The sequence below is a fragment of the Oreochromis niloticus genome, linkage group LG7 (assembly GCF_001858045.2).
Source record: "Oreochromis niloticus isolate F11D_XX linkage group LG7, O_niloticus_UMD_NMBU, whole genome shotgun sequence".
NCBI lineage: Eukaryota > Metazoa > Chordata > Actinopteri > Cichliformes > Cichlidae > Oreochromis > Oreochromis niloticus.
This window is the reverse complement of record NC_031972.2, coordinates 18,303,855-18,422,772: the sequence shown is the minus strand read 5'-3', so window position 1 is coordinate 18,422,772 and position 118,918 is coordinate 18,303,855. Positions and strand designations below refer to the sequence as shown.

Sequence of the window (118,918 nt, the reverse complement as noted above, 5' to 3'; positions counted from 1 at the left end):
AAAAGACTACATCCTCAGAGCGAGCACAGGACCACTGCCTTGGCCCACCCAAATGCTATTAATTACACCTGTGTTTACTCAGCAGTGACATGATATTCTGTTGGGGAACCTTAGTTCCTGGCAGTCATGTGGATGTTACTTTTTGTACCACCCACCAAAACATTACCACAAACCAAGCACCGCCTCAGTGGCAACGGTAATCCCCGATGGCAGCAGCCTTCCCCAGTAGAATAATACCCCCTTACACACTACAAAAACTGCTCAGGAACAGCTCAGGGAACACAATAAAGAGCCTAAGGCACTGATTATTCCTCTATGTTTTCCCCCTTCCACACTGTCCATCTTGTTTTGGGAACATGACATGATGAATATCACAGCAGTGCATATATGGTATAAGTGTTTCCTGGATTCTCTGAGTGTTTTAGTGGTATTATCTACCACAGATGATAAAATCTGCATACTCTCTACTTTAAAAACAAACAAAAAAAATCTTATTTGCCCCACAGTCCTTATTAGAGTAGGGTGTCACTTTAATAGTTAGTTAAAAATGAAAGAATTAGCCTTTAAGGGACGCTCCTGTTATACCCGATCATATTAGCAGTAACCCTAATTAGTTGTAATGCTTTCCACCAAGTGCATTTTTAAAAAAGAAATTATTATTATTATTATTTTGGCCTTATACAAGTTTTGCCTTCTTTATAAAAATAGCATATTATTGCATTCAGATTTTAATTAGGTTTTACAACACATCCAAACTTTTATGAAACTGGGTTTGTTCTTGTGAAATACTCCTACGCATTTACTCAATGGGGCACTAAAATAAAGAAAAATGGTATCCTTCTTATGTATTTGAGATAAACACACACTGAACAAGATCGCGAGAGCTACGCTTGGTAGAAGAAGTGTCAAAGTAAAATCAATACTTCCCCCCCACAGTAACTGAGGTCAGGGCTGGCTTGTATCAGGTATGAAAATCTTGCAAAAACAACGTGAAAAGCGAGGTTCGTCTTTTTTTCATGACTGTGGCTTCGGACAATTCAGATAATGTCGTTATCTCAGCAAGGCAAACGGTGCTTGTGCACATTTAAGGGGACGAATGCGTGTGAAGTGTTCATTGTTTTGTTTTTTTCTGATTTTCAGTGCTGAATCTGCAAGACAAAAGGAAAGGGAGTAGCACTTTTTTTTTTTAGAGTGAACGAGAACCATTTCTTTCAGAATTATTATTACAGATATTACTGCTGTATAAAAAGCATGAAAATGTTTAAGTAAAATGATTTATTCTTGGTTTATTAACGGTTTTTAAAACCATGTGAATAACTTTAACCCCATTAATGACTGAAAATTAAGAGACAAAAGGATGTACATCTGATAAGAACTGGTGTTGCGTCGTTAGATCGGTGAAAATGACTGCACAAATGAGTAGTAGAGAGATATACTGGTTGAATCACGACGTGAGAAAAGCACTCGATCTTTTTATGTGTGTGCGTGTATGAGAAAGCGAAGAAAGCAGAGAACAGGAAGAAGCTGAGGACAAAGGAAGGAAGGAAGGGGCATCATGGGAAAGGGCTGTGGCTGCTGCGTGCAGCTGACTGCTGTACTTTGTCTTGGAGAGTCATGCCAGGGTTAAAAAACGAGGTGGTGATGAGATAATAAGTGATTGGGAAAGTTGAGACTGGGATGCACGACTGCACCATGTTAAAGACGTTGTCATATATCTACCAGATCAACCAAAGCAGCTGTCTTTACTCTTGCTACCTATGAATTTTGGTGACACGTTATCATATAAACCACTGAACTGGATTACAGGCAGAGGAAGCCTGAAGAAACTAGGCTTTCACAATTGATAAGTTACATAAACCACACGATACTTGAGCAGTGCAGTTATGTGCAAGATTCACTTTTATTTACTTTATGCAAACATTTGCATTTTTAAACTACTTTATAGTTCAGGCAATTGCATTTCTTTAAAATTATAGTTTTAAATAAATGCACATCAAGTTATTGCACAGTTTATTTAGAAAAAAATCACACTGATGATGTAGAAGTCTGACAAAATCTGTGTCTATCAAATATGATACATTAGGTTGTAGGGGTTAATCCTGGGGATAAAATTCAGAAAACTGTTACCAAATAATAATAATAAACATTATTATTATAGTCTATATAAATGCAGTCCGTTGTTTTTGTATGTTATCAATTAAAATGTAATTTTTTATAATAATATAATAAAATGATGAGCCAACCTTTTTGAAATAAATTTTGCAGATGATATTCTGACAGTTTTATGTATATAATAGTTACTGTGTGGTTAATTGGCAACTCTAAAATGCCCGTAGGTGTAAATGGTTGTCAGCCGAGTCCCTGCTTGGCAATCTATCCCGGGTGTACCCCACGTTTTGCTCATTTTCAGCAGGGATTGGTTTCAGCACCTCTAAATGATAAAGGGGGAGTGATTTTATTAACCGTTAAATCACTGAAATAAACAACATTCATTGGTCATTGTTTTTACTAGTCTATTATTTATGGCTGCAGTATACATAACATACATGCAGGTACCTTGTGTGACATAGAAATTTTCATATCCTTGTCTTCCTCTTCTTATATCTTCACAGCCAGTACTATGAGTGAAAGGAAGCTGCCTATAAGTGACCTTGAAATCGAACAACCTGTAAAGACTATGTTGTATTGTAAATACACTTAATTCAAGCGGTTTAAAAAGTTGGCTGTGCAGTTTTGTCTATACGTTTCACTGTAACACACATTTCCTCTTTGCCTGCTGTGACCATTGGTGCTGTATTGTGTGGCGCCAACAAGCACTAATCAGCTTACCTCCTTGGGCATCAGTCTCTGGCCGACGGCACAAAAGGCCACGCTGGGACCACCAAAATCCTTCCTTGGGACTTTCACTACCTTATTAAATACCACAAACACACTCACAGGCGTGCACACATAAACACACACAAACATCCTGCTATACCCACACACTCACATTTTGGGATTGCATCAATTGGATCTAAACTCTGGATTTGGGTCAATTTGGTAAGTGAATCCCATTTGTCCTCAGCTCACAGAGAAAACACTCATAATAGAGAAAAGGTAATACAAGATCTTCAGATGACTCCAAAGATTATGAGTGAATGACTTATTAAAAGTCACCTTTTCCCCTCTGCACAGGTGGAAGTGCAAGCATGCACTTTGGTTTGCCAGTTTTAGAACGTGAAGGAAATTGTCTGATGCGCGAGAGACCTCCTTACCTCTTTACCAGACTCACAGAGTCGTCAGTTTGGGTAATGAAACCACGACGTGTTTCACTGCCTCTCCTAAACTTTAACAGTCTAACTGTAAATGTGACAAGATCATTGCACAAACGATAAAGTTAAATGGGCGTATACAAACACAAGCTCTGCTAGTTATTTAACCTGCATAAAATGCCAAAGCACTCATCAGAAAGTAACCACTGCAGATTTCTTCTTCGTCTATTTTTTTAAATAAAAAACTAAGATAGTGCTTCTTCCTCTTCCACGAAGATCAGTCTAATAATGTGCTTTTTTTGCAGTGTGTGGCATTTTTGTACATGAATGGAAAGGGCCTAAGTTTTCTGGGTCAGGCCTGTGAGTAGGCCATATCAGACCATTATGAAGTGGGCCTTTAGACTTTGCGTCTGAGTCACAAACTGATGGCAAAGATGAGACGCATATGCAAATGATGACCCCTTTAGATTAGAAAATCTCTACTGTGCATTGTGTCTGTGAAGATATGTGCATTTCCCTTATTGCTTGATTGTTTAGTGGGGCGTAGTTTTTCAGGTAAACTGAAATTAAATATCAAAGGTATCCAAATGTGAGAGTTTCTTTCTTCCTTTCATCAGTTTCATGATGTGCTGCATCCACGATGCACAAACAAGATTTGCAGCATTCAATTACTTAAAATCACATTACACTATAATTGCAAAAATACTATAAATATACATACTAGAAAAATATAGTGTACGAAAAATAACATGAATTATAATAATTTCTAATAGTATAAACAATTGTGAAATTATAGTACAATTAATAAAAAATGACTGCGCCTTATTTACCTTTAACCAGCTTCTAACCTTTACTATTAACATCTGTAATTAATTTGATTTGTGTTTGATTTGTTTTATGCTCTTTATACCATCACTGTGCATAATTCATTTTTATATCATTAATGTTGATTTAACCAGAAAGTGAAACTCATTAACCTAGCATGTTTTTTCAATGGCCTGATGTCTGATCATATTTTAATTTAGGCAGATAAAATACAACTTTAAAAACACAGGGGATTTTATAGTAATCTACCATTCTTTGTTAACACTTACTGACCTTCTGATTAGTTAATGATCTGCTCTACCTCCTGAGCTAAAGCAACCCCATAGCTATCACTAGTTTACTGCAATAACTAATCAGTCTTCAAACCTATATTGAATTAGTGAACTTGGAACTCTATTCCAGTGATTTGGTCAAATTTGTCTGGCACAGAGCAACAAAAATAAACACATAAAAAAAAAGCTGCTGTGTTCTGGAGTATTCTGAACAACATCATGGAGAATTTATCCCCAGCAACAGCTTATTGCCACAGTTTATGTACGCTGCACATCTACGGTAATCTCTTGAATCATATCTGACATTGCAAAGCTTGCCTGGCTACAGGGAGGCAATTAGCTCAAACCTGCACTGTTCACCTAATAGTTGGGTCAGATCGAGGTTGGATCGCGTTCTCGGCACAAATGAACCATTCTGGAGTTAATCTGGAACCTTTTGTTTTGCACCTGGATGCGATTACCATGCTAACATCTGCAGAAACCAACTGCGCCAAAGGGGGAAATGAACGAGAGTTTGATTTAAATAAAATAAACAGCACAGGTGTGAAAACAATCTCAATCTAGCTGCCAGTACCTAAGCGATAACAGGGACATTCAGACAGTGCAGAAGTTGTATCCACACATGTCCAGAAAACAGTTTTATGGAAAACGATGCACTTCACTATTCCTGCTGTTTACGAGGATTCTTATTTAAGCATAACTTGGAGTTATCGATTAAGATGGTCTTACATGTCTGATGACATTTCACTGGTTGCCATGGTGCACATGAAACTACAGTGTGATCAGTGTTATTGCCATGGTGACAGCATTTCCCCTTTGTGTCCTGCAGGATCAGACTACATTGTAGGCTGATAAGTGTGTGTGTGAGAGAGTCTTCCTGCAGGTGCAGTGCACATGCAGCAGCACACAGTTTATCCAGTTTCGCTTTACCGTTTCCATGTTCTCATCCCTCCACCCTGCAGTTCAGCCCTCCCCTTCCAAAGTCTTTCCTGTCCGCCTGAGAAGCAGAGACATGCCCTGGTAGCGCTGACCTCACCCTCAGACCCCAAGGAGTTGCTGTCCATTACTGTTTCACAGTCAAGCCAGTTATCCCTGCATGTACTAAAATAGCACTGGCTATTTGCCTTCACATCCACTCCCTATTAGTAGTCACATTAGCTCCTACCACTGTCATTGTTTTATAAGAGGCCTGAGTGTAGAGTGCTGTGCAAAAGGTAAAAAAACCAAACAGGAAGATAAAGGTTTGATGGTGCTGATTTTTTTGCAGGTTATGACTGATTTTTTTCTTTATTTGATATTAAACTAACCTTTAAAAACCACTGAATTATATTTATGTAAGTGAAACCATGTGAGAAGCCTTTGGGAGTCACAGGCCAAACACAGCTAGCTTTTTTTTTTTTTTTTGACAGTATGTTACATTTAATAATCTTCTTTTACTTTTAATCTGAAATGGAAGCAGCAGCTGTCGGATAAATGGAACAAGTAAAATGTAACATAAAGTAGCAAAGATGAAAATAAATGCACAGACTGAAGAAGTAGCTAGAATGAGTAATGAAACATTTCTCCGACTCAAAATACTCAGTTGCTGAAGAACAGAATCAACTTTTTGGGATTTCCTCGCCTGGATTATTGCGCATACATAAAGTCATAAACCCTCAGCATTGTACCTAAGTACAGTGTTTGAGTAAGAGTAACTAGTTACTTTTAACCTTCTGGGTATTTTTCAAGTTATTAACTGTCAGCAAATGACACAGTTGAACGAGGTCACCTCTCAGTTCGACTGAATGAATTTTGACATAAGTGGTGGAGAGGAGGATGGCATGAAGTGACATTGAGGAAAAGAACTCTACAGGATTTTTCAGGCCCTTACTAAACAAGAAAACTGTAATTGGAAAACATGCTTTAAATGTTTATGTAGTGATAAGGCTCTTTGACATCTGTAGACATGTGGGGCTAGATGTGTGTATATTTAGCATTAATAAAGTGACAATTGTGCAAAGAAATGAGTCTCGCAAGGAGGAGGAGCAGCCAGAGTTTTATTACTAAATCATCTTGGAGGATTTAGGAGACAACAGGTATAGGGTCACTCACAGATTCACAAAAACAATCACTCAGAGCCTTCCAATTTAAAAATGTATAAAAACAATGAACTTTTTCTTAAGAGTGTACAAAAACGCATAAATTCTACATGTTCAGTAATAAAGAAACACATGTACGATTGTATAGTATAGGTAAGAGAATGTAGGTTCTTATTCTTTGGAGGGCTTTCCATTTTTGTGCCGCAAAGTGTAGATTGGTATGAGCAAGAGGTACAGCCTGTTTTTGTATAAACATGAAGATTTTCCTCTTAAGTTTTCTTGACTGATATGTAAGAGTCTTATAAGTGAGACTAGATGGCGACTCTCTCGTAACCACCGGTCACTAAAATGTGTTCCCTGACCATTTGACGAGAGGTAGCAGAAGGTTGCTTTATGTTGCTACAGGAAATTGGTCAAAGACAGGTATACAGCACTAGTAGATCGCCAAGGTCACTTGTAGTTTGTATTTGCCGATTTGCCTACAAATGCTTGCCAACTTAGCTTGGTGAGCAGTGAAACTGTAAAGCGTTTGACACAAAATGGAAACAAATGGAGACAATTTGGCTTTAAAGTAAAAGCTGCACATTTTGAAACAAGTCGGTTTCAGCGGTAAGGCACAACTTTCACTTAGAAGGTAAATGTCCTGCATTTCAGCTTTGCATCTTACTAACCACTTAGTGGTTAGTTAGCCAGAGTTTAAAGACAAATTTCAGGCGACCGCAGCAACCTGCTGGCGAACAAGAGGTTTTTGATCCAGCTCACCCCTTTATGACAGATTTCACCCAGGAACAGCCAGCAACCATTTGCCAACTGTTTGAAGAATACGCATGGACACTGTCAGGGCTAAAGGCTCATGTTGATTCTTTAGTTGCACAAGTGCAGAGTTATGTACCTCAGTCCAAAATAATACTAGGAGGTCTAAGTGTTTGCGTTTCTTATTAGACTTTCAAGGATGAGTTGAAGCAGAATGTGACTGGAGTCTGTGCGTTTAAAGTAGTAAAGGATCTTAAAAATACAGGTATACAGATATGCTAATAAAGATCCTAGTTTAGCTAATTTGCAATTAGAATTTAAATGAAACCAGCGAGGAAGGTTAGAGGGAAGTGAGACAGGCTACAATACATAGCATACACGTACACATTTTTCTAAGTAGGTGAAAGACAAAAGGATTGAGCACCACTGGCTCAGTTTTTAACAGTGTACTGTATTTTAAGTTAATGTAGTGGAGTCAAAAGTTCATATTAAAATGTACTGGAGTGGAGTACCTTTAAATTGTTGCTAAAAGTACAGCAGCTGCTGTAAGTAGACATAACGTGGTTACTGTCACGGTCAAAAAAGAATTGGTTGATGGAAGAGAACAATAGCTGTGGTTCAACGTGTTTTAATGCTGCGAGAATAAAGTTCAGCTTTAGGATAATAACCCACACACATTCACAAGACGTCTTACTAAATGTGGCATCACATTTTCAGTGCCATGTACACGGAAAGAGCAGAAACAAAAATCAACAGTTTATTTTAAGAGCAAACAAAGAAAGAGCCTAGCAGCGAGAAAGGACAGGGAGAGCAAACAACACAAAGGAGAAAACACCACCTACAGCAACTTCAAGTGATTGTATTAAACTCTCCTTTCACACATTTTCGACATGTTTAAAAGATCATGTCAGGTTAGCAACAGATGTGTCCCATTCTGTTCTCATCATAACAGAGTGAGTCTGATTGATTTATCTGCTGTACTTTTGGTAAGATTTTTGTATTTTTTTTAACATAATCTGTTTGTAATAATCTCTGTTGCCACAATTTTTTTCTTCATTATCTTTTAACTTTACTTTTCTTGCTTTGAGCTGTTGTAACAAGTAAATTTCCCCAGCGTGGGATCAGTAAAGTCTTATCTCATCTTATCTTAACATAATTTTTGCTACAGCTACGCCGGGCTTTGGATGGCACTTTTGAAACTCACTGATACCCAGTTTGCAGTAACTCACTGATAACTGCATCAACGCGCTGACTGTCTTACTCATGGCAGAAACGTGGCAAACACCTACTGAGACATATATAATGATTTGATACTGAACCATTAGAAGCTGAGTGGGGCTAATGACAAATGCAGGAGGGAAATTTTGCTGCAGTTGGTGGGCCTTCTAAATCATTCATTGTGAGCCCCGCTCCTCAAACCCTACTAAAATCAATTGAACCAAAACTGTTTATGCATTCACTCCTTATACTCAGTGGCACATTACGTTCTGCAATGCAAATAAGGGTGCTGGTAATGAAGCTTATACACTGTGAAAAGGCCAATTATTCTAGTATGTGGTGGCTGGGACAAGAGTGTGCTTGGGCTCCCTCCAGGCTAAAGACAGAACCTAGTAAACACCTCATCACCTGATGAGACACACACACACACACACATATATATAGTGCAGAAGAGCCTCATGACTATTGTGAAACGTGCAAAGGCACCCTCCAATAAAAGGCGCACAAACAAGTGCAGAGGGATGCATTAAAAAGCATATGTAGATGATTGCATCTAAACATAAACAGAGAAGTACATCCAAGAGGTATAAGAAGGTGCACATGCATCAGATCAGCATCAAAACGCTGTATACAAAAAATAATAATAAGTATCTGCATATTTGCAAGCGCAACCTTGCCAGTGGATGAGATGGGAGGAGAGGAGAGGGAGAGCAAAAACGTGAGGTGAAGATCACGGCTTTTTAAAAATTATTATTTCAAGCGTTTGCTGCTCAGTTGTTGTTTGTTTTATGTATATGCTTACAAAATGTGTGTTTTTTTAACTGGAGCGTAAGAACAACATAGACCTGAGAAAAGTGAAGCATGGCGGAAATAAGAGCAAATCGAGGAGACGGGAAAAAGGGGGCAGACGGCAGAGGAGAAAACAGGAGAGGCGTGCAGCAGGAGGCCACTTGTGTCACCAGTTGCAGAGGGTCATGGAGGGGGAGGTGAAAATTAAAGCACGCAGGCGGCGTCTTGCACCTCAGCCCATGCCCTCGTTGGTGTCAGTGGCCTGTAGATGAACGTGTGTGTGTGCAGGATGGGTTCTTGGGGTGGGGGTGGGGGAGTGGGTTAATGGGTGAGGGATATCTCAGAGGTGCAGAAATGCGCAGGTGAGTCACAGGTGTAGCCACACGCTGCATATTTCAAGAGTCTCATCACTGTGCAGTAGGGGCACCTGAGCGTGGGGCGAGCCATGTGCCTCCCTGCTCGTCAGACAAATTATTCTGATGTCTCATTGTGTAGAGCAGGGAGTGTGGATTAGAAGAGGCGAGACCTGTTAGTTGGGTTGACAGAAAAGTGTGCGAAGTAAAGTAGTTAGTCATACTCGGAATGGTTTCGGAGAAGAAGCCGCATTTACCTGTTAATGTGCCGGTGCTTTGTTCTTAAAGCAGGGGATGGGAGACATGTTTGGAGTTCAAATGACCTATAATATTCGATAGGATCTGGATAATAGTAAATGGTGAGCGGGTGTGTTACTAGATGGATTTGTATAAGCGAGATTGTCACTGTGCTGGTATAGTTTCTATTTTAGGTACATAAGTTCACAGCCAGTGTAGGTACACAGTACATGGTTGGTGTAGTCATGAAGGTAAATAATGTTAGTGCGTAATGCTTTATATTTTCTCACCCTCAGTGGTTGCCAACTTGAGTAAGTAGCCAACCAGTTGGAGGCTATTCCCTCAGCAGCGATGGCAATGTCACTGCCATTTAGCTAGCTAACAGGTAATAATACATTTTATTTAAAAATAGCGCCTTTCAAAGCACCCAAGGACACTGTACAATGAATAAAAACACAAAAACTGGAAATATACACAGAGATAAGAATAACAGATAAAAGTTACAGAGGTTTAGACATAAGCAATTTTAAACAGATGAGTTTTGAGAGTGGACTTAAAAAGAGGGAATGAACTAATATTTCTGAGGTCAGGGGGTAAGGAATTCCAAAGTCGAGGGGCAGAGCAACTAAAAGCCCTGCCCCCCATTGTAATCAGACGAGCGGAAGGAACAGAGAGAGAAAGAGAAGATGAAGATCTGAGGCACCGGGATGGGAGGTTCATCTGTACTAAATCAGAGAGGTATGGTGGAGAGAGAGAATGAATAGCCTTAAATGTATAAAGGATTATTTTAAAATGGATGCGAAATTTAACCGGGAGCCAGTGTAGCTGCTTCAGGATTGGGGAGATGTGGTGGGTAGAAGAAGTCCTAGTAATAATACGGGCAGCAGAGTTCTGGACACGTTGGAGCTTGTTAATAGATTTTTGTGTGAGACCAAATAATAATGAATTACAGTAATCAATCTGAGAGATGACAAGATTATGAACGAGAATGGCAGTGGCATGAGGAGTGAGGAAAGGACACATACATTTTTATATATGACCCGCTCATCACGGCTTTTGTTACCTGAAGAAGTTTTGGCTCTGGCTGCTATGATGGGGTCAGCATTCACTCAGCTTTAAAATCATAACGAGATCTTGGCTAGCTTGGTGTTAGCATCCTGTCTATACAGAAGCTCTGCAAAGAGTGAAAGTTGTGTTAGCAGTACAATCCAGTTGTTGCTGTCCTGGACGTTTGCGTTTAACCTTCACGTTTGTCCTGCACACAGACTGAAATCAGCTGATTGCAGCGCTATTGCACAAAAACAAAAAAGCATGTTTGTTTGATTTTTTTCAGCGTGCAGACAACTGAAGAGGTTTTGTGACGCAAGTGACAACATAATTGTAATTGAAATGTAATTACATAATTTAGTACAGTAACAGGTTACCGCGTTAATGAAAAATGGTTGTGGGGAAATTTTTAGGAGTTTATAGGTACAAACTTTGTTTTTCTTTCTTTTTTTTCACAGAAAGAAAGATCTTTATCATTATTGGTATTGTCATTTCCAAAAAGTGCGAAACTTGCTGTGTTTGATTTAGGACGCTAACGCTAACCTATCAAAATTCCCACAATAGACAAGAAAGCACATGTGTATAATCTTCAAACGGAAGTATGCAAATTCAGAGACAGCACTTCCCTGCACCAGATTAACTACCCACACGCTTTTTGAATCTCACTGGGTTGTGGTGGTGATTTAAATTTTACGTAACGTGTGGATTGTGTTTGTAGAACAGGTCTAGCGCTGCTGGAGTGTACCGGATTGCCTAGCATTCTCCACCACATTCTCTCTCCATGAAAGGAAATAATTTCTTTTTCTTTTGGCCTGTCAAAATGAAATTCACTGCTGAGTCAGAATAACAAGCAAGAAAATGGTCCACCTTAAGTGAGCAGCAGTGATTTTTTTTGTCAATAATTAACTAGAAAAAGAAAAGGCAGCAAAAAAGAAATAAAAATACTTTATGTATTTGTTTGGGGGTTTTCGCCGGGGGATGTGGGTCACACAATAAAAGTTAATTTAAGCTAATATGTTACATACAATTATTTATGGCTTTGACATCTGGTTAATAATTTAGATTTTACTGAAGCTGGTGAGAAAACCAAATAACTTCATGATGTATTAATGAAGCCAGTGTAAATTTTTATCATGCACTTAGTTAATGGAATTACCTCTTGAGTACCTCTAAATCTTGAATAATAAAAGACAGTGCATTTGAGTGCTCAGACTAGAGTAGAAAAGCGCTATATAAGAACCAGTCCATTTACCATTTACCATTTACCATTCAGTGCATTAGCTGGGCTAGTAACTGAGATATTTTGGTCACCTTACCTGTTTTGTTATTAACAATCATACACGATTGTTACACAGCCATTACCCCGGTACTCTTAATATGCAAAACCGACTTGATTGGGTTAAGGTACAAAAACAACAGGTTTATGAAAATGCGGGGTCTTTGTCGTTGTTCCAACAATAATAAACATGCAGCTGAGGTTATAGGAGAGTCATGGGTAAAAGACATGTTGATTACAGGGTTAAAATGGAAAACAAACAGCTGTCTGCATGTTCGCTGTTTTTGAGCCATGTTCACTATTTTTGTGTTTGGTGGCTGTGTGACCTCGTGTCAATATTTTCACAATGAAATTTAACTATAATAAAATCCTTTATAGTTTCAGTTTTACAGTTTTCTTTTTGGGGTTTTTTTTAAAAAACAATATTCTTCACTTTCTACCTAAGACATCAGCAGGGTAAAAAGCTTAAAATTCTACACATAGCATTTTAAGTTCTTGATTGCAGACGAATCTCAGTACAGCATAAAAATTAAACTTATTTTTGGTGAGTTACAATCTGCCCTTTTAGTGGCTCACATATTTTAGATCATGCATATTTTTTTATCATAGTTAAGTATTTTAGTGTATGATGTACAAATGCATTGCTGAAATCTGTACAACTTGAGTAAGTATAAACAACATAATGGAAAAAATTAGAAAATATAAATGAGTGATTTTCAAGTAAAAAGCTAAACTCTGAAAGGTTTTATGCTCAAAAACAGCAAGAAAGTAAGAACTGTGAAATTCACTTCCATATATTAGAACAATAGAAACTGATTTCTGCCTTTGGTTATGCAAGAAACTAAAAACATTATATGCTCATGTTATGAAATTATTACTGAGGAAGTTCCTCCCCGTCTCTTTGACTGCGCGCCTGTTTTTTTTCTTTGTGTATCTGTTTCATTCACATCCTATGCTGACCTATGTGACTCAGCATGGGTTTTTGTGGTCGTATAATCGGGATGCCCTAGCACATAAACCATAATCATCTTCCTTTCCATTTCTCAACATTAAAGGCTGCTCGTTTTTTTTCTACCATGTAATAATAGGGAGCCTTCAATTCATGCCTTACAACGGCTTGTAACTTTGTACAAATCACATGCCCATCAGAAAGCTGGCGCTTCCCCGCTGGTGTTTATTTCCCTCGGTTTCACAAAAAAATAAAAACGCTTAAACAAATTCTTAAAGATTTTTTACAAATTTGTCTTTTTTGTTTTATTTTTTTCCAAGTCAGTGATGTAAAATAGGCTTAAGAATCAGGTGAAACTGATATTGCATTAACCTTGAGAACAGCATGAAAGAGAGAAACAAAGACTGTCAAGGTCAGCGTTACAGACAGGGGGAGTGACAGGAGACGAATCTCTGAGAAACTCTCCAAATAAAGCAACGAGATGGGAGGAGGGAGTAATCTCTCTGCCTCACCAGAGGAGAGGCGGATGGGGAGAACTTGGACCTCACTCCACACACACACACACACACACAGAAATACACACACATGCACACAGACGCGTTTCCATGCAAACAACTTGGCCATGCCGGGCGGTTAGGTGGGAGGATGTAAGGGAGAGGGCTACACCCTTATGCGAAGCTTTGTTGTGTGACACATAGACAGCCCACCCTAGCATTCCCACCCCTATATTTGGCCTTGAATACAATTGCAGGTTTGAGAGTGACAAATCGGACTGGGCCAGGCAGACTCAGCTGAGGAAAAGGACGAAATTACACGAGTAGAAGGGGAAACCACTATAGCGGAGTGGTTGTTTTGCCATAGCATTAAAGATACGAAAGGCACCATGCTGCACTATTAGTTCAATTTCAGTCTTAAGAAATTCAGATTTCATTAAAAGAATTTAAGAAATAGGGATCTGACTCCTGCTCATTGTGTGGATACAGTTTTCAAAAGGTGTAAAGAGGAGAGAGTTTTTCTGTATTTATTGATCTATAGATTGGCTGTTTTTCCTGACCAGTCCACACACTGCATGCCAGGAACCACATTGCTCATCTGCGGAAAAGGGCAAAGTGTAAACATAAATAACAAGTATTAAAATAAAAGTTTCAGTTTTAACAGCTGTGGGCTTATGGTTGACTTTTCACACAATTTGTCTGAATCATCCCGAGTGCAATTTTCCTCACGCAGCAGTTGTGCAGGTGCTGTTTTTAAAAATGTATTTAATTTGATTTTTGATGAGTACCTTTGACTGTCTGGTTATGCAACCCACCCCCAGCACCACCTTCAAAAATTTTCCAAATTTCACAACTCTGTTTCTGCCTAAGATTCAAATTATTATAGCCTTTTTCTTTCTCCCATCTTTGCTTCAATCCTTAATCATTTCTCTTATCCTACATCATTTTTGTCAAGCAAAAAGATGAAACTAAACTTCATGTTCTTGTGTGTGCGTAAATAATATCTTCCCATTTATCCAAATCAGGGTTGCAAAGGAGGCTGAGGTATATGTGAGTTTAAAATAAAATAACTAAAACAACACAACAGTCGAACACACTTTTGCCATGTACTCAAACAATAGCCATAATCCTGTTAAAGGGAGTTTTCCCTTCCCACGGTCACCAAGTGCTTTCTCATAGGGGTTGTGTGATTGTTGGGGGGGGGGGGGGGGGGGGGGGGGGGGGGGGGAGGCATTTATTGTGGGTCTTTACCTTACAGTATCAAGTGACTTGAGGCAACTGTTGGTGTGATTTGGTGCTATATAAATAAAATTGAATTGATGTAAATGATAAAACACAAAAGTAGACCAGAAGAAAATAAAAACAAGCCCTACAAGCTGAAAAGATCCATCAGTGTAACAGCCATGTTTGTTTTATCCATGTGCATATGTATTGTATGTGTGTACAGTATGTGTGTGCTTGTGCTATGTGACTGTGTTTGTAATTATGAGTGTGTGTGTGTGTCTGTGTGTGTGTTGGTGTAATTACACAGTAGTGGACTGGTGGTGGGACAGTAAATCAACTGTAGAATGAGTTGGATTGGTCCGCTCTGCCGGCAGCACTCCTCACCCTAACCGGTCATCAGGGAGGGATACACTCTTAGAATAAATACTGTGTGTCTACAGAATGTGTGTGTGCGTGTGTGTGTGCAAGCGTGGATGTCTATATCCATCTGTGCACACAGCACATTTTCTGCTTGTTCCTGTCCACATGTGTGCACATGTTTGCTGGGGATGAAACTGTGTGCACGATGCAGTGCGCGCACCGTGCAGCATGGGCGTGTCCGTGTACGAGTGTAAATGCACGCGCACAATTTTTTGGTGGTGTGTCAGCAGAGTTCCTCACCCAAACAGGTCATGAAAAAAAGAGGGACTCTTGACTGCTGCCTTTTCACCACAGCAGCCACTCGGCCAGCAGCCACACAGTTAGCTGCTATTAAAAACATTCCCCACAAACCCAGAGTGAAAGAAATATTTCAGTGCGTCACTCACAATCTAAAAACATTTCTCAAATTTTATTAGATGATCCTGCCAAAGGAAGTGGTATTAGTACCGGTGGATTTAGGGGTTTTCTAGTGCGTGTGTTTGTGTATGTCTGTGTGTGTGTGTGAGTGAGTGTGTAATCTTTAAGTTGGGCAGTTTTAGCTTTCTTTGCCCAGGTTCTGAGATGAACAACCTTTAGGTTTAAAGCAGCAACAATACAACACACAACTACTGTTGTGAAAACTCCCTATTCATTTTTGTAATTAAGTAAAAGTTCTTTGAAAGTATTATCAGAAACTTGTTCACACATGACCTGGAGCTGAAATATTAGACGTCCAGGGAAAGAGAAATTTAAAAAAAATCTATTAGAAATCATCACCAGCATATATCTGGATATATCCTGAAAAGCATGAAACTTCCTAGGTAAAGAAAAGAGAACATGGAAGATACAATATGATTACAGATGGCTTTGGATCAAAGACCTCGTGCAGTGTTGTGTAGAGGGGGGAACCATTAGATGATGCAATATTAACTCATTAAGATAACATGTAATGCACTTTATCACCTTTTTCGACTACAATTATGTCCACAAAGTTAAACTTTGTCAATATCAGTTTAATCCAGTAAGATAAAGCTATCTCATATTGTTTTGCTGCAAAATGAAATTATCAAGTATATCAGCACTGTCACTAAAACCTGCCACAAACTTTGCCAAGAGACAGAGTCAGTCTGCTCTCACTCTGCAATTGATTGGAGTCAAGTTGGCAATTGCATGCAATCTGTTTCTGATAATACAGCAATTAAGTGTAATAAAGGGTTGCTGTCTACATCGACAGAAATATACATTTAACAGAAATTTCCATGTACCTATTACATTCCTGTTTTATAGGATATAACCAGAATACAACCAGCTGGCAGCCAGTTGAGTCGAGTCCACTCAAGTTGTGCACATTAACAGAGACTCATTCAGAAAGGTAGCAACATGTTGGTAATCTGTCTGAATTTGTAAATTAGCAGTCCAAAAGTTGGGCAAAGTCTCTGAGAACAATTCCAGTCAGGCCAAGTCAGACAATAGCTGTTTGTTGAAAGGCTGTTTCCTATCAGACAACCTTGCAGCCCTCTAGTATTTTCTAATTTATTTAATAAAACATCGATATTTGGTATCACTGTGCAAAATATCACAATACTTTGGTGTATCGTTTTCCCTCCACTCCCAGTCTTTTGGCTGAATTTGGATTCCACAAAACACGATTTTTTGCGGGATGGTCGAGTGATTGAGCCACACCAAACTGTTTTCTTAGGAACTCTGAGGAAAACAGTGCTTGGTGACTGAAATTTTTGCAACTGTGTACATTGAATGAACTTGTGATGTTGTTGCTTTTGAAATGATTACTTTGTGGTCTGTGACCACTCACAGTCAGTTGCTATCTTCAAAGCAACTTTGGCTCTTCAACACAATGATAAAATGGCAAAAAAAAAACCATAATCAGTGTACTTTTGGTTTGCAATTGAAAATTGTCAAGTTAGCGATTACATGCAATCTGTTTGTGATGATACAGTGATTAACTGTGATGAATCAGCAAAAATCACAAATTTGTTGCCATCTGTTGCAAATCTGCTGCTGTCTACATACATGGAAATTCACATGAAGCAAAACTTGCATTCAGAGTCCAGCCGGAACCTCAGAGATTTGAAACAAATTCAGAAATTCCCCCACAAATAATAACGTAGTCGTTGTAGTAACAGTGTTGGTGTTGGTGACGACAATTTAACTGCAAAATGGCATAGGCATTTAGCAACCTTGCTTTTGTTATTGAGTAACCAGAATATAACCAGCTTGCAACCAGCTGAATCAAGTTTCCTACTGCAGAGAGACGTGTCTCAGACAAGTTGAGCTCTCATGCAATCAGCATTTATAAATTAGATGGAAATTTACAAACCTTTAAAAACCTGTCTGAGAATGACTGCAGTCAATCTGAGTTGGATTGCAGTTGTTTGGAGACAGGTTTCTTTTCACCAGGTGACCTGTGCAATCACCTTCCAGCTGAAAGTGGTCGCCGAGATGTTGAGAGTGTTGCACCCTCAACCTCTGGGTAGCCACAACTATTTGCAGTTCAGTGCAATCACTGGGCAATGACTTGGCAACCACAGATTTTTCCCAGGTGCAAGGAGGCTGTCGTCCTATTTTTACTCTTGTGCGAACGAGGCATCAAACGTATTTTAAATGCTCCATACAGTGAAAAGTCAATGTGGCCTCATTTAAACATGATGACTGAGTTTGTTTATCTATGTGTGCATTCGTGATGATGTTAAAACTGCCAATTCTGCCAGCACACAGAACGTGACTGACTAAAAAACTCAGAAATCTGAGATGCAGGCACGTTCCAACATGAGTCACAACCACACACACACAAACACAGACTGTCCAGATTATTGGAACTAGTGATTATTGGCAATAAACACCAATCAGCTTGCTTGCACGGTATGTCGGTGTATATGTAAATTTTCCTTTACGAAGCATGAATGTGAAACTTGGACACAGCTTGCTGTGTCCTTCCACATAGGTGTTTTGAACCATTTGTTGATGATGAAAAAAAAACCCACACACCATTCTTCCTTCACATATGACCCATTAAGCACCATCCTTTGAAGCATGGGGGTGGTTTACTGAAGATATTTCTACACACAACAAACGTTAGTAGTTCTGATCATATCACATCTTTAGCCATTGCTACAGTGCAAAGCCCCTAACCTCTCCCCACCATGAAGACCACAGGCCAACCACACGTACAAATACAAACACACATATACACACACATACAAAGAGACAGCCATACTCTACGTTCTGCCTCTCTAGGCCAGTCATCCACAAAATATGGCTTCGGTTCCAAAACTGGCTCACAGACCATCTCAGTCAGGCCCTTGGCTGCTATACAACTTACTATTCCACTTATGTGTGCTGACTAACCTTTTCTATCCAGAACTCTACATCACTGTGCGGATTCTGAGTGATGGATAAACGTCTGTCCTCTTTTCTGCATATTTCAACATCAGCGATGATGCCACACTTTGATGATATATATATATAATACAAACATACATTAATATACATAGCTTCTGCAATATTTAACTTGTGTTATTAATACAGCCCTAAAACTGTGACTAAATCTCGACCGTGTTTTACAGATGGCTGCAAACACTCACTGTTGTACCTCTCTCCTGACCTTCATACATCATTCATACATATTGATGATCATTTGAGCCAAAATTTTCAAATTTGGATTCATCATAAGACCCGTTGCCACTGGTTTTCAGTGCAGCTCTTCTGTACTTTGGCATACCTCGACCTTTTCTTACTGCTTTCCTTCCTTAAGAATGGCTTCTTGACAGCCACTCTTCGACAGACTATCTCTGATGATGCTTTAGTGAACTAATGGATCAACTGATGGATCAACCGTCTCAGGTCTTTGCTAGATTTTTTTCTTATTTATAAAGCACATGATTTTCAAATACTACTCATCCGTAGATGTTTTTTTAGAACTTCCACTAATTCTTTGATTCTCCACATTTCCAATTTCCTCATTTTTTTTAAAAGCACACTGCACACCATGCAGTCAAATCGGAGCATCTAATTATACAGTTTAACACTGGTTCTTTGCTAAGTTGAGTGTTAATGTATAGATGGTCAAAAAAGAACTGGCAGATCTTCAGAAAACCTGGAGAACCACTTTAAAAAATTACAAGAAAGTCATGCTCCTTTGAAGCAAAATATGATAAAAATGAGGGGGAGCTCGAGACTTTTGTACATTACTATTTACCATGAAACAACTAAAAAGTCGTGTGTCTTTATTAACCAATCTTGCATATGCTGGCTCTGAGATTATGCTGTTCAAAGGGATTTTACTGCACGACTGAAACAAAACACTAATCAGTGCACGCACTGTCAAGAAAAAAACCCCTCAGTGTTAAACTCCTTGACTCATATCTGAATTTAATTGCCGTTTAAAGACACACATAGGCTTGTATGTGTTGCACTGACGCAGGTAAGCTTTCAAAAATAACTCTCACTTCGGTAACTAATGGCATGCAAACGAATGCCATAGCAACTCTATGATTTAACAGCTCACCTGGCTGAGTTCAACCTGCAAGTGAACCATCTGATGGAAGTGCTTGATCCATAACTTTTATTTCTCTTGTAAATAGAAAATGTTCAGCCCACTTCAAGTGTCAAGTGCTATAAAACGCTTCGTTTCTGCCCATATAAAGCGAGTGTCAGAACAAATAAAACACACAGTACTGTGAAAGCATAATGTCATGTTTAAGGTGGGAATTACAGGATCCAACAGCTTGAAAGATGCAAAATTATTGAACGAACACTGATATTTCAATGCTTATATTTTAGTACTGGAATTAAATTTCCTGTCATTTGCTTTGTCTGTTATTTGTTAATTATTATAACATTAATGTTGTCTGTGCACTCTGCTGAATGGAGTATTAATCAGTATGTATTATGTATTATCTATATTTTATATAGTACTTGTGATCATACACACACACACAAACACACACGCACAGGAAAGTGAGGAGTTTTAATTAAAAAAAAAAAGAAGTCCAGAGGAGCCAGCAGTCTCTAAGCCTTGTGTGGGATGTAGTTTGGCCGGGCATGAACGCAGTATAACCAGACACCCTCCTTTTCATTTTCCCCCCTTCCAGACAAGACACAAACAAGCATCCACACACACACACACACACACACACACACACACACACACACACACACAGATGTTGTGCTTCATAATTTTAACACCCTTCTCTGACCTGAAGGCACCTCTTGTTATCACTGTGTGTACTGTACAGTTCAGACAAGGTCAGTAAGTGGGCTGAGATTTCTTTTTTAACACCCCTAGTTGGAGTCCTCCTGCTCAACACACACACACACACAGGAGGAAAAAGAGTGAATGTCAAACAATGTAGCCACATCATGCAGAGAAATATGCATGGGAAAGTAAGTTACTGTAAAGCTGCTGTTATAAAAGCTACTTTTTTATCAAAATCAGGAGACAGCCCAGCAGACCTCGCTCATATCTGCAAACAAGGGGGAAAAGAGAGAGGGTGAGAGAGTCTCAACATTGGCAAAAAGGTAATCCTGACGAGTTTCTACATTTTGGGAAATCTCAAGGTTGAGATTAGGCCAAATCATTAAATACGTCTTGGCCTCAGGAAGTTGCCACGTGCACATTTAAACTGGAGTACTCGGCTGTAATTGCAATTTGTCGCCTTTTTTTTCTCTTTTTTTTAACTTTCATTTTGTCTTCAAATGGATTCAATTACCCCAGCACTTACTCATGTCCAGACAGCGTAATGCGGCTACATAAACCATAAATGACAGAGACCAGAATAGAATAGTGACCGTGCATTGACACGAGGGGAGATGGTATAATGAAAAATCCCCCGAAAAGTGACGCAAATGAAGAGAAACGCAGGAAACATGTCATCGGGATCTGTCACGAATGCTCAGCCTAAAAGTTGGATTTAATAGTTTTAAACAAACCAATTACACTGCGCCTGGTAGTGTCTGTTTATTTTTTTTAAGTGGTTACATGAGAATAGGTCTGGGATGTTTTTATGGCTGGAAGTGCTGATATTTTTCCTCTTGAAAGCTAGCACGGAGCAATTATGCTATTCCCCCCTCGCCTCAAGACCCTGTTTTTCTTATTACTTTGATGTTTGCACCTTACAGATTGAGCAACGTTGCACATGTATCTGCATTTATCTGCTCCTCTGAGACTACACAACAACCTTGAGTAAAGAAGATCCCACACACACACACACACACACAACAAGCAAACTATTTTTGAAGGTCAAAAGTATGTTTCTTCCTCCCTGCCATCTTCCACAAACAACCCATCCTCTGGTACCATCCTACACCTCCTTAACACCCCCATCTAAACTCCTATTCCTCCCCCCCTCTATCCATACCTGTCACTCTCCCTCCAACCCCTGCTGCTTGTTGCATCTCTCACCTCCCCTGTTCCCCTCTCCTCCCCTTTTTCTCTGCCTGGCTCTTCCACTTTCTCCTTCCACCTGCTACCCCATCCGCCCCATCTCTTTCTCTGCATGCCTGTCCCCTACCTATCGCCGTCCCCGCGGCTCCCTCCGATCCCCTCCCTCTCCGTCCCTCTCTGCTTTCTGACACTCTATGTGTCGTTGATGAACTTCCTTCTGTGTTCCATCTGCCCCTTTCCCACCTCTCCCACTCCCTTCCAGCAGACCCACCTACTCAACGGGTGCTCACCATACATGCAGGCGTGTGCACACACACACACTCACGGCCCAGAGCTGTCAACGTGCTCCTCGGACACTCCGAGTTGTACTGCAGATTAACAGCAGGGGGAGTGCCAGGCTTCAGAGGACAGAATAGAGGGGAGTAGAGAGAGCAGAGCTGCCCCCTCTGCTGCTACACCTGCGGGAGGCATGATGGAGGGATGATATACAGGACAAATGCACAGAGTTGTTCATTTGCAGCTTGAGTAATCTCTTTTTATAGCTGATGGGTTAACATTTTTTATTAAAAGCTGCTTTGATTGTTGTTTATGTAAAATGACAAAAATGAATTTTCACCTTGTACTGTAACTAGTAGAAAACAGTGCATTTTGTATGATACCATGCATTCTTCAGCTCCAGAATGAACTGCATTGTCAAGAAAATAACTAGCAGATAATTAAACTTCTTCTTCTTTCAGTTGCTGCCTTTAGAGGTCGCCACAGTGGATCCAGATAAATAAATAAAATCAATAATTGCTGATTGCTACTCAGTATTTAGGAATTTGGTCTATTCCTGATTAGATCTCTAAAATAAATATATAGTGAGGTATCAAACTCCTTCTAACCAAATTATTTTAAAGCACTCTGGAAAAAATTTGAAATTATGTTTATATTATTTTGCCACATAGTTGAGTACATGCCTGCCTGACACAATCTGTGTGTGTGTGTGTGTGTGTGTGTGTGTGTGTATCAATAATACCACAGGATTGTTTATTGCAGGAATCATTTGAGATTCCATTAATATATTCCATCATTTACTTTCCGCCTCCCTGTATATGTAGGTTACAGTAAATCTGTGACTTACTGCACATTTTAATAGCACTGCTCACACCACGGTCCTATGATCTGTCTGCTGCCCCCACCTGCTGGTTAGAACGCTATCGTGTTTTTGTTACTCAACAAATTGAACCCCAGCCAATCTCGTGTGTGTGTGTGTGTGTGTTTTATTTGTCCAAGTATTCATGTGTTTTTGTGTTTGCGTGCCCGCGTGTGTGTGTTTTACACAAAGAGATGTTCAGTCACTTCCACCCACTTAGTTTCTCTCCATCTAGTTCACAGTGATCTTTCTCCCACACCTATCTCCTGCAGCCATTCAACCCAACAATAACAGAGCAGAGCTGCAGAAGACCACTGCATCAGGGCCGCTGGCCTGATGAACCTCACAGACTGACAGGCACAAATAATAAGCTGCCCTTTAAAGAAAAAAAAACATATATACAGTACTAACAGTTTGCTGGCTGGTGTTGTTTATATCACACCGTTGCTCTCAGAAGCCGCAGGAGGGGAGCGTCTGTGACCTTAAGAGATGTGGGGCCTGTACTGTCTAATTCCATGTTTATGGTTTTGCCTTTTATAACACACACAGACGGAGCTGCCCAGGCCACAAGCACACGGAAATATCATCATGCGCCCTCTCTGCTGCTAATTGGTGCCTTGCTACCATCCCTCTGGGGAGGATTCAGCTTTGTGCAGGGCAACCTGAGGAGCAGCTCCAGCTGCAGATTTTGCCTCTCATTCTCCCACTTAGCTAAATGTTCTGCACGACTATCGAACCCGCTTCAAAATACATCTTACGAGAAACGTTCATCACAGTAAAAAGATTTAAAAGATAAACCCAAAATATACTCTGCCTCCATGGATGGAACGTAACAAAGTAAATTAATTCATTCAGATTTTGACACTTTTACAGCTACTGATTAATTTTAAACCTTCCAATTTGCTATTTTCAGTGTTTAAGTGATGCAGACAAATTGATACGTGATCATTTTATTATTTTAATTTAATCTAAATAATTAAATGTGTATGCTTTTGTGCATTGCCATATGTTAATAGGATTTGAAATTTTAATTTTGCACTTTGTAGCATTGCTAGGACTCACTCCACCAGTATGTAATTATACAGTGTTTAAACTGATCTGTACTCGCTGTTAGTGCTGCCTAAAAATAAATATAACATTACATGTGTTCAGAAATACATACAAATGATTTATCGCTTCTCTCTGTGTTAAAGAAAAACAATGTTCAACTTTCCTTGTATTGACTTCACTGATTGACTTTTTTTTAGAACAATTAAATTACATACCAATTTGACACTATGGTTTCCTTGGCAACAGTGCGAATTACTTTGACCAGCATTTACACCTTAGCTCTCACAAAAGCCTTGAATCAAATGTTCAGTAGATTCATTGATTTAACACAGACGCGGGGCTGAATTAGGTTAGATGCAAAATTGAAAAAGTTTTCTTATATTCTCAGTTAAAGCAGATTTCGTGATGCCACTTCAAAGGTTTTGCTTTATCTTTTTGCTTCTTTTTCTTTTTTCCTGAAGCACACATCTCAATGAGAAAGCTCTGGGTTTTAGCACACGTGAGAAGAAACCAGACAAAATGGTACATGTGCACGGGGGAAGCCTGCTCAACGGCATGGGTGGGAATGGAAGCCTGAATTGGCTGGAGTGCTGTGGCTGATGCGGAGAGGACAACAAAGTAATTATGGGACAGTTAAGGATATGCATAGCACTGAGAGAGTGAGTGAGAAGAAACCAGAGACTAAGAAAAGGAAGCAACAGAAGAAGAAAGGGTCTGGAGGGGTGTAATGACCTGCTGCAATCTCCATCACGCCAATTAATTAGCCTCTGACTAGCAGCCATCTGGAACAGAGAGGGCACTTTTTCCACTCGGCTGTCTGTCTACCTATCCACAGCTCAGATTCATACATCCTCCTTTTAACACTTTATCTATTTTTGTATTGCTTATTCTTCCATCTGTCTGTTTCCCGTGTGTCTAACTATATGCAGATCTAACTGACAGTCAGACTGTTTTGGCTCTCTCCTCCAACTGTGTACCATATTGACTAAAGACCCTGATGAATCCCTGTTGTACGGCTACATATTCATAAAATGTACACATCTAACGTCACACTCAAACGCACACAAAACCCTGACAAAGGAGTAGCCGATTGCTCCAGCTGCACTTTCTTCTTTTTCCACAAGGGGTCATGATTACACTAAAAAGACTTTTTCCAGTGTTTCTAGCCCTTCTCTGCAGTCATTTGTGTCTGTGTGCAGGTGCAACCAGACTGTGGGATTCTTTTGTATTTGGATGGTTTTTGCCTGGCGGTATAACAAAAGCAGATTCACATAAGATAATCAATTATGATTCCATATCCAAGCTGCATTCACGCCTAAGATCCCCATAAATCAATGCTGATTGCTCAACTAATAGCAACAAATATTCCAATGTAAAAGAGGAGCAAACATTTAGAAAGAGATGAGTAGTTCACTTTTGTTCACACACGTTTTACATCTGAGACTGGAATTTTGAAAAGGTTATGAGCACTGCAACGACAAATATAAGTAGCAAAACAAACCCCCAAAAAGCTAAGTAAAGACAACTTTTCAGATAATAAATAAAAGAGTGTTGGTTTCTGTGAAAGTCTCTCTGTGTGTCTGATATTAACTGTTTAAGCTAGAAAGAAGACATTCAAAACAGCTTTAGTTTTTGGGATACACCTTCCAGTGAAAAAAGAAAGTACAGCAAATTCTCTAAAGCCTCCCTTAAATGAAACAGATCCTTGAATAGAAAACATTTACACCATATGTGGTTAAATGGAAAGGCTGTAGAATGTTTAATTAAAAGAAAGTGCAAAATAATGCCAAGCTAAGTGGGAAATGATACATAAGGACTTTAGTGATCTTATAATGGAAGCTCTGATTGTACAATTCAACATTTTTTTCTGGGACTATCCCAGAAACATCAACCATGTTTTGTTGGAAAGGTGTAACTGTGCTGAATCCAGAAATATAGAACATGTGACTGTATCAAAAGTGTAGTAAAAATGCTACATTAAGAAGTGTGCAATGTGTTTCGGAACAAAAAAAGGTATTAAATGAGTAAATATCCACCTTCTACAATCTCCTTTACTTATTTATTGAGTAAAATAAATAAAAAGGTGTCAGACACCCTGAAATTGGTACAGAATCTTTAACAGGTAAAGTCACTATATTGGCTATAAGAGATATTCAATAGTAGGGTATTGTGATTGACCTCACGCCATTAAAACACATGAAGTTCTAATTTGATCCATTTCTATGAGCCACAATCAACACAACTTCATGAAATGGCCAAAATTAGCTTTTGAATATTTTTATATGATTTGGAAAACTCATAGTTAAGAGCCTGATCAGCTGCAACCTGCAGTTCTTTTGTTCTGCTTTGGACTTAGCAGGTGATTTATTGGCAACCAGAATAACTGCAGTGTTACACTATAATAACTTGCACTGACAGTAACTCTCAGGACTATCATACTACTCCTGTTCAGGTAATGAACAAATGGTGCCACTCTCTTTTGTGACCCCATAATAAAAAATTTCACCAGCTTTTAAAATCACCACTAATCCTAATGCACTAGCTTGTTAAACTGTAATAGAAATGTATCTGCACTGAGTTTATTCAGTTTGTGGTTACATTAAATGTGTATTCTGCTCTTATTTAATTTATTTATGCGCTTCTAACAAGTTGAGAAACAAAAGGGGGATTCTTTAGAGTATTATAATGCTTATTTACTCTTCCTTTGTTGCTTTGGTGTCTTATGTAACTGTTTTTGTTGGAGGGCTGCAAAGTTTCAAAGTCCACTTCAAATTGAGTAATTCTCTCTGGCAGAAAACCGTGCCGCTCGACAGCCTGAAACACCTTTTTCTGCAGGGCTAGACTTTCTTCAGTGCTTATCTTCCTCACTGTGTGATACATTTGCATGATGCTTACCTAACAACCAAAAAGGAGAAAGCAGCAGCCTAACGGTCCCTTCTCTAACTAAAAGCTGCTCTGTTGCTCGCTGCAAGAGCAAATACAAGAGTCTTCGCCCACTTCCTGCAACTGCAGAGCTAAAGTCCCTGTTTATTATATTCATTTAATGGCACCATCCCCAAAGCAAAAGGAAAACCCTTAGTGAGCGAATGAGCCTAATGTCACCTTTAGCTTTGATCATTTGACCCTGGGGCCATTTGGAACTTGTAAGGCTAAAAATCATAGTCTGTGTTGGTTAAAATCACCCGGCCTTTGTTTAACATTCCCAGAAGATACAAGTTAAGAAAAGAGAACATATTTTGCCAAATTTCTCAGTTTAAAAAAAGAGTTGGATCTTGACTCAATTATAACAGAATCCTTCTTTCGTCTTGTTTCATTTCCAGCGCTCTGAAAGTTTAACCAAAAATTTGTCAGGGTGGCTTTTTGGGTATGTTGTTGATAGACGAACAAACAACTCTGAGGAACAAAAGTTCAGCATGCAAGTAATTACAGAAATGGTTAAGCCATTATCTGAAAGCATTGTGCACTGTGTAACAAAACAGCTTTTACGGGAGTCTGTCCTGTCCCCGATCCAATTCTGGTTGAGCATAGAGGGTTGAACTTAGAAGTATATAAACTGTGCGATTATCAGTTTGGGTTTTTTTTGGATGGCAGTTATTTTAGGTGTCCGCACTGGGCCACCCGAACTAATTACAGAACAGAATTTCTTCTGGAACAGGCAAGTATTGGATTCACAAAGCAAAACAACCCACCACAGAAGAATTCAGCATGCCCAGAACTCATTCAGTGGGTATCCCTTGCTCTTTGATTGAATCCAGCACCAACTATAAAGTAAAATAGGTGACCAGTGACTTATTTTTGTATGGCTAACTGACCACTGAGAGCAGACTGGGAGGGTAGCCTTAAAGAGAGTGAAATTTAGTGTTATGTAAAAAAAGTAACTGGAATTTATTTTGAACAGTGTAGCATGTAAACCTATTTTAGTGGACCGTGCTAAATAAATAATGATGTGCATAATATGGCCAATTTAAAAGATTTTTTTGTATTAATAACTAAAAAAACAAATCTGAAAAAAAAATCAGAATGCTATTTGTATTTTTATTAACAGAATTAGGTAGTAGCAGTGATTTACCTCTGTTAGATGTGTGTATATATATATATATTTTTGGATCATCAATTACCCTGGTTAAAATAATTCTCTAAAAGTAATTATATAATAATTAAAACATTTATAGGACATTTATAGGAGGTTAATGTATGCCACTGGGGGAAAATAAATAAACAACAATTAAAAATAAAAATAAAAATTTGGTCTATTGAAAGTTTATGTTAGTTGTGAGTAATTATCTGGAAATTCTGACTTAATAACTCAAAGATTCGAGATGTTATTTCCAGATTTGACGTAACATAACATGACATAAAAATTTGAAACTTTGATGGAATAACCCACAATCTTAACTCAAAGAACTTACTTTTTTGCAGTGTTGGAACCAAACTTCAATTGTTATATCTAAGGGCTGTAATAATTTAAGGGTTATATGTTTTCTGTAAGTAGCACAGAGATTCACTGGGTATGGAAATTGTGGATAACGACTAATACGCTAGTAATAAGCCCGTAACAATCTGTTACTTAACTGCACTCTATTTCCCACAGTGCTCCGCTCTTGAGTGCACGTGTCAATGATGCCAGCAGACCGGACTGAACGTCACATTCCTGCATTCCCTTTTCCCTTAGTGTGGGACGTCGGAGTTGCCACTGGATAGCTAATCCTCTTCCCCCCTCGCTTTCTTTTAGAGAAACACACCCATGACACGGCGGATTTAATCTCTGGAGGCGACCCCAGGTTCGCCAGGAGTTCGCATTTCACTTCGGGTGAGGATTTATTTCGTTTTAAGACAACTGAAGGTGTTTTTCGGTTGGAGCGTTTCAACCGTTGTAACCAGATAACAGTTTTAAGAGATGCGCTGGATTTGCTGCGAGTTGTCTCAGTGAGTGACTTGGTTATGCTGGGATTGGTTAAGCCTCCACCAGCAGACTTGTTGATACGACAGAGTTGACGGAGACTTGTTTGAATTTGTAATTTATAGCCTTTCGGTTACTGCTCCTAAGGGCTAACGCTAGCCGGCTGGTTAGCCGCAAAGCTTGCGTCACCATTGTTACCGGCGATACGCGGGCACACGCAGACACACAGACACACACACCAGGGCGTGGAAGTGCCCCCAGATGTGGCTTTGTTACCTTAACAGGGACAATGGTGTGCAGCTGTTTCAAAACCTCTGGCGTAAACGAACCGTCATGTATCTGTTCACTGACCCTGGTACACACGGTACTAGCATCACAGACAGCATGGGCGTGGTTATAAATGCTAAATAAAAAAAAAATAGCTTAAGCTATAGTGGCACAGGTTGTTAGTGTTCCTTCGGTTTCTGTAACGTTGCGTCATACTTGCTTGACAAGAATGATGGGAACAGTCGCTTAAAGCGTTAAAGTCAATCAGCTGTGCTGAGCTAGCTGCAGAGCAGCACACTGTCTCAGCTGTTGACCCTCACAACAAAGAGTGGATCATCACAGCTGCGACTGTGGCAGGACAGAGGCAGATCAACATTTCTGACAGATTTGGAACTTCTGTCTAAATATATTTTAACATAAACATTAGCTCATACTCCAATGATGAATGTGTTACATGTTATTCATTAATCATGCAGTCGTTAATGAGAAAACTTGGCAGACTTAATATTTTGATCCCTAGCCGACCTGACTGTTGCTCTTTAGCTCACACTTCGGTGAAGTTTGCGCATGGCATTCCTGGGATTCCAGCTGTTTGGGGACTGATCGGATCAGAGTGACTTTAGTGATTTAAGGAATGTTTGCATGCTGCTACAAGTCAAAAAGCAGAGAAAAAGCTAACCTTTTTAATGCAGACCTAGAAGCTAGACCTATTTTGCATGATTGCATTATACAGGTGGTATTATTAATAGAGAATTTTAAAAAAGATTGTCTGCAGTGATGAAAGGATGTCTCTGCAGTGTATTTACCTTGTCACATTACTGTGATCACTCAGGAGACATATGCTATTTCATTAGAATGCCAAGTGGTCAGTCAGGTTCAGCCACTTTCTCATTCTGTACATATTGTAGAGAGACATTTAGACCATGTTCCTTTTAGCTAATGTAAAGTCCACCCATTTGGTAACATTTAGCTGTTGTGAAGATAGTTCAGTCAATTATGATTTGGCCATGATCTGATAGTACATGAGCAAAGACATACTTGGTTGAGATTTGCCTACAGTTCCAGGGAATTCAAGGATATGTATGAAATTGAACTTTGATAATATGCCTATATTACTATCATCAAATAGCTGATCAAGAAAAAGAAACATCTGATACACTATGTGCCCCACATATGCTCAATAAAGGATACTGTGGATTCTTAATACACATTGCTACAGTGAGGAAATATTAGAAATATCCATCCAGTTGCTTTTTCACTTTGTGATATGTTGTGTAGTTAGATTGCTCTCACATTAATATAAAACTGAGTTTTGCTGATGTGTAAATGTGGCCTGAAAAAAAGTTTCATTCATACTAATCTAAGAGTCAGTGCACCATCATCACCCCCTGTGATCTGTTGTCATGGCGCATGCGAATCCTGCATTAACGTGATGAACGATCGTTATTGTGAACTCTGTCCTGGGAGACCATACAGGGACAAAAAAAGAGAAAAGACAATAATGAAAGGCCGATCTCACCAGTGATGCCAGGGTTAATTTCCATAGCAGCAGGTAACTCTTACCTCTGTGTTGTATGTCAACGTAAGCATTAGAAAATGAGCTGGTGTTTAGGGTCATGATGTAGACCTGGTTCCCTGTATGTGCGTGTAGCGCTTTGAAGAGTGTGGAGGAGGTGCAAATATAGCAGCAATGTTACGGAGAGAGTGGGAGCTGCCTGCACAAAAATGGATCATCCTGAGTCAGGCTGTGAAGCAGAGATCTAGCCTTGTTTCAGTGGGGGCTGCTCCTCATTACATTGCTTCTCTGGAACGGATGAGTGAGTGGAAAATGAGAAAGTGAGGATAGAGTGATTACACGGTTGATGAATCAGAGAAACATACAGCAGTTCTGTGAGAGATGACGGAGCTCCAACATGTTATATACTCTGTTTTTGCAGTAAGCCATTGTGCTGCTACTAGTTGTGTTGTTTGTGTGGTTGATCTTTTTGTCAGCAGTTTTGTCATCATCTCAGCCCTGACCAATAATAACCACAGCTCTGTTGAACACTCACCTTTGTGCCTGTCTTTTGACTTTTGGTTGCTGTTCACCTTTGAGGTCTCAGGACTGTTATCTACCCTCCATACATGTTAGGAAACCTGTGAGCAGGTCAGCATGCCCTCATTTGTTTGTCACACCTCCACGCTCGTGTGTCCGGACAGAAGAGCATAGCAATGTGGAGCTTCAATCCCAGCAGTTCTGCAGTACTGCACATGCCCAGTCCATTCCCGTTTGGTCAGTACAGGGACAAAGAGGGACAAAAGAGGACAATGAGGCTATTGTTTTAAGTATACACACACACCATTGTACCTCCCCTCTCGTGTGACATGTGCACACTTTTTTCTGTTAGTCTCTTCCACTGGATTCAGGTCGTTCTAATCGCACACTTGTAAGTACACATAAGAGGGAAAAAACTGAATATTTTTATATTTTGTTTTATGTAACTTATATTGCAGCGTGAAAGAATACGTAGCATTTGACTTGAATAGCTCTGCTAGGAGAGAGTTGATCTTTGTAGAATGACTGTGTGATTTTGCAGTGGAGCGCATCTTTGTAGAAAAAAAATCTATATTTAAAAAACGCCAAAAAAGAATGACCTCTTAAGCTGATTTACATCAGTTGTTCTTGAGTGAACTTTAATGCGGTCATTTTCAACACAACAATTAGTGGAGGAGAAACTCTTCCAGCACTGGGGAGATGAATGAGGGCAGGAAGTCAGACAAATGAAAGGCATTGAGCATCCAGTTAATTTTCAGAGTTAACTGTGGGGATTAATTGCTACCAGTGTGCTCTGAAGCCATCAGCAAAGATCATCATCATCAAGTATAACTGAAGCTGAATGTCTAGCCTCGAGGCTCCCTATCGCACATAAATTTATGTCTTTATATTGTTATGACTGCAACTTTTAGCTATGTAAAGGCATATTGCCCTTGTTTAGCCCTGACAATTCCCTTGTATCCAATGGCATCTTTTAGTAGTAACAATAATAGATCGATAAATGCAGTTTTCTCGATTGTTGCCACCTGTTGCTCTGGTAACAGGATTTCTGCCTCTGTTTTGGTGCTGTACTACCCGATGCCTGTCAGGGGTATCCTGCGGTTGACTACTTACCAACGTTGCAAACTTGACCAACAAGCCACCCCTCTCAGGCTTACAGAGGTTTGAGAATGTCCTTTTTTTGGCTTTGTATGAAAACCATAAGATGGACAAATATAGGGGACGTACTCTCTGAAGTGTGTCAAATGGCTGAAAAGAAAATGAAATAGAATTTCAAGTTTCACTACCGAGACGCATTATGCAGAAAAAGTGTTGCTGGAGAAATTGTGATTGATTGGTGCCAGCCACATAATGCTTACTATTATCCCTCGGCTTTGTCAGAGAGTGGCACGCAATGTGAACAGTGACACTTTTTCATCTGCATTTTGTAGGCGATATATTTAAAGTGTTCATGTTTGCTAGGGCTCATCCTGGTACTTCCCGTTCCAGTGAATGCAAAATAAGATCCAGTATTAAAAGGATTTATTTGTCATTTACTTATAAAATAAATGAAGCATGTTGTGGAGTCCTGTATTATGATAGAAAATTGTCCATTTGTCGTTACACACTGGCAGAATTTTTAAATCTCTGTGTCTTCAGTGGCTGTTAATGTTTCATGGAGCTGAACCATATGCACACAGGTGTTATTAGTACCCTTTGCTGACTGTAAAGCCCTTGAGCCTAAGCAAAGTATGTGGTTGCTCCATTTAACCTATTTGCATACATCTATTACAGCAAGTATGTCTGCTGAATGATTAGAGTCAAAGAAGGCACGCAGCTCTTCTGCTCTCAAGAATAGACTACTCCAAATTATATTTAAGCTCAAGTGTGAGTTTCTTAAGCTGCCAGTCAGTAGTAGACCAGATTAGACGTATTACCAGCTCTCACTGCATGGGGTGAGAACATTGACTTGGAGTCCCACTGGGTAGACGGGGTCTCATGTTCTGCTCCGTTTGGCTTGTGAGGATTATGGTTCTTACTGATTGGTTGTTGTGTAACCATATCAAAGGTTGCAAATCACCGAATGGTTTAGGCTTGTTTTTCTGTATTCACACAGTAAAAGCTGTGTTCTTTCCATTACAGCTGATTTCTTTTTAGTGAGTAAAATCCACGAAGAGAGTGACGCACATCACGTGAAGGAGTCCAAAAAGTCTGTTCTGCACTCTGACACTTAAATTGAGTTTATGCTTATGTGTTAAATCTTCATTGTAGGTACGCTGAAACCAAAACCCCCCTCCCCCAGCCACAAAAACCTACACCGTAACCTGGTGTGATCCTCGACAGAAATGGAAGACTGGTTGGCCCGTTCAGTACCATTGTTTCTTCCTTTTTGTGGATTTTCCATCTTCTTTTTCTGCCGCCAGTTTTAGAATTGACTGGAACAACTCGAAGAGAAAAGCTCCATCTTGGGGGTAAAGCATGGTACAGGCACAGCATGCACAGGTATAAATGCTGGTAAAGGCATCAGCCTTATGTAATAGGCTCAACATAGATCCAGCAAATATCAAATCAAATTTAAGCTTTAGGAACAATAATTCAGTTTGTTCAATAGTTAATTCCGTAGGCCTGGCAGTGTGTTAACATATCAACAGGCTAACTTTGTGCAGCGTTAGTTACTAATTATATGTATTGCCTGTGCATATTTTTTCATTTAAGAAAATTTAATTTTTGGATATACCCATGCTTTAACGTTCCTTTTTGACCACGGTTTACTTCTAAACTAGTTGTGACGTTACTCTCTCGTTATTCAGACATTAATCAGACACATTGATTAGAGTGTCTGCAGCAAAATTGATTTTTTTGTGTGTGTTTATACACCACTCCGCTTGTAATTTTGCATATATTTGTCCATTAATTGAAAAGTCATGTATATTAAATAATGTTAAATTGTGTGTAAATCTGCACTCTGATTTCGGAGATACATCCAATCACGGACATGCATAGTGAAGAAAGTATCTGTATCGGTCCTCAAACAAAGGCACAGTGTGCAGTCCAGTGCCACGCTGTGTCTGTCTGTCTGTCCAGTTTAGTATCAGCCTGAACCCTGCTGGACTTTGGGCATCGATGTCTATGAGGTCAGCTGTGGTACAGTCTGCTTTGCATTTTATAGGGTTGATGTTTCTCTGCTTGCCTGGAGTGTCACTGCCTGAGATAACCCAGCTTCTCACCGCACATTGTTACTCCATTATTCATGTTGGAAAGGCTTTGTAATAAGTAATAATGTGTGTATTTTTTGGCTGATAACAAGCTGCGAGACTCTAAAACATAGAGCATCTCAGGTAAATAGTCCCTAACCCTAACCGCAACCTGCCAGAACTACTCGTCTAATGACAATGGATAGTAATAAATTATGTGGCATGTCTAGATTCAACTGAAAGGTTAGGAGGAGACTTTGATGTCTGCAATTGTTGTGTACTGATATGCAATTTCTTAAGTGGCAAGCTTAGCAATGAAGTTTGAGGGGAAGCTGGACAGGATGGCAGGCAGTTCTTTGTTGTAACAGCTGTTAGGATTGAGGAGAAGGAGTGAAAGGGTGGAGACAGGAAGGAGCAGAGGAGGAGTTAGAGCATTGTGGGTTAGGGGACTGAAAAATGTAGTTTGAGAAGACAGAAAAGGAGAATAGAGAAAGGAGGAGAGAGTGTGTCATACTGTGTTGATTCCACAAGCAAATGAATACTACAGACACAGGTGGTATAAAAAAAACTCCACAGTGTAACAACCGCTGCAAAAAATTGCTTGAATTCTGGAGACATGGGTCAGGATATTTCATACTTTCTTACATGGTGCACACAGCAGCAATAAGTGGATTCAAATGTGTTTGCACTACTGGAGATAATCTCTGTGCGGTGAGGGAGTTTGCAGGAGGCAGGACACATGAGTTGAGTGTGCTGGACCGTTAACTGGACTGTTTGCACACTGGCGCAATCCAACACTACACAGACTTGTAGTAAAGAGCTGGAAAGTTCTAGACCGGCTAATGCTCAGCTTCATTGTGTTGGACACTTATCTACTTATATGCACCTCGAATGCTTATGCACGTCTGTCTGCCAACCATTTTTTACTACTTATCTTGGTCCAGGTCATGTGACCCTGTTGGGTGATGCACATGCATTATTGGACTGCAGTCTAAAATTTTTGCCACACTGTAGTTCATATCTATTTTAGAATAGCTATAGTAAGTAATTTAAACAAATAGTTGACAGTATTACACAACAGCAAAGTTTTAAAGCTTCGCCCGGTGAACGGTGGGGTTGACGACAACTGGTGTGTTGAGTTTTTATCTAACTGAATCCCCTGCGCCAGGAGGGGAAGACATTGTTGCAAATCAGTGGCTCGTGAGCTTTCTTTCTTGCTCGATACATTTCTCTTCCCATCATTCTTTTACAGGTCAACCTTGGTTTCATCTATACAAAGAATTTCTCTTATCAGAAAGGTCATAGCTCTCTTAGATGTTTTCTGGCAAAATGTAATGTGTCTTTCCTGTTCTTGAGTGTAACCAGTGTTTTGCACCTTGTTGCAAATCCTCTGTTTTTAGATTTTAGCATCTCTCACAGTGATACATCTATCTATTTTAGAGTATTCTTGACCTGGCAAGAAGCTGAGAAGTTGTTTTTCTTAGGCGAGGAAAGAATCCTTCAATCATCTGCTGTAATTAGCTTCTGTAGCCTTTCAGGCCTATTGGTTTTGCTAAGCTGGCCTGTGTCTTCCTTTTCCCAGGCAATTTTCCACATTGTTGATTTGGCTACGTTTTTGCAATCTCTCTGATGGGTTTAGTTTGCTTTTTTTCACTCGCTTCAACATTTTTTTGGACATTCATTGAGAGTTCTAGTGAAAAGGTATGAAACTGCCATGGCCATGAAACTGCTTGTCAGTCAATTGTTCAATGGCTAAACAGTCAACACGCTATTTTTGTAAATCCCCTTGAATTAAAGCTAAAAGTCTGCACTTCAATCACATCTTGATTGTTTGGTCAAAAATCCCCTGTGGTGGTCTACAGATGGAAAAATTACAAAAACTGTGTCATTGTCCAAAAATTCATACATCAAATATTTCAGACAAACAAGTCAGGATACAAGGATGAAGTCAGGAAAAAGTCACATTGGATGTTGTGTTAAAAATAGGCATTAGTGCCCACCCTGTAGCTGAAGTGACTGTATTGATCTTCCCTACTGCCAAGTTAAAGATGTTTGTAAAGTATGCGTGTATCATAGGAGTCAGGATAGGCGTGGATGCAAAATGCAGCTTATTTAAATGTCAGAAACCTTCTCATTTCATGTGAGCGTAGATAGAAAGGCTGGGGGATCATTACTATTAAGTTAATATGCAAGCAGGGCTTCACAATGATTTCATCATTGTCTGCATCTTTTTGTTATTTGAGAGCTCATATCACTGATTGATCTTAGCGTGTATGGGGAAGATGAGACCTGTGTTTGGTGAATCTGAGCTGCCTTGCAATGCTATTTGTGTCCCTGACCTTGCAGAGTCAGTTCCTCTGTTTAGTCAAAGCTCTAAGATGGGCCACCAGCCTGCAGAGCTTCTTTATTTGTTATTCCTCACATATAAACCAAATACAGTAGTATCCTTTTCTTTGTGAAGAGCAGATCCTTGCTTTAATCTCCTATCCTTTTCCTCTTTCCTGCAACCTTGGCTTTTTTTACTGTTACACATGATTTGATTTTATGACTAAACACTTACTTTTCCTTCATGAGAAAAACATTGATTTTTAGTCAATGTAGCCATGAAACAAATCAGAACTGCAGATTTAGAGTGTTGTGTTGCAAAACACTGCTGGGTGGACTTTCATCCCATTCCACAGATGCCTTACTCCTGTGATATGCAGAACAAGCTTTATATCCTGAAGTTAATGCCATTTAGATGGACCTGCTGATTCATTCATTCCCTACAGAAAGCACATAAAGGCACTGTAGAAATTGTCATAGATAGCAAGGCAAAACCCCCCCCCAGAGAGCTACGTGCATTTGGCATTAATCAAAGCGTCAATAATTGCTGGCAGCTGTTTACCCTTAAGCAGTAATCCCACACTACATATCAAGGACAACAGTAGGACATCTGACTGGACTGTAGCCACTACCAATATGCATCTATCAACATACTGTTGCATTCACACTATTACTGATTGCAGCTCTACTTATTCAAACTGTGTTAAAAGTATTATGACTCAATATTTTTAACTTCATAGCTCGAGTGAATAAAAGCAGTGCTGTAAAAAAAATTAGTTTTGATTTCTTTTGTCATTTTTACATGTTTCAGATTATCAAATTTTAATAATAGACAAAGATAAGTGAAAAAAAATACTAAATGCAATTTTCCAATTATGATTTTTTTTTAATTAAGAGACAGAAGATATCCAAACCTTCCTCGCTTTGTGTGTGCCCTAAACCAGCGGTCCCCAACCTTTTTTGCGCCACAGACTGGTTTATGTCAGACAATTTTTTCACGGACCGGCCTTTAAGTTGTCGTGGATAAATACAACAAAATAAAACCAAAAAAAAGGAGATGCATTCATAACACAGGGGAAGAGACCCAGGGAAATGGAGTTAACGATAAAAAAATAACGATGAAAACCGATAAAAACTCTGAAAACCATAAATTTCACACCCAAGGCTCAACTCACGCAGCCCAGTACCAAACGACTCTTAAGACCGGTACCGGTCCGTGGCCAGGGGGTTGGAGAAAGCTGCCCTAAACCTAATAACTGGTTGCACCACCCTTGACAGCAAGAACTGCAGAAAGCATTTGTAATAACTGGCACTGAGTGTTTCATATCAATGTGGAGGAATTTTGGTCCACTCTTCTTTGCAGAATAGTTTTTATTTGGTCACACTGCTGGGTTTTCAAGCATGAATGACCTGTTTAAGGTCATGCCATTATCGGATTTAAGTTCAGACTTTGATTAGGTGTCTCTTATATAAGTTTAATATATATAAGTTAATTTACCATTAATTTTGAATGTCTGAAGTGAGTTTGCTCTGTCCATGTTTCGTAAACAGTGGGTCCATGTAATATAGTGGTTTACACATTCGATTAACACATGACACATGAAAGGTTGCTGGTAGACCAGTGGGAGACACAAATCCCTTTGGGGTTGCATGAGGAAGAGCGTCTGGCATAAAAATCTGACAGGTCAGATATGCAGAGATACCCGCTGTGGCGACCAGCAGGGAGTATCCAAAAGCAGCAGGTTGTTACCGGTTTGGCTGAGGGCATAGCGAGGGGCACAACTTTGATTGATTGGGTTGTTAGATAAATTTGTCGCCTTTTTGGGCTGCATATGAGTAGGAAAAAGTGGGATGAACATAGCTGGAATTTCACTTTAGATTCAGTCTTAAAATACACCAAATACCATGAAGATAACAAATGTCTCTGAGTCAGCAATGGCAACGAAAAGAGACAGCGCAGGGAAAACTTGTAAAACTCTGTAGAACTTTACTAAAGCCAACAGTGCACCCTTTTATGGTGTGCAAGTTTGCAAACAATCTCATCATAAATGTCACAATATATTTCCAAAGCTGGACTGAACTACTAGAAAAAAGCCCTCCATTGGTGAAAGCCACAGAATTGTTTGTGCTTCCTTAAAATGGGGTCTCAAGTCCATGTACCAAGCATGACTGAGATAGCTGTGACCCTACATCATGTTAGGCAGCTTTCTCAGTGATTATGATTGGCAATAATTGTGGCAAGTGACACAAGATCCAGTATCGCTAAAAATTAATTAAGAAAGAACTATGCTTGATTAAAGCAAACTAATTTTACTCAGACATATGGTTTAAAAGTTAAAAGCACCAAAATGGACCCCTTTTTAAACCCTTTAGTGGTACTGCACTGCTGGCAAGGCAGACACCATTGTTTAACAGGTTCTTGCTTTCCATGTGCCCCACCTCTCTTCCTACACTCATAAAAAGCATCCTGTCAACTTTTGCATAATCCTGCTAACAGACAAAAAGACAAACCAGAAAGCAGTAGTGAAAACAGAGGTACCTTGGCAGAGGTAACAAGTAGTGAATCACTGCATCTATACGGAGATTGGAGAAAATATGAAAGCATGCAAACATATATGTAGATATATGCATGGGTGTGCCACGGGATGCTTATACTTGTACATGCATGCATTCATAAACTTGCAGGTCCCGTGTTGCTGAACACACACTTGGTTTGAGTGTGCATACTTCTGTAACCTACTAATTGCAAATCACCAGGGTAATCAAAGCCCTGGTATTAATGTATGGTGGATTATATTATTGACACGTATGGATTACAGTGCTGACTGTGGGTCAGATGCAAAACATGTTGAGCTGCTAGTGTTTGTGGAGATTCCGGTTACTGTCTCTCAACAACAGTTCAGAACCTGAGGTCTGATCTTCTAGTGGAGCTTGTTGATGTTATTTGCTGACTGTTCCAAATTTGTTTAGAGAAATTAGTAAGATCAAATTTGATCTTGGAAAAAGAGATTGCAGACTATGTTTAGGAAATACCACTCCCCATTACTCTAGCATTAGGCAGCGCTGTTGCATCATAGCCAAAACAAAGCCTTTAGACTTTCTGTAGCTGACTTGTTGGCTGCAAATGCACAGGACTCCCCAGCGAGACCCAAGGGCTCAGCAGATACCATTCTGCGTGCTCCAGCCATAAATCCTCTTTGCATGGCTGGTGATCAAGCCGTGATGTAAAGGAGCTTAGGAGCAATAGACAGACAGCCAGGAAGCTGCTTCCCTGTTGGCCGGGGGTCAGGTGATCACACAAAAACACTGACAGGAGAGAGAGGGAGAGAGACAGCAAGGTAAAGGTGGGAAAACAAACTGACACCGAGAGGTGTGTGAATGGTGACAGCTAAAAGGGCTTGTGGAGCAACTTTTCAAAAGTTCGATTGATAAGTTGAGTGCCTGCCTGGGCCTGCTGTAGCTCCACTTGAAGACAGGTTTTCTGTCTTGTGTGTTGGACAGTTTGTTGGAAGCAGGCACTGCGTGTATGGGTGTTTGCTGACAGCAGGGAGGCTGTGTACCTTCTTCAAATGTCAGGGAGTTGAGGTGGAAAAGGTAAGAAAAATGTGTTTAACTGTTCCTGAGCTGCAAGCAGTGATTATTTGAGGTAAATCTCCCGTGATATATTTGATCAACTGACTCAACATTTTGTCTGTATTGGGTTGTTGGACTGATGTCCACGCACCTGTCTCAATGTCAAAGTCGAGCTTAGCTTACTCTTGTCCATTTCTTGATCTTCGTTTCCCCACAGGTCACTTTCCTTTCTCCCTCCCTCCCCTTCCTCCCCCTCCACCCATCACTGCACCCGTTGCCATGGAGAGCTCTTCGGTGGCGTCTGCGTCGTCCGAGGCTGGGAGCACACGCTCGCAGGAGATAGAAGAGCTGGAGCGCTTTATCGACAGCTATGTGCTGGAGTATCAAGTGCAAGGGCTTCTGGGAGAAAAGGCAGATGGAGACTTGGACTTGGACAGTAGCTGCAAGGTACCCCAGGTCAGAGCTGTATTACATTAGCAGTACTGTATTTGATTATTCCAGGCCTTGGTGATGTCTGTGGATTTTTTTTATCTTCCCAAAAAAGACTGGAAGGTTTCTCCTTGTGTCAGCTGCCATTAGTGTTGTAATGAATACTGTGTAAATAGAGAGAAAGTGGAAGGGCATTCGTCAGAGATGTACCACGAAGATAGATTATTGGGTTAGGGTGTATTTTGAGGTTAATGTCAGAGCATTCATTGTCATGAAGGTGGCTGTCTTTTTACCTAGTTAGATTACCATGGTAACTAATGCCAAACACATAATATGGTCCGGAGCAGGTTATGTTCTGAGTTTCAGTTCACAAATGACTGTGTGAGAGCTACATTCTCAAAGGCTCTTACATTTTTGGTATGCTCTATGTGTCATATAGCTTTTCTGATGAAGAAATATGTTTATTCGCAGTTTTCTGCAGGATTACTCTCATTTTATTTGTATCAACAGTGTTTTGGCATTTAATGATTTAGGTTCTTTATAGATCGGTATCATCTCTTGCTTTAATACTGTCTCTGATTGGTGGAGGCACCACTTTATCGGCCAGTTTTGCACTGAAGAAAAGTAAAATAACACATCTAATCTCAGACATTTAAACAGAAATTTAGAAGTTCGACTTCAAATAGTGACTTGACTGATTCAGGACGGTGATTTAACTACAATATGACATAGAAGCTCAGCAGCCTTGCTCTTATATACGAACACAACAGAATCTAACCAGTTGGCAACCAGCTGAATAGAGTTCCCCATTGCAAAGAGACACATCGCAGATGATCTCACTGAAAGAGATTAAGATTGATTGCAATATGTTGGCAATCCATCTGCATTTATGAATTAGATCAATTCAATTAGTCAATTACTTGCAAGCCTTGCTTTCCACCAGGGTGACCTGTGCATGTGCCATGTGATCAACCAATGTACGGCCAATCACTGGACAACCACAGATTATTGGTTATTTAGTTGCTGTCCCTATTTTTATTGTAGCGTGACAGAACCATAATGCAAAGAAAGCATGGCAGTGTTGAAGTTGCACCTTTAGCTGCTTCAGCTTCTTTGACCTAGTTTATTGGCTGCTACACAAACTATACACCAGGCTTTAACATGTGGTCAGAAACATAATTTTGAGCCAGTTATAAAAGCAGAACTTCAAAGTAACTTTTAATATGCTTTAATAAGACTTTAAATACGCCGTAATTGTGAACCTAACTACTTTGTTTTCTCTCTTCTTCAGTGGACAGATGACTGCAATGATAAAAAAGATGGTAGCTGGACATCATCACAAGGACGAGGCACATCTAAGCCAGTGAGTGTTTGTCTGTTCACAGCTCTATCTTTGCTAATAGAGGTGGGGATCACCAGATATGAAAATTATCACAATATATGACTCACAATACAATATTATTGCAATTTTTAACATTTTGCAAGATGCTGACCATTGCAATAACATATAGTGGGACTTGTCATGTTTTGTCCACCGCAAATGACATTACATACATGATGACATACACTTTGTCAATATTTGTTTTATCCAGTAAGATGAGATAAGTTGCCTCACTTTAATTTTTTTGTTTGCTGGAAAATGAGCATATCGACACTGTCGCTAATATGTGCTATAACTGTTGCTATAAAATAGAATCAGTTTGCTACGAGTGATTGAATGGGGTCAAGTTGGCAATTACACGCAATCTGTTTCTGATAATGTAACAATTAACAGTGATAAATTGTGAAAAATCACATATCTGTTTCTGTTTACATAGACAGAAATTCACATTTACCTATTACAGCTGTATTCAGCAACCAGCTGGTAACCAGTTGAGTTGAGCTCATTGACAATGACTTATTCAGACTGATGGCAACACATCTGTCTGCATTTGAAAAACCAGATTATTTGCAGACCTTTGACAGTCTGTGTAAGTCTGATTGCACTCAGTCTAATTCAGACTGCAACTGCTTGCAGATAGGTAGCCTCCTATCAGTCGATCGCCTTTATGCTTACCATTATGCTGAACATAATGTTATTATGCTGCTGTTGCGTTAATATAAAGATGTTAAATCACTAACAACCAAAATAATTTGGATGCCTAAAACAATAATACAAAAGCTTTAGTTATTGTAACACATCTCCTAGGCAATGTCAGATGTATACCGTTGCACATGGTAGTTGCTGATCTGAAAATAGTCCTAATTTAACCCAGTGCAGCCTTTCAGTCTGCTACCTGCTGCATTTTGACTTACCCTCTAGTCACTGGATCACCACAATGATTAAATCACATGTTTTCCTTCTCTCTGTTCTGTATCTGCCGGTCAGTTTTCTGGGCTCTGTCAGCTCGTCAGTGTATGATTGAAAGAGCTCTGTAACACCAACCTTTAGTCATTCATCTACACTTTCTACCTTGAAATCATGTTCATAGTGACTGTCATGGGACACTATGACGCTAGAGCCAGTTATTAAAAAATACTAAATGAGTTACCAGCTAGTTAGTCTGTTAAATCTGAGTCTGTGTGTGTCACTCTGGTGCGTTCTCACAATGCAGATTTTGGTGATTTTGAGTATTGTTGCTCTCCAGAGGTGACTTTTTAGCAGCATGGATTAGAATGATCTAACAAAATAAAGTAGGGTAGAGCTGAAATGTGACTATTTATGGTAAAAAAATGAGAAAGCAACAGAGATCAAGCTTTTTCCATTTTCCATGTTCAGCAGGTTTTGACATTGACTATCTAGAGCACAAAGCATGAGCAAAAAGGAGGAAAAATGGAAAACCAAAAACAAAGACCATAATTTCTTTCTTTAACTCTCCCAACTCCACAGGATGAATGGGAACACAGCAGTAATGGCAGCACAGGTTCCAGGCCCAGTTCAGGGTCCAGACCTGGATCTGGCTCACGATCTGGCAGCAGGGGGCACAACAACCAGTACAAAGGCTCTGCCAAGGTACAGAAACACATGGGTTTGTCTGCTTTTGAGTTGGATTAACTTTCTGAAAGTGCTGCACTAACATGACTTTAATCAAGATAAAAGTAAATGAACAAAAACCTGATACCATGGTCATTTGTGTGCTGTGCTGTCAGAACAGATTTAAATGCTTCAATGCTCCAATTCATCCTCTTTAAGTGCCCCTCCTGAGAAGCCAGGTTTGCTCTGATTTGTCAGCTGGTCCAGCAAAATGAAGGCAGTAGTTACTTACAGAGCAGACACAGCCTTCAGTGAGTTGTATGCCTACAAAACATAAGACCAGGAACACGGGGGGCTTTGAACAGAGATCACTGCGTTACACAGTACATGATAATGTAATGCCCATGACCATTTGTTTCTCTGCCACTGCAGTTGAGTTAAGTTAAGTTTTCAGTTCCATCATGGTACAGACTGAAAAGGTCCTGAGCCAAATTATGAAACCCTGTGGAGAGATAGAACAATAAAAAGGCAAGGGCAAAGGAAGAGTCAGTAAAGCTTTGGTTTGGTTGGCCTGAGCAGAGGATGAGTTTGTAGTTTTCCTCATGTCCTGTTGGGTAATGCTAACATAAAAGCCAGATAGGCTTAGTTTGTGCCACAGGACACAGTCTTTTAATGAAAACACATTAACATACATGGATTCCTTTCTCTTTTTTACTGATTTCAAATCTGTGTTCATGTTTCCACAGTTTCTGTTTAAAATGTTCACATAGTTCTGGCATATTGATATACAGTCACAGCTAATGGTCATATTAGCCACATTAGCTGCTCAAAATCCTGACAGTAACAATTTCCCTTTCGTTGGGGATATAACCGTAGTCAACTGGGTCTCAGTTTTAACAGCAGAACGCTTCAGAATTTTAGGCTCTAAACCCTGCTAACAATGACGGAATGTAAAGTAGGAAGCTGCTCATTCTCTACACAAGGCCTTGCTTGTTGAGTATTTTGCTTCTGGTTATGGTTGGTTATGGGGTTAAGTCACAGAAAAGTCTAGGCTACAAATGTAGTCTTTCTAGAATACCTTTGGAGGAACAAATGATTTGGAGGATGCTTGTGAAATGTTACATACAAGTTGAGTAATGTGGACATGGGATTGAGGAGAAGTGTTTTGTAGTCATGCTGAAAATATTCATTCTTCTTTGTCCTTGTGTGTTAACTAGAATGGCAACAGAGAGGGATCCTTTGACATCCTGGGGACAGACATATGGGCTGCTAACACAATGGACTCACATGGGTAGGTACCTTTCTGTTTCACAGACCTGTCTGCTGAATATAATTTTTGGATGGTCATGTGACAGACAGTAGACAGCAAAGTCTCGTAGCAATTGTTTGTTCCTCTCTTTGGTGCATATTGTAAATTTGTTTGGTTGCTCTTTTCACTTCTTTAAAATTTCCTCTCCACTTGTGATCAACAGTTGCAGTTTAGCATTTGAGCTCCATTAGTGTCCTGTTTTTAACCTGTTTTATCTTTGTAGTCCAAGACAGTAGTTTCAACATTCAGCTTGACCTTTAGCAAATCTGTTCAGCTGTCATTCCAAACTAAGTATCTCTTCACTCAACCTTAATCACGAGTGAGAAAAAAAACATTTAAAATACATTTGAGCTACCGGAGGCTCGACTGTTTAGCCTCGGTGCTCAAAATCCTGTTACTCATTATAAATGACGTCTCTGCGTGAATCAGCTTCTGTGTGTCCAAGAGGTTTTTCAAACAAGAGCTAGACGTTTGAAAGAGGGGGGAAAAGCCAAAACATTAGAGAAAGGAAATGAGCGAGACATAAATCAGTTAAAAGTGGAGGCAGGACTGGTTGCCATGGTAACATCTGCACAGCAGCGACTTCCGGCCACGCTGGCACAACGGAGCATGCAGTGAGTGATGCAGGCGGCACGGTGGGATGATGTAAGCAGTTTTTTCCTCACGCAGGTGGAGACGCGTGACAGGGTTAAATGTTTTATTAAAACACACTGATTCATTCAAGTATGCATTCCTGATAAAAGCTGTGTGTGTGTGTGTGTCAAATATGGCAACATAGTATATTATATATAGTATATCAGATGATGGATTAATAGGAAAAACTAAGGATCTCATTAGCAATGAGATCCTGCAAGTAGATAATAAATTATACAGTATAAAACATGCAGAAATGTGTAAATTATTTTATACACATATAGAGCCAGACATATAGGTATGAAATTTCCCCTTGTGGAATTAATAAAGGTATATCAATCAATCAATCAATAAACAATTCACATGTTTACACATCTGGATTCACACACCAGGCATAATAAAGAAATTACATATATTACATTAATCAATGACAACCTGAAATATTAAGAGAAGCAAGCCATTCATTATATAAAATCTCACGTCCCCCCCAAGAGAACTGGTTCTTGAACACCAGTTGCTGTCATAAGTGAAGCTTGTGAAGTTTTATCTGGATTTAGTGAAAACCTAAGTATAATTAAGGCCTTTTGAAAAACAAAAAATAATTTGAAGGATAACTTTTAAGGATGGTGATGTAACAAGAAATCAAGAAATATCACCATGTCTATCTATATCTTCAAAGTAAAAAGGCAAATAAATCATTTCTAAGGAATTTGATTAAAAAGAAAATGTCCCACATCATTTTTAAAATGGGTTTTTGCAACTTTGTAGCAGTTTTCCTCTGCAAGTGAACCACATAAAGTCCAGGTTATCCCACACAAGACCTGCTAAAGATCTGCATTTCCCCTCATATGCACTTATGCAGAAACTCTCCATGACTCTTAACTGTTGTTTTGTCTCCTCCTTGTAGAGGTGCAGGCTGGGACGTGCAGCCAGAGAAGCTGGACTTTAGCCATTTTCACAGAAAACACTTCAGAGGAACGCCAAAGCACCTGCCACACATTGACAGAGAAGGGTAAACTATACATTTATTTATGTTCAGTTATTTTGTCTCACCGGTGGAACAGTTTTGATTGCTCTTTACCACCTTAATTTATAGCATGATACAACCTCCTGATCTCACCCGTTCCTCTCTTACAGGATGATCAAAAACAAGTTTGAAGAAGATGACGGTATAGACATGAACGACATAGAAAGGTTCCTACCCCATCTTCGCTCGGTAAGTCACTGATTTTTTTCTTGTGTGAAACTACGCCATCCCGGTTTAGTACTGCAGTGAACAGGTATGAGAAAGCCATTCACAGGTCACAACTTTAAGAAGCTTTAGCAATACTGTGTGATTTGCTGTTAGAGAGTGACCCCTGGTGGTTAGGTGGAGGAATAATGTGCACCAAATGGAGTTCAGAGTCAACAGTGCTGGAGTCCGGTTTTTGATTAAATTACTAGAATATTAAGCATAATTACAGGAATGATCTTTCTTGTACTAAAAGAGAAATGTGTTGTTAATTTCTTTTTCTAAAACGAAAAAAAAAGGAACTTAAGAGTGCAAGATCAGTCTGTGTTATATGTACTTTCTGAGACTTGTTGATTGAAAATAAAAACTTTAGTGACACCTGCTGGTCAGATGCAGGAGTGAGCTGTAACTGTGAATAATGATGTTATATCTTCCTCTAGTGGGCAAATGTTTGCATAACATATATGCGTAGATGCCCAAATGATTCACACGGAAGAGATGTGGGTTGTTGGTTTCTGAGGCAGTCGCTGTTTTAGTCAGCGTCTGATTATCTCTAACAGCACTCGTGCAAAACTTAATGAGTAGGTTCACATTTTCTCCAAGTGTGTCTCAAAACAATACTTGTACCGTGATAGAAGTTATAATGCTTGCTCATTTTCATAGTCTGAAAATGCAAATCTATTAATAGTGACTTCAGTCCACAAAATACAGAAATGTATGCCTCAGTATTTCTGTGTACGTGTATTCTTTAGTTTAGCTGAAGTCCCCATGCAGTGTTTTCTTGCTCTGTAATAAGACAAATATACTGTCAGGTCAGTGTACAAACAACAACATAAGTTGACCCAGAGTCTTCAAGCAACTTAAAGAAGTCCAGTCGCTTTTCTTTCAAGCTCAGACTACGATGACCTGGATGACTGAGAACCTTCACAGACATATTGACCCAGAGTGTTTTCCAGATCACCAAGAACCCAATAATTTCAAAAACAAGAATGAAAACATAAATAAAATCTATGAGTGGTCAAAAGAGTCAAATAAAAGAGCAATAGAAAATATTTACATTGAGCTGTAATAAAGCATATAATAGAGCAGAAAAAGAGAGTCCTTTAGAGCTGATTTAAGAAATTGCCAGAACCTCCGTGACACAGAGGAAAAAAGATTTTTAAAAGAACTTCTTCAATATATTACAGATATATTGTGGACTTTAAAACAAATAATAAAATTTTAAAATCCATTTGAAATATCACAGATAGTGATGTGCTATTTTCATTGTACTGGTTAAGCTTTGATCAGCTGCATTTTAAACCATGTGCAACTGAGAGAGAGAGAGAGTATTGAGAGTATTGAGAGCTGCAAAACTGGCTTTAACTTAGTGATGGTTCTCAGTTGGTAAAAGCTTCCTTTAACAACATTCTTGATTTGATCGTTAAAAGTAAAATAACTCTCCATAAAAACACCATGATTTTTAACTGCAGTTTGAACTTATCTTGATGTTTGTGGAGCTTGGGATGCCAAATAAAATAACCTAAGTTAAGTGAAGTCATTTTGTTGAAGTGGTTTTTTTTGTCTGCATAACAGTGATAGTGAATTTTGTATCTATGAACAATAGAACAAAAGAGGTCGCGTGTACAATTTAAGTAAAAAAGGACCTAAAATGGATCCTTGAGGGATGCCGCAGTTAATGGAAGTTAGGAATGACGAGCAGTTTGGAATCTAAAGGTGCCATCAAATAAGGAAATCCAGTTTAAAAATATTTAGTTTAGATCATTGTCTAAATGCAGTAAAGTCTAGAAGAGCCAAAATCAGCAGATAAAAGGATATCATTATAAACTCTTAACAAGGCAAAATCTGCATCTTTCTTAAATTAGACTGAAATCTTTTAAACATATTAAAAGTATTCAAGTATGAAAAAACTTGAGAAAGGCAACTTTTTCTAAAATCTTGACAGGGAAAGTAACCTTATATATATTATAGGGTTATTCCGAGTTCCTGAACTATTGAGGAGGTTTAGCATCTTCTCTAAATGGGATCTAAGTGCCTCTTACTTACATTACTTGCAGTCTAAAGGGCAACAGCAGTGTTTCTGAACGTGACGTGTCTCGCATCAACAGAGTAAAAGTCATTTTGCAGCTGGAATGCTTCTCTGTATAAGGTATTGAGCATTGTGTTTTCCAACATGATTTGTGATTCATTGAGGTGACGAGAGTTCACATTAGGTCACCCTCCTCTCTTCCTCCCCTGCTTTCTGAGCCAAAATATCCTCCGTCTTTCATGGTGTTTAAGCTACAGTGTCTTCCTCTTTCCTTCCCCTCTTGGCCTTTGAGCTGAGCTGCGCCGCTCACGCAGCTTGGGTTAAGATGGATCTAGGTGAGCGATCGAGATGGCTTCCTCACTGTATCATTTCTGAGCCAAGATTGTCGTTTCCGTTCATTCAGTAAGGGCCAAAAGATAGATGGGGTCATCAGCGTTTCTGTGCTGCGATCGGGATCAGAGACGCAGAGCTGGGAATTGTGTGCCACATTTTCTGTTTTGTTTTCCCTGACATTTCTCAGCTGTTTCTGGCAATTCTCATCTTCTCCCAGTTACTCTTTTACGTTCCGATTGTGTGAATATCGAGCCCTGGCAAGCTGATCCCAAAACCATGCCCTGTGGGGTCATGCAGCTATAAAGCAAGGCCACTGATGCCCAGTTGTTTCTCATACCAACAAGGCCATTCACTGACACTCTCTTTGGTCTTGAATAGCCCTCAAGATAACAGGAAGGGTACTTAAGTCTTCCACAAGAGACCACAGTGTAAAATAAAACAAAATCAATGTAAACCTTGGTTGGAATGATAAGCACAGGGTTTTGTGTTCGAAAGTATGTACATCTTTTTGTGGCCCGTTAGATGACTAGAAGTTTCATAGTTAACTGGGATTACATTAAATTACAAATTGCATACCCCACTGAGCATGGTTTTGTTACTAATAGAAAGGGAGTCTTGTTTCTTCAGTATTGTCATCGCTTTTATTGTCATGAATCTCTATTAAATAAATATATATCCTCAGCATCCTGGCTCTATATTTATGTTTGCAGGGATCTCTCCTTTCTGCTGGCAACTTGTTGCACTTAAACGGTGATCCTTAGTCGTAGACATGGACAGCTGAATATCCCATAGACTAGTAGATATTCCAGTTGTACAGTACTTTTCCACTGGAAGCCTGCCTGATCAGCACGTGCATGTTGTTGCAGACAAGTCTTCCTGGTCACAATAAACTGGTAGACATGCAGACATCCTCATGGGGCATCTTGTTCACCTTCTGAGGAAAAAAACATTTACGCTTAGGCCTTGACATGCTCACAAATAAGGAATCTCTTAAAAAACATCTGTATTAAATGCCCATTCTCCCTAACGTAATATTTAGTCATCAGTGGATTTTTATTTATTTCTTTTGTCTTTCAGTAGTTTCATTTTGTGCTGTTATACACCTACAAACAGTGAAATTCTGTATTTTTTCCAACACAAACTCCTAATTGTAAGATTTTTGCACCCATGGCCGTGCAGCCTGCTGACAAACCAGTTTCTGACAATTTGGATAATTCTTTCTAAAAACTATAATTGGCAGCATATACATTTAAAAGTCAGCTTTTCTTCAATGCAAAATTTTATTCTCATAATAAAATCATTTGAACTTCACACTTCCTGTACACCAATCTTTACCTGATATAAGCTTCTTTTCTACTTCTACTTACTCAGTTTGGCTCGACTTGACTTGGTTTTCCGTTTGGCAGTAGTATGGGGTACCAGGTACTTTTTCAGTACCTACTTGGGCGGGGTTAAAAGCCAGTTGAGTCATACCAAAAATGTGATGTCAACAGACAGAAGGGCACAGAGTGACATCACTGCATGAGCCATGAGAGCGACTCCTACGCTAGAATCAAACCCACCATTTTTCAAACCCTGCAAATTTAGTTTAGCCAATTTTGTGTCTTCCTCAGTAAGAACTCGCTGACAGATCACAACCACACAGATCACAGTGTTGTTGATCACAGTGTTGTGTGTTTGCTAATTTCCAAGTGACTATTTTCCTGTGCTACTACACGCATGCATGAAAAGAACGGGTCTAAACATTGTCTGAAGTTGTTTTTTCTCACATGCAGCACAAGAAGGTTCCACCTCCTTTGTGGAAGAAACAATTAAACCACTGATTCATAACTATTTTAACTTAACAGGCACTTAAGAAAAAGCTGTGAGTAGACATTGCTCCTTATCATTTGTCAGTTGTTGACAGTTGTGCCATAGAGACATTACTCCTCTCAACTTCTTAGATGGAAAATTAGCCTTGGGGGCCCACTCGGGGCAAAGAGATGTCAGTTTTAATTAAGAAGCAGTAGAATTGCATCAAGATTAAAGGCGAAAATATAAATATGTATCACAACTTTGGTTCCCACATTCCGATCCTTTTACTCATATTATGACTCTATATATTTATCATGTGAACCCGTTGCTGCTAAACTGCCCTATTGTATATTAACTGCCTCCATGGATGGAAGGATAAATAGATAGAAAGATATCATCAGGTATTTTTCCACTCATAATGTAGTGGACTTTTCCAGAGTCATCACTTCCAGCTACTGCATGGCAGGACTACATCATCCAAAGTCCCCGTCTGCAATCCACACTTCCTTCCAACATTCACTTCCCCTTTTTCCAGGAGCCACAATGCGCTTACAAATAGCCCTGGGACGTGGAAAACCTCTCATTTGTGCGAGGGCGTGTGAGCAACCCAGTGAGAAAGGGCTTCCTCCCTTTGCTTTAAGGTTCTGCTGCACCTCCACTGGCCTCTGTGGAATGTCATCCTGCAGACACAATGACCTGCCTTCACGTGCAATTTCAGGTTGTAACGACAGAAGCATCCAAGGGTCAGGGAGCAAGTATTTGATTCATGCCACGTATCCAATGGATGCTGGGAAACATGAAAGGCTGTATAAAAAGAATACTTGTAATCGCCCTCACGTACAAATTCCTTCGCACAAAAGCAAATAAATAAGACAGAGGCAGTTAAAATAAAACAGGTATAGACAAAACATGGATGTGGCCACCGTGACATGGACTATCATTTAATTGTTTGCCCTAAAGTATACCCTCCTTTTTCATCCTTATTGCTTCTAATGAGTACCATGTTTACCAATTGAAGATGCTGTATAAGGCTCGAAACCAGCTACTGAGACCATAAACTCATCAACAAAGTGTTTCCTGAGGTCACCGGTCAAGTGATCAGTAGGGTCATTTTTCCATTTAACGCTAACTAATCTGACTTATTCTTGCAACCACATGACTAGCCCCCCTGCTGGCCATTTGAAAGAATGCAAGCCACTTTCACATTCAGTTGACTTTTCAGACCCAGAGCCAAAGCCCGTACCTAATATAGAGTTTATGCACTTGTTGTACTGTGTTGTCTTGTGACTTTTATTCTATATTGTTCCATATTTATTTGTGTGTAAGAAAGCAAAGTGTAAAAATATTCCATTGGCAAAGTTTAAACATTTTCTCATTACACGTGTGCTTTTGTATGTATAGTTGTCCAACTGTTTGTTAATACAAACATTTAATCAACCAATTACATGGCAGCAACTCAGTGCATTTAGACATGTAGACACAATTGAGAGGTCCTGCTGACGTTTAAACCGAGCCTCAGAACAGGGAAGACAGGTTATTTAAGTAACTCTGAACATGGTGTGTTAGTTGGTCCCAGAGGGGCTGGTCGGAGTTTTTCAAAACTGCTGATTTGCTGGGATTTTCCCACGCAACCATCTCTAGTGTTTACAGAGAATATTCTGACAAAGAGAAAATATCCAGTGACCAGCAGTTCTCTAGGCAAAAATGCCTCGTTAATGTCAGAGGTTTGAGGAGAATGGCCAGACTTCGTCGGCCTGATACGAAGGCAAAGTAACTGAAATTAATACTTGTTACAATCAAGACATGCAGAAGAGCATTACTGAATGCACAAAATGTCAAACCTTGAAGCAAATGGGCAACAGCAGTAGAAGATCACCCGGGGTGAGACTCCTGTCAGCTAAGAACAGAAACTGAGGCTACAGTTCACACAGGCTCACCAAAATTAGACAATAAATGGATCCATATTCCCTCATATCAACCATTGAGGCTGGTGGTGGCAGTGTAATTGTTTGGACAATGCTTATTTTTCTTCTTTTTTCCTTGTACCACCTGAGCACTGTTTTAATGACACAGACTACATGAGTATTGTTACTGAACGTATCCACGTCTTTATGACCACTGTGTGCCCATTTTCTGATGGCTGCTTCAAGCAGGTTAATGCAAGTAGAGTATCCAATAAGTGTATACTGTACATTGTACTGTACAGCAGTGGGTTCACATGATAAATATGTGGTGTCATGTATTAATATTAGGTTTTTTGTGTTTGGTTCGGTAAAAAAAAAAAAAATTGCTTCTCAAAAAAAGAAACAATAAAATAAAAATAAAGGGCACCAGATAATGAGGAGAGCACTTGGGTGCAACCCGGGAGAAAAGGAGAGTGCAGCTAGTCACTGAGAAGACATCCGGTCTCTGGTCTGTGAACAAAGCCGTCCAAACGGAGAACAAAGCAGGAATCTGGAGCTGAGATATTACAGACTGGTTGGCCCCTCAGTGTGGAAGTGTACGTGCCGCAGAGCAGGACTCCCGTTATAGAATGACACTGGGGGCGGGGTGGGTTTCTTTGGTGGTCTGTGTGTCAGCTGTCAATTTGTCTGAGACGTGCAGTTCATACGCATTCATTTGCTGATCTTTCCGGTAGTTTTAAGCTAACCTTAAACCTGTCTCCTTTATGGCATTTTTACTATCTGTTACCTCTTCTCGCTGTGTTTCCTGCAGTTTGCCTTTTCCTTTTTCCTACTTATGACCACTACCCTTATGCTCTGCCCTCCACCCTCCTCATGGTGTCCTTCACTCCTCCCCTCCATCCTTCAAATCTTGGTAGGCAGCAGAACAATATCCATAGGGTCATGGTGACCGGCAGCCCCCCTCCACGTGGTTACTTCCTGCTATTGTCTCTGGTCCTACTACTGATTGGCTCCTACACTCTATTAACCGCACACATACTGGGTTAATCATCATTGTACTCTGTTCTGCTCTGGGCTCTGGCTTGGGAGAAAGACTAGAGCCATGCTTACATGCATGCATGAAAGCACAATACCATGGGAAATGTATGACCACTCACACAGAGGTATTCAATACGTCACCAGTGACTTGACCCGTTTTATCACATATGAGTGGCAGAAAGAATATGGAGTGGTGTATGCAAAAGCATAAAATATATCGTAGTGGAATGCCAAAAATTAATTGTTTAATTGATTTTATTCCCTTTTAATCAAATTTTATGGTCTTCTTTAAAGAAACAGTGTAGCACACTCTCCATGAGTTTAGGTTTTTGTCACAGTAATTATTCCTACTATTCATAGAGACCTTTCTCCGAGAAGTAATTTGACAGGAATTCCCAAAGCTTCACAAGTGTACTTAGTACAGTCTTCACTGAATATGTTTGCTTGTTGAACTTTAGAAGATGCATGCTTTCTTGTAGACACTTAGTTTTGTTGTCTGAATCTAAGACTCAAAATGAGATAAACTAATTATGTTGGTTTTTGAGTTGCATGTTGTTTTAGAAAGCTCAGGAAAACATTTAAAGTAAAGAGGCTGATATGCCAGTTGATATTAGCTATTTGTCAATCGATTAGTATAAACTTTTATAATTGCTAATAAATAAAACTTTAAAATTTCAAGTTTAGAAGGGGGAAATGCACTTTAACCATGTTTTGAATATTGAGCTTGCATAGTTTGTCCACCAGAGTGCAGTCTGCAAAGTATGTAGGTTATTAACACACCCGCGGACTAGCTGAGCCAATCAGAGTCAGGCAGAGTGTAAATAAATAATCCAGTCCAATAAGGATTCATGTAACAAATGGTAGAGAAATCAGTTTGTGTTTGAAAGAAAAAAATATATATAACTTGATGTATCAGATTCTTAATTATTAACTATTGTTATCAGTATGGGCCTTAAAAATTAGTTGGGCTCTAGTATAAAGTGAGTTGCCAATGTTTTAATGATTTCTGTTTGTGTGTGTTTGTCGAAGCAACACTATAATACTTACATCGCCATGCACCTTTAGTTTCTCGTGATTAACGCATTATGTCTGTTTTTTGGACGCACCTACCCCCTCGGCAGCTGCTCACAATAGGCTCTGATTAATCAAGCGTGTCAGTATGTGTAGTAATCTTTGCAATTGAGCACACAATCATCAGAAAAGTGGCTCTTTTGACAGCTTGCTGTTTTACGTCAGAATTTTTTTCTCCTACTGTGGTAATCGTCCTCTGAGAAATAGGCTCAGCCAATTAGCGGTAACGCGGCCTTTAAAGGTTTCCTCGGGGTAAGTCTAGGGAGAGCTTTCATCTAATGCTTGTTACTTTCAGATCATCCTGGATAAACGCAGACACCAACCATATTCTTATACACAGCAGAAGTCCACTCATAAAGGCAGTGTTGTTGTAAGACAGACTTAAAATTGTCATACCTGCACTTTGATCATAATAATTTGCATTCCTGTGTGCTTATTCCTAAGGAACGAGGTAATCTTAAGTTTGTGATTACAGACTGTAAAGTTTTACTGTAAGCAGCAGCAAAATGTCCTCATAAAAATATGTATATGCTATTTGCCGGTCTTCATAAATATAATAAAGAACATCACACAGACACACACACAGAGTATTGGGATGTAGAGAGAACATATGATTGAAGCCTTTTTTCATTATTCTGAGAGCTGCCAAGAGCACAGCTATATGCACTTAAAACCTGCTGCAGCAGCAGTTAATTTCTATAGGGTACTACAGTTTTTCTCCCTTTTTCACTCTCCGACACTTTGATCCTGCAGTGTTCTCCATATCCTCCAGTAGCAAGACCCCTGAGTTCTTTGATGTACCTGTCTTAGCATCTGTGGCGCTGGCCTCTGATCACTTATTAAATGAGACATGAATGTCAGGACCTCACATCTTTGCCTCTTATCACAGATCATCTTGTATACGCGACTGTGGCAGCTCTAAATCTCCTCAGCCTGTACTGTTAGCATGCATCAGCTACAGACTAAGTTACATGAAAGGCAATGAGTATCATGAAACATGAAGGAAATCCTGTACTAGAGGGGTTTTATAGATTCTGAATACTAACGTGACAAGATGGTCCGATAAAAAAGATCCAGGATCAGCATGTTACTGCTCATTTATCTTTTCCTGCTACTTAAATCTAACGGTAGAAATGCTATCTTTCATCATATAAAGTTAGTACGTAAGAGTGCTAATAGTTTGCTTTTGGTGAATAATTTAAAAATAAAATCACTTAGTACTGTAAAAGTCACACTATGTGTAAAATTTCATATAGTACTGTGCAAAAGTCACGCTATATTTCTTTATACTTACATATGTTTCAGTAAATGCTAATTTTCCTATGAAAGGATACGTGGAAATACAGTAAATAGGACAAAAACAGAGTTTGTACAATTGTAGCTAACTTGAAAGTCAAAATTTGGTATGACCTCCTTTATTCTTCAAAGCTCTTCTTTGGATGTTGGCTGCCTTTTGTTCCTTTTGTCAAGGTGATCCCACACTGCTTAATATTGTTGAGGTCTGGGCTCTGGGGAGGCCAATCCTGGTGTGCTTTTACTGCACTGGAAATGTGTTTGGGATCATTGTCAAAATACTTACCGTAATTTTCTGGGTTCATAACTCCATCTTTTGATTAGATCCCCAACATCACTGCCTGAAACACAACCCCAAGTTAGATACATGACTCCATCAGCGTAGCTGCTGATTCTCGGTCCAGTTCTTATTTCTCTTTCTTAAGAATGGCTTCTTGACAGCCACCCTTCCACCGAGACCATTTCTGTTGAGGCGTTGGCAAACAGTAGATGGATGAACTGAAGAGCCAGATGCATCTCTCGGGTCTCCTATTTCTTAAGCATATGACTCAGATAATGTTCATCTGATGTAGTTTTTAAGCCTGCTAGTAACAAAGTTAAACAAAGAAACTGTTTAAAATCTGCCCCCCACCCCACCCCTCACCCCCAACAAAACAAAAGACAAAAACTTCCAACTCTAATTTCCTTACAGACACAGAAAGGAGCGTTATTTGTTTGGTTTGGCCTGTGAATGAAACGTTGAGGAACGTTTTTGTATTTTGATTTTACGTGCCTGCTGTCTTGTATTGACAGCGGCTTTTGTTGTCATTCTTGCTCGCTCGCTCTCCTCTGCTCTCAACAACCTGTCCTGTAATGCCACCCTTGGGGCAGCTTTAAATTTATTGCTTTTGGCTGAAAGCCCTTGCAACATAAATAAACTAAGAGAAACAATGGAGCGACTCAATAAGCATCATACCAGAATTGTTACAAAGCAGAAGGGAAAGGAGGACATGCATTTCATTTTCTATGCTATAGCAGACAAAGTTTTATAATCTTTATTCTCCATTTCCATTCTCCACATTTCCACCCTGTTAACATTTCTCATTTCCTTACTTTCCTTCCTTGCAACTTATACTCCTTCCATACTCATAATTGTTATGAATAGATCAACAATGGCATTTGACCTGGTACGTGACCGTTTAGGCTAGGGCTGCCACAAACGATTATTTTGATAGTCGACTAATCAGATCATGCATCCATTGGACGTAAAACGTACAGTTTATTGCATCAGCATGCATCTGCTCTTATATAACTATCATTAGCTTACAGCTTGAAGTGTTTAAGGTATGTGCTAACTAAAAATAAAGACAAGATGATAGTTTATTAAATATTAATGACATTTGCAGATTGTTTCGGTGGAGTTTAATAAACTCAGCCGTCTGCTCCTTGCTATCTAAAATATAACAGGACACCGGAGTATATTCTCGAGCATCTCACACTTCTGATAATCAGTTGTCTGCTTGACGTTTATTCAGCTGTGTAAAAACTGTAACTTTTCTCAGCCAAACCGATTTACTCAGGAACAAATAAAATACTAAAAAAAACAATAACATTTTTAAGTTATCTAAGTGACTTATATTACATGTTTAACCTGAGTAGCGAAAGACAGCGGTGGGTTTGAAAACGATTTGCCGGGAGTCCGGTGTTCTCACCGACTCTAATGAGCCTTGAACCCCGGCTCGCTATCGAGCTGGTGGGTAACAGACGTCTCCGAAAACGTCGGAGTGCTTTTGAAAATATGTGGTGTCTTGTTAAACTGAGCAGATATTTGAGGTTAAACAGCTACATTCTGGCCTGAAAATATGTTAAACTTTATTTTGTGACCCCAAAAAAATAAGAGTAATATTAAAACTAACTAGCTGCCGCCATTGTTGACATCTGCGCTGGGCCGCGCTATGAATTCTGGGACACAGCTTCTTCTTCTTCGGGGTTTAACGGCAGCTGGCATCCTTGTACATGCAGTGCTGCCATCTTCTGTTTCAGTCCGTTATTACACTCTTAAATACTACTACTTATTCCTGCGACTTTTGGGATCTTACAACGCTTCAAACGACGCGTCGACTATTAAATTAGTCGTCGACGATTTTAATAGTCGACGTAATCGTGACTAGTCGACTAATCGTGGCACCCCTAGTTTAGGCAACTCTTTAGAAAAACTGAATCCTCTCAAATACTACTAAATATTAGTGGGGCCAGATCAGTGAAACTACACGATAAATGTGTGAAATTGGAGAAACGGACATTTTTATATAGCAGACAGTTTAAATACTGACACTTTTCTGACATTTAATTATTTATCTGTTACTTAATTACTTTGGTGTAGTATAAGGAGAGTCTTTATCAATAGGAAAAGATGTAAAATGCATGAAAATACAGTTCAAAGTTCAAAATTTATAGTCACATTTTACAGTCATGTTTTTGGAATTTTCAGTTCAATTCAATTCAATTCAGTTTTATCTATACAGCACCAAAACACAACAACAATTGCATCAAGGTGTTTTATTTTGTAAGGTAGCCCCTACAACTGAGTGTTTTTAACATATTAACTGGCTTTGCACTTTATTTTAGCTACATGAAATGCTAGTAGTTGTTTAGCATGTTATTAAGCACTAATTATCTGGACATCTGTGAGCTTTGCCCGTAAACTTTGCAAGCTTGCTAGCATTAGCTAATAACTAGCTAATTGCTAATAACACTCCACACTTTCATCCAAATATGGCAGCTTCTGGCTCCAAAATAACAAAATAATATGGTGGCAGCTAACATCAAAACTTTAGTATGTGTAGTTCAATTTTAGACAGATTGACCTTTTTTTTTTCCTTTAACCTTTATTACTAACATTGATAGGAAATTAGATAGTCGACAGGAAAGTAGCAGCAAGGGGGAATGATGCAGGAAACTAGAGCTATAATAGCATCCCATCTTTCACTGGTACCTACATGAAATAGGTTTCTAAACAGGTTTTCCTTTTTTTAAAATTTATAATTGAGCTGGATGGGAAAAAACAAGCACTATCCACTAACTATAATGACTACTGTGTGCCAAAGTCAGAACAAATGCGTGGCAGAGGTGCTGCTCTTGTTTCAGACTGCTCCTGGTGCAGATGAACACCTGAAGGTAACAGTCTGGAGGAATCTGCGTGGTTGTTTTAGGCAGTCCTGTAACCGTGGCAGCCTGTGTCTAAAGAAAATTCCAAGATGGTAATGATGACAAAGAGTTCACAACCCAACTCCAGAGTGAATTATTTACTGTGATTTATGTGCTAACCTGTGAATGTCCTTGGCATGCTACAGGACCAGTCAACTTCCCCTGAAGGCGGACGCGCAACACCCAAGCGCAAAACACAATACACGCATAAAAGAGACACCACAGTCAGGGCTATAAAATTCAAGCTGATTTATTTTTCAGCTGTTGGCACGCTGTTTGACATCTGAGACTTGATGTTGTTTTAAACTTGGAAAAACTTGAGTTTGATGGTTTACATCGCCATGCTGTTTACTTTTCTACAAAATAAGGCTGCGTACTATACATGCATATCCACGACTGAAGACTGAAACTGAGGACTGCAGGAACGATCATTGTTAGCTATTAAAATGCGTGTGTTGTGCCAGCTCTGGCTTGTTAAGGCTTCGGTTAAAACAAGCGATGAATGTTTTAAAAGGAAGCTCTGCCTTCACATTAGCAGGGCTCGAGCCCTCATCACTGCCAGCTCCATTATTACAGACTACTTCAAGCATATAAAATCCAAATCGAAAATATTCCTCAAATTTAGCTGTCATGAGTCTGAATCCTCATTATTAGCCCTAATTGTCCAATGGACGATAAAATTAAGAGTCTGAATAAAAGACTACAGACAGAGGTGATAAAAAGGGTTAATCCTTCTTTTCATTTTTGTAGTGCAGCTCGTCATTCATCTCCACCAGTGTATCGTAATCTTTAAAGAGCTGCATTTGTCTTAAAAAAAAACATACAGATGTGATCAGATCCACAGATAAAAATCAGTCTCCTTTTCTATCAGCTCTTGCGCAGGCAGTCCCTCCCCTCCATCCTTGTCACGTCCACAGGGCTAGCATGGCCTGCCTCGAGGTGAGAGGTCTTCTGGCTGGGGACCAGCACAGTATGGGTCCTCACTTTGATCTGCCTTAAACTGGCTGCTACCTGCAGATAGCATATTCACTCCATGCAGCTGCTTGAGAGGCAATTCTACATTTCTCGTTTCCTGTCTCTCGATCACGTCTCTCTTATCTGATAGAAACTGCTCACATTTTTTTTTCTATTTTTATATTAATAGCACTTTCTAATGAGATCTAACTAGCAATAGGAAATGCAGCAAGTAGAGTGTTTAAGAAATATGTGGTGGAAACTGTTTGCTCTAGTGTGTGTGTGTGTGTGTGTGTGTGTGCGTGCGTGCGTGCGTGCATGTGTGTGTGTGCACTCACTGTCATCTGGTTACCATTTGAGGGCAGAATTATAGCTAATGATATCCTAGAGGAGAACTACAGTAGCTAAACATGCAACAGTTTCTCCGTTTTGTCTCTCCACTTCTCTTTCCTCCCTCTCAGATCATTCCAGTGGTAAGAAGAGTTAAATCATGAGGGAACAAAGGCAGAGTCTATAATATGGGTTAGTTTGTTAGAGGCTAAAAGCCATGTGTGTATTTAGATTTCCAGACTCTTTGCATCTCAGATTTCCATCAGAATTCAACTATAATAATTTTGGGCTCTTCAGTTTTTCTTTTGAGTGTTTTTAGATGATCTGATTTTGCAGTGCGATGCTGTACAGGTATGGTCTGTACTCTGTGTGTACTCACTGTCCTTGGAGGAGGTTTATGAAAGGCTGGCATAAGTCATTACAGGACTAAAGAACCGCTGACAAACATTTTCTGTAACACAGTTTTCTTTTCACTTCATCTCACTCTTCTGTAATATATGGAAACCAAAGCTTGTAGCTCTAAAAAGTTCTCTCTCGTGTTACTTCTAAACCAGAGCGGTCATGAATATACCAACACCAGAATTGGCTTGCCCGGGTATCCAGTTTAGTGCACTGACTGGATCACTTCGCAGTGTGCCAAAAAAAACTACAGGAGGAGGATGGCTTTTTTGTTTTGTGCACTCGGACGCATTGTGTTAGAAGTTGTTAAGAATGCATCATGTCACACGTGGTTGTCTGAACATTTAAATTCATCCAAGCCACAGGTATGAGTCATTATCAGTTTTACGGCCGTCTTAGCAAAGCAAGCCAAGGAGCCATGCTGATGCATGTCTTTATAATGACAGCAGACTGAATAAAAAACAAAAAAAAACAAAAAAAAAAACTGAGACCAATTCTTAAATTGTTCTAACTTCTCGTCAGACGTCTCAGGCTGTTTATGATCTATGGTGTAAATGGATGATTCATTAAACGTATTCCTAACATTAAAATAAAGGGAGAAATGTACTGTTTTAGTTATTTTGCATTGAATTAAAGTCTAGGAGCCCGGCTTCATGCCAAGGTAAACTAAAAAAATGCAAACAAAATGTTAAAAGTGCTCATGTGATCATTATCAAAAGGCATTATTGTCCTTATATGGTGGATATTATCAGGTCATGAGACAAAAAAAGCTTTGAGATTTTTTTGTCATTCTTTTATGTAGAAGAAGAAAATGATGATACAGAATTCTACAGTATCGACCAAAAACTGCACAGCGCTCTGCCTCATGCACTTTTTTATTTTAATCCTGTCCTGTCTGGTAGCTTTTGCAATCAGAATTATGATCTGAATGCACTGTTGTGCCAAACGCATTATAGAGCCAGGTTCAGCTCTATAAATTCTCAATAGGCTCCTCTTGTTCAGGGTTTATCTGACTATTTCTTAATTTCTGGTCGTTGTATTTAAAGTTATTATATTATATGTGGTATACATTATGACAATGTCTAAGGCAGGACAGGATAGAGTACAAATAGAAATGCATAACATGTCGTCAACTGCTGCACCTGTAAGGAAAACAAACATACAACACCTGGGACACAGAAATTCGAAAATGTGTGTATGTGTGTGCGTGTCGCACAATGTACTTGAAAATGAGGGTGGGAGACCTAAAACCAGGAGTACCAAGCCTCCCGCACTCACTCTTATTGCACACTGCCTGCGCTAGTCCTGCCTGTAACCATGGTAACAGCGCATAGTGATGATGTTTGACTGACAGGGCTGATGTTTAATGGATGACAGACAGTCTTACGTCCTTTTCACAAGAAGTGAACTGTATAAGTAAGACATCCAACACAGTGTGCATTGGAAATATCCATGTTAGAGCTAACTGTAAAAACATGCTCATGTTTCTTATTTGTTTGATTATACTTTGTCGCTTCTAATGCAGGGCAACTTGTGCTATTTATTAAACTGTGGGGAGTGGATTTACCAGGCTGGGCCAGTTTTAAAACCCTGGGGAGTGTTAAGTCTTGATTTAAACTAAAAACATTGATAACTGTTCTTCGTCCCTGAATGAATTATTGTTTATTTTCATATCTCTGCTGCTTTCACCTGCACAAGTGTGAGGATATCCTGCTTTCCTCTATCCTATTACATTTTAAACAGAATATGTCTGAGTTCAGTTATTGGTACAATAAAAAAAGAGACTTATAATAGCTTTTGTTTCCCTCTTATCCATTTTCATGCAGTTTTAGACACTTGGCTTCTTTTTAATACATTTGTATGATGATTGCTGGTGCTCAACTTCTAATGATTCCAGAGTGCATAAACACACACACACACACACACACACACACACAATATGTACTGGTCATTACTGAGTAAATTACTGAGTGTGTCTGTTTGCAGTGAATGACATGAGGCATTTCACCATAGCCATCCTATTACTGTAGTTTGTCAAAGTCATGCCTGCGAAAAACTAATCAGAATCAATAACTCTCACTCAGCTATTACTGTGGTAATAGTTCAGTCATCCTTTGGAAATGAAAAGGATGTTTGAAATCCTTGTTTGAAGCAGCCGATCAAAGAGATCTTCAAGGACAATTCTACATACTATAGGTGGATCAAACAGTTCCAGGAACTCCCTGAGGATCACTGCCCAGCAGGGAGCTCCGAAGAGAGATGGCTTATGCCTTAAAGGGATTTTTTTTTTCTGCTTTTATTTGCATGGCCAATGGGAACTCTACATTGATGCAACAGCTATTCAATTCAGTTTTATGTTACTCATATAGCACCAAATTATAACAAATGTCTCATCAGGACTCTTTGCATTATAAGGTAAAGACCATACAGCAGTAGAGAGAAAACCACAACATTCAGATGACCTCCAATGAGCAAGCACCAGTGGCGACAGTGGGAAGGAAAAACCCCATTTTAACAGGAAGAAATCGTCAACAGAACCAGGCTCGGGGAAGGGCAGTAATCCACCACAGCCGGTTGTGGCGAGCTGGTGGTTGGCAAAGGAACAACAGCGGCAATAACAGGATAGAAGATATCGCCAATAGAGCGTGTATGTTATATACTCTTAATGTCCAACAGGATATTAGGATATATTTTTTCTTTTCTTTTTTCTTTTTTATTCTTCTTCTTGGGGCAGCACAGTGGTACAGTGATAAGCATTGTGGCCTCACAGTAAGTGGGTTTGAATCAAATGGCAGACTTGTGCCTTTCTGAGTGCAGTTTGCGTATTCTCCCTGTGCCTGTGAGGGTTCTCTCAGGGTATTCCAGCTTCCTCCCACAGTCCAAAAACATGCAAACGAGGTTAACTGGTGATTGACTGTAGGTGTAAATGTGAGTGTGAATGGTTGTCTGTGTTAGCCATCTGGCAGCCTGCCCTGGGTACCCTGCCTTCCTCCCATGACAGCCGAGATGGGCTCCAGCCCCACTGTGACTCTGAATCGGCTAAGAGTGACAAAATTGATGGATGTTCTCCTATTTGTAACACCTAAATAGAAAAGCTTTTAACAGAAAAATATTTATGTCAAAATGTGAGACTGCATTTGAAATGTAGCATATTCTAGTTTCTAAAAGCGTGCCTATTTAGCATGTGGCTAAAACAAAACCCAACCCTAAATTTAGATTGGTTGCTGATGAACCAACAGATGCTAAGAGTCTTTTAAGTCCCATGGCTATGGCCCCTCCAAGGGTAAGAGAGCTGCCATTTTACAGTGCGGAGCTGCCTACCTGTAATGCTAAAATGGTTTTTGTGGCACAGACTCACAGCCTAGCTTTTCACACACAGCATGAGTGTGGTCTTTTTCTTTCTTCTAATCCTGTTTCTTTATTTTCTTCCTACATCATCAGGCCGAGAGAAAATTGCGAGCTTCATTTCATGAATGAAATTTTCAGTGTATTTCCTGCAGCACATATAGGCTCCACTCCCAGTCCATTTTCCCCCCAATTTTGTTCAATTTTAAAACCAGAAGTTGTTTGCACAGCTGATGCGATACTTAGATTTGTAAAAACAGGCGCTGGTTTTGTGAAAAAAATATGCTTGTGTCTTATCTTGTGCTAGTGAGTATGTACCTTGAAGGAGGGTTTGAAAAAGATCCTGAAAACAGGTTTCTATGAACTTAGATACTTCCTCATTTCAGAAGTATCACAAGCACAAACGGGGGGGAGACTTCCTCCATGACTTACAAGAACTGTGGAAAAAGTTCCAGCAGTCGCACAAGCCTGAATAAAAATTGTTGGTCATCTAATACTGTGAGAATTCTTGTAGCAATACTTCAGTCATCCTGTGGAAAGGAACAAGATGTTCAACACTCTTCAGACATATATTCAAAATCAGCATCAAGGACAGCTCTAACTGTAGATGTAGACATTTGTGCACATACACACAAATCAAGTGTGTTTCAATAGATTATTATTGAAGTCATGTGTATAATTTTTACGCTAGTTTTGAAAGCAGCGATGCTTACTCTTACTCGGTGATTTGTCTTGTTACAGGTCTTCCCACCCCTTCCTAACGAGGCTGAGATCGCACACACCAAAAAGCTCTTCCGGCGCAGGAGGAACGACCGACGGTAAGCCTACACACACACACACACACACCTCAGTAAAAGGAAACATTTTTCTGTGTTGGTGTCAGTGCAGTCAGGCCCATAGCCCTAACATCTCTCCCCATCCAAAGAAAAGTTGAGACAGGAATGCAGGTTCCACACTCCACTGCAGACGGGGAATAAAGAAAAAGCACGGAGGAGACATTGAAGTTTCTCCTCCATTTTCAAGTTGATTAGGTCTCTATACTAAAACCTCTGCCAGCTTTTTAGTCACTTATTTTTGTGCCTACAATGTTCAAGTAATCTCAAGTCCAAACTAGGTTTCACACTGGCACATCTACTTTAATTGTATACAATGAAATCTAATTTCACCCAAGTCTGACTTCATTGAAACCAGGTCCTTAAAAGAAGAAAAGAAAAGAAAAAAAATCGCTCTCTCTCACTCTCTGCCCTGATGTCACTGGAAAACTGTTCTTCAGTTGCTAAGCGACCAGCGAAGAGAAAATATTTTGATTGTATTTGTGGTTTAAAAAGAGGAAATTGTCTCTAATACAAATGGAAAAAAAGCACTTTTATACTTGTTTTTAAGCTCAGAGGATAATTACTTTTGTCCAGAGCTTTTGTATTTATGTTTGATGGCCGCAGCAGCGAAGGCTTGGCAGAAAGAAAAGAACAAAAATATGGACCAACATCAGTTTGCTTGGGTTTTGGTCTATTTGTTTTTAAATGGGAAATATTAACACAAGACCATCCTGTTTTCTCGTGCACTCTGCTCCCAGGCACTCTTACAGCTTACACGTTAGGGGAAGTTTTACATAGAGAAACTGCTGGCCTGTGTCTGGTTTATGCACAATTGTCAGAAATTTACACAACTCTCGTCTCATAAATTTGAATCTGCCGCCAACATTTGCATTCAGCCATCCGTGCCTGAATCCAACTGAAAAGGAATAACATTAAATGCAAAGAGGCATCTTGACAAGAAAACCTTGTCACAAGCTTCCGTTAAATTTACATTCATTAACATTTAACCACAATGAATTACTAGGCAAACAGGTTTCTGCTGAATGACTTGTTGATGGTGGACTCTGAAAGTGTATTCACATTTTCAAACCTTAAATTTCTTTCAGTGATGAATGCATGCTGTCAGAGGTGCCACCAGGCTACCACTAGTGCTCTGCAATGCTGTAAATTTTGGTATTGATCCGATACCATTATCAATACATGGCCAGTATTACCAATACTGATATTTTTAACCTGTAAAGGCAGCTTGTGTAAGGGAGACCAGTGTATCATACTCTATGAGATGAATTACCTTCAATTCTGAACACATTTATGTGACCACTAAACCACTGTGATTTTCACTTTCCATACAAAGTATCGATCCTATCATGCTACTATGGGTCTGATGCCAGTGATGCTAGCTACCACCCTAAGGCCGCACAGTCACACGGGCCTAGAGGCAGGTCGGCTGCCCTCTGGAAACATCTGGTTGCTAGGGAAAGAAGTACACTCCCCAACTGAGAACTTTCACGTAAAGTGAAAAAAGTTGTATCTTTCAGCTGAAACCAACGCATTTCAAAACATGCAACTTTAGTTTAAATGTGAAGGTTGTCCACTTACGATTTGCATTAAGCCTTTTCACAGTTTCCCTACCACTAGCTGAGTAAGTGGGGAGCATTTGCAGACAAGTCAACATCTTCCATGCAAACTAAAGGTGATCTGCTAATAACCAAAGCAATCACAAAGTGACAGCTGGCAACCTCTGCATACTACTCACCAACCAGACAGGGAGTACACATTTTTACCCTAGCAACCTATCGTTGTCAGGGGTCTTTCCCCCTAGTGACAAAGGGTTGCTGACCCGGTTGTGTTACTGGGAACTAAACTGCCTGTAAATATTTTTTGGCCTGACCTACTTCAGAAGTTGATTAAAAATGTACGTCCCTTAATGTTTATCAATAGTTAACAGCAAAAAAAAAAAAAAGACCCAAGAGGAATTGTTTATACTACAGGTCGGCCCAGTAACATCAGAAAACTGTGGTTTATTTCGCCCCTTATAAATCATCTTAATTCACTGTAGTTCCCTGGTCCTCAGTAAACAACTGCTTTACATTACAAAGAAGCATCACACAGAAAGCAAAATGAAGCTAAGGATGAAACATGTCAAATGAAGGATGAGGCAGAGGATAAAAAGCTGGGCGGACATGAAATGGGGATCAGTAGAGCTGGAAAAGCAGAGAGCAAAAAGGAGAAAGCCGTGATTGTTCTCACAAGCCAAACATGAAGGCAAATTTATTTATTTTTTTTAACAATACAATTATTAATGAAAAAGAAAAGCTGGGAGTTGAGAGAAGAGGAGTGTGGAGTAGAATTAAAGTGGAATGGCTAAAAGTAGGTGCAGATTTTATATGCAGTGGGTCAGGAGAAATGAAAAAAAAAAGTGATATGATTGGGTCATGCCAACAGAGCAACCTCCTGCAAAGCTAAAAGCCTTTCTACATTGTTAACTGGCTTTACTTACTAAAGTGAAAGGTCTTTAAAGCTTAACGTGTCTGCTCATCAAATGCATTTAACACAATTGTTTCTTTGTAAAACACGTTAATCTTTTCCCGTCGTTATTGTGCAACTAAACACCAGCAGTCACTGTAAATGCGAATGTTGTATTTAGTGATTTATGTTGTCTAATGTCTCAACACAGCTGAGGTAGGAGAAGGAGAAAAAAAAACATGAGCAAACGTGCTAAAAGCAGAAGATGTTGAAATATGGAAATAACTATTGATCATTTGACTATTTGTCCGAGGCATGCGGGCTGCGCTGAACAAAGCTCAAGAAAGAGAAACAGAGTGGGACTGAGAGATTGAGTAAAGGAAAAGTGTAGGCTGGCTGTGGCAGGAAGGAAAAGAAAGGGGAGGTAGTGCATGTGTTTCTACTTTAGTAGGCACGTCAAGCAGGGCTGAAATTAGTTGTGATTTACTGGAATGTGCTGCTTACCGCTTTCTGCTTCAAAACAGAAAAAGGGGCAAAGAAAGAGCGTAGCAGAGCCTTTCTTCATCATACCTTTAAGTCTTTCTTTAAAAAAACAAAACATTCTATTAATTAACAAGAAGCTTTTACACATATTGACTTAATTTTGTCTTTGTTGGAAGAAGTGCACTTTGTCCACAGCATCACTTTAACTGTACTCACGACTAAACAAACAACAAACACTAATCGGGGATGATAAACATCCCATTTACAACACACCATAGCTGAAACCTGTTAAGTGTCATTTGAGCTGTTGAACTGAGAGTTGAAACGATTTAAAAACAGTTTGTGTGGGACTAAATGTCACCGCAATGACTAACAGTTCCGCTATCTTTATGATTTTTATGCTCTCAATTATGAGTAAACATCTGGGGCCAGAAGCATGAAATTGTGCACCAACAAAAAAAAAATACAAAAAGGAAAAACAGAAATGCACACTTTCTGTTAGATTTATGAAGGTGAAAGTAGGCCTGGTTCTGTTTTTATAAATCTCAGTTCTAGTACGAGCCTTATGTGCCCTGCTGAACTCACGATTTCATATCAGGGCTTATCCCCGCTCAGTGACTCATTAAGCCTGTGAAGTAAATGCATTGTGTGGCACTTGGCAATGTCTTTGAAGAGCTGTCATTACAAACGACTGCGATTATTTATAGCACCTGTTTTATCGCGTGTATACACACACTCACCAGCCACACACTCGACGCAAATATCTAATCAGCCAATCACATGAAATCATCTCAAACTCTTGAAAATGACAATGAGTTTACTGCACAGTCTCCAGGACCTATGTGATGCTGTCATGCCAATATGAGCCAAAGTCTCTGAGGAATGTTTCCAGCACCTTATTGAATCTGTGTCATAAAGAATTAAGGGGAAATGCAAAAGGGGGTACACCCAATACTAGCAAGTTTTAAATAATAAAGTGACATGTGAGTGTATATGACATGTCATTTTAAGCCAACATCAGGTAAATGAGCCATACTGAATAGCTGATAACCCTCCTATTAAACATAGCCAATATTTTGAGGGTTTTTCTTTGTTTTGTTAACTAACTAGTCAAAATTATTTAATGTGAGTGCTTCTCAAATTTAGAGTGATGGAAACTGCAAAAATTATTTTTTTAAAAAAATCATCAACATAGAATGCATTATACAGAAAATGGTATGTGCATTGTTAACATGTGTGATATACATCTGAAAGAGGTCTGCTGCTTCTTCTGCACCCACCATGAAACGCCTGCTTTACTGGGCGTAATCAATAAAAGCTCTGCATGCATGTATGCACACACGCTCAGTATGCTTTGGACTTTTAAATCTCAAGACTTAGCAATGCAAATATTCAGTCAAGCAGTCGAAACCCATCTCCCCACAGTCCATTAGGCCAGCGTGTTGTGTTCTTTATGAAGCTTTGGCCCCGTTATTGACTCGTCTGGCCTCCGGGCGTCTTTCCCCTGGGCCGATCAATTGTCCAGTCTGGGTCAGGCAGTGGTTCCATGAATTCTCCATCCACAAAACCGTGCACAGCAACAGTCCTGATTGATCATCAGCATCCTGCCTCCTCCAATGATCATGTCTGGCCATTAATTTCACCTCTTTAGTTACCTTAGCATTCTTTCTGTAGTTTTGTGCCTGTTGATTTTATGACCATTATCAACCTGTAGTTTTTGTTTGTTTCCCTCTTTGCCGCTTTGCTTTCCTTCTCTTAAAACCTTCCGTTTCCTCCTTTTACGCTATCCATTAAATCCCCCCTGCTGTTTTCTACAAACTGTGCTGCCACTGTACTCAACTCTTCATCCATCCTTCCAATCACCTGCACTGTGGCATCCCATCTGTCTTGTCTGTAGAGCATTTGATCAGTTCACCCGAGACCAGTTAACCGTACTTCTGCCTACTGGCCCAGGGGGAAAGCGTCAAGTCTGTGCCAGGTTAGTGACAACATAAGAAAGATGCTCAGAACAAGACCTGAGTACAAAACGGTGGAAACTGCATTTGATTGATTCTACTCAAGACACCCAGAGGTCAGCTCATGGTGTGGTACTCAACTCAACCCCCCCCCTCAATCAAACACACAAATGGCTCCATATAATGAGGAGGTGGAGCCAGCCAGGCAACATCAAACACTAATTTAAACCGGTTAATACCTTCATATTACCAAACTCATCATCCTCAGCCAAAAAAAGAAGTAATTTCTCATTTCATTAGAAGCTCGGTCACGCCAGAGTCAGGTCTGTTTCCAAGTAACAAGACAGTGCGAGATGAAATTTCATCAGTGGCCCCATCATTTATCCCTAATGCAAACATCTCTTTGGCATTAATATGACTGATGGGCGGTCAATCTGAGCAACACTCTCTCTACCGCAGAGCTCACAGTCATTAAATATGATTTACATTTTATTTCATTCTCACTTTCACCCCTCATCACCAACACCAGTAGATCAGAATGGATTATTAATGTTGAGCCTGAACTAACAGCTACTATAAATATCTAATGAATCAAATCAGAGTATATGTACGTGTGTGTGTCAAAGAGAGACGTGTCATATTTCTCAGCTCTCTTGTCTTGCAGTGAGCAGCTTAGCAAATTAAACATGATTTCATCATTAGCACTGAAGTTCTAATCCGTAAGGTATCTGATTCTTTAGTCTTAAACCTACAGTAAATACTCCTCAGGTGTAAACTCTCTCAAATATAGAACTGCAGGACCAGCTGTTTACAGCTCAGCCTAATCAAAAATGTCAAAAATAACTTGGACACCAAAGCGGGGACTGTTGAATTGGTCGCTCACGATGACCATAAGCCAGAGAATTTAATGATTTAAAGCACTGGTAAAAAAACAAATAATATTTTTTTAAAATACAGGAAAAGTTATAGGATAATTTTTTGATGTAAAAGAAAATCATTCCTGTGAAAGAGGCGTTGTCTTTCTTTACAGAGGGAACCGCTTCAGTTAGCAGTGCGATTACAAACACGTCAGGCCAACGCTGATCAGGCTGAGACCGAATATTTATGAAGTGATGAAGGTAGGCTCTTTGGCAGAGGAGAGTCACAAGATGAACTGTCTTCCAACCTCCCAGAGAGAGTGGAGGAGGGGGGGGGACATAAACCACATAAACACACACATAAAAACGATAAATACGTTCACACAAACACTCCTTTACCGAGAGAGCTGCCAGACAGGGAAAAAAGCTAATTGTTTTTTATTACTGATGGAATCAATTATTTACTCCATCCATAAAAAAATGGACTTGACAGTTATTTGTAGAAAAAAAAATTCCTTAAATATCATGCGCAAAACTCTCTCTCCAAACCATGAATATTTCAGTTTACATTGCTTTAAAACAGAGAAAGCCGATCCTCACAGGACAACCTCGATCCAGCAAATGTTGGACAACTAAGCCTTAAATCCGACATAAAGTCTGTTGTGCCTTGTAATTTATTTATTAACTTAACAGGCAATGCCTATCAGTGTGCCACTACCAGTTAATTGAACCATTTAAGCCAGGGGTGTCAAAAGCAAGGCTCGGGGGCCAGAATTGGCCCAACAGAGACTCCAGTCTGGCCCACTGGACGGCTTTGAAAAATTAGCAGGACGGTGTAAATTTCAGACATTTAACTGTGTTTTCATAGGTTTTACAGAGTTTGCTGCTGACAGACCTCCTCCACAGCCATTTATACGACTTTAAAGTATTTAAGTCATAGATAACAAAATTCAATGAGAGAAATATCTCATTGAATTTTTTTTTTTTCAATGAGAGAAATATCTCATTGAATTTTTGCTTCTTTTTTTAAACAATGGTTTCAAAGTAAAACAAAAGGACATTTTCTGTGAATTAACAAAAACTTTATGTTCTGTAACTTTGCACATCTACATTTTAAGCCCAAAGAGTCACGCTGACAGATTTCTTTCAACTACAGAAGTGTAGGAAAACTAAATATAAATAAATAATATCATGAAATATCTGCACGATTCAATGTGTAGTTAATCATCTATACACTGACAGACAGGTGAGTGGCGTGACCCACCATGTATGCAAAATGAGTTTGACATTCCAGATTTAAGCTATTATTTAAATCGTCCTTATGCAGCACTTTTATACTGTAACTAAACACTCTTAGTGCTTTATACAACTTGCCTCATTCACACAAGCATATTTTTATCCTTTTTTTGTTTTTGTTTTCTTTTTTTTAAACGCTAGTGCTTTCTATCCAACGTTCATACTCCAAAGGATGCATCTGAGAGCAGCTTGGTTTTAGTATGTTGCCAAAGGATATTTGGCGTGCAGACTGGAGCAGCCAGGGATCAAACCACCGACTTTCTGATTAGCAGATGACCCGCTGTACCTCCTGAGCTACAGCCGCCCCACCCCCCACCACGACGTTTCAATGCATACGTTTTACTGGGTTCATGTACAGAAAGGGCTTACCTCAAACAAGCGTATAGATGCTATTTTAGCATATTTGGGAACTAGCTACTTTTCTTTTGCAAGTAAAGTTTGTAACCACCTACACCAATATGCTAGCAGGGTGTCTAAACATACTGATTTCATTTCCTTCATTTACAGATCACATCAGTGAAAAATTAACATTAAATAAGCTACATGGATACAGTTAGGCATATCTGAACAAATGCTTGCTAGCTGCTGCTACCCTTTGAGCTAGTTCACTGGCTGAGGCAAATAATAGGTTGCCTTCTCAGTGCCAGGGTGACTAATCCCTTGGACCATATGTCAGCGGCTTGTCAAGCCCAGAGCCAGTGCAGCAAAAGGACACAGCCATGCGGGACAGGAAAACACAGACACACTGTGCGTCCACATGTAAGCAGGCACTGGGCTTATGATTTTCTAGATGTAGTTCAGTAGTGGTGGGTTAGTGCTTTTGTGTAGAGGTTCTCACAAGAATAATGTTTGATCTTTGTGAGAAGGTGTGTCACAAAGCCGTTTAAGATATAAGGCGGCTGCCATTTCATTACACTGCACCTAAAACCTGCCCTCATTTCAGGAGACAGCAGCGGCCTCACGGCGGCGGAGGTGGCGGAGGAGGGAAGAACCAGCCTCAGTCACCGCAGCAGCAGAGGGATCAAAACCAGCAGCAGTCCCCAAACCAGCAACAGCAGAGTTCAGCAGAACAAGGAGATAACAGAAACAGTTGCGCCGGTCGGCCCCCTCGCCAGTACCAAGGAGGACATGGGCAGCGCCAAGGAGGGCCCTCACATCACGGATACAGCCAGAACCGGCGTTGGCACAACAATCAGAAAGGTCAGGGGCATGGACAGACAAACGCTACGGGTGATAAAGGAGTACCCCCAAGAACAACCAAAGACAAAGAGACTGAGAATGTAAAACTGGGTGACGAGCACATCAGACCTCTTCTAGACTGCAGCAGCAAGAGTCTCAGTGAGTCACCCAAATCTGACTCGACGCCAAACACGACCGCTTTCCCCGATCTGACGGCTTACAAGGAATCTCCCAACACACCGCAAAGTGGAAAGGCAAGCGAGGGCCAGTCGGAGCAGCCCAAAATCTGCCTTCTGCAGTCGTCAAAGGAGAGGCTGAGGAGGAGACTAAAGGACAAGGTACCGAAAAGCTGCTTAGTGACTGTCAGTCAGTATTAAAGCAACCAGAACCGATGTGTATATACACACACAAACACAGTCACACGACACGATTTGCTCTTATAATTACCTTAATTATGTTCAAAAACATGCGTGCACTGTCATAATGTACACACATGGAGAAACACTTTCCTCCCTGCCTTGCTTGTCTGTTCATTTTTACAGCATTCAGGTTGACACACACACACACCCAGACTGGCAGGGAGGGGAGCACATGTTCTCACTAAGGAGGTGAAGAAACTAAACCAGCATTAGCTTAACAGTTTTTGATGTTTTCCACTGTGCCCCAAACTGATGAGTTGGCCAACTGTAGCTGCCCCCCTTTTTTTTCCTCCTTACAGCTAACTCATTACCACCAGGAGACAATTGATTTGACAACACGGGACTTCCCAAGATGCAGCAAGGCAGGAATTAGTAAATATACCCTCTGTGATGCCAGTGAATCAGTGAAACCAGTCTAGAAGGGAACTTTTGCTTGATGAGATCCACCGCGAAATACATCTAATGTTTGCATCATCGTTGTTTGCAATAATGTTTTTTCCTAACCGGTGACAAAACCTGGTGTATTCGCAACATTTTGCAAAACCTTGACTGGGTTACACGTCATGCGCTTTCAGCAGGGCTACACAATCTGTTGCTTGGCAGTAGTCGGATTGCAGGCGATTTTAAATCAAATACATTTTGCTACAACTCTGCGTGCACACAGCGAGATGAGCGGGGAACAGGTGGAAGGTGAATTTATTCATCTAATACGAGCAGCAGCAGAGCCTCCCGCTAGATCAGACTCAATTTTTTACTTTATTTTTTTTCCCCCAATACTCGAGCCACCTGAAATGGAGTGAAATGAAACGGCCACCTTGCTGCTCACGCTGGCCTCCTCACATCAGTTTCTGCCAGGATTCCTCAGTGGCGAGAGGGATGGGGCAGGTGGGCCAGTCCTATTTCTGGTCACCAGTTTAGGGGGTGCATCTCTGCAACCCTTTCCCTGCTTTGTTAGAATGGTAGCTGAGCAGGGGAAACGCATTATAATTGTGCCATGAGTCACCACCTTTTAAATGATAACGAACCCACTGCCTGTTTTGTTCTTTTCCCTCCTTTCACTCATACTCCTACACTTTTTTTCCCAGTGGCATTGACAGTTAACAATGGAAAACAATGCGTAACAATACAGTTAATAGGTACAAAGGTACAAAGGCTCAATGTAAGAAAAATGGATATACCTGTGATTTATCTCTCTTTCTCTAATCAGCTTAATTATAAACATAGTTATAAACTTGCCTTTGAACCAGAGCGTTATTGGAAAAGGATATAGGAAAACTGGAAATACAGTATCAGTCATACCTGCCTTGGCTCACTCTATGTCTACTGAGCCAACATAGCAATAATGGGAGCCAGGGTGGCTGTCCACTTAAAATGACACCCCAGATAGTGCTCTTTTTGAAAAATCTTGAGTGGTTATGAATGTAAATTTTAAGTTTCTGTGACAGTTTCTGTGGGAGTATCAAGGACATTGCATGATAGAAGAGGAATGTTTCAGCAAAAAAATAAAAATCATCATATGACAGCTTATAAAGAAGAAAATGTTGAAAGCTGTGGCCCGTGTACGTCACTGAACTTAACTGCTGACCCTTTTTCCACTGACCAAGTCAGTCAACCCAGTACAAAAAGTGTCTGTACCCAAACATGGAACTGTCAGAGGTTATTGGGAAGTGTTTCAACAAGAAATATAACAATGACTGGCACATGAAGCCAGGACTTTTTCTCTACTGTGAGTGAACTTGGTAAAACAGAAAAAACCCAAAACAGAAAAGTCCAATGGTGTTTAATTTCACATGAGAGATCATTACTAGTCAGAGTAATGCATCACTGTGTAACTACCATTTTTGAAGCATTTGCTATTTAAGCTACAAATGAGCTTTAATATGTCTGTCCACATATTCAGGACTTTAACTAGAGCAACTGTTCCCTAAGGAAAGAAACATGACGTATAAACTTCCTAAACATTCTCATTAACTCAACTTGCTTTGTCATTCATCACAACTCATGTGTCAGATTAGCTGACATTTATTTCTCTGTAGGAACATCTGATTCGTGTTGAAATGTACTGTGCTCTGAATCTAATATCATTATCCTCACCAACCACTTACATGTATTATCCCGTCTTTCCCCTAAGGAGGAAGCATGCGTGCAGCAGTCGGGCCCCGGATCACGGAATATGGACCGGCTAGTGGAGCTTCTCAACAGCATGAGGAGCAACAGCAGTGGAGTAGAGCAACAGCTGGCGTCCTTCATGGAGGAGGCGCAGTCCTCGGCCCGTTCGGAGGAAACCCTCGCTCAGGTGGTCAGCGCGATCTACTCCAAGGCCGTGTCGGACAGGAGCTTCGCGGCAACAGCTGCGAAGCTCTGCGACAAGATGGCGCTGTTCATGGTGGAGGGGACCAAGTTTAGATCGCTGCTGCTCAACATGCTGCAGGTGAGATGACAACAACAGCGTCCAAAGCTTATCCTGGCTCCTTAATGTTTTCTCTAAATACTGAAGCAGGTGTAATTTATTTTATTTTTATTTTGGGGGGGGGAATCAATGGATTTTTTAAAATAGTAACTTGTACCGAAAAAACATTGTGTGCTAAACTGTTCTTAAAAAAGGATTGTGTCACTTTTAACAAGAAACAACAGTTTTTGCGACCGTGTGCAATGAACTTGAGAGCCTGTTGCCTTTTCAAATAGCTGCTTTGAAGATGGGGATGAGGTCTGTGACCACTCGCAGTTAGGTAGTGTTTTTAAAACGACGTTGGGGCATCAAAAAAGGTAATAAAACAGACATAAGATGGAGTCAGTCTGCTGTAAGTCTGCAATTGCATTGGCAACTGTATCCAATCTGTTTGTGAGAATATGATGAGTAACTATGATAAATTGGTCAAAATGATAAATCTGGTAAATCTGAATTTAGATATTTTAAATCCATGTCACACTGTTGAGCTTCCAGCTAAACCATTTTTGCAGTTAATCATTAAAAATTAAGCAGAAAACAGTTTCATATTTAATTGTTTGTAGAGCAACAAAAACTCTGCTCTGAATCATTTTTATATATTTTGGGAATAGACTAAACACTTTTAATTGATTAACCAAAACAACATTTTCAGATGAAGCAATAATGACCCTGAAAATCTTTTGTCCAAAGTCTATTGCTTTAATGTTTGAATCCCCCTGACTATACCTGACATTTTATGCCTTGAAATGCATGAGTTATTGTAAACAAGAAGTTTAAATGAGCATTAAACATCATAGTTTATACTCCATGTTTTAACATAATAATCTGTCATTTCAGCAGCTTCCTTCAAGCTTTGCTTTTTTGAGAACGTTCAGGTTGAAGCCCACTGTGTGTGTGTGTGTGTGTGTGTGTGTGTGTGTGTGTGTGTGTGTGTGTGTGTGTGAGAGATACTGTAAATGTCAGTGGGCACAGCAGCTAATCTAAACACCCAGGGGGGAAGAAAGAAACCAGTTCCCCCTTTTTCCTCTTCGTGTCTTCACTTAACTGCACCGTTCCAGTCTCGCACCCTCCGTGAAAACATCCCCTCCGCCGTTGCATACTTCACTCCCCCTTCCTCCTCATCCCTCATGAGCTCTGTATTCCAGAGCTGCCCCATCTTATCGCCCTCCCCTCACCCAGAATGACACAGGCCACTGCCTCGCTACTTCATCCTGCATAGTTCCCATGTCCATCTCTCGCCCGCCAAACTTTTCCTTTCGTCCTTCGCAAACTCCTGAGAGCAGCAGGCAAACTAGAAGTAGACACACAACACATCCTTGATGCCATCAAGCTCTAAATGTTAACCCCCCCCCTTCACTCCTACGCTTTTCTTTTTCCTCCTCCCTTGAGCTTTAGTGTTTTTCCACCTCTTCCTTTAGATGTTGAAACTTGTTTTTATCCCAAATCCAGCAGCAGTGAATCTTGCCTTGATCCTTTTACCCTCCCTTTTTTTTTTTATTCACCCCCTCCTCATCTCAGCTATGAGGTCCCTTCTTTTCTTTTATTCCTCACTTTAAAATCCACTTCCTAGCTAGCCAGCCAGCATGCCCCCCTCCCCCCTTGTCTTTGACATTTTGCCTTTTTTTTTTTTGCTTTAAAATATTGTAAATGTCATAAGTGGGCTCATGAAAGCTTTAATTAATGATGTTGCTTTCAGACCCCTGGATCTCAGTATGGGGTGGAATTACTGTGTGACTGCTGTGGCTTTGCTTGAACATAGTCAGACTTTCTCATAATGAAATATTTAACACAGCTCAGAAGTCCCAGGGGCCCTTTTTTGTCTATTACTGTTGACACCTTTTGATATTATAATATGATATGATAATTTGCTGAATCATTTTAGTTTAATTTTGAGCGCGTGTTGGGCTTGTTTTTAAGTGGGCGGAGCTTCCTGCCAAACCTCTTTATGGCTCTGTTGTCTGTGCACAGGCAGACTTTTAGTGTAGCCGTTCAGCAGCCCAACAGGCAGCAGAGCGAGCGGCTCTGACTGTTGATAAAGTTTCACTTTAATCTGCTGAATAACATCTTTACAAGTGCACATTAAGCATTAACACATATTAACCTCGGCACTTTAACAGCACCGACACAGTTCACCACACTTCACTTCAAACTAAATTAACACACTCGCCTCCACTTCTGGCAGATAAAAGAAATTTGGGAATTTGTTTAATGCGTTTTCAAGCTGCTTTTTGGCTTCAAGTACGTTGAGGAACGAGGTTAATATACGTGCCACCTACCAAAAAATCCCATTAGAGAGATGGAAAACTGGTTAAAAGTGATTAATGGTTCTGCCAGGAAGATGGTTAACCATCCTTACTTATGAATTTAACACCTACCTACCCACTGCCTACTTGTACTACACAGCTACTGAAGCTGGATAACCGGGAATGTTTTAGTGTGTTTTCTAAACTAACCAAGCATCCTTTTTCCACTCAGAGGGATTTTTCCCGCCGCGAGGAGCTCCAGCAGTCAGATGTGGAGCGGTGGTTGGGTTTCATCACCTTCTTGTGCGAAGTGTTTGGTACCATGAGGAGCTCCGGCGAGCCGTTCAGGGTGCTGGTGTGTCCCATCTACACTTGTCTACGAGAGGTTTGTATCTGTTTTTTTTTTTTTAGGTCACTAGCCAAAATCATCAACCCCTTTCACGCTTTTCGAATAAGAGAAAGCGCCCGGCTGCGTCTGTGTATCGTGCCTGCTCAGTTCAATACATGCACTGAATCAGAGTTTCCTGTTTTTGGCCAGACTCAGTCTAGACTCTTGAAACCACAGCTCTGTTTGGTTAGTGGTGCAAAAACAGCCAGGACACCATCAGTTCCAGGAACATTTTGTGACCCCAGGTTCACTTCTCATCAGCTGGTCTTGCTCACTTAGACACGCTCTCTCGGTCTCCATGGAAACCATTAAGGGAAACCGCAGCAGACGCACGGCGATACAGAAGTGGTTAATGACAAATGAAATACTGAAAGGGGAAGCAAGCGAGGTGAGGGAGGTGAGGGGAAGTGGGGGAGACTGTGGCTCAGGTTGACTGTCAACTCATGGCACAACAGGTAAAAAAGAAACCAGCAGAGAGGAAGTTTGGTTTTAATACAGGGTCAGAACGAGAGAGGAAAAACAAGGTCAGGTGTCGGAACTAGTCTGAACACTATAAAAATATACATCCACAACTGCTTGGTTAGATACACCTGTTCAACGGCTACTTAACGCAAGTATTTAAATCAACAAATCACATGGCAGCAGCGCAGTGCATTTAGGCATGTAGACATGATAAAGACGATATGCTGGAGTTCAAAGCGAGCATCAGAATGGGGAAGAACTGTGACATGGTTGTTGGTGAGTATTTCCGGAGCTGCTGATCTGCTGGGATTTTCCCCACACAGAACGATCCGCAAAAGAGCAAATATCCAGTGAGCAGCAGTTGAAAATGCCTTGGTGATGCCAGAGGTTAGAGGAGAATGACCAAAGTGCTTCACACTGATGGGAAAGCAACACTAAATCAAATAACTGAGTAAGGCTGTGAGGGTTAGTGTGTATTCCCTTCAATGATCACAGTAGGCATGAACTCACAGAGGCAGACTCCATTTCTTTTACTAGCGGCAATTTTTCTAATTCTTCATCCCATATTTAGTGGTGAGTTGAACAAAGTTCCACGGTGGATACGCATTTCGGACCGCATAGAATAACATGGCGTTCGCAGAGGGAGAATCAAATGAGATGACATGAGAATCAAAACAATTGCGATTTATAAGAAATCCATTTTAAAAAGATAGAGATGTTAAAAATTGCTGTATGTGTGACAAAGTTTAATTCAGATAGACCCACCCAATAAGGAGGAGATGGGGCAGAGACAGACATACGTATACTACAATCGTTATAGTAAGATTCTTTATATTTCCTTTGTTGTTTGTATCTTCTTAATGTGATTTTACATTAACAAATTCTATCATCTGCTACACCACATGCAGCTGTAAGATGAAGTTCTATTTGTTGTCGGATCAGCAGAAGGAGAGTGAGGTTTGGTTGCATGAGTGAGAGGAGATAGAAGTGAACTCTATACGGAACAAAAGGATTCGTGTAATGACACTTCAAACCGCCCGCATCTGATTTGAAAACGTATCGTCCAGCCCTCAGGGAGGCAAGTAATTTTTTGGCATCACTGGAGAACATTTCCTCATATTGAAATTCAAGTGGGGTAATTGGAGACCTCTGCACCCCCTTTTTTTTTGTTCTGTTTTTCCAGGCATTAGAAAATCTAGCCTGTGAGATCTTAGCCAAGCCCCAGATCAAGTGATCTAGTACAAAAGGAGCAACAGCCCAACAGTCGGAGCTGGTTAAACAGAGGACCTCCTCGCAGGCAAAGAGGGGTCAGTCTCCCAGCATCTATGCTGGATATTTGGTGACATTATTTTTAACTCCTACACAGCGCGTGCATTTTTCTGGTGAGGGTGGAGGGCTGGATTCTGAAATTCAGCTTTTGTTTCTCTTCAATATTTCTAGTGTAGTTTGAACACACCTGGCGTCTCATTAACAAACAAAACAATCGCACACAGTTTAAGCCATCCACACCCTGTCTGATGGTATGCCCAGGGCTTTATCTCAGGCTTGTTAAAAGGCTCAACAGCATGACCAAGGGTGTGGACTAACCAGTCAGCAATATACACAAACACGCCTCTATAATCTACATCAGCAGTATGAAGGGAGCCCCGAGAAGACTAGAGGTCAGAAGGCGCCTGTGAACAACTTAAACACTAATAATGAGGATATATGGTGTGCGCGTGTGTGTGTGTGTGTGTGTTTTCAAGCCCACGTACTCTGTCTAATAATCAGTTTCCTAGAGACAGTCTTCGCCACTTTGATCTGGCCGCTGTTTTGATTGTCCTGTTGTAACATGCGGTTGTCAGATTCCTGCTACAAGCTATGTGCAATAGGTGTTTGCACACGCACACCCGCCTTATACGTGCAGTCTATGTGTTTGCATATGCATACATATGTCCCTGCAGTGGAGACACTTCTCCAGTAAACGTAGCCTGCACAACAGGATCAGGTAACAGCAGAGGTGTGTTAGTGTTTGGGCTTAAATGCCAGCTCCTATAGCCAGAGCAAATTAATGAGTGCTGATCCCATCCATTAATAACTGACAGGCTGCTATAGTTACAATCAAATGGAAGACTTGCCCCGCACAGAACAAACTAAAAGAGATAATCCTCAAGTAAAATTAAATTTAAAGCACACCTTAAAACGAATGACTTTTTTCCCACACATCCTGCCATTACAGAGCAATATTTGCATTTGTTTGAGTCCTACTTTTGACTCAAGCTCCAGGACCTGCTGTCCTTTTTAGCTCAGTTGATCTGTGACTGCTCACCAACTAGCTGCTTATTTTGCTAGATTAAGTGACCCGTTCTACAACTGTACATGCGTTGTAGCACAATTAAAATGACATGTTCAGCTATCTTTTTGTCTCCTGGGCTTACTACTTTTTTAATATGTTGCCATGGTAACAAAGGTTGTTAAAAAAAACTTTGAGAAGATTTCGTGAAACTTTTCGGTGTAAATTTAGAACAGCAATTGTGCGCCAACAGCTGGAGTCAGTGTATTTAAAAGGTTCACCCACTCTCTAAGTTTTGGTTAAAGGCTGGGGAATCCAGCGATGTTTAGCTTACTCTGCAGTGTGATGTGCTTTTTAGAGGAACTGTGTAGATTGCATCATTTTTATACTGTGTCCAAACTTTCCTTTTCCACATAAACTTAAGTGAAAGCATGACTGTTTATAACAGTTAGGACGACACTCATTGGAACATTTGGATGGGTCACATTTTGTCTGCAGATAACGTAAAATAAATGAGATGACGAGGAGATGCAAAACAACCCTTCTGGTCAGAACTTACTAAAAATCATATCAAAGATTTTTTAACTTGGACCTTTAGCCTTGAGTTAAAGCAGCATGCTTTGTGTACCAGTAATCATACACACTACCAATTATTGAATCACTTGAGTTCAACTCTGTTATTTTCAAATGACGGGGAAAAACTGGGATGCAGTGTGGCTCATGATTCTACCCCAAAGGATCATCATGTGATCATGTGACCCATAGACGTCGTCATCAGGATATTGGTTTGCAGTCACTCCTAGTAGACAGCATGTACATACCCTCCAGTGGTGACATCAGGACCTATTTATATGGTACCTTGGCTTCTCTCTTAGAAAGCTACCAGTAGCTGTTTACTAACTTGTTCAGTGGATTTTAACTTTTTCCCCCATTAAGATGACATTTGACAACCTCCTCTGTACTCTTAATGACAAGTTGACACGTCAGTATGTATTAATAAAGATGTGGTTAGACGATCATTAGAATAGTTTCCACTCACTTTTGATGCACACTCAGTCATTTTGTTCTATGACAGAAACCACTCAGTTCAGAAGACAGCTTTAAGGGTTTTCAAGGGGGAAAGAGTTTAACAGTTTTACATTGTTAAACTCTGTATTATTATAGGTGTTTACCTTACAGTATAACGCGCCCTGAGGCAACTGTTGTTGGGATTTGGTGCTACATAAATAAAATTGAATTAAATTAAAGTACATTACAACAGATACCAGACAAATATGGGTCTGGTCCTGAAGCGTGAATTCCAGTTTTGTCTAGTATGTCAGAATCCTTCTAGTTTGTGTGTTTTTAATAAAGTATGTTTCGCTCTGCTTCATCCCGTGCTGCTGTTATTGAAAATACAACCTTGAAGATATACTAATACGCATGTGAAGTCCAAACTCATTTAAGTCACTCACAGAGCTGTGTTTGGATTTATTTCTTCTCTTCAGTGCTGTGAAACAATCAAAGGGAAAAAAATAAGACGGCTGCATTTTCTAATCCTGATGTCTTTTAAATAAAAATACTGTAAATGGAAGTCACACAGAATCCCGGGTTTTCCCATGGCAGTAAGATTACTTTCTTGATGATATAACCAACCAGACATCCGAGTATTTTCAGCTTCAGCCGGAGAGACTGAGTGTTAAGCTGTCTCTCAAAAACTTTTTTTTTTTAAATGCTGATTTTTCAGCTGGAACACACCATGTGTTACGGTGCAGCAGTGACAGGAGAGCTAAAGCACTGGAGAGAAGAGAGGAAAAGCTTATTGCAACGGATAGGAAAGCCGATGATAGATGAGTATAGATTAGATCGCTATAAGTGTATTGAACAAAACTTCCTCCCTCGGTTCCCCGGGGAACTCATTATGAGCTAATCCCGCTTGTCACATAGTTCTCCTGCTCTGGAAAAGGACGGGACTTGAGTTTCCACATCAAACAGCCACACTGTCACCACACCCGTCTGAGCATACTGAGGAGCTGACGTCTGAGCAACTGTTGGACCTAAATGATAGGTGGAATACCATTAAGCTTACAGTGTGGAAATAAGAGGCCTGCTCACAGTGAATGTGGAGCATAGCATCAAATGGTGGAGGATTACTTTTTTTTTTAATGTTTTCACCTCTGAAGAGTCAGACATTTGAATGACTGGTTTTGATCACAGCGTCTTTCCTAAAGCATGCATTTAAACAGGGTTTGGTTTGTCTGCTCAGTTTTTAAAATGAAAACACACTGATCGTGTTATTTAGCTCTGAAATACAGAAGCTGGGTTACTTGAGTGGGTTGGAGTCTCTATAGTGGGTTCTATCTAGTACTCACATATTATATCATTGCCTTTTTATAGTCAACTTATTAATATAGAATTGTTTGCTTTAATCATTGAATAGCTTTAGAGCAACATGAGCCTTTATGGAGAGTCAGTCTGCCATTTTTTTAAACTCCTAGTTTTAAGCTGCACCAATTCCTGTGTGAAATATCGGGATTTGGCAACTTAATGCTGCTCTCTGCCCATGCAGCTGGTTGCTAATTGTGTCTGTCTGCAGTCTGGTAGCGTGCAGTGGGTTTAAAAAGCTTTTCTTTTCTGTTTTTTTAAGAGTGAGCCAACACTGCTAAGCTGTGGGACAGTATGTTAGGTAATACAGATTCAGGTGATAAACCATATATAGTTGGCATTGAAAAACAAATTGGATTTATGGATCTTCTCCTGAACAAGGTGATGTCCTGTTTATTCCCTCCATGATCTCACTTATTTTTTCCTTTACTCTGTCGCTGTACGGCACATTGATGCGTGACAGTATTTTCCTCATTTTCCAAACACACTCCCCCCTTCCTCCATGGTACTTCCTTCCCTCCATCAGTTTAATCAAAGCAGAGCTCTGTAAACAGTGTTATGAAGGCTAAGGCAGCATTGGAGTTGAGCATTTAGCCAAAGTCCCTTCTGCTGTAAACTGAACCTAGAAGCTCATATTCTAGCATAATGTTATTCTACCTCTCTTTGTCACCATCTCTGCCTGCATTGTTTCAGGGGGGTATTTGTATGCCCATCTGTGCATGCGGGCCGGCATTGGGGGGTGTGTGTGTGTGTGGTAGTGGGTGGGAGGGGGCTAGCATGTTTACCCAATCCACTGTTTGTTTTTGGCCACGCTGTGTGTTTACGTGTGTGTGCTACTGCGTGTGTATGTACATTGTGCGTAAAGGAAGGCATGATGTGTGATGTTTGCTGGCAGCCTGGAAGCTCAGTGTGTTGTCTTCCGGGATTTAAAATGTTAATGTCAAAAATATTTACAATCAGGATTAGGTCCCTCCCCGTTTCTTTGTGAACTCATGAACACATTTTCCTGCTCTCTTCATCAATTGGTTTAAATCAGAGTTTTTGTATGTATACTGTGCGTCTTCCATCATTTCTACTATGCTACTTCTGGACTTGTGTTATGCTAGTTTGCGCAACCCTTTGCTTTGTAAGTCTTACAGTGTCTGTTCTTGTCCTTTGCAGCTGCTAGAGTCGACGGATGTTAAGGAAGACGCAGTCCTCTGCTGCTCCATGGAGGTATCAATGCATAATTACTTAAAGTCAAGTCTTCATACTCAAAAGTCAAACTGGCCTCTACAAACACAAGTGCTCACCTATACAGACACCACGGACTGTATACAAAAGATGGATATAGTCAGTCATTGGTTTCTGAATTTGCATATTGAAGCCTTAATTTAAGCATTTTGGCTGCGTAGTGTTTCTAAGACTGAGAAGCAAAACTATATGCTTATCAGTCGCATTATCAGTCGAAGTATAGCTAAATTGTACTCTGCAGATGGATTTAACATCACGAAAGACTTGAAAGTAGCGATCACGAACATTAGTTTATTAGGAAAGGATTTACTCAGGTCATAAATGTGGTATGCAGATGGCCCGTTTTTCCATAGACTTCTATACATTTGAACTTCTTGTTGCAGCAAGACTAGTCGCCCCCTGCTGGCCATAAAAGAACACAGTTAAAGCACCTAACTGGCTTTGCAGTGGGGTTTTTTAGACCAGAGGCTGTGTCTTTTTTAAACGAAGCTAGCAGGATTGTATACATTTATAAACCTCTCAAATGTTTTATATTATGATCTTCTCTTTCACTCTTAAACACAAAAAACCCCAGTTTGCTTGTGTTCAGGTCCAACTGAATGTAAAAACACAGACATTTAGCCCCCTGGAACAACTATCTTGCAAACTACATCAGGGGTCTTGTTATCAGGTGTGGGTGGGGTGGGGGCGAGTACAGTCTGCATCACCCATAGAGCCACAGCCTCCACATTTAATGGGAAATCTGCCAGGCAGCAATAAATCCTTTAAACGGCAGAAAGTAATACCTAGAACTAAAAAAACAGAAAGGGCTAAGGCAGGTGAGCTCTGATTGGAAAAGAGTTCCCAGATGCTCGCAAACACAATGTTTGCAGTCTTGATTACATACTGGCAGCCTCAGCATGCACACATCTCCATGGCCAGAGGGTGTGTGAACCTCCGCTTGTCTGACTGTATCCACAATAACAAGGTGCCAGACATTGTGTCTTGTTCTCAGTTAAGGACGCACACACGCACTCTTTTCTCTGACCTCCTACCTCTTTACTCCCCCACCCTCCCTCCCTTGTCTCTCCACCAGCTGCAGAGCACAGGCCGACTGCTGGAAGAGCAGCTCCCCGAGATGATGACAGAGCTCTTAGCAGCTGTCAGAGACAAGATGCTTTGTCCCGCCGAATCTCCGCTGACTCGCTCTCTGCTCATGGAGGTCATCGAACTGCATGCGCACCGTTGGAGCCCCCTGGAGGCTCTCACTACCCAGTACTACAACCGTACCATCCAAAAGCTCACCACCACTGCCTAGGTGCCGGCTCCCACAGGAGAAGAGGAGATGTGTCCTCCTCACCCCGACGAAACAGATGTTTTGTGGTTTTGCATTGTAATAATCTCTGTTGCCTAAAGAAGTAAATGTCGCTATTGAGCTTAACTGTAAATTCCATTATTAAAAAACAAAACAGATAAGAAAAGGTGACCACTACCACAGACAAATCATGTAAGAGCCTCGTAACAGGTAACCCAAAAAGCCAACACTACATGTGCCACATTTGGCACACATTTGAGAAGATGGTAACTGATAGGTAGTCAGTGTGGGTGTGTTCGGCCACATGGAGCCTGAGAGCTTGGCTGGCTGCTGGATAAAGGAGGGAAGAGACAAGAGAGGGGTCACGTAGCAGAGAGGAGGAGAGGGCAGCGGTCTGTCCGTGGGGAATAGAGAGATCTGTGCCCAGAGATGAATGGAGAATGGAGAGCGAAGGGGCGGGTGGGGGCCGGGGTGGTCTGTGTCAGTCTCTTCATTGTGTTCGTTTGCCACACCTCCCCTCCTCCCCTTCCCTCTTCTGTCTCTCCGTTAGCCCCCAGGGTCTGTGTGGCTGATAAAAGAGAGGAGGAGGCAGGGAGCAGACACAGTGCTGTCTGTCTGGGCTGTCTGCCCTGCCAGGCCAGGGACCAGGTCAAAGGGCCTCGCTGTGGAGCCCCCCACAGCTCCTCCCTGCCTTTGTCTCCCCGACCCCCCCCCAGTAGGAAGCCCTTTTGAGGGGATGAGACAGCGGGCCTGCTGGGCCAGGCTGGGTTGGGGATAAAGATCAGGCTGGCTAGAGTAGGGTGACAGATGGCTGCTTGAGCCCCTGTGAGACGACACACTCCAAGCACACCCCACTGGCACCCCAACTCCCTGTTCCCCAAGCTCAGCTCCACACAGCCAATAGAAGCAGTAGAAATATTGCAGAGGGTGGGGTGAGGGGGGAGCAGCATTAGGAAATTAAATCAGACACTGCTGTCTGATAATTCCTTTGTTTTTGTCTTGCTACGGAATGTCTCTTCTCTTGTTAAGCCGTGCACGTCTATGCTTTGTTAACCACATCATCATCATCATCATCATATTTTTTTTATCATTTATTGTTTTTGGTTATCAATGTTTCATTTTGAAGTCCTGTTTTAATGGTAATATGTATGAGATATTATAGTCGTAGGCCTTATTGCACAGGATCGATTTGTTTTGCACTGTTTTGAGGCGATTTGCTTTAAAAACTCGGAAAAAAACAGAAGTAGGAAGTTTGAATTGGAATCGGTGCTTGCAGAGTAACGGTGAATTCAAGTAGAGAGAGGTCTGAGTTGAGCATAGTGAGGGATTTGAGGATGTTTTAATGGACTAGTGGCCTTGTCAATTATCCTTTTTTTCTCCCTTGTTTGGGGCACAGCAGCGAGCGTGCTGAGGACTTTATTGCATCGTTGTGTTGTTGAAGGAAATATATATAAATATAAAACAACAGAAAAAGTGATGTGACAACTAAAAGAAAAAAAATAAGCATGGCACACAATGAAGCAGAAGTACAACGCTTCTTTACAATTTCCTCCTACGCAAGCCATTCTTTGCAGTGGACGTTTGTTTAATATCGACTGTATTTTGGTCTTGATTTTTTTTTCCTTTTGGAGAGAAATGACAACTATTAACCTGTGTATTTGAAAATGACAATGACGACAAGAAAAATCTTAACTGTTTGACCTCATATTAGCTAGTCATGTGTGACCCTTATTCCAGCTAACGTGTGTACTGCGATAGTCATACCAAGCCAATCACGTTTGTTTGGGGTTTTTTTTTAATGGGCTCTCTATATATAATCTGCATACAATATATTTACAAGTATTTTTTAAAAAGAACATGGGAGGACAAAAAAACACTTAAATTTGGGGAATAATGCAGCAGTGATGTTACACATAGGAAGACTGTGGTTGTGTGGCTACAAGTTAGCTCATGCTTTTTCATCAGGAAGTAGCTGTTTGGGAGTAATCACACACACATATATGCTTAGTTCCCACTGATTCTCTGTGGGCGGTTTTTATATTATTATTATTTTTTGTGTCTTGCATCAAGAATTAAGATCCTGTGTGGTAGAAACACACCCCAGAAGATTAGTTAGATGAGATGGGTGACTTTTATTTTCCTTTTTTAAGCTCAGATGTTTTTTGAAGATGCATCCCAATCATCTGTACGTGTGTGTGTCTGCTTAAGAAGTGATCTGTTTTAATGTTTTGTCTTTTGTTGTCGTCTTATTTTGTTTTTAGGTTTGTATTTAAATTATATTTAGCTCATTTATATATATATATATATATATATTAAAAAGAAACATTTTTTTTCTTCTGGTGGGTTTTTAAACACATCTGAAGCAGTGATACCTAGCTTGCTGGCAAGTGTGTAAGTTTGGTATTTCTGGATTTTCCTTTGTGAAAAAAGAAAGAAGGCCATCAGTCAGTATCCATTATGCAAAGAGCGGTTCCCTCTCTCAGCAGATTGGGGCAGGTGGGGATTGCCCCATCGTCTGTGGCACCCCCTCCCCCCACCTCCAACCCCTTGTGCCCTTAGACCCCTGTGCTCGGGTCACGTGACTCAATCGACGACTGAATGAGATGCACCCTCATTTGGATATTCTTGTGAATCTTGACAAAACGAGCGGGCCGGCCGACGCGTGAACGAGCTTTTTGGATTGACGACGGTGGGTCATCTGTGATGAGCTTTTGTTTTTGTTTTTCTAAGCAGCTGAAAAAAATAAACTAACAGGAAAGAAAAGATGTGCTGGAATAAACTCTGGTGTGTGTTGGGGTTTTTTTTCCTTCTTTTCTGTCTCGTCAATTTCTCAGTGCAGTCACATGGAAGCTGGCGTGGTATCACTAGACCAAAAAAAAGAAAAAAAAAAAAGAAAAGTCATTCAGACACGACAAAAGAAACAATGGCACACACGTGGTTGGCTCCGCCGTCAGCAGACAGACTGCGTAACTAATCGTGGCGCCGCAGTGGGTCATTTTACTAACAATTCATACGTGTGCACGCTGCAGCTCATTTACATCGTCACACATTAAGCCGAACACACTTTAGAAATTAACAGCGCCGTCTGTGTTGGTGTGCACGACTGCCGTGCGGTGACCTTCATCAGTGACTCGCCTTTGCTGAGCCCCCCAACATATGCCTGGGGGCTCCACGACTTTGGCGTCCCGATGGGCGCTCTTAATGCAGGGGTTACCTCCCTGCTGAGGGCCCCGTCCCTCAAACCTATTGGATGTCCTCCAGCCCTTATCCACAGCGATCAACATAATCCCACGTGATTATTCTGAACACTTAAACACATGTGACAGGCTGAAACGTTAGATTTCTCTGTTTTATTTCACGCAGAATCACAACACAAACAGGGCCAGTAAGGAAGTTATAGACGTGCTAATCTGGCAAACAGGGAAGCGGAGACACGCCAACAGCAGATGCAAGAGGGGATAGAAATGAGGAAACTGATAAATACTAAAACGAGTGAATGCTCATATCATACTGGGGATGATTAATGAATAACTGACACTGATGGCCAGCACCGGTCACACTTAATTCAGCTTGGCACAGTAAGAACAGGCAGAAACACTGTAACTTTAACGGATGAAGATTGTGTCTTTTCCTTTGTCTGTCACTGGGCCCAACACTAACTGATGAGTGAAAGAAAGGACTGTAATCCAGGATTTGAGATGACATCTGCCAATTTTTCTATTGCTCCATAACTATTCCAGAACTACTAACTCTGGGCTGGAGGTGGGATTAGGGCTGGGTAATTACAATTTTGGTTTGCAAAGATTAAAACAACATAATTGGGGGCAAAATGCTTACTGTTTTTTGGGGCTGAAGCCTATCCCAGCTGTCATACGGCGAGAGGCTGGGTACAGCCTTGACAGGTTGCCAGTCTATCACAGAGCTAACACAGACACACACAGCTTACACCCACATCCACACCTAGAGTCAGTTTAGATTCACCAATTAGCCTAACCACATGCATATCTCTGGACTGTGGGAGGAAGCCATATTACCTGGAGAGGACCCACTCAGAAAGGCCCCAGGCTGGAGTCAAACACAAGACCTTCCTGTGCGGTGATGGTGCTAATCACCACACCATCCTAGATGCTAGATAAGCTGTATGGAGCAAAAAAAAAAAAAACAAAACACCCACACTTTTCTACTTCTAAAAATGTGCATATAATTAACATAATTCTGCTTTTGTTATTCACTATTCTGTTTTCCATTGTTTCATTCCGATGTATTTTTGGTTGTCAAAATCAAACTGGTTAACAACGGATCATACGTTTTGGATCAAACCAAACCATTAATCACCTTATTTGAGAAAATCATTGGCAGGTCCTTTCAGTGTCTAAACAATCATTAGTTAAAGCCCATAAATAGAGCACAGGAATAAATATAATCAAGCCTCGGGGCACCGTATGATGACTCGAGCTTTGTGCTGGCACCGAAGAATGAATGGATCCGTGTGCGTGTGTGTGCGCAGGGTGACTCACACCAGCATCGTCCATTGTGTGAGCCAGACAAAAAGCTGGCTGCATCTCTGCTGGCCTCGATGACGAACCAAAGCCGAGGAGGGAGGACACTCACTTTAAGATGACGGTTTACGAGCGCAGACGCACTCCCACAAACTTCAACACACAAGTGCCAGCGCAGCTCTTTGTGGATGCGTCTTGTATTTTTTTTTTTTTTTTTTTTAAGTTGTCTGATGGCTCACACACTGTATTTTTTTAGACCCTTGGTGGGGTTTTTTGTGTGTGTGCCCTTCCGTCTGTACAGCGTGCGTGTTTTTGTGTTTGATCGGCACACAGGCAAAGCCGGAGGAGAGCACTCCAGATTGTTTTCTGTGTAGTCCGAGGGCTGCAGAGGCCAAACATTGTGTAAAACAAAGTAGATTTGAAACGCGCAGAAGCATCCCCAGATGTTTTTTTTTCCTCTACTGTATGCTTTGCTGTGGGAGAAATCAATAACTGTGGGCTACCAAGTGGTTTTAGCTCGCTCTCTTGACCTTTTCCAACTCAGCAGCAGCTACTGCGCGGCAGTTTATTCCACTCTCCAAAAAAAACTGACTCCATCTCAACTATAATTGGATTCAGACATTTTTAACTGTGTCAACATATTCTGGAGCTAAAGTAGATACCGAGACGTTTAATGATTAATCATATCATCACTTTGTGGCTGCTGCCAAATTAAATCCTACAGTCACATCCACCTACAAATCTCTGCTGTGTGCTCTGTAAAAATACTACTCGTCCTTCACTATACACTCACCAGCCACTTCATTAGCTACACCTTTCTAGTACTTTCTAGTACCCTTTTACCTTCAGATGTGCTTTAATTCTTCTTGGCATAAATTCAACAAGGTGCTGGAAACATTCCTCAGAGATTTTGGTCCATATTGATTTGATAGCATCACAACAGTTGCTACAAATTTGTCAGCTACACCTCCATGATGTGAACTGTCTGTTTCACCACAATCTGAAACAGAAAATTCTCTCGGTTACACTGAGATCTGGTGACTGTGGAGTCCATTTGAGTAGACTCAAATGGACTCACTGCATTTGGATGCTGGAGACTGGTTGTGGTCTTAGGTTGATGCTCAAGAAAGTACTGATCACCAGCAGCCTGGCCTACTGAGGCGGTATCCATGCTCTCATGTTGTTTATGTTGAATTCTGATCCCACCATCTGAATGTTGCAACAGAAATCACGATTCATCAGACCAGGCAACCTTTTGCCAATCTTCTGTTGTCCAGTAACAGTCCACGGGAATGTTAGCCTCAGTTTCCTGTTGTTAGCTGACAGCAGTAGTGCACGCTGTGGCATTCTGCTACTGTAGCCCATCTGCTTCCAGGTTCCACACTGTGCATTCAGATGCTCTTCTGCACACATTAATTGCAATGAGTGGTTATTTGAGTTACTGTTGCCTTCCTATCAGGTCAAAACACTCTGGCCATTCTTCTCTGATGTCTTTTTCACAGCATTCTCTGTAAATGCTAGAGATGGGTGTGTGGGAAAATCCCAGTCAGACCAGCCTGTCCTGCACCATCAACCATGACACTTCAATCTTTCTTCCTCATTCTGAGGCTCAGTTTGAACTTCAGCAGGTCATCTTCACTATGTCTACAGGCCTAAATGCAATAAGAAGCTGCCATGTGTGCCACACACACACACACACACACACACACACACACACACACACACACACACACTCTTAATAGTAAAATGGTGTTTTTTGAGAAAAAGTAAAAGGTGATCTCAGGCAGAGCGGAAACTGAAAAGCCATAATACTGTTTCCTGTACAGGCTGTGGAGGAAATGATGTCATGACCTGCTCACTTCCTGAATGAACTCTTTCAGTGGCTCTTCTGGTGAAGAACCTGCTGACTCAGCAAAATAAACAAAATATAGGTTTCATTGGCTCTAAATGAAGTACGTCCACAACTCACTGACTCATTTGCGCCAGGCTGAGATATTGGATCTATTCTGAGAAAAGAACTGGAAGTCTGCTCAAATCCACAAAGCTGCTTTGAGCTAAACACTAAAATCTTCATGCCAAAATGCTTACAACACTAATAATATATCAGCCAGCCAGCACTGACCTTCCTGACAGCCTTCATATTTACTTTTTTTTTTTTGGCAAACACAGCATTTATCACTGGCAGTGACTGATATTTATCTATTTTGTCACATCAACTAAATGTTTAAAGACAGCATGAAGAAGAGTTGAAATTGTTTTTATTCCAAGTAATTGAGATGTTCGTGTTTCATTGGCACAAAAGGGATAATCTTTCTGGCTCCTCACAGCTCCATCATTAACATCCACCATCCTTCCTCCGTCTTTGTCTCCGAAACACTCAATCTGAGCTTTCCCTCTCATCCACTCATTTCTCATCTGGTGTCTTCCTCAACTCTACTACCTCCACCTTTTGGCTAGTGCCACCATCTCCAGACCATGCATCATAGCAGGTCTCACTACCATCTTGTAAACTTTCCCTTTCACTCTTGCTGCGGTCATTCTGTCACAAATCACCCCTGACCCTCATCTCCACCCTCTCCAACCTGCCTGCACTCTCTTCTTCACCTCTCTTGTGCACAGTATGTAGCTTTGAATGGTTGACCCCAGGTGTTTAAACTCATCCACCTTCTCTACCTCTGCTCCTTGCATCTTCGCTGTTACACCTGTCTCCCTCTCATTCACACACACATGTATTCTGACTTGCTTCTACTGCCTTTCATTCCTCTTCTCTCCAGCGCATACCTCCACCTCTCCAGACTCTCTTCTACCCACTTCCTACAGGGAGTGGGAGTCAGAAGTTGGCACACTGCATCCATAAACTGCACATGTACAACGAATATTAGCTAATTAAGTAACGGACTAATAAAATATAAGATTTCAATCAACAAAACTACAGTACAAGTGAATGACTCATTTAAACACAAATAAATAAAATCACACTCCCCGGAGCTGTTATAAAGCGGGAGGCCAGGCAGTAAATATGTTTTAATGCTGTGATGTTGGGCAGTTTAAATGAACTGTAGTTTTTGCCAGTACCAGAATGCCTTCATTTTTTTTCTTTTTTCCATCCAACATGTCTTTTTCATGTTGGACTATCATGCCAAATTTCCCCATCGGCACTCATTTGAGGATGCGATCAACTGTCACTTAAAGTGTGGGAGCAACTGGGATTGTGATAGACTGGCACCGTTATTACAATTCATCCTAAAACAAATTTCCTGGCAGTGCCTCCAACAGTTTAGACACCATTTGGTGAAGGAAAAGTCCGGGAATAACCCAGATAGTTACAATTCACCCCATCAGGATCAGAAATTTCCATTAGTAGCAAACAAGTCATCGCAGTCCGTCCAGTAATTGTTGAGCTATCGCAGATCGGACCAAAGTGGTTAACCACACACCCAACAGGCTTACGTCCCCACAGCCAGACCGCAAAACGACTAATAAACACAAGACTCTGCATCATGGAAAACCCACCATCACAATCATTCTACAGAAAGTATGAAAAATAAGAAAAAGACAAAGAGGGACTTAGAGATTTTAAGGATGTGCTCTGCAATACGATGAACACACATCAGCAGCCTGAGTAAGTGTGGTATGGCTATTTGAGCTCAGTGAAAAGCATAACAATGTACACAGATTAACACTGTTTTTGTTGCAGACTTGTGAATCGCACGCTGTAAAGCATTTCATTCACACAAGCTTAGAGCAGCTTGCTTTTAGGGGAAGTGTGACGTCTTTGTTGTTCAGGAGCATCTGTGCCCTCACAGTGGCCTGGCTGAAAACGGAGCTGCAGCAGGCTTCTCTCACTTGCTGCCAGAGAGAGCTGATGCGACCGGTGTCAACAGATGGACTTTCATACTGGGAGAGGAGTGGTGAAGAAACACGAGGTAGAGCGGATTTTTTATTTATTTATTTTATGGAATAAACTCACAGACTAGATAAAGATTCGCAGCAGAGCGCAGAAAATAAATGGTGGGGAATGATCAGATCATTCTATCCTTCTCTCCCTTTATCTCGCTTACAATGGTCATCTCAGCTAAATGCTTCAATTTATGAGAAGTGGCATGTGTGTGCACACGAGTGTGTGCGTGTGTGTTCGCATGTCCGTGTGTGACATTTCCTAACCTGACCAGACCAGCCACCCAGAAGTGTCTCTTTCTTTGTGGCTGACAAGCTGGTGTGAGCAAAGCTTCCGCTGTGAGCTGCACTCAGTGACCGACCACTCGAGCAGAAATCAACACAAACACACACACACACACACACACACACACACGTGCACACTATAATTAGAGATGGTGAAGGGACACGGATAGCGTCTGCAGAACCTCTCCTGCTCACCAGAGCAGAAGTGAACACACAAACCTTGTGCACACACACACACTCAAACACACACTACAGCCATTGGACATCGATGGAAGTGTCCACAGACAAGCAGTGGGAAGTAACACCTGATGTCTTTGTTGCCAGGCTCCCGCCTAGCGACTGTCAATGTGGGAACCTGCTGCGACAAGCACGACCCTGTTGCTAGGCAACCCGAACTTCTGCGACAGATAGTGGCAAAGTCGTACGGCAAGAGCAAAACTGAACGATACGGGAAAAAAAAAAAAAAAGAAAAAGCGGTGTTGGATTCAGACCTCCATGAAAAGCATAAAAATGAATTTTTTAAAAAAGGTCTATGGACAGCTTATCAAAGAAAGCACTGAAGCACAACAGCAAGAAGTGACATTTCAACTTGAGTGTGTCTTCAAGAAAACCGGTGCAGCTGTCTGCCTTTTCCTACTTTTTACAGACCTGCTCCCCTGCGTGCCAGCAGTCCTTTGATTTGTGAGGTGGCATGCAGGGCAAGGCGTGTTCCTAGTATACTGTGTGTGTAAACACACACATAAAAGAGCTCTGCGCACAGCCAGGGGATCACATGAACTCTTGTACAAGGTACTGCTCTGTCCGTGGACATGCAGACTCTACCTCAGCCTGCTCTGGCACCCCCCCACCGCCAACACACACATACACACTCCCACACATGTCAAGTCAAGCCAAGTGCGTTTTATTGATATAACACAATTTCACAACTCACAAGTTTGCCTTTAGAGACTGCACAATACATGTAACACCCACTGTTGTTAGACCCGTGAGTGATATAAGGAAAAACTCCCCACCAGAAACCCATTAACATGAAAAAAATGAACTAACTACTAACATCTATTCCTAAAAAACAAACATAGCCCGAGTAAACCTCTTCCACACAAATGCCCCAATGCACAACCCTACATGTTTGCTTTGCAGAAAGTGCGTGCACTACCCCAGATTTCATCCTCTACAACACAATAATATCCCACAGTACTGGCAGCATTTTGTGTTTCTGCACAGCAACTGCATGCCCGCAGATCTTGTGCATGAATTCACTCATTTATGATACAGACACACATGGTAAAAACAGTCAGTTGCTTTCCTTCCATAGTGATTCAATCTCTTTGTGAGACTACAACAATACAATGTGATAAAATGGCGATACTCGCAAATATTCCCATCTATTTTATATCTGTTGCAGCTTAGCCTGGCAACCAGCGGTGTTGAGTCCTGTATTGAGAAGAGATGCATAGCAGACAAGTTGCACTCATCAGTGCAGACTGACTGATAATCTTTCTGTTTAGAAATAGATGCAATTATGTGCAAACCCCTCACCAATCTGTCTCAGTGTGACTGCAGTCAGTCCTAGTCAGACCATGATTGTTTGGAGTCAGGTTGCCTCCGAACTGTGCAGTCATCTTGCAATCGAAACAACCGGTAAGCTGGTTGCTGCAACTACTTGCAATTGGTCACCAACCTCAAAAGGATTCAGTGCAATCACTGGGAAACTCAGTGACTGAGTAGTAAGACTTACTGAGTTATATTAAATTTTCAGAGATTATCTGAGAACGTGATTGTTCTATTATAGTACTCCTTGAATAATTTTCTGTTGGCTTGTCCATTAGTAGTGTAATAATTACATCATCTGCCAGTGATAGTTTAATAGTTAAATATTGCCAAATCAAATAGCTGCCTTGAGGTGCTTTATACTAAAAGGTAAACCTCGACAATAATACACAGAAAACTCAAACAAACCCCTATAAGGGGGGAGGTAAACAATAATTAAGTTTGATAAAAAAAAAAATATATATATATATATATTTTTTTTTGGGTTCTAACTGGTCAATGTGTAACATTTACATGTATTAAGACAAAATGTTAATATTCAAAGTCAGAATTTTTCACAGTTATTCACATAGATGACATGATCTCAACTGCATGAGACTGTGAGGGTTTATTGTGGTTTGACCAAGTGTAAAAGCCCTTTCCAAATACAGAAAAAAAGGTTGAGCTACTATTGCCTAATTGCAATTGTTAGCGAGTCCCCCTCTGTGAGCCAGGTATGTCACAAAGCCCACTCCAATGAACTCACAGACCCCCGCAAACTGTTCATAAAACGTTACTAAAAATAACCGCCTTTATCTCCTTTTCCCTCCGGCAGACCTCCGGTCTCTTCCTGTTAAAAGGGAACTATCCTTTCCTGCTAAGTGCCAAGTGCTGTTCATAAAGAAAGGTCTGACCACTGGGGTTCCACCTAATACTGTAGGGCTTTTACCTGGCAACATAGCACCTTGAGATTTCTGGCGCTGTGAATTGGCACTGTATAAACAAAACTGAATTGAAAAGAAAATCGAGTTCTTTTGCCAGAATGGCAAATGGAACCTCAAGTACTCAAGTACACTCAGAAGTTGTTTTCCACAGCACGTCCACATCAATGAGTTTCACATCTGCAGATGTCTTTCATTTGTGTTCGTTTCTCTTTCTACCACTCCCATTGCTGTCACCACAAAGACAACAACTACTGCCAACAGGTTAGCTTGGTTTTCAACTACAGTTGGGTGCATATTCAAGCATGCTCTGGTTTGGACACCGGCTCAGCTCAGACAACCTGTAGCCTGTCAATCTAATGCTGAAGCTTGGGTTCAAATTTGCTTCAAGGCCATTTATTGGATATCTTTCTCCCAGCTTTCCTGTTGTCTCTCTCTAGCTATACAAAAATGGTAACTGTGAGGATAGTCGCTAACATGTCAGGAGCTAAACAAGTCAGAAAACCTGACGTGCCCAATAATGGGCAAGGATGATTCACAGGGTTATGCATTGGCAATGCTAGCCCCCCCCCCCAAATATAACTGTTAGCATCCAAACTCCTTTAGTATTGGCGGTGTGTGAATATTTGTGATGTGTGAGTCAGAGTGAATTCGGCTGCTGAGTGTCATACACCCACGAGATCCGGCAGTCGCTGTAGACTCTGTTTCTAAATGATGCTGCGTTTCGGGGTGTTACACTGGTTTTTTTTTTCCTCTGTCTTTTTTTGGATGAGTGATCAGTTTAGTGAAAGTTGAATCACAGTATCTCAACAGTACTCTTTCAACCACATCCCCTTTCTCTGTTAACCGTTATGTCTTGATTTTGTTGAGCACACGCAGTACAGTACAACCCACACACAGCCTACATATCTAGGAAGACACGCTATGCCCCCTGAGATACCAGAGTGAGTCTTTGTGTCCAGCACAAAACACAGCAACAAAAATAACAAATTTGTTCTGCGTGTTCAGTGGAACTGGATTTTGGTTTTCATAGTCAGCCTCCATTAATTTGATCAGATCTAAGAAAAATAAAAGAAGGGGGAATAGCTAGGATGCTTGCTTTCAAAAAAGAAGATGTAATATTTTTCTTGTTTTAGTCCTTTAACTGCACCATTAAAAAAAAAAAAAGGGAACACTTAATCACAGTGTAACACAAAATCAGTTAAACTTCAGGGATATCAAAGAGAGCCCTTTAAAAAAAAGGAATGATTTTGCACGTCTCCTCTTTTCTCTACATTTACTTTTTTCTAATGTCTGAGGCTGAAAACGGCTGAAATGCAAACTCCAGATGAATTGATGCCCCAAGTCGAGGAGTTGAAGTATCTCTGGGGCTCATGAACTTGTCATGAGTAAGGGGAGCGTGAAGCAGGAGACTGACAAATGTAATGAAGAGAGAGCTGAGAACAAACCCGCTTAGATTACTGCCTCATATCGAGATATCTGGCAAAAAAATTGATGGATGGACCTGCAGCCCACTAAGGTTCCACAGCTAGTCCGACTCCTTCACGATGCCACATCCATACATGCAGTCACAAGAAGGTTTTCTGTGTCTCCCAGCGCAATCTCAAGAGTGTATCAGAAATGGGCTGTTACACAAGGACACCTGGACAGGGCTGTAGACGGGCATCAACCCAGCGACACGACCAGTATCTGCTCTTTTGTGCAAAGAGGAAACCGAGGAGCACTGTCAGAGCCCTAAAAAATGACCTCCGGTGGCTGCTCATCGTGCATGTTTCTGACCAAACTGTCAGAAAGTGAGAGACGCCTCCAAGGTTCGCACTCAGAGCTGCCTGACCGTTCCACAGTAGGGGTGGGACAGACTACTGATAAGCCAGTCTGATCAAACTGGTCAGAAATACGTTTCATCAAACTCAGCACTCTGAATATATTCTCCCGCAGACTGACACAGCAAAGCCAGCACTACATGGTAAAAATCGAATGAGAGAACAAACTCTCGAGGGGAACATTGCGGACAGTGTGGGGAGGGAGATAATTACAGAGCTAATTCTTTTAATTGACACATTTTTAAATGAGTAATAATGACAACGTGCGCACACACTGACACCAAAATGGAGCGAATAAAAAAATAATTTGTGCTTTATGCATCTTCAGAGAGATTTTTGTATTCTCTTTAATTCATCACAGAGTTGAGATACGATTATTACTGTGGGCACTGTACCATGTTAGCATTGTACTGTCAGTTACCCAGCCTGTTTCTCCTTCTAAAATTTGAAAGATTCATAGTGTCAAACTGAGACTGTGCAAAACATGACAGTAATTTCGCAGCGAGCTGAGCTGTGGCTGAGGGCCAGCAGAAGGAGAACGGGGATCACGATCACAGAGCTCAGCTAATTCATCTAATTAACAGCACTGCTGCAAACGTATCAGCACATCACAGCATTTTTAGTTTACTTGTCCTAGTTTCCCTTTGAAGTATGCAAAACAAACAGTTAAAAGTGAATTAATAAACACAAGACAATTGGCCAGTGGGTGAATTATTCATTTCTTCTTTTGTCTGTTTCCATTCCAGCAGGTTAATGGCTCTGAAGTCTTTCATCTTACTGGAGACGCAACACTAAAAGATGTTTTCTTTTTCCTTACCCCCTTTTTTTTGTCCTCATCCTCTCTCTTTGTATCTTTGTGGTTTTTGTTCTGTTACACAGCAATAACATGAATCACACATAAATTATAAAATGGCCCACATGGTTATAAAGGTTATAAAAACTTTTAACAAGCATGACTGACATGCATACGTAATGTCAAATAGAAGGAAAGTCGTCATAACAGAATGCTCAAAAGCAGCTAAGCCAATAAACTGCTTCTGTGTAAATCATCGTTTCCCAAAGTCTCTTTGACTGAGGTGATGACTGCAAAGTTGCCTTGTCCCAGTGGGAAATGTTCAAATACACTGGAATTTCCCTAGAAAGGTGTAAACATTGTTAAATGAGAATGCTGAACAGAAAAGAAGTTTCTGTTGATCTCATGCCACAAATCAGCTGGCAATGAGGAAAGTATAGACGCAGCCATTTGGTAGAAGTGTAAGTGGAGCTGTAGTTTGTTGTACGTTAAAAAAAAAAAAAAAAAAAAAAAAATCACTATTAACCACCAACAAGGCCCGTCTAGGAACGTTTCCAATTTTTAGAAAGACATGACTTATCACTCAAAGACGTTTCCCTTCCAGAGTATTAATTCAATTCAGTTTTATTTATTTTATATAGCGCCAAATCACAACAACAGGCACCTCAAGGTGTTTTATATTGTAAAGTAGACACCTTGCAAAAACGGAGAGAAAAACCAAACAATAACACGATCCTCCACGTCCAAGCATGAGGCAACAGTGGGAAGGAAAAACTCCCTTTTAACAGGAAGAAACTTCAGGCAGAACCAGCTCAGAGAGGGGCGGGGCCATCTGGTACAGAAGACAGGACAAAAGAGACACTGTGGAAGAGAGGCAGAGGTTAATAATACTTAATGATTAACTGCACATAGAGTGCATCGTGGGAAGCCCCCAGCAGCCTAGGCCTATTGCAGCATAACTAAGGGTCACTTGATCCAGCCTTTAGTATATGCTTTATCACAAAGGAAACTTTTTAGCCTGATCTTAAAAGTAGAGAGGGTGTCTGTCTCCTGAATCCAAACTGGGAGCTGCTTCCACAGAAGCGTGGCCTGAAAGCTGAAGGCTCTGCCTCCCATTCTACTTTTAAATACCCTGGGAACCCCGACTAAGCCTGCAGTACAAGGGCAAAGTGCTATTGGGGCGATATGGTACTATGAGCTTATGCCACACAGGTAAAAATCAGCTATACAGGACCTCTGAGTCTATTAGAGGGTCTGCGGGATGACTGGGCTCTCAGAAACTTGGACAGTTTTCCAGACATGGCTAAGCCTAGTCCCAGACTAAAAGAAAAAATTCAATATAGAACTCCACTGAATAAAGGTTATGGTCTAGAACAAGGCTTAATCCATGTCTGGGAAACTGAGTACATCTTTGATCTGTCACCCTCCTGTGTTTTAAAGCTTATGTTGCATTTCCATGTAGCTTAACTCATAAAGGCTTGTGATTGCGATTTTTCCTCATTTATTTTGCACTCGTCCAGTTGTCTGACAAAACAAAACATTAAAAATAATAACAATATCACAACCTAAACACTGTCTGATGAACCTGCCACATATTCTCTGTAGACGCAGGTCCAGAAAGTGGTCCTAGTCATGTGTTTCCCACACCACTTTCAGTCCAGGAGGGTCACAGCAGGAATGTTGATCTTCCATCTCAGTCTGATCTGATCAGTCTGACAAAGATGAATAAAATGGTTTCTCTTTTCCCCTTTCCTCCTGCACTAAGGCAGAGCAGACAGTTTGGTGTAATTCAGCCTGATTTTTATTCATGTTGTTTTCAGCACAGGGTCACTTGGCAGTGAAGAAATACTTCTTTTTTTTTCCACCCCAAACATAATTGCATTTTCATTGCCCAAGAAAAGGAACTGAGAGCAAACGAAATAACCTTTTCGGATTGTTAACCTGGCAAACGGTTTTACTCTAAAGCAGCGTTAAAATGAAATTTGTAGCGACGTGAAAATGAATTTCCTTTACAGCGACTTTATGACTCCCAGAGGTAAGAATGTATATTATTGCTTCTTTATGACAATAACAGGCACGCTTAATGAGATGAGATATGATGCCGAGTCTATATGGCCCAGTACTCTTTATCCAGCAGTCACACTTTCATTAAATGTGTACATTTTTTGACACTGAGCCACGAGCGATATGCCAATACAATATATATGATAATTACAATGTGTGGGTTACAGCAGCTCTTACCTATTTAAAGTCATTCATTATCACTCTGAGCAGCTATATGTATGCCTGTGTGTGTGTGTGTGTGTGTGTGTGTGTGTGTGTGTGTCTAGCCTCTACCCTACGCTAAACCCTGTAGATGGATGTAACAACACTGTGTGTGCCTTTGTGTGCGTCTGCACTTCAGACACGAGGCCCACAAACAAAGGACCATTCATCGTCCCATTTGGGCGATTGCGAGGGCCCTACTTGGAGACACTGGGGCTGACACTGAGATTCGTGCCACTGAACGACACAATAGCAACATTATGTGGTGTCAGAACAGCTACACACACTTCTTGGAAGAATGATTCAAGGCTCCAAGCTCTGAATCCCAAACAAACACACACACACACACACACACACACACACACACACACACACACACACACACACACACACACACACGTAAACGAAGCATGTGGGATATGTTTGTGAATCAGTTGCGCGTGCGATTCTCTCAGAAACAAAGTAAGGTCGGGATTTGGGATGCTGGTTTTTCAGGAGCAGTAGCCGTTAGATTGACGAGTTTAAACATTCTGAAAAATGCCGCAGCTATCAAGTTTCTTCCTCTTACAAAAACTGGTGACAGGAAGCACTGATTTTCGTGGCAATGACCTCCATACGACACTGTGTGTGTGCATTTCTTCTAGTCATCATGAGTTTGTAATGGTCAGACACTGTAGGACATAATTATTGTACATCATTGTGACATCAGCATGCTTCTCCACAGACAGATTAAGACTGACTCTTCACTACAAAACATGACCATTATGTTTAGCATGTCCTCTGGCATGTGTTTTCTAGTCCTACAAAGGCCCTAAATTATACATTGAGTGTACCTCTTGCATGTGTACATGTGAAAGTAAAGGTCTAAGCAAAAGGTGAGATTGTGGGCTGAGGCAAGTAAAAGTAGGCAGAAACACGGGGAATGAAGAGTTAAATGGAAAACAAAGCACAGAAAACACGACACAGGCAGGTCTGATTAATAAATAACCTCAGTCGTGATCTTCATGAGCTTCAGTGAGTCAAAAGCCGTCCTCGTGGCGGTTTAATGTGCTCTTACTTTGTGTTTTACAGCGCAGTGTAACTTAAGTGGGGAGTGACTGCTTGGCGAGCAATTAAGCTCTAGTTTGTCTTAACACTCACGTCAAAGCCAAGGGAAACACTAGAGTGTCAAAATTAACATACAGGTGTAAAAAGCTGTTTGGCCCTTTTTATTAGGTCCACAGCCTTGGCTGACCCACCCGTGTTAACACACAGGCTCGCACACTGCAAACTAACCAGCACAGGCCAAGGTCTATTTGAGTGTGCATTCACGAACCTTTTAAAGTACACATATAACAACATTTCTGACTTCAAATGAAAACCGCTGAAAAATAAATGTAAATAAAGTGGCGGCGTTTTTTATTTTTCTGTGAAGGGCGCCATACTTTTGTGTTTTTATTCAAAATGTTAACTATGAAGCTATTTTCATAAGCATCTCCTTTAAATTTTATTTGCACTCTCCCACTGGTTTATATTTTAATCAAGCTCCATTGCTTGGAAATACAAATCCACCCTTTAGTATTTGGAAAGGTTACCATGTGTGTCCTTGGAATATGAGAAAAGAGACCTGGAAATGCAGAACAGTATAGCCCTTCTCCACTTTCAGGAACAAGAGATGCTGCTTCTAGAAAATTAGGGTTTTCGCAGGTTGACTGAATTTGCACATCATTATATTTGGATGAGAAAACATTTGTCCCTTTAATGGCAGAGACAGACATAATGGGCGATGGACCACACCAGTCTACAGTCAACAACTTTAAAGTCTCCTTGCATTATCACCCCTCTCCTGTTTCCTGTTGACAAGCAAAGCAAGAAGAGCAAAAAAACCCCAAATGTGATGCACAAAGTGAGAGACACACTAGACGAACTGTTAACTTCTTCAACCCACCCCCATTCATCTTTCCCTTACACACACACACACACACACACACACATTCACTCACCCTTTGTTCCAGCTCTCCCTCTCCTATCTTTTTTCTTTTCCAACCCTCTCCTACGCCTCCCTTGCTGCCTCTCTCTATTCAACCTCTTTCCTCTCAGTCACTGCCTTTGACCTCGCTCCAGTATAAAAGCTAACCTTACACGTCAGAGAAAGGTCACTTGCACACAGGGGGAGGGTCACGGTGAGGTTGAATTCAAGCCCTGGGGCGCTGCCTATGTCCCAGAGGACTGTGGGCAATGTGACAAGGATGAGGCGGGAGGGGCTCCCACTTGACCTTAGGGGGTGTTGTGCATGTTCATCTGCACACATATATAGCTGTATGCAGCCACTGTGCTGAATATACGGGTCTAACATCTAGAAGATCATTCAGATACCAAGAATAAAAACCAGCAAAAAATGAATGGGCTTTGGTTTGAATAAAGGCTTAGATTCACATTAGGAGAGTTTTCACTGGTAAAAACGTTAGCACACGTTTCTCGCCCACATAGAATAAATGTGCTCGCTAGATCTTCATATTATAGAGCAGCTGGTCATAACTCATTAGGATTTTGCATTAAAAAACATTTTTCTTACTTTCTATATGCCTCACTTTTCACCAGTCGTGCGCATGTGTGCGCATGGGTGTCCAGTGATTGCCTCCTCCAAACTGATCTGTCTTCCTCAGAGCAGGGTGACAGGTCCCTCTGTGTCTCACAATAGAAAGACAACCCCCTCGTACGCACACACTGAGTCACACTTACCATACAGCCAGATGGGCTTGTGTCCCCCATCGCCAGACAAATTAAGTTTGGGCCTCCAGATTAATATTCAGGCAAAGCAGCGGCTCTATATAATTGAATCATGGTGCCATGAGTGTACAACAGGGGCTACTTTAGATGCAGTCACCATGTGCGCACCCACACACACAGACACAGACACACACACACACACACACTCCAACATCAACACTTGGCTGCCAGCTGCGCTCACTATCCTGTCTGCTGGTTGGGGACAAGACATGAATACACAATCACAGCTCTGCATGCACCACACTCTGTTTTATGGTGGGTTTTGTTTTTTTACCTGTAGGTCTCCACTTGCTACCTAAAACTCTATTGAAGTACACTAGAGACACACAACATTTCGTATTGTTTTTTTAATGTCAGAAAAATATGTCTATACTGTCACTAATGAAGTAAGCAGTAAAGTTTTTTTTAAAGTAGACGGCTGTTGATTTTTAAATTAAATTAATTTAAAAAGAGGTGATCATTAGGTGATCAGAGGTGATATTTGCTTATCAATTGGGATAACTGAAGCATCCACTGACACCACACCATTATAAATTGCCACGCTCAGAAAGCCTTTAAAATACAAACAACTTATCTACATCTGTACTTTATACGTTGCTTTTCTAGTGACATCTAACGACATCGCTATGAATTACTGAGGGCCATTTACAAGAATGTGACATGACAAAACAATATCTTATGCCTTATAATAGTTCTGGTTTTCCATCATGTTTGGACACTTTGAACAGTGTAACTGTGGCACAGGTATTAGACTGTAAAAAAAAGAATAAAAAAAACAACTTGATGTTAAGATTGTGTGTTTATGTTACAGTAGTGCATCTCAAAAATGTCGATTATCTAGCATTTTAATTCAAAAAGATAAACTTTATTATTTTCTAGACTTATTACATGGCAAGTGAAACATTTTAAGCCGTTTTTAATTTTTTTTTTTGTCGGCTTATAGCTCATGAAAGGTCAGACATCTAGTACGGTATATCAAATTATTAGTAAATGGACATGGATGTCTACATGGAAATCTGTAAATGGACTGGTTCTTATGAAGCGCTTTTCTACTACCAAAGCACTTTATGCAAAATGCCTCATTCACCCATTCATATGAGCACTTTCTTTTTGTGCTCAAGTGCTTTCTGTCCAATGCTGACATGCATTCATACTCTAGTAGGTGCATCTATGAGAGCAACCTGGGGATATTTGGCATGCAGCCAGGGATCGAACCACCAACCTTTGTAGTTAGTAGAGGCCCTGCTCCACCTTGTGAGCTACAGCCACCAGGTCCAGAAAGGCTAACAATACAGAAATATCCCACTTCTGAATTCAGAACTTGGTTGGGACTCACTTTAGCATGAATTACTACATCAGTGTGACAAGGAACGGAGTTCCTCCGCTGAGGTTCAGCTCATCTGTATTTTGGGGTTGAGTTTTTCTCATCATTCTATTGGTAATACATCACAGATTGCTTGTGGGGTTCAGATTAAGCAAGTTCGCTGTGAGCAGGTGGAAACACTTACGCTGCAAAAATAAATCTCTAATCTCTGGGACCTTGATTTCCAAATGAAATGCACAAAAAAATGACTTTCATCAGAAAAGAGCAACAATCCGGTTCTGTTTCTTCTTAGCCCATGCAAGATCTCTGGCTTATGACAGACTCAATAATAGTAACGCTACAGTTGTAGCTTCTTTCCTGAACATGTCTGAGCGTGGTTGGTGCACTGACACCAGCCTCAGTTCCCTCGTTCATTTGTTGAACAAACTTTTCCGTATTTCCAATCTTGAATAATCATTAAACTTAAAAAAAAAAAGACTTGAAAATGTTCACTAAATGTCGAATGAATATGAATACATTTAAATCACGAAGAAAAACCTATGTCTTGCGTGTCCTCTTTGATCAGCTGTGATACGTGCTGGTCATCATTGTTAGACAAGAATCAGGCTGCTTAGGCTAACTCCACTTGTAATGCTTAAAAAATGTATTTATACCACCATCCAATGTAAGCTTTACGCTTAAGGTTTAAGCTCCATTGATTTTCAAACTGTTTTACAAAAAAGGAGAAAATAATAAAATGTGTTATTATTGTTTTTGATTAAGATGCCAAATTACAGTTATTTATTTGTATTGCTGAGCAGAAAAAATAATTTTACTGGTTAAATGTTATGCTTGATTAATTTCTGTGGTGTTGTGTCAGCTCAAATTTGGCTATAAAAACATTAATTCAAGTTCTCGTTTGCCCAATGTGGACTAATAAATTTATTAAGCACTGTATATGACCTGCAGCTTCAGATGATGTGCCTGCATCAAATGCTGCCATCCTGTCACCTTAGTATTTATGCATGTATAAATAAATAAACACAAAAGGTAATTTCCTTGAACCTGTGATGGTTCATGCATGTCTATACATGTTGTGCAGGTGGAAGCCATAGGTTAAAAAAAAAAAAAAAAATAGTAATGAAATATTTAAGGTTCCTTTTGATGAAGATTTCTTTTTGATGAAGCATGCCTCTTGAATTCAAGTTTTATATGGTTATTGTCTTAGCACTTTAACATAAAAGTATTGTTAGTTCTCCTTTGAGGAGGAGAATTCAATTAATCATTACCTCCAGGACTTGGAAGAAGAACCGTTTTTTTAATTAGCAGAAACAATAGTGTGAAATGCAATAATTGATCAGTGGCTTTCTTCCTCCAAAAGACACACTTTTTGATCCCACAGGGAAGAGCAACCAGGTGCTTCAGAAAATTAATATTGGATTTTGAAGTGCAGCATGTACCTGTCAAAGCAACGATCTGACTGTGCACATCAGCCAAGCTGCAGTTTGGAGGAAACACGCACAGAAAAGGGGGGAGATTAAAAACGTTGTGGTTTTTAAAAAAAAAATTTAAATCACAATTTTATATACTTTGACAACATAGTTGTCGTTCCTCAAATGCATTTTTGGCACCTTTTTTTTATTGTTTCAAAAAGGTGACAAAATATCGATCCTAATAATAGATCAAGTGCTAGCCGGCTCAACAAGCTGCTACAATGCCCACACACACCAACACATACACAGACTCACACCTCCACAGTCTCTTTTGCTTCCTGTTCCTCTCACAGGCTGTCACCCTCACAAGTTTTGGTGCAGAGAGAGGAGGTGACATGGACAAGCGAACACACACACACACACACACACACACACACACACTATTCATTTCTCACCATTCTTTTGCTGTTATCCCACACGACCACCTCCTCTTCTTCGCTCCTTTCTGTCTCTCGCACTCTCTGTTACACGCAAGGTTCAGTTGTGGGTTATCAGCCACTGGCCCTGCTCATTAAATTTCATGGCGAATATCCAACTTACATCCACTTTTGTCTTCATCATTTCTTTAGGGTTTTGCATCATGTAAAAAAACATTATCAACATTATCAACATACATTATGTGCAAATAAATCTGCATTAATTCCCAGCTCTTCCCAAACACAAAATGATGAAGATTTTCTGCCAGTGAGGTGGTAATAACACCCAATTTCTGCCTTTTTGTTAATTTCGTGACATCTCTACTGGCAAATATGAGCACAGAGAACATTCGAGAGGACTGAAGGTACCAATTAGAGTCATTTTGGCATGAATACCACCTTTACTCCTCTCACTGTGCCAACCCAGTATCAGCACACAGACATACAGTCTTTAGTTTGCAAAGAAGCTTCCACATACTTTAAGTGATTAAGTCCCTAATGGCAACAAGGCCAGACCGGTACAGTGGTATCTGGCATCCACAGCCGCTTGGATGCTGTGTGAGAACTATCACTTCCAGTGATTAAATCCCAGCAGTCATCTTATCTGAAGGCAGCAGGGCAGGTAAAGTGCACTGCAGTGGCAACTGTTAATCTGAGGGAAGTGCTGCGCATTCTCAAAGAGCAACCCGGTTTATAAACACCACTTCCTGTGTGGGTGCCTTGTTGACTGAACCACACTTCACTTTGTTTCTCTCTACACTAAACTGGCTCTGTGGATTTCACAAGGCAAAACGTGTTTAATAAGTTGTAAAGGGAGTACGAGGACAAAGTGCTCACGTGGATGCCAGATACGGTTGGGTTCGTCCCAGTACGTGCACTTGCAATCTACAGCACTTGAGCACAATGTTGCATAGCCAGATAGAAAAAACGCATCCCATGCAGTGCACTCAGCCAACACTCATCCTAATAAGATATTCACAGCTGTATCCTACAATTTACCATGGTTTATGGCAGCACACTAGTCCAGCCACTGGGGGTAGTGCACCTGCTGGTTTCAGGACAAACAACAATCAGCAGACTCAAAAATTAGAGGACATGGAAGACTGAAGCTTCTTATGGTGCATTCACACCAAGCGTTCTTTGTGTGAATACATGCGTGTTGGAAAAACCACAAATGTTCGCCCCTGACAGCCAATGAGGACTACGACTGATAGCTGGAATCACGTTACGCTAACCCTTGATTTCACTCACTTTTCTTCCTGTGCATTAGTTGAGAATGACCGAGCTAAAATCCTGTGGGACTTCCATATACAGACAGACAAACTGGTGATAGCTAACCAACCAGATATAGTAGTGGTAGCCAAGTAGAGGAAGACAGCCAAGCTAGGCGAGTGGCTCCAGCAGATCCCGGGAACAACATCCAAGATCTCTGTCCAGAAGAGCCCAATCCTAGGAACAGCAAAGATACTGCACAGGCCTCTGGTGAAGGACCCAAGCTTGAAGGATAAAGACCAGTTTATTCCAAGATCCAGAAGGTTTTCACTGAAGCAGAAATATTTTAACCTTCACAATTAGAATGACATTGAATTTATGACACTTGGACTGATATTAAATATGTTTTGTTTTTTTTAAACAGTGAACTTATTTGATCCACTCCAATCTTCCTATAATATTACACTTAGTGTTTTTTGTAATGCATGCTACGTATGTGTCGTACTATGATTTAATCATGAGGTGGCCTGTTTTCTTCCTTAAACATCGTAATTATCAGAGATTGTTAGTATGACTCAAGTAAACATGTTGTGAGAGGAAAAATGCCACTGGGAAATGGTGGAGCCACATTTATGAGTTATTCATAGTAAGAGTCACTAAAGTCTTAGAGAGTTATGTATAAAACCTAAATGACAGAAAATGTTTAAATTAGGGGAATAATGAAAACACTATTTAAAATGTCTTTTATGTACACTGCTCAAAAAAACATTAAAGGACCACTTTAATCAGAGTGTAGCATCGAGTCAGGTAAACTTCCAGGACATTGATGAGTTCGGTTAAGCAGCAGAGGAGGTTGTTAATCAATTTCAGCTGCTTTAGTGTTCATGAAATTAACCGGTGCACTAGAGGGGCAACTCAAAACAGGAATGGTTATTACACGTGGAGGAAACTGACAATTTCACCATCCTCATCTTTTCTGTCAGTTTTTTCACTAGCTTTGCATTTGGCTAGGGTCAGTATCAATACTGGTAGCGTGAGGCGATACCTGGACCCAACAGAGGTTGCACAGGTAGTCCAACTCCTGCAAGACGGCACACCAATACGTGCTATTGCAAGTATTGCTGTGCATCCCAGCGCAGTCTAAAGAGCATGGAGCAGATTCCAGGAGACAGGCTGTTACTGTAGGAGAGCTCGATAGGGCGGTGCAAGGTCCTTAACTCATCAGCAGGACAGGTATTTGTTCTTTTGTGCAAGAAGGAACAGGATAAGCACTGCCCGAGCTACAAAATGACCTCCAGCAAGCCACTGGTGTGAATGTCTCTGACCACACGATGAGACACAGACTTCATAAGGGTGGCCTGAGGGCCTGACATCCTTCACTGTGCCTTGTGCTCACTGCCCGGCACTGTGGAGCACACTGACATTTACCAGAAAGTACCAGAATTGGCGAGGTGTGCAATCGCCTTGTGATTGAAACTGATCGCTAAAATTACTTCCGGTCAGTCGCTAAATGTTAAAAAATTCAGTCTAATTGTTCCATTAAATTCGTTTTTCTAAGGCAATACAACACATTAGCTAGTCAAAAAGTTCACCTCATCTTTTTATTTTTATTTTTTTAAATCTCCAAGAACAAATGTAATAAGTTAAAATATGAACTACTTCAATGTTTATTCACTGACAGAAACGCTGTCTATGAGTTTGTTCATGTTAGAATCTGCGATCTCATTTAAGAACCAACTGCACTGTTGTAAAGTGGAGCTTACTTATTTGTTTATTATGCTGATTTTATTAAATTAACTTAATCATGGAACCATCTGAGCCCGACTTGGCAGTGTAGTGGTACGCTCTTTATCAAATAAGTATGTCTAAATGCTTTCTGTAATCTTGACACATGCATCTGTGATTTCCCAATCACGTCTCCTTGTTAGGCATGAAATCAACAGTTACTTTCATCTGTTAAGGTGTGTTGAACTCACAACATCCACAAACAGAAACAGCGAAGGAGTAAATTAATCTCAACGGCCAAAAGAAGACAAAAGCCCAGAGAGCTGCTCTGTTTTCGATAAAGGATGACACACCCTTAAAGTTAAACCTTTAATCGCAGCAAAAGCACTACTAGTGACAAGCTTTATGCTTTGTAATACCACACCTTTATTAACCTGTACCACAACATAGCTAATCAGGGAAACCTAGGCCTTTGAACTGCTGAAAACAACATACTGTAATCTGCAGTGCTCCTCCTGGCAAGATGAAAGTATCAGCAGCATGAATAATTAGGCCAGCAACACCCAGCTACTCTCTTTTCACAATTTAACACACGTAGATAGGAGGTCATTGTAAAAGAGGCACAGGACAGTCTGCAGAACTGGAGAGGTGATTACGTCATGGCGACACAAACCAGGAATAGTTTGTATCATTAAAGAGCAAGGGAGTGAAGAGCAGGTAAGAGAAGACCTAGATATCGCCGCCAGGCCCTGCAGCCATGTTTTTCAATGTCTGAACCACTTAGCGAATGAGAGAGAGACACAGAGAGAGAAAGGACAGAGAGAGAGTGACACACCAGATATTTCATAGCCTAATGCAGCCTGGAAAGTGGCAGTTCTGTTGAAAAGCACATGAAGCCTCCAGGCAGCTTTCTGGACCTTGGTAATCTTCTTCAAATCTCATGCCTAATGCTCACTCACACCCAAACACCCATCTGAAATGTTCCCAAAAAAAGAAAAAGAAAAAAAGGCTGACCGGCCGCCTGGATGGCTGGATGGCCGGATAATTGACTGGGTGAGTGAAATCAATGCTGTGAACTGGATGAGCTTTTCAGCTCCACTAACAGCACGCTGGTTCAGTAAGAGTTCAGCATGCCACAGTAAATGGTCTGGGGGGTTTGTGTGTGGCTCAGCTGGGAGGACACTGAATCTTCACATGAATCCGCTACAAAGGCTGCTCTGCTGGCGCATGTCACCGAAAAGGACTTTAGAGACGAAGAGGCAGAGTTCATGTTACACTTTGTCACCGTCCATCATTTTGACTCAAATGAAACTTGAATAATCACTAACCATAAGGTTATTTTTCATTGTTATCATTCGCTGGGAGCAGCAGCCACTGAAACACAGCTGTCACTGTGCCCGAACAGGCAAACTTATATAATGAAATTATACAATTAATTAAGACAGTACAATTAAAATATGAGTAAACCATTTACAAGCAATTGCCTCAACAATAACAGTGCGAGTAGAAGTGCATTAAACTGTAGCTGCATAAGCCAGTAACACAGACAGAGACACACACACAGCAAAAATGCACAATTAATAAAGTGCAAAATACAAAACCAACCCAAATCTCTGAATTTAAGCACCAATAAAAACTAAAACATCAGTAAAATTTGTTTGGGCAAAATATTAAAAAAAATAGGGGCAGTGATAGGCAAAACATGTGCAGCCTGAAGGAACTGCCTGCAGGTCATTTAAAAATCACCTCAAATTTATTCACCCAAACCAGCTCCTTAACTTTCAGTTGATTTTGCAGCTGATGCCAGGAGCTGCAAATTTGAATGCTCTTTTGCCAAATTTAGTGCAAACCTTCGGGGCAGACAGAAGGAACAAGTCGTGGGACCAGAGAAAATGATTTCCTACACTTTGCAAGGCAAAAATACCCTTACAAATATAACTGTACCAGTGACTGAAACTCCAGAATGACAAAAAACAAAAAACAAAACAGACAATCTGAACCAAGCAATCAATGTACAATGGTGGGTAAGAGCTTTAAGGTTTGTAGTAAATGTGAGTTCGTCAAGATAGACAGTATCCAGATATGTAAGCAATGTGAGAATGCACGCAAATGACATCCCCACAATCCAGTGCTGACATAAAACTGGAAACAACAACTGATTTTTCCACCAGTTACTGAATTTAATATGGATTTGATTAATTATAATGCAAAATATTCAATTTTGCTCAATTTCACAACTGTAAACAATCCTTTTGTATATTCCTGGATCCAGATCTGATCTTCCGCAACTCCAAAAGACTCCAAAATCCTGACAGAGGAAGAACTGCAACGAAGCCTCGACTAAAGTGCTGAAGAAGATTGTCGTGAGAGTTTTGATGACTTCTCTTGGTTGTTTTTTGGGGGGGGTTGTTTTTTTATTCTGCAGACTGAACCCTCACTCAGAGTTTCAAAATCAGGAAACATTTCTCCCAGGGAAGTGATCAGAAGTCAGCAGTGCTCTATGAACATGGGATTTCCTGATCCTGCTAGCACTCGCTACAGTGGAAGGAAATCCCACAGCACACTCTGCACAGCACGCTCCACTCTGCACAATGCAAAGCTGCACCTTTCTGTGGCCCGCAGATTCCACAATGCAGTGTTTTTGGCTTTATGTTAAGAAGGAAACCAAACCTAAGCATTGCACACACATACACACACACACCCTTGGACGCCTGCTTGTTGTATCTTCAGAATATATATACAGAAAATCTCCTCTCTTAGCTCGATGCAAGACATTAAATAGGGATATCTGATAATGTCAAACGCATCCTTGTAAATAAATACATTTACTTCTCATTAACTGTTTTATTTAACTGAAGATTAAAAGCTGAAAAGCACACGATCTGAGAGAGGTATCTTAGTATGATTTTTTTTCTAGAGGGATTTCTTTGCTTGAAAAGCTTTTCACGTGGATGGAAACTGTTGCATGCCAATGGCATACAACGAAGCTATAGTTGGAAAAGAAAAAACATGCACAGCTAAAAAAAAATACATGGCACAGTCTTCATTTAGATTTTCCAGAGTTGAACAACATTTTGATTAAATTTTGCATTCACAATGAGATAATGAAATGAATTAATATATTAAGGGGGATTTATAATAAATATTTTTTAATACATAGAGATATTAATAACTATATGCCTATATGCGATAATGCGATTAGCCCACATATTAAGGAGGAATGAAAGTACATGCAGGTATATATACACATATAGGAAGATATCACCATCTGTTGCTTGGCTTGCTCTTAGCAGCACTTGAGGGTTTTTTTGTTTTTTTTTAAAGCATTCAAACAAATCTAAAATAATAAATAATATAAAATATCCAAGTAACAGACAGTTTAAAAGATGGAGGTAAGCTTCAAAAATAGTGTTTTGGTCGATGCCATATTGTTTTTTTGGCACCGGAAGTAACCTTATGAGCTAGAACTAGCTAGCTTGGTTTGCAAAACTCACAGGCACATATTGGCTAATTAGCAAGCTAATAAATTACTAGAACTTCACTCACCAAAGCTGAAGCACAGACTTCTTGAATAGTCTGTACCACGAAGCAAGCCATGATATTAGCCATATAATCCAGATAACGGCTAGAAACAGACTCTGATTGGAAAACATGTCAGTGAAAGTGGCCACACCCCTAACTCAATTACCCAAGTGGATGATTTTTATTTAATTTTTTTTAAAGAAAAAAAGAAATCACCACACTCACAGCTGCAATGACAAAGGGGTAATATCTGTAGAAGCTTAAAGTGTTTTTGAACCAGGGTGTAAATATGCTGTAAAGTTGGCCATTCTAATATTTTAATATAGTGTAAGGGGTCTGACTCGCTTTTGGGTCCAGCGTGAAGCGGCACCTAGGGGAGGTGCAGTTGGGTTAATTTTCCATCCCTTCACTTGGAACCCAGCGTCTACTTGCTTTTAGGCAGCACTGATGACCACCAGTTATAGGAAAAGTCACGCTAAATATAGCGATAATGAGGTGATGATCACTGCTGTGGGTGAGTCGGATGTGAAGCACTCAACCTGTGTTGACATGCATTTCCACATTTATGTATATATGATCTTTCCTTGTTGATGAAGCTTATAGTTAGTGTGAGAACAGGTGACCCTGAGCCCTCTCTTAGTTGTGCTTAAATAGCCTTAGGTTGCTGGAGAGCTTCCCATGATGCACTGAGCATCAGTCATTTTCACTTTCTATGTGTTTATACACCACTACTGCATTTAACCATTAGTAATTATTAAACTCTGGAACTTTCTCCCACAGTGTGTCTTTTGTTCTGTCTCATTCCCCTCACCTCCACCTGGTCACCGCGGATGGCCACCCTTCTCTGAGCCTGGTTCTACTGGAGGTTTCTTCCTGTTAAAAGGGAGTTTTTCCTTCCCACCATTACCAAGTGCTTCCTCATAGGGTGCTGTTTGATTATTGGGGTTTCTTTCTAATATTGTAGAGTTTTCAGCTTACAATATAAAACTCCTTGAGGCGACTATTGTTGTGAATTGATGCTGTATGAATAAAACTGAACTGACTTGAATATATTTTTGCCTCTATGTCCAAAAATTCCTACCCAACAAATAAGGATCCAAACAGTTGCATGTCTGGGTACTGAGTAGGAACACCGGCTCAGTCATGTATAAAATATGACCGTGTTGAGCACTGCAATGTTCTCCCTGCACTTGGCCTCCTCTTCACATGTCAGGGCCTTTCTTTCCTCTCCGTCACATGTGCTCACTCATCATCTGCAACTATCACCGAGCGGGCAGGCTTCCACTCTTGCGCCCAGGGTACCTCTAAGACAGGCGCAACGTTTAAATCAGTCCCCAGGAAAAACTGGATCTCTTCCACTGTTTAATTCCACAGACTTTGAGGCATGCAGTTGCTAGGCAACAGTAGAAATGTGTGCCCTTCTCTGATATCCATGTTGGTTTCATTTCTGCATATGCCAGCTTTGACTCAGATCTAAGTTAAGGAGATAATTGTCATTTATAAAAATACACTCCCAAAGCATTAGGCGAGATTTAGCAAACAAACAGCTTCAAATGAAACTGTGTGTAGTTTTGATTTTCCATGTTTTTATTTATTGTACAAAGGGAGAGCGCTTACACTAAAGTGTTTGAGTTGTGGCTGAAAAAATGAGTTTTAATGAGTTCTGACTCAGAATACTGAGTTATTCAAATATACTCAACACACACACTCAGCTTCTTGGTATGCTAACATGCGAAGAGTAAACAAAGTTTCACTGTGTCACAGCATCTGGAACAGAGAGAAATATTTAGCTTCAGAAAAAGAAACAGCATATTTTGGCATCTCTTTAAACTAGTACATAGACACGTCAAAACAATCAATATTTTGTTGTGTGGCTTGTCCTTATCTTTACTGAGCGTACCTTTGCTTGTAACAGACACACATCACAGAAAGCGTGTTTCAGTTCCGATGAAAAAATCAGTGCACGTCTTTGTGTTTTTGTGACTGTGAAGCTAAAGAAAAACTGCGTGTGTTTGTGTGGCTTTTGTGTCTGCTGCTATAAAACCCTCTACTGAACATCCCCGTCCCTGGGGTGTTATGTTTGTGCATGAGAGGCTAGTAGAGGTGGAAATTGAAATCGAAATGACTGTGTGTGTCTGTTTTTCTTTGTTGTGTGCATTTTTTAACCCAAAGGTCCATCTGTCTATACATTGGTGCCGTGCGATACTGCAAAATATGGTATCTGATACAAAGTAAATATGGGGCCAGTATTGCTGATACTGATATTGACTTGGACGATCGAAACAAAGTATCGATCCTATCACACTACTATCGATCCGATACCAATACCAACATTGGTATCGATGCTATCGATATTTGGATCAATCTGCTCACCTCTACTACACGCAGCTACAGACCTACAGACCTTGGGCACAAATGCTTGGTGGGACCTAGCCAACTTGTTTTGATTAGCAGGCTCTTTATTAGTTATGTCTTCAGTAATCCGACTTATCCAGGAATGTAGAAGTACTGATCTTCTTCCAGGTTGGACTCTTTAATGACATTTAAGTTTTTCTCTAATCCACACAGGATTAAAAATACACACACAGGCTCAAATATATACAAACGCTTATCACAACAAGTGCTGAAGGTTCTACGGTGCATTAGTGATCACGACTGGGCAAGGTTTTTTTTTTTCTTCCTTTTAGGTCTCCGTCCACTTCAAAAAGAATCAAAGAATGTCTGTCTATTGTCTTTCCAAATATTTGATAAAGCCTCACACACACAGGTAGACCTTAGACCCTTGGAGAAATTCCTCGGCCAACAGAGGAGATTTCATTACATGAACAGGATTTGCTGTGTGTTTGTGCGTGTTCGTTCTGCTTTGAGGGAGAGACTGCACCAAGCCGAGGAAATACAGTGCCTTCTCATCAGTGCTGCTTTGCTAATCTCACCATGTCTGCCTTTGCTATTTAAGTTTTCATGCGCTGTGTTTGAGACATCAGTGGTTTCAGATGGTTGTTTGCAGCCAGCTGCGCTCTGCACACTCTGCTCCCACTATCTCAGTGTTTTCATCTCCTTTGCAAACAGATTTCATCTGTTTGGGCTCTTGCTCGCTTTGTGCTCTCTGTCAGCGAGACCCCAAGCAGAGAGCATCTTCTCCTTCTCCCTTTTTCTTTTTTCTTTCTGGTCCCCACAGGTAACAATGAAAATGTTTGTGTACAATTATAAACTCGCTGGCCACTTTGTTAGGTACACTTTGCTAGTACTCGGTTGGACCTGCTTTTGCCTTCAGAACTGCCTTAATTCTTTGTGGCATAGATTCAAAATTACAAAGGAAATAAGCAGCCTAAAGAACAGCTCCCACAGAGGGACAAAAAAAAACCTGAACATGAAACAGGAGAAGGAGAGTCTCTCTGTCAAGCTCACTGAAAACGGTCAGAAAGACGAGGCCTTCACAAACACATGCAGCTCTCTGGAGGACACCTTGAGGAACTAGGAGAGAGAAGGTGGAGCAAGACAAGAGAGTTTTGGAGGAAGAAAACAACTCAACAGCTCCTGGAAGTCAAGGAAGACACCGAAGTAGCCGAGGGAAGAAAAGAAAAAACTGCTGAAAGTAGGAAAGAAAGATCTGTATGGAGAGCATAAGGAGTCAAGGATAAATGCAAAGATAAAGAAAGTCGGGCAAAGAGAAGTGCAAAAAGCACTGGAAGAAGAGAAAAAGTGGATAGAAGAGGCAAATAAAGCAGCTGAAGCTGCACGGAAAGACACAGAAGTGAGAAAAAAGCATGAGAACAGACGAAAACAGAAATAGGTAAAACAAAAAAGAAACTGAAAGAGACAAAATTAGGATTAAACAGTCAGAACTGGAAAAAATATTGGTAAAAAAAAAAAAAGTAACGATACTACTGAAAAAGAAAGAAGAAATAGAGATGAAAGTGCTGAGAATAAAAGAAGCAAAGAAACACCTGAAAAAAGAAAAAGAGGCAAAGAAACTGGAGGTGCTTCTGGTGCAGCTCAACTTCCTCTTCCTC

The 118,918-nt window shown here is 40.5% G+C and overlaps 1 protein-coding gene and 1 long non-coding RNA gene across 5 annotated transcripts; one reads left to right on the top strand and one right to left on the bottom strand.

The window, feature by feature from the left end:
- The first annotated feature begins 28,355 nt into the window (after window positions 1–28,355).
- ctif (CBP80/20-dependent translation initiation factor) lies at window positions 28,356–89,211 on the top strand. 3 transcript variants are annotated; one of them, XM_005456285.4, is made up of 14 exons: window positions 28,356–28,563; window positions 40,244–40,473; window positions 41,747–41,818; window positions 43,325–43,447; window positions 44,626–44,699; window positions 46,258–46,362; window positions 46,488–46,566; window positions 64,999–65,075; window positions 69,919–69,999; window positions 73,073–73,646; window positions 75,859–76,158; window positions 78,652–78,804; window positions 85,067–85,120; window positions 86,214–89,211. In XM_005456285.4, exons 2-14 carry the CDS (start codon window positions 40,306–40,308, stop codon window positions 86,433–86,435), a joined length of 2,082 nt encoding a protein of 693 aa, XP_005456342.1. In that variant the 5' UTR covers window positions 28,356–28,563; window positions 40,244–40,305; the 3' UTR covers window positions 86,436–89,211. The 3 variants fall into 3 exon arrangements, with proteins under 3 accessions (XP_005456342.1, XP_005456341.1, XP_005456343.1); XM_005456284.4 differs by having other exon boundaries at window positions 40,244–40,482; XM_005456286.4 differs by lacking the exon at window positions 69,919–69,999 and having other exon boundaries at window positions 28,357–28,563; window positions 40,244–40,482.
- On the bottom strand, window positions 46,575–115,060 carry LOC102081771 (uncharacterized). 2 transcript variants are annotated; one of them, XR_003220867.1, is made up of 4 exons: window positions 114,930–115,060; window positions 64,971–65,081; window positions 64,576–64,787; window positions 46,575–49,877 (listed from the first exon to the last, which is right to left on the bottom strand). It is a non-coding gene; the product is annotated as an uncharacterized LOC102081771 (long non-coding RNA). The 2 variants fall into 2 exon arrangements; XR_266714.4 differs by having other exon boundaries at window positions 64,690–64,787; window positions 114,930–115,057.
- Between the last annotated feature and the right edge of the window lie 3,858 nt (window positions 115,061–118,918).

What these genes read in the sequence shown, in the direction of transcription:
- ctif (XM_005456284.4), top strand. Translation starts at nt 40,306, where the DNA reads ATGGAGAGCTCTTCGGTGGCGTCTGCGTCGTCCGAGGCTGGGAGCACA. An exon ending in CGCAGGAGGAACGACCGACG is followed by an intron (nt 65,076 to 69,918) that starts GTAAGCCTACAC and finishes TCTTGTCTGTAG; the next exon opens with AGCATTTGATCAGTTCACCC. An exon ending in AAGCGTCAAGTCTGTGCCAG is followed by an intron (nt 70,000 to 73,072) that starts GTTAGTGACAAC and finishes CCCTCATTTCAG; the next exon opens with GAGACAGCAGCGGCCTCACG.